Raw genomic sequence first — 144,179 nt, forward strand, 5'->3', positions numbered from 1 at the left:
ACAAATTCACATGAATGTGTTCTCTGTATGTATTTTGTATTGTGCATATAAATCCTTTTTCCCAAAACACAAATGTGCACACACACCCCCATACGCCCCCCCCTACACACAGATTGCCTCTGAGTGAATGTAAATCGCAATTATTTGGGCCAGAAACCCTGGGGATCTTTCCCCAGATTAATTTTTATTTTGACTAGGTAAAAAAAGTAATTATTTGCCTCATGTCTTTCTTATTGGTCTTAATCACTGAATAGGTGGTTGTCTTAGTCAAACTGAGTCCTTAGCTTCAAAAGGTCAATCTTTACCACTGTATCTAGAGCATGTTAAGTCTGGGGACTTTGCACTGAAATCCAATTCACTTGCATGTCATGGCAACATCTCCCTGATGGTCATCTTTGATGGTTTATTATATGTGTGTGTGTGTGTGTGTGTATAGATGTACACACATATATACATATACATACTCATATGCATATACATACATAATCTATACATGTATTCATATATTTATATTTACATAATTTATGTGTGTGTTTACATGTTACTTGTGCCATATATTTGTGTGTGTGTGTGTATATATATATATATATATATATATATATATATATATATATATATATATATATTATGATTTATAATATATAGATTGGGAATAGGGCTAGGACAAAAGATCATCATATAGAATACATGAAAAAGAAATTTAAATAAATTTGGAGAAAAAACATGGATAATAAAAATCCAGAAATGTCTAGCAGCTTAGTCTAGTAGGAGAAAAGATGCAAATATATAAGTCATGGACAACAGCACAAGACAAGAGCATTATTGTTGTTCATTTCAGTCCTGTTTGCCTCTATGTGATCTCCTTTGGGGTATTCTTAGAAAAGATAATGTAATGGTTTGCTATTTCTTTCTCCGGCTCATATAATTGAGGTTGAAGGATTGAGCAAAAAATGGTTAAGTGACTTGCCAAAGCCATATAGTTAATAGGAGTCTGAGGCTGGATTTGAACTCATGAAGATGAATTTTTCTCATTCCAAATCTAATGCTCTAGCCACCACACCAGAAGTTTTTTAGATAATCAAAAATCAAAGTGCCTAGTGAGGCCTAAGGGGATAAATTAGTACTAACCAGGCAACAAACTATTAAAGCCCATACAAATAAGAGTTGGAATTAAAATCAGAGACTTCTAAATCTTGGTTGGCTACTTGCCATCTGAAGACTCTCTGCAAATAACTATTTCTTGGAGATTCAATTTTCTTATCTGTAACATTAAGGAGGATGGAGTAAATGGTTTATATGATCCCCTTGAACTCTAAACTTATAACCTTAAAATCCTTAAACATTTAAAGAATAATAATATTGAAGATAGTTTTTAACAGATTTCTCACATATGTAGATTATATAACTGCAAAAGAAAACAGATACAGCATATTGAGTAGCTGCAATTAGAGGGGTCAGCAACATTAATCAATTAAGAAGCATTTCCTAAGTAAACACTATGTTCCAGGTATTGTGCTAAATGCTAACATTAAATTCAACGTTTCTTCAGGGAACACTCTGTCCTGGCCCATGTGTAAGCCAGCAACTCCTCCCCAGAGCAATGTTAACGTCATCATCCAGTTGGAATTTTAAAGATAATTTTGAAAGATATGTTCATTCTTTTCAGTATTGTTGGCAAAAGACCCATTCCAGCATGTTCATTCACTAGTAGTGCCCCAAATCATTAACATTAACATTAGTTAGCTTTTGAAATGATATTTACTGAAAAGACAAAACAGAAACAAAAGTAGAACCTTTATCTTAGGAACATACTCTTCTCTATACTATTTAGGTTTCTTGGCAGTGGAGACTTCCCCACTCCTTTTTATTCTTAGTCCTTTTCCTCTGATTTTATTTCCATTTTATCTTGTCTACACCTTGTTTTTGAATAGCACTTTGCATGGTGGTTTCTCCTTTTGACAGTGAACTCTTGAGAGCAAGGTACTATTTTTTTTGCCTTTCTTTGCATCACTAATAGCACAATGCCTATTATATAGTAAACACTTAAAAAATGCTTGTTAATAACTTGACTTTACTGTGTTAAGTGTAGAACTGAGAGATATGAAAGTGGACAATTAAAAGATTATTGTAGAATCTAGATGAAATATGATGAGGGCCTGAATTGGAGTGATTTTCATGTGACTGGAGAATAGGACTGGTTTGAGAGATATCATGGAAACAGAAAGAAATGGATCTCTGTTGACAGACTGATTGATTGCATATGTGGAGAGAGAATGAAGCCTTCAATGATATCAAAGTTGTGAACCCATGTCATTGGAAGGTTGATGGTGCCCTTTACAAAAACAGGGAAAATATGAAGAGAGAAAAGGTTGGATAGAAAATTAATTTGTTTTTGTTTTTGTTTTTTTGGACATATTAAGTTAGAGATATCTATGGGATGTCAAAGTCAAAATATTCATCAGATCATTAGCAGTAAAGCTATAGGAAGAAAATCAAGGCTGAACATTTAGTTCTGAAAATCATCTATTTAAGAGATGATACATGGGGATGCCATGGAAACTAATGAAGTCACCAAAGGCAAAAGAGTTGAGACAAAATAAAACAAGGCTCAAGACAGAGATTTAGGATTAGGTGATCAGAAACATTATAATCTAGAAAATACTAGAGCCATCAAAAAGGCAAAAGAAGAATGAAAAGATAATATTGTCAAGAAAACTAAGAGGGAACAGTGTCCAGAAGGAGAACATAACGTATTGTGACAAATGCTGATATACAGTGATAATTGATTAAGTCAAGAAGTATGACAATCAAGTAGGAAAATAATTTGTTAATTAAGATTAATCATTAATTGTAACGAGCTGTCGTCTCTAGAAGCTGCCGGATCACTCTCTGGGAAGAGATCTGCTGTGTCTACTCAAATCTCTCAGACAGATTCTTCTTCCTGTAGTGAACCGTTGTCTCCAGGCAGTTGCTGTTAACTCTTGTCCTTAGAAGTGACTTCCCTTCCTGCAGAGAGCCCCGTCAGGCCTGATGTAATGCAGAGAGTCTTCCTCTTGAATCCTGGCTCTGAATCTCCTCCAACTCTTATCCTTCTTCAGGCCGATCTGCTCTCTGCGCCCAGTGCTCTCTCTTTTATTCTCCCAGAGAATGGGCGTGGGATAATGCAAGGGCTTCTGGGAAGAACCACCCCAGCCAATGAGCTTGCCCCCTCTATCAAGTCAACCTGAGTTCTCACCTTGTAACCGTCCAGAAAACCTGAGTTCTCACCCAGTAATCCTAACATCTCCCCCTTTCTTTTGATTTAGAACATAGGACAGTCATGACCTTGAAACATAAATCCATCAATATGGGAAGTATTACAGATAATTACATAAATTACATAAGCATATAGTAACATAGTAACATAATACATGCTAGAAGTATATGACAAATAACATAATCAAATAATCATAAATTGAAAATTTATAAATGTCCATAAGTCCATTGTCCATTAGTCTCATCTTGTGTGAGGAAGTCCAATGATTCCTGCTGGTTTTTCTTTAACAGTCTTCTTATTATCCATGCTCTTTCAGTGTCAGATGTTTCTTAGATCTTCTCCTTTATTTTGAGGTCTTTCTCTTTTTCTGTCTCTCTCTGATGGACAAGGCGAATATGACTCGTTGGCACCCATCTGATTCCTTCTCCTGCTGAAGAAATACAAACAAACCCTCTCTCCCAGGCAGTTAACCTATCTAATTTCCTTCTATTTACCACTTTCTAAATCTCTTCTCATCATCTGACAATTACATTGGAGTTGTTTGCACTGGACACAGCCCTGTTGGTTTAAAAGGCCTGTATTCTCCCCAAGTGTAATCCATTTTTGCAATCTGATTGCCTGTTGACTCACTTATCAGGTAATCCCTTTCTGCCATGTGATTGCTTTTCTGCTGGTTGATTAAATCAGAGTCCTGACCTTCTAAAGGTTCTTTGGGTGTAGCATCAGCTGCCACCATGCCCCAAGTCTTTTTTGCCTGGGGCCCTGGACCTGGGCCCCTCATCCCATTTCCCTGAATTATTCTACACTCTGATGCCCAATGGAGTCCTCTGTTGCATTTTTAGAACTTTTCCTTCTCCTACAACTTGCTTGATAGTTTAAGGCTAATTGAACTATGTTGTAGATATAAAATACTTCTGCAGAAATTGAACGAGGCCCATTTTTTGCTTGAAATTCTTTCATTTCATATCCCACTAGCTTCCATTTATCTACATCTATCTTTTCTTCCTCTAAGAACCAAGGGGATGTGCGTCTTAATGCAGCCAAGAGTTTAGCAATCTGTACCCAGGTTACAAGTAAACTCTGCTCCTCAATTATGTTGATTATACTCTCTATAGTACCACTCCTGAATGGAGCTGAGGTTGCGTCTGGGGCTGAGGTTGAGTCGGCTGAGGTCCAGGGATTGAATATAGCTAACATCTGCCCCATTTCAGCTATAAGAGATTCCTGGTTTAGCCCTTAACAAGTTAAGTTCCTTATTTATCTATTAGCACGCTCACTTAATCTTTAACAAAGTTTCCTCGTTACTCACGGTTCTGGGTCAGAGAGACTGAGATCTAGATTGGAAGCTTTTCCACTGGAATCAGGACTGTGTCTGTCCCTGTTCGGGCGCCAAATTGCGAAGGTCTGGTCTAGCTCCTCTTGTCAGGATAAGCAAAAGTCCTTGCCCCACGTTGGGCGCCAATTGTAACGAGCTGTCGTCTCTAGAAGCTGCCGGATCACTCTCTGGGAAGAGATCTGCTGTGTCTACTCAAATCTCTCAGACAGATTCTTCTTCCTGTAGTGAACCGTTGTCTCCAGGCAGTTGCTGTTAACTCTTGTCCTTAGAAGTGACTTCCCTTCCTGCAGAGAGCCCCGTCAGGCCTGATGTAATGCAGAGAGTCTTCCTCTTGAATCCTGGCTCTGAATCTCCTCCAACTCTTATCCTTCTTCAGGCCGATCTGCTCTCTGCGCCCAGTGCTCTCTCTTTTATTCTCCCAGAGAATGGGCGTGGGATAATGCAAGGGCTTCTGGGAAGAACCACCCCAGCCAATGAGCTTGCCCCCTCTATCAAGTCAACCTGAGTTCTCACCTTGTAACCGTCCAGAAAACCTGAGTTCTCACCCAGTAATCCTAACAATTAATAATTTTGGAATAAAAATGTCATTTGAATGATAAGATTACAAACAAGATTGCAAAGGTTTGAGAAGTAAGTGAAAGGAGAAGTAAAGGCAAAAATAGTATAGATAAACTTTTAAAAAGGAATAACTTGAATTCTATAGTATTAATAGATAATAAGCATAGCCTTTTGTAAAAAATTTCTTTCAGAATCACAGAGTTAGTACCTAATCTTTACTAATGAAAGTTTTCAAATTGCTTTTCTTCTTTAACTTATTTGAATCTCACAGTTCTAAAAGACAGATTTTATAGCTATTGTTAATGTTATTTTTAAAGGAGAAGAACCTAAAGCTCAATGTTTCAATGATTTGCATTTGTGGTCACACAGTAAGTTAAGTGTTAGCGATAAGATTCAAAACTGGCTCTTCCTGATTCCAAGTCTAAAACTGCATTCAACTTATTTTCCATCAAGATCTTGAAAACATGATAAAATATGTGGTTATTAATACAATGCAACTTTTAAAGCATATTTTGTGTCACAGCTATTCATTCTATTAACAAGTGATGAATCAAGCATCTATCTAACTGCAAAAGAAAATGCCCAACACTTTAAATATGTAAAACTTTATTTTCAATCAACAACAGAACTGAATTCCATGGCTGTAGATATCTTTTTTCCCCCACAAACTAGGAAGAAAAATATTGTAACACTGTGCCCAAATTTCTGAGGCTGAGAGGTTTCATACATACAGATTTTCTAGTCACTTTCCTCTGCACCAGCACCTTTGTTCACCATATTGCTAAGGCCTGCTATTTGATTACTTAATCCTATAATCATCTGAGTCATTGGCCTTATTGCTCCAATCTTTTTACTATCTATAAATATTAAAATTTATATTCATCAGATATAATTTTTTCTTGATTCTGGTAAGTATACATATATATAAATGAATATGTGTAGTAAGTTTAAGTGTATGAATATTTTTGTGTATTAATTCATTTATAAGAAGTCTGCTTTTAAGAGTGAAGTACAAAGGACATAAAAGAATTCTGACTTTTTTTTACAATGATTACTTTTTATAAGGAATTGAGTGGTTTTAACTTAAAAACTCATATATAATTTGGAGTAAAATCCTACTATTCTATGATGAGAATTATTTTTTTTCCTTTCAGAAACATACATTATATGATATAAAAATTAAAAGGGTGAATTTGAAAACAGAGGACTTAGATTTTAATTCTGACTGCCAGTTATTGTAATGTTCTCTCTAAAATGTAATGTTCTCTGTTGAGGTTTTCTTGGGGTCTCTGGAGGCAGCCTTCATTTCAGTTCAGTAATCACCACAAGTTCAACCAGATGGTAAAGTCCAAATCTTTATTGTTTCTTTTAAGGTCTTATCTCCTTTCCTGGGGCCAGGTTAGCTTTCTTCTAATCCAGATCCTTTATTATCTCCTTCCTGATGCTGGTAGCTTTCTGGAGAGTCTTTCAGTCTGGCCTTGGTCTTAGTGGGGGAAGTGCAGGAGTCCAGGCCAGCCACTAGGAAGATCTAAGATGGAAGAATGAATTGAATTTCTCCCCTTGGTTCTGAGAGTTTAAGCTCCTGCCAACAGTTGTATGTCTCTGAATCTCCCTGGCTGAGGTTTCTAGTTTATAAGCTCCACACTGAATACAAACCCATCATTATATCACTAAGAAACCATTATTTGTTGTAGGATTAAATCAATGCTAAACTAGATTTAACCATTGTCTCCTCAATTCCACTTTGTACCTTGTTTCAAGTTCTGCCCCATAACATCTCCTTGTAGGATTAAATCAATCATACTGAACCATACTAAATTTGATAACAATTCTACTGACTTAGTAACTTGTAAGAATCCTTTGTTTCAAGTTCAGAGTTCTGGCCCATAACAAGTTATCACCTATGTGACTTTGGTCAAATCATGGTACAACTGTGGGACTCAATTTCTTAATCTTAAAATAAAGGGTTGAACTCTCTGAGTTCTAAAATTCTATTAGTTCTAAATCCATGGTCATAAAACCCCCTGTAAATCTAAGAAATGTAGAAGAAAAAGCCAAAATGGAATGTTTAATGTGTTCAAGGTACTGTATTCAAGGTGATTATATCTCTACATTAATATGTTCATGTCATCATTTTATATACATACATACATACATACATACATATATATATATATATATATATATATATATATATATATATATATATATATATATTTATTTATTTATGAAGTACTCAGAACCATATTAGTAAGCTTTGGATATGCATGAATTAGATTGGTCACAGATTTTATCTACACACTGCTAAAATATCAGTTTTGAATCATATCAATAATGATGATTTTCTGCACTGCATATTCAAAACAACTCTCTTTACATATATATGCATAAAATACATACATATTCACACATATATTCATTTATATGTATGTGGATTTGTTTTTAGTAAATTTTAGGGTAATCATCTTTATAAAGATATGTGTATATACATTACTTTTTTAGATATTTATAAAGTCAGAAACCAGATAACTTAAAACAAACAAGTGCCCTCCAGTAGTCTTATATTTTATTTTATTCTTCATAGTTCTTCAGCATGAATGAGAAGGTCAACAAAAATGTGGTACAAAGCATCAGCTATGAAGGTTTTTTCAATGTTAAGTACAAATATGAGACATGACAGGGATGACTCACATTCCCTGACATTCCCATCACATTCAGAATATACTTTCATGTTATTTTTAAATTGGCTGCAAAGAATAGTGGATGACATCAGAATGGAACATTCTAGCTGCTATGTGATCCACAAAATATGTCCACATTGTAGAATTATGACAAAAGCAAATTTATATTTTATGTTTTCTATCTTTTTATTTAAATAGGCATGGAATAATCTATGGATTTTCTATGGATTAAGTATAGAAAGTCTCTGGTGCCTATTTCAAACATAAAATGGAAATGAATATCCTGTCACAATCTAGAATTTCAAAACTACTGAGTCATTTCAATAGGAACAAAAACAAATTAGCTAAATTTGTAATTTGTCATCAAGAAAATCTTTTAAAAAATCTTATCGCTGAGTTTAGTTTTTATTTTCTAATGAGGTCTCTTGGCATCATGAACCTCAAATTAAAGAAATTATAAGACAAGCAATGAAATGAATGGATATGAATTATTATCATATCCATTCATTTCATTGTTTGTTTTATAACATTCCCTTTTATCATCTTATATGATACTTTGCACTAATTAAATGTTTGTTAAATTAACAAGTTAATAAGAATAGCTAGCATTAAATAGTTAAATTTCGCCAAGTGCTTTACATATATTATGTCTTTTTCTATGCTCAACAATCCTTAAAAAGTAGATGATAGCATTGTTCTTATTTTACAGAGGAGGAAATGAAGGTAGAAAGTAATTATGTGTCTTGTTCAGGATCATATAGCTTGTAAAAGTAAGTGAATAGCACTTTCTTCTTCAATCTAGCATTTGTTGAAGTGAGTTTTTCTTTACTGCGGACTCTTAAGAAGAATGTGATAGTTTCCTCTTGTCTGTTTTTAAAGTAGATATATGTTTGTATGTATGTATATATGTATATGTACATATATACACATATACACATATATATATATATACATTCACAGAAATACATACAACACAGATATATCTGTATACATGCATAAACCAATACTATATATATATATAGTAAATATATATATATATAGTAAATATCACATGTATATGATCTATTTATTTATCTATATTTATGCAAAGATAGGTAAACAAATGATAAATATGTAGAAAGAAAAATGGTGAGTCATTTATAATTTAAAGTTTTCAAGCATTTCATAAGAAGTACTTCTGAGAGTTTGAGTCTAGAAAAATAAAAGAAGTATGTGTCAAATATGGTATTGAATCCAGGTCTTCCTGACCCAAGGCTCATATTTTCTGTACTATGTATCTCTGATTATATTCAGAGATAAAATATTATCTCTAGAGGGAATATTAAAGTGAATCATATCCAATATTCTTTTTTTTTTTTTTTTTAACAGGTGTTAAAGTACTTGGAAGTTGTTAATTATTGATTGCATGCTTTGTTATTCTGGGTTCCTACTAGTGTAGCATGTGATTATCAACTAGGAAGGAAGCAAATTCCTTTAATATTAATTATGTTAATGATTCTCATTTCTGAAAAAGCAGTATCTGATGGCTTCTCTGTATCTTGAATTCTGAGCACTGAAATCTGTCTCTGTTATATTAACTTCTCATGTGATATATGTGACAAATATGCCTATAAACTTTTGTTACATATAGAAAATACTTTATCCAATTTTATGTTTAGTATAATTCCTTAAATTTTTGTTGAACTAAAACAAAATATTAGTTAATTTTAACCTATTTATTTTAATATCATCTTAAGTAGGTTTTTTAATTGTTTAGTTATACATAGAAATTCTAATAAAATGTTTTATAGATGGTTATATTAAGAACAAGCTAAATTTTAACAAAAAGAAGTGAGAGAAGTAAAAGAATATCAAAAAAGGGAAAAGGAAATAGATCCAAAACTTTTCAAAAGTGAATAAATTAGTAAGTGAATAATAATTTGTAATAATAATATGAACAAAAGTTAATGAAGAACAAAATTTAAAGATTACACAGAAAAAATAAAAAGAAAATAAATGGCTTATACATGGTTTTGGGGAACAAGTTGAAAGAAATCAGACAGGTAGCAGGAGAATCGGGGAGAAAAGTGTCAAGAAAATATAGAGGGGGAGCATAGCATTTTCACCTTTTTGTTGTTGTTTTATTGTTGTTTTATTTTGATTTTCCATGGGTTTTTTTTTCTTTTGATCTGATTTTTCTTGCACAATATGACAAAAATGGAAATATGTTTTTTAAAAAATGCAAATATTTAACTGATCATTTGCTGTATAGGGGAGGAGAGAGGTAAAGGAGGGAGAAAAAATTTGAAATGCAAAGTTTTACAAAAACGAATGTTGAAAATTATCTTTATGTATATTTAGGAAAATAAAATACTATTTAAAAAGATAATAAAGGGAAGAATTGATTAAGGAGATTATGATTGACAATGTCAAAGACTGCAGATGAGGATTGAAAAAAGGCTAGTAGAAAATTAGAACAATTAAAAGATTAATTTTGGAGAGAACTGTTTCAGTCAAACAACAAGATTAGAAGCCAGATTGCAAAGTTTTGAAGTGAGACAAAATGAAGTGAAGATAACAACTATAAATGACTTTCCCAAAGAGTTTCAACCAGCATGATATTTGAAAATCCAATGATACTGCTAGGGCACCATGAGGTATTATTTAATAAAATTTCAAATTCAAAACACTTCTGAAAATAAAAACATCAGTGATAAGTTTTTTCCATAGAAGCAATATGAATAGTACAATATAAATAAGTGCAATGGATAAAATTCTAATAGGTTGAAAAATAATTTATCAGTTAAATCAATATAGAAGAATAATAAGACAAACTTAGACTTTGATGTTACATTAAAGTATAATCCGTCCATTAGTCATAGGTGTGTATAGCACAATACATTAGGATGTTATCCTCTTAGGGGGAAAGTGAAGAAGAAAGAGGTGTGTGTGGATGTGTGTGTGTGTGTGTGTGTGTGTGTGTGTAGAGAGACAGAGAGAGAGAGAGAGAGAGAGAGAGAGAGACAGAGAGAGAGAGACTATACAGAAAAAGATATAGACTCCCCAGTCCTAAAGGATATTATTTTTATTTATAAACTGAAATAAACTGAAGGGAGAACAAATTTTGGGAAACAGGAACTGTAGGTGTGTATTGCTTGAAAATTTGAATATCTTTGAACATGACTGGATGACAGCCACCATCATGTTAAAAATGCTTTATAACAACTGCACCAAATCCCTTCTTCCTCCCCTCCCCACACCATTTTACTTGAAGTCTTTCTCACAGATTCATAAAGGCAATTTAGGATGTATTTTTATAAGAGTGCAAAAACTTCCTAATTGGCTTCCATTCTTTTTGATACAAACAGCAAATCTCTTCCTCTTTTGAGTTAATCTCCCTTTACTTAGTCCCAAATCATACACTTAGAGATTTAGACAGTTCATAGTTAATGCTGTTTTCTTTAACAATATTCTCAAATGACTTTAAAAATTAACCACTAAACACTATAAATTTTCTAATTGCATTCTTTCTCCACCACTTTCATTGCCCTACTTATAGGAAGGAAGAAGGGAAATAATTTGGGCATATTCTTCCTTCAGGGAAGCAAGTATTGAAAGGTAGGAGGGAGGAGAAAAATGATAAATCCCTGACTCACATGCCTCCTGGTCTCTCTGTGGTCAGGTCAGCACCTTGCTTCATTTCCCAATCTAGCTTCCACAGTTTCCTGGTTTTGATAGCAGCAAGCACAGTGTACCCATTCCCACCTTTTTATAAGAAGCAGAAGTGCAAACCAGAGAGTGCTGATACTTTTTCTTTTTTTTTTTTTTTTTTCCCCCAAGTAGCCCTAATGTATTTTCCATAGAAAATGGAATGAATTCTCTTTCCAGGTGAAAAGCCCCTGGAAATTGAAAGAACATTAAACTTTCATATCCTTGTGTATCTTATAACTAAAGGAAATTCTCCAACATCTCAGGAGCAATGTAACTTGGAAAATAAATAAATAAATATGATTTACTTCCAAAAACAAATTTAAAAATGAGACATAAAATTACCAAAACAGTAGCTAGAGCAACAGCCCTGAAGTTAGGAGGACCTGAGTTCAAATTTGACTTCAGACACTTAACACTTCCTAGCTGTGTGATTCTGGTCATTTAATACTAATTGCCTCAGGGAAAAAAAATTATGAAAACAAAATTTACTGCATTAAAATTTACATATGTGCTCTTGGCATACTAAACTTGGCATGCCCATGGGACTGAATTGTATTTAATATTTTTCACCAAATTTTTTGGCTATTTGAGAATGTTGATAGATATTATTCATTTTCTTATTTTGAAGTGAAGACAATATATTAAAACAAACAAAAATTTCTTATCTTTTCATCTGTTTTCTCCTTATCTGGAGTACTGATGTGTTTACTTAATTTGAATTTTGAAAAGTCATAAAATCCTAAGAGATAATGATAAATTATTTTTAATTTCCTGCATCCTAAAGCAAGCCTGTAATTTCTAACCTTTTTGCTTCAGGCAGATGTGAGTTTTCATCTTTTTGGTCCACCTTGAAAATAACAAAGATGACAGCTCATTTCTATACATAAAATGGGATTTAATTTCTGAATTCCTAAATTCTAAATTCCTATTTTTTTTAAATAGGCATATTACTTCAGATTAGCCAGTATTTTATCATATCTTTTCTTTTACTTAAAAATCCTATTTTCTATGTGAAAACATAATGAATAAGGTGCTTATGTAACTTGGTAGAGCAGCCTATTATCTCTGAAATTTACAATAAAGATTTTTCTCTGGGACAGCTAGGTGGTGCAGTGGATAAAGCACCAGCCCTAAATTCAGGAGGACCTGAGTTCAAATCTGGTCTCAGACACTTAACACTTCCTAGCTGTGTGACCCTGGGTAAGTCATTTAACCCCAGCCTCAGAAAAAGAAAATAAATAAACAAACAAACAAACAAATAAATAAATGGATGAATAAATAAATAAAGTAGAAAAGATTTTTCCCTACTAACTCTTTCCTTTCAAATCTTAGCTTTATTAGATTCATTTATGCAAAATCTTTTATGGAAGCAAAAGTATCTTATTTTATCATCTATGTTATTTTCCAATCTGTGTTTCATCATACACATTTCTCCTATAAATAGATTTGTTTCGTTTATTTGTTTAAGATGTGGTCTTTTCTATATAGGTCATATAATAACATCCAATGCATGTAAAGTGTTGGTCTAAAAATAATTTCTTCTTTACTGCTATCTAATTTTCTTGGTATTTTTTGTCAAATGCTACATTTGTATTCATATTCAAGGAAGCAGAATTCTTTGTCTTTATCAAATCTTATAATATTAGTTACTTTTACTATAATGTGTCATATTCTGATATTTATGTGTTATATACTAATACTTTCTTTTATATGATATCTATTTTAACCAGTATTTACCATTTTTTATTGTAATTTGAGATCTGCCAGTTCTAGATCACCTTAATTCTAATTTCTTTCATTATCTCTCTTGAGACTCTACCTTTTGTTCTTTTTCATATTAATTTTGTTAATTTTCTAGATCCAAAAAAAGTAATCACTTCCATTGGTTTGATATGGTAATTTAGATAATAGTGTCATCATTCTACCAGGAACAAGTTTTCCCCCAAAATTTCATGTCTTTATTTCTTTACATAGTTGTTACAACTGTATTTATGTAATTTTTTGGCATACTGTGAAAGATAGATTTTCAAGAATTTTATATATTTGGTAATAACTTTTTATATGGCATTTCTTTTTTTCTTCTTTCAGAGAACAAATCAGTATTATATATAAATATTGATGATTTTTTGAATTTATTTTATGACCTACAAGTTTGCAATACTTGCCAATAATTTACACTGTGGATAAACTCATGAATGTGTACAACTATTCCTGAAATTAAATTGTAATTGTATGCAAATAATATTTGAATAATACTATAGTGTACCTCATTTCACCCAGCTATATACCATTGCTAGGTCTACACCCAAAAGAGATTAAAAAAAAGAGGAAGTATCCTTTATTGACTACATGTGTACTTGTGTATATGTATATGCATACAGTGGGTTTTTATGACAAAATAGTTAGAAATTAAGAGGATGTCCAAAAACTGAGGATTGGTCCATTGATTAATGTGATAATAATGATATTGTGCTGCAAGAAATGATGAAATAGAATGATTCAAAGAGATATCTAAATATTTCTATGAATGAGTACAAAATGGTTAGCAATACTTGAAGAAAAAAATTGTAATTAATATAAATATTACATAAGGGAACAAATGTAATAATTTTAATATAGATAAAGAATGAAATCAATACATTATGATAAGAGTATTGTAAAATCAAACAAGAAAGAATTGCAAGTGAAAAAATGTAAGAAGCCCTGTCCTATAAAACAAAAACATTGCAAAGAGTCAGGTAATTCAGCCATAAAAATAGATCTCAGAACTGTTCAAATGAGAACCTAACCTCTTTCTTTTTTTTTTTTTTTTTTTTTTTTTTTTTTTTCTTCAGGCTCAGAACTATTCTCCTCTGGTCTGAATTGCTTGTACTTGACTTTACCTCACCACTCCATTACCTAGTTATTGAATGTGGTTATCTCTTTTTCACTTCAATTTCATTTTTAAATACACAATGAAATATTTTTATCTCCTCCTTTCTCACTCTAATGATGGCTACTATTAGACAAAATAGATATATAGTATAAAATTATTCTATATATGCTTCTACTTATCAGTTCTTTCTCTGAATGCAGATAGCATCTTTCTTCCTATGTCCTTTATATTTAATTTGGGTATTTATTGTAATGTCCAGGCTATCTTTTTGGAGGTCCTCCAAATGGGCCTTTTATCTTAGCAGGATAGTCACCATGAGGATGGACAGGAATAGAGTCTAAAGTCTTTATTGTCTCCTTCACAATCTGTGTCTGTCACAGTCTGACCCTTCACAGTGTGTCACTCTCCCAGTCTTACTTTTCCCCAGTTCTCTCATCCCTTAAATACCCTATTATAATTACCTCCCTACAGCATTCTGAGAAATCACCATGCTAAGTACTAAGTATATATAAACTAGAGAAACATCATCTCCTCAATTACACTGAGTAAACAATTTGTTGTAAGTAAATTACTTAAACCCATACTGATTTACATAGTTAGATTGCCCCTTTATTGTCTTGAAGATTCATTTCTTGACTTGCTCTAATTTTATGAACATTCCTCATAAAAGGGTCACCAAGAATTTCACTACTGCCCCCTCTAGATTTTTTTTTATTATTTATTTTTTTTTTATTCATTTTTCCAAATTATCCCCTCCCTCCCTCCACTCCCTCCCCCCCCATGTCAGGTAATCCCATACATTTTACATGTGTTACAATATAACCTAGATACAATATATGTGTGTAAATACCTTTTTCTTGTTGCACATTAATTATTAGCTTCTGAAGGTATAAAATAAATAGATAGACAGTAGTGCTAACAATTTACATTCGCTTCCCAGTGTTCCTTCTCTGGGTATAGTTATTTCTGTCCATCATTGATCAACTGGAAGTGAGTTGGATCTTTTTTATGTTGAAGATTTCCACTTTCATCAGAATATATCCTCATACAGTATTGTTGTTGAAGTGTATAGTGATCTTCTGGTTCTGCTCATTTCACTCAGCAACAGTTGATTTAAGTCTCTCCAAGCCTCTCTGTATTCCTCCTGCTGGTCATTTCTTACAGAGCAATAATATTCCATACCCTTCATATACCACAATTTACCCAACCATTCTCCAATTGATGGACATCCATTCAACTTCCAGTTTCTAGCTACAACAAAAAGAGCTGACACAAACATTTTGGCACATACAGGTCCCTTTCCACTCTTTACTATTTCTTTGGGATATAATCCCATTAACAGCAATGCTGGGTCAAAGGGTATGCAGAGTTTGACAACTTTTTGGGCATAGTTCCAAATTGCTCTCCAGAATGGCTGGATTCTTTCACAACTCCACCAACAATGTATCAGTGTCCCAGTTTTCCCACATCCCCTCCAACAGTCATCAATATTTGTTCCTGTCATTTTAGCCAATCTGACAGGTGTGTAGTGGTATCTCAGAGTTGTCTTAATTTGCATTTCTCTGATCAGTAGTGATTTGGAACACCCTTTCATATGAGTGGATATAGTTTCAATTTCTACATCTGAGAATTGTCTATTCATATCTCTTGACCATTTATCAATTGGAGAATGGTTTGGTTTCCTATAAATCAGGGTCAGTTCTCTATATATTTTGGAAATGAGACCTTTGTCAGAACCTTTACTTTTAAAAATATTTTCCCAATTTGTTACTTCCATTCTAATCTTGTTTGCATTAGTATTGATTATACAGAAACTTTTTAGTTTGATGTAATCAAAATCTTCTATTTTGTGATCAATAATGATCTCTAATTCTCCTCTGGTCATAAATTCTTTCCTCCTCAACAGGTCTGAGAGGTAGACTATTCTCTGTTCCTCTAATCTATTTATGATCTCATTCTTTATGCCTAAATCTTGGACCCATTTTGATCTTATCTTGGTATATGGTGTTAAGTGTGGGTCCATATCTAATTTCTGCCATACTAATTTCCAGTTTTCCCAACAGTTTCTTCCGAATAATGAATTTTTGTCCCTAATGTTGGTATCTTTGGGTTTGTCAAAGATTAGATTGCTATAGATGTACCCTTTTTTGTCCTTTGTATCTAATCTGTTCCAGTGATCTACCGTTGTATTTCTTAGCCAGTACCAAATAGTTTTGGTGACTGCTGCTATATAATATAGCTTTAGATCAGGTACACTTAGACCACCTTCATCTGACTTTTTTTCATTAAATCCCTTGAAGTTATCGACCTTTTATTCTTCCATATGAACTTTGTTGTTATTTGTTCTAGGTCATTGAAATAGTTTCTTGGGAGTCTGATTGGTATAGCACTAAATAAATAGATTAGTTTGGGGAGTATTGTCATCTTTATTATATTCGTTCGGCCTATCCAAGAGCACTGAATGTCTTTCCAATTATTTAAATCTGACTTTATTTTTGTGGCAAGTGTTTTGTAATTTTTCTCATATAATTCCTGACTATTCTTTGGTAGATGGATTCCCAAATACTTTATACTCTCAACATTTGTTTGGAATGGAATTTCTCTTTGTATCTCTTGCTGTTGCATTTTATTGGTGATATATAAGAATGCTCAGGATTTATGTGGATTTATTTTGTATCCTGCCACTTTGCTAAAATTCTGAATTATTTCTAATAGCTTTTTAGCAGAGTCTTTGGGGTTCTCTAAATATACCATCATGTCATCTGCAAAGAGTGATAGTTTGATTTCCTCATTTCCTACTCTAATTCCTTGAATCTCTTTCTCGGCTCTTATTGCCGAGTCTAGCGTTTCTAGTACTATATTGAATAGTAATGGTGATAGTGGGCAACCTTGTTTCACTCCTGACCTTACTGGGAAAGGTTCTAACTTATCTCTATTGCATTGTATGCTTCCTGACATTGGTAAATATATGCTCCTGATTATTCTAAGGAATAGTCCATTTATTCCTATACTCTCAACAGTTTTTCGTAGGAATGGATGTTGGATTTTGTCAAATGCTTTTTCTGCATCTATTGAGATGATCATATGGTTTTTATTAATGTGATTATTAATATGGTCAATTATACTAATAGTTTTCCTAATATTAAATCAGCCCTGCATTCCTGGTATAAATCCTACTTGATCATCATGTATTATCCTGGGGATGATTTTCTGAAGTCTTTTTGCTAATATCTTATTTAAGATTTTATCATCAATATTCATTAAGGAAATTGTTCTATAATTTTCTTTCTCAGTGTTCGATCGACCTGGTTTAGGTATCAGTACCATGTCTGTGTCATAAAAGGAGTTTGGTAGGATTCCTTCATTCCCTATTTTTTAAAATAGTTTATATAGCAATAATTGTTCTTTAAATGTTTGGTAGAATTCACATGTGAATCCATCTGGTCTTGGTGATTTTTTCCTGGGGAGTTGATTAATACCTTGTTCTATTTCTTTTTCTGAAATGGGACTATTTAAGCAATTTATCTCCTCCTCTGTTAATCTAGGGAGCCTATATTTTTGGAGGAAGTCATCCATTTCACTTAAGTTATGAAATTTATTGGCATAAAGTTGGGCAAAGTAACTCCTTATTATTTCTCTAATTTCCTCTTCATTGGTGGAATGATCCCCCTTTTCATTTGTAAGACTAAAAATTTGATTTTCCTCTTTCTTTTTTCTGATCAGATTTACCAAAGGTTTATCTATTTTATTGGCTTTTTCATAAAACCAACTCTTGGTTTTATTTATTAATTCAATAGTTTTTTTTTACTTTCAATATTATTGATTTCTCCTTTTAATTTTTGTATTTCAAGTTTAATTTTTGATTGGGGGTTTTTAATTTTGTCTTTTTCTAGCCTTTTAAGTTTCAAGCCCAATTCGTTAATCTTCTGTTTCTCTATTTTCTTCAAATAAGCCTCTAAAGATATAAAATTTCCCCTTATTACTGCTTTAGCTGCATCCCAAAGATTTTGGTATGATGTGTCATCATTGTCATTATCTTGGGTGAAATTGTTAATTGTTTCTATAATTTGCTCTTTCACCCAGTCATTCTTTAAGATGAGATTATTCAGTTTCCAATTACTTTTTGGTCTATTTATCCCTAACTTTTTACTGAATGTAGCTTTTATTGCATTGTGGTCTGAGAAGAAGGCATTTATTATTTCTTCCTTCCTACATTTAATTTTGAGATCTTTATGTCCTAATATATGGTCAATTTTTGTATAGGATCCATGAACTGCTGAGAAGAAAGTATATTCCTTTCTATTGACATTCAGTTTTCTCCAAAGGTCTATCATACCTAGTTTTTCTAATGTTCTATTTACTTTTTAAATTTTTTTCTTGTTTGTTTTGTGGTTTGATTTGTCTAAATCTGAGAGTGCAAGGTTGAGATGTCCCACTATTATAGTTTTACTGTCTATTTCTTCTTGCAACTCTCTTAACTTTTCCTTTAGAAAGTTAGATGCTATACCACTTGGTGCATATATGTTTAGTATCGATAAGGCTTCATTATTTATGCTACCTTTCAGCAGGATATAGTTTCCTTCCTTATCTCTTTTAATTAGATCAATTTCTGCTTTTGCTTGATCTGAGATAAGGATAGCTAACCCCGCTTTTTTGGCTTTACCTGAAGCATAATAGATTCTGCTCCAACCTTTTACCTTTACTCTATATGTATCTCCCTGCTTTAAGTGTGTTTCCTGTAAACAACCTATTGTAGGGGTCTGATTTTTGATCCAATCTGCTATCTGTCTCCGTTTGATGGGATCGTTCATCCCATTCACATTTACAGTTAAAATTACTAATTCTGTATTTCCTGCCATCATATTATCCCCAGATTATGCTTTTTCCCTTGACCCCCTTGAACCCCTTCCCCAATATTTAATTTACAGACCCCCCTTGGACGCACAGCCCTCCCTTTTTTTTTTAGTATCCCTCCCCCCTCCCTCCAAGTCCCTTCACTTATTCTCCTTTTCCTTTTCCCTTTTCCTCTCCCCCCTTTTAATGAGGTGAGAGAGAATTCTCTGAAAAACAAATATGACAATTATTTACTCTTTGCGCCTCTTCTGATGAGAGTAAGATTTACACAATGATTCTCCCCCTCTCTAAATTCCCTCAGATATGGTGTATTTTCTATGCCTCTTCCTGGGATGTAGTTTCCCTCTTTTTATCACACCCTCCCCTTTTTCTGATACTACCCCCTTCCCTTTACTACACCCCCTCCTTTTTTTTTTTTTCTTTTATATCAGTAAAATCAAATTATCCATACGTACTTTCTATATACCCACAACAGAGTTACAGTTCTCAAGGGTTCTGTGAACCTTTTTCTGTTTCTCTTCAGTTCTTGTGGATGTAGATCAAATTTTTTGTTTAAGTCTGGTTTTTTTCTTAGAAACATGGAATTCCTCTATTTCATTGAATGACCATCTTCTTCTATGGAAAAAGATGCTAAACTTAGCTGGGTAGTTTATTCTTGGTTGCAATCCTTGATCTTTTGCCTTTTCGGAATATCAGGTTCCACGCCCTTCTATCTTTTAATGTGGAGGCACCCAGATCTTGTGTGACCCTTATTGTGGCACATTGGTATTTAAATTGTTTTTTTCTAGCTGCTTGCAGGATTTTCTCCTTTGTGTGGTAATTCTGAAGCTTAGCCACAATATTCCGTGGTGTTCTTTTTTTAGGGTCTATTTCAGAAGGAGTTTGATGAATTCTTTCCACATCTACTTTCCCCTCTGTTTCTATTATCTCTGGACAGTTCTCTTTGATAATTTCCTGTAAAATAGAATCTAGGCTCTTTTTTTGGTCATAGTTTTCGGGAAGTCCAATGATCCGCAGATTATCTCTCCTAGATCTATTTTCCAGGTCTATAGATTTTCCCAGTAAGTATTGACGTTGTTCTCCAACTTCTCATTTTTTTTGTTTTGTTTGACTGAATCTTGGGTTCTCTGTGAATCATTCATTTCTATTTGTTCCAACCTGACTTTTAAGGAGTTATTTTCTTCTTTCACAGTTTTTAGTTCTTTTTGTAAATGCCCAATTTCGTTTTTAAATGAATTATTTTGCTCTATTGAATTTTTTTCCATTTCCCTATTTTTTTTTTTTTTTTGAGAATTATTTTCTTTTTCCAATTCAGAAATCTTATTTTCTTGGGACTTTTTTTATCTTCTCCAATTCAGAAATCCTATTTTCCTGTGATTTTTTTTACCTTTTTTAATTCACTAATTTTGTTTCCCTGCATCTCCTGTGAATTCTTTATTTTTTCCAACTCCAATTTCAGGACGTTGTTATTCTCTATCATAGCTTCCCTTTCCTTTCCCCATTTTTCTTCAAACTCTCTTAACTTTTTAATAGTCTCTTCATGGAGAGAGTTATGTGATGGGGGGCAGGAATCGTTCCCCTTTAGGTTGTTATCTGCTGACTCTCTGCTGTTAACTTCCTCGGGGTTGGATACCCGCTCTTTCTCTGTGTAGAAGGAATCTATAGTTTTTTTTTGGCTTTTTGCTCATACTTAAAAAATCTTTTGGGGTCTGTCCCTGGGGTAGGAAAATATTTATTTATTTCTTTACCAGCTTCCTCCCAGACTGGATGGATGCAGCGGCCCCTGCACCTGAGCTAAGAGAGAGCTCTGGGAGAGAGTTCCCCACCCCCTCCCTGGAAGTGCCCCAGAGGTGACCAGCACTGCTGTGCCCTGAGGGCGCTGTGTTTTATTGGCTTCCCTGAGGTTGAGACTGAACAGTAAAGGCGACTCAAAGCCGGCCTATGCGTCCAGGTGGGGCGTGGATGTCTGCAGCAGGTGACGTGAAAAGCCCCTGCACTCAAACTGGAAGTGTCTTCCAGAAACCGCGGTCCCTAGTTCAAAGGTTCCGCTTCTCTGGGACTTCCGTTCCAAAGCCTCCAGAGGAGCCAGGCACTATGAGTTACCGCCCTGCCCACTCTTCAATCTCTTAAATACCCTAAGGTGAAAGCCTGGGTTGCCTATGTCGGCCACACCCCTGGTGCTGAGATCTGCTAAGTCTCCCCTGGTATCTGGGAAGATCCAATCTAGTTTTAAATTTTAGAGTGGCTTATATTTCTCCTCTGATCTGCTGTTTTATAAGCAGAGAAGAGCTAACAGCCTGTGCCAGATTCTTTTATGTCAGTGGATTCTCTGATCCGAGAGCCCTCCCCAGCGCGACTGGCACAGTGTGCCACTACCCCACAGTCTGTGCTGGCCTCTCTTCTTCCTCCCCTGGGAGCTGACCTTTCCTGCTGAAACTCCAGATTCTCTTTAGCTGGTAAGGTGTGCTTCCAGTCCTTGTGGATTCTATCAGTCCAACACTATTTCTGAGGCTGATTAAATCTAGTTGGTTGTGAGGGAAGAAAGGAGCTTACACAGTGGCATGTATCTTCTCCACCATCTTGGCTCCGCTCCCCTCCCCCTCTAGATTTAATCTAAACATCAGAAATTATTACAATTGGGAAATATTAGAAAGTAAACATTTTTACTTTAATTAAAATGATATTGCTACTCTAGAAGCTTATGTGTAGTTGGGGTTTTTTGTTTTGTTTTGTTTTCAACTGATGTTGAAATGACTTGGATTTACCCAACTTAGGCCAAGGTGATATGTTTTCTAAGATGGTTGTTGAGAAAAGTAACAATATTGGACTTTTTTGTTGAATTACATTTTTAAATTAAGCAAATTTGTCATGATAATTGTCAATGAAGAAATGATATTTGCTCATGTCAATGAATGTTAAAGAAACTCTTCCAATTTAAAAAGTCAAGTACATGAGTATTTGCAAAGTACTTATACTGTACCAGGCATTAAGATAAATGTTAAGTATAAAAAAAAAAATGCAAAATTGTAGTCCCTATACTCAAGGAATTTACATTATAATATAGAATATATTATTTCTATGGGATTCAAGAATTAAAGAAAATCATGTTCTTGTTATTTACTGCTGTTTCATTTCACCCTAATAGAATCAGTAAGTTATCATCAATTCAGTCTGAGTCTGCTTATCTCTAATCTTCTCATTTGTAATTGTTAACCTCTTTCCTCCAGTGACTCAATGAATATATAGAGATAAACTTTAAAAATGACAACTTTACATTGAGCAGTGGTTATACCTGGTGGCACTCTTAATTTCAATCAAAAGGAACATAACCTAGTTCATTCCTGTTTCCTTTCTTCTGCTCTGGAGTAAAGGAAGTAATTTGTGAAGGATTTCATGTACCCTCTAGAGAATATGATTGTAATATGAATGTCCCATAATATTTCTGTAGATTGATTTCTCAGTGAGAAAAAGTAATAAAAAGTAATAAAAAAATTTAAAAAAATATGTCAAAGTTTAAACTATTGATAGGACAGATTTTAAATGCTCAGAATCTTATAATATCCTCTATCAATCAAGATTCATAATCTATCATCATACTTGTCTCTAGCATCTTCCCCTCGGTTATGTTATCTAAGTGTAAAAAATGTTGGAATAGAAGCTAAAATACAAGATGAACACAAATAACAGTCTGGAGGATGCAATTATTAATTAAAAACCAAATAGTCTATAGGAAGAGGAGAAGAAAGAGAGGGAGAGACAGAGGGAAGATGGAAGGAAAGAAAGAAAGGAAGGAAGGAAGGAAAGAAGGAGGGAAGGAAGGAAAGAAGGAAGAAAGAAAGAGAGAGAGAAAGAAAGAAAGAAAGAAAGAAAGAGAAATAAAGAAAGAAAGAAAGAAAGAAAGAAAGAAAGAAAGAAAGAAAGAAAGAAAGAAAGAAAGAAAGAAAGAAAGAAAGAAAGAAAAAGAAACACAGAAACAAAGAAAGAAAGAAAAGAAAGAAAAGAAAGAAAGAAAGAAAGAAAGAAAGAAAGAAAGAAAGAAAGAAAGAAAGAAAGAAAGAAAGAAAGAAAGAAAAAGAAACACAGAAACAAAGAAAGAAAAAGAAAAGGAAGAAAAGATGGAAAAAGGGATAGAGGGAGTAAAGAAAGAAGAAAAGGAAAGAAGGAAAATGAAAGAAAGTAGTAAAAGAAAGAGAGAAAGAGAGAGAGAGAGAGAGAGAGAGAGAGAGAGAGAGAGAGAGAGAGAGAGAAGGAGAGAGAAGGAGAGAGGGAGGGAGGAAGAGAAACATATGACATGATGCCAAGACACATATAAAAAATGAGGACCAGAGAAGGAATGATAAGGTTTTGTCATAAGTCAGGGGCTTGACACTTCTTTTTAAAAAAAAACAGTGATTATATTAATTTACCTTTCCCAAAGCAAAGGCAGATACTAATGATAGGATGTAGGGAGGGATATCTAGCTATCTCACAATTCCCTAGATGAATGGATATGATATATAGTCTGGAGCCACCTTGATATAGTCCAGTAAAATTATATTTACTCACCACTAAAGCTTAGCTCCAGGATTATATTCCAAAGTTGTCCAAGAAAACTCATTGTAAAGAAGATGACACACATATGTAAATTTTGTCAGTAAGGCCTAAATGAGAGAAAAAAAATTTGAATGATGCACAATTGTTCATTTTGTCTATTACAGACTACCTTCTGTTGTATCAACATTCACCTCTAATTCTCCCCTTTTCTCCCCTCTGTTTGTATACACACACACACACACACACACACACACACACACACACACACACACAAATATTTATATATATATATATATATACTATAAAAACACATATAATACACATGTCATATGCTTGCACACATGTTTTGTGAGTATATACATATATATAACATGCTTATATGTGTGTAAGTAGATAACACATATGTGTATGTGAATATGTATTTTACAAGTGTGTAGATTTTATACATTATTAGTTACATAAACATTTTAAAATTAATTTTGGTTGGGAGATTAACAGGAAAGTATTGATAAATACCAAAGGCAATAGTTATTTTAATAAGGAAAACTCATGATTTCTTGGGTGAATAGATAAGAAATATAATCTGAAATATAGCCATGCCTAGGGGCCTTCAATATTAAAAGAAAAAGAATTACTTTAAAATGTTAAACTCACCAGAATTATTCAGTTGTATTTGTTCATTCATGTTCTTTTTGATATTTGTTATGTGGATCCTGAATGATTATCAACAAATGTTTGATTTTTTTGTAAACCAAATATATAATTGTGTTCTCTTGACCTAGTGGCTATAGGTTCTTTACAAGATCTAAACAAAAGGAGCTGAAACAGCATTTAAAAAATCGTTAAAGATATTATAGAATTTTGCTGCCTGCAAATATTTTAATGGGCCTATGGATTTTCTGAGCCAATCATCAAAGCTGAAATACTAAGTTACATTTTTGCTGTAAGACAAGAATCAAATTATCTTATAAATTTGTTTCCTAAAATGCCATACATTTACTTTTAGAAAAAAACTAATATGATAACCCCCAGGAAAGAAAATAGGTTTATTTGTGATGATTTTAAAGCCCTTTCTCATTTCTAACTTTTCCAAGTTATGGTTCTAATATCACAAAAACAAAAACTATTTCAGATTCTTCCAAACTGTTAACACATTAGGAAGTGATACAGTTATCTTAGCAGGTCTTTCAAAATGATAAATTTGGCCCTATCACTTGAAAATGAAGCTTACATTATTTTAACTTTCTTCTTTGCTGCCAAAGATTGCATCACCTTTCCTTTTTCTATGGGGTAAACTATATGGCAGATTATGACTGCTGCTTGGCACTAATGAACACAAAGGAAAACCTTCACAAAATGGAGAAGTAGGTTAAGCTTATCTTTATTCAGGTAGCCTCTCTTTTCTCCAAACTTTTTTTTTTTTTTCCAGCAATTTAAGTTATGCCAATTTCTCTTCTCTTTTCCCTTATTAAAACCAACCCTTAGGAAAGAATTTCATAAATAAAGACCTTGCAGCTCTACTTTCTGATTCCTCTCCACTATTAAAAGAATTTCTAAAGAAACAAGAGTGAGAGTAGAGGGAAGGTGAGCTTGATCCTATTAATGATTCCCTTAGACTAGGGATGAGGAATGTATGGTGGGTGAGCCACAGAAAGCCTGTACATCATTTGCTTAGGCAACCCCAGGCGATGATGAGCTGAAAGCTAGGTACAACAACTTCTCACTGCTTGAATTCTATAAGTTGATAATTTTCTCATGGCCTACAAATGATATTATAGATAAATGTCCAATTGTCCCTTGGTAAGAAAGAAGTTTTCTCTCTCCTGCCTTAGACCCTGTCCCAACCTATTGATTTTCTAGGATGACATATCCAAATTTGGGGATGATATATGAGTATCTTGGAAATTCTCTGAATTTCTTCTGAGGTGGGATGTATCCAGGAAAGCTGAAATACATAAAGACATTCACAGAAGACTCCAGGCAGCACTTCTTCACCACGTCCTACAGAGGCTCAGGATGATTTTATACTGGACACTGAAACTTCTCTATCATGATAACCTAAAAAGTCCCAAGGGGTGACCACCAGTGGAGTTTCTTAACATCACAATTTGTATTCTTACTGTAGAGATATCATAACCTATTTCCTGTCAGTCCTCATCTCCTTAACAAATAATTTCTTCTGGAGATCATGCATTAGTTAACCTAGAAGTTTAATAAAGAAAACAATGAACCAAGAAAGAGAGAGAGGGAAAGAGAAAAGGAGAGAGGGAAGATGGAAGGAAGGAAGGAAACAAAGAAGGAAGGGAGAGAGGGAGGGACAAAGAAAGAAAAGAAAAGAAACTAAGAAAGAAAAAGAAGGAAAGAAAGATTACTATAGCCAATCTGCACTATTGTAAAAATATGTAAATGTAATTTCATGGATATTTGTACTTTAGCAATACCTAATATAATGTTTGGCATACAGTAAATAAGCATTAATAAATGCTTGTAGATAAATTATTAGTATACATAATATCATAAATTGTGTAATTTGATAGAGAAGTTTCAGTGTCCAGTATAAAATAATCCTGAGCCTAAATTTTATCACTTGCTAAGGGCCACTTTTCTATCAACATTGGTATATTAGTTTTCCTTTGAATAGGAACAGGTGAGAGTGTTGGCAGGCCTACAACAGCCCTGCTTAAAAAACTAATGTACTCATTTGCAATCCTAATTGTTGTAAGATGTCTCTTCCCCACAGGTTGATGAGAATCTTTTCAAGTACAAAAGGAATAAAACCTCCTGTTTCACCTTCAAAAATCCATCTCTAAGAGGTAGCACTAACTTCAGCTGCTATTGATCCTCCTATACCAGACATATAGGTGTCCACCTAAATCTTTGGCCAATAGCTGGGCCAGCTGGCACCTCTAATGACCATATGATCTGCACCTGTGTCTACCAACTCTTCCGGTGGTATGCCATTTACATAGATAGTGAGCATAGGAAGGTCAGCTGTAACAGTTGCAGTTTAGAATATTCCTAGATTCGGTTGCTTGGAGTCACAATCTGGGCAAATGTCACCAGATTGCCTAATAAGAGTTTGTATCAGTAAACTTGATCATACTACTTGATAAGTCACACATTGTGTACCTGTATTAGTGACTGGGATATTATCTACACATTCTGCAGTTTCCCACATCAGTGTATGGATGGACACTGTTTTGTAAGCACTTTCAGGAGGTATAATGGTCAAGCCTACTGTGTGTGGAGGCAAGGGATCCATAGGCCAGAGAGGAACAGATTTCACATCTCCAGGGGGCATCTCAGTAGTCCCAGCTGCAATCAACTCTATTTTCCTCAATTGTAAAATCTTTCTCCCATCAGGATGCTTCTCAACTGATTGGTCATGTCTGAGTACTGAACTTCTCTAAAGACTCTCTGGGTGTAATGTGGCTGCCATTAGGTCCCAAGTGTCTTTTTTTTTTTTCCTTACCTAGGGCCCTGATGCTTGGCCCCGCATCCCATTTTCCTGAATCAATATACATTCTGATGCCCAGTGGAAGCCTCTGTTGCATTTTGGACATGATGTTTTGGGTCTTGTTCTCCCATCCTGTTTTGTCACACTATCTTTATGCCAACATTGAGCTTTCAAATGCCCTACTTTACCACATTGAAAGCATTGACAAGTCTTTCTGGAACTCCCTTGCCTAAAGGGACCCTGTCTTACCATATTCAGGTCTTGAGAAGTCTGAATCATAGCTGGAGTATAAAAGGTATTTGTGCCCACTGTGGCACAGTGTCTTATGATCTCCTTTAAAAGAGCATCCTTGTGTAGTTCTACTATAATTCTTTTACAAACCTCATTAGAATTTTCTTTAGCAAGTTGTCTTATCATAATTTCTGTTGCTACATTTTCATCAATAGTTTATATGACAGATGTCTGTAGACATCCCACAAAATTAGCAAAGGATTCATTTGGACCTTGTGCAGTTTTTGCAAAGGCTTCCCCTCTATCTTGCCTTCCTGGGAGGGTGCTCCATTCTTTGTTAGCAATTTCCTCATATGATGCTATAAGGTAATAAATTTGTGCTAAAATGTTTGTATAAAGACCTAAACCTGCTAGTTGATAAAAAGTTACTGGTACATTAACTCCAGGTTACCTATTTCATGGAGCTTGTATCTCTGTAGGAGATATATACTCAGAAAGCCATAACAAGTTTTGTCCAGATTCTAAACATTTCCTTGCTATAGTTTTCCAGTTGTTAGGGGTTAAAAGTACAAAAGTCAAATTCTCTAATAACATCTTAACATAAGGTGATGTTGACCCATAAAGAGTACAAGCCTTTTTCTGATCTTTGATAATTTCTAAATTAAAAAGGAGTGTATCTTCTTTTTTCTTGACCTGAAGAGTGAAACTCTTTAATCACAGGATACATTTGCATTCTCAAATCAGCTGTATTCTGCCCTTCCTCTTTGGCTTTAATTAGTGTCTTTTGTAATTGGTTCATAAGTGGTAAGGCAGAGCTTTTGTATGGGTGGTAATGATGGCAGTAGTACCCTTCCTACTCCTCCTTTCTCCATCCAGGAAGGTCAAATTGATGGAGGATGGTCAGAAAATGAGAAATGCACCTTCTCTGGTATAGGCAGAGGTGAAACAAGAAGTGGGGAGGAGGCATGGTACTCATCTTAGCCTGACTGGTTATTCCCTCAGGCTGTGTTGTCAATCCCATCCCCCTCTTCTTTTTCTCCTCATACTTCCTTGTCTGGCTGTGCTTATGGTACTCAAGATCTAATTATCCATACCTTTAAACTGCTTTATCAATACCCTCCCCTTTCTGCTCTTTCTTCTTTTCCCTTATTCTAAAACTTATGTAATTCCTTAAAGCCAATTGTATTATATTGTATATATAAAATGTTTCTTCAGGAATTGAATCAGGACCATTATTTTAGTAATATTCCATTAGTTGCCTTCCCACTAGTTTCTACTTGTCTGCTTCTAATCCTTCTTCCTTTGAGAACCTAGGGGTTGTGCACTCCAATGTTGTTTCTGATCCTGAGTTACCAACAAACCTTGGCTCTTCATTAACCTAATTATGCTTTCTTCACATTTCCCTTGGGGTGGAAGAGACTTATTTCTTGGTATTTGCCCCATTTCAGCTAAGAAATGACAGCTACTAGTGTAGCCCTTAACAAAGTTTCCTGCTTGTCTATTTTTATACTCACCCTATTTATGGGTCACAGGGATTTCTCCATTAAACTTACAATCGTGTCAGTCACTCTACTTGCAGGTCCTTAGTTCACACTGGGCACCAATATGTAGCATCCAGGCTAACTCAATGGTGGGCCTCAGGAACACCCTGAGGCCTTGGGCTTAGTGGGGGAGTAAAGTGAAGGAGGCAGGAGAGCAGACATGAGGCTGGCTAAAGATGGAGTCTGGCCTCTGGAGTCTGCAGCCTGAAGTCTTCTCTGTGGCCGAGATCACAGCGGCCAAGAGAGACCCCTGTGTCCCTTTAAACACTCCAGCAGGACTACATCACCACACCACAATGGGCATGTGCAGCTGTAGAACATCATATCACCACAGTAGCTTAAGTATAAGCCAACTAGACTGACCACATCATGACATTACATCAAGTATGTGCTTGAGAACTACTATCTCACACTGACTGGGTACTTAACTACAAGCACCCTGCTGTCTTAGATTTAAGTACACCCTTTTAGTGTACTGGCCTGCCACAGATAAGGTCTAGGATATTTGAGCATTTAGTGTCCATGAATTTTTATTTCACAGAAGCCGGTACTGCATAAATTCTAGTCTTAATTTTGTTTTTAAATGGACACATTTATTTTATGATGCTGCTAACTCCTAATATGAATCATAGCTATCTGATTGTTCTTCTCAGTTTCCTTTGAATGATCTTCATTTAGGGCATAACTTCTAACCCTATTTATTATTGTTATTATTATTTTTTCAAAACTGTGCCCTGGGTGCTCTTCTTTTCTTCTATACTACCTCATTTGATAATCTTATCAGTCCATTTGGGGTTCTCTATACAGAATATTATCTGTAATGTCTAGACTAGCTGTCTAGAAGATCTCAGTACCAGCCTAATCTTTGGTCTTAGAAAAGGAGTGAAGAGGCAGAATTCACGCGGATGGTCAAACATTGAGTCCATTTATTCCAAATTATCTCAGTCTTATATACGCAATACATGTATATAACCATAGCACACTGTGCATGTGCTAACTATATACTGTGCATGTCATATGGCACCAAATAAACAACTTGCTATTGTGTGTAAATGACTCTTTGACACATAGTATCACTCTGCTTTAATTACAACACAAGTAGTCATACCCCCTGACTTCTTAGGAAGGCTGAGAGTTCTTAGCGGAGATGGGGAGTCAAACCAGACATTGTCAGCAGGTTCCCTCTGGGCTGAAGAATTTTATACCTCACTCGGAGTTCCCCCACTATATCTGACCCTTACAATTGTCAAATCTATATTTTTGATCCTAATTTCATCACTGAATTCTTGAATCATACTTGAGTCACCAACTGCCTCTTAAGATATTTTGAGCCACATATCCTATGCTCCTCTCAAATTAAACCTATCCAAAGTAGGACTCAGTATCTTTTCTCCTAAAACTCTCTCCCCTTCTCAAATTTACCATTTATGTAAACCACACCATAATTTTCTTAGTCATTCAGCTTACAACTTCCATACTAATTTTCTTAACTTTCATCACTAACTTTCCTTACTCTTAATCATCTCACAGGTCAATTTATTGTTAAATCTTTCCATTTCTATCTTCACAATGTATGTGTGTGTGTGTGTGTGTGTGTGTGTGTGTGTGTGTGTGTGTGTGTGTGTGTGAATTTAAATCTCTTACCACTTCATACTTAGATTCTTACACTAATTTCTGATTGTTCTCCTTGCCTCATTTCTCCCCATTCCACTGTTATAAAGTGATTTTCCTAATGTGAATTCTGACTGGCACTACAATACTAAAAAATGAGAAAAAATATATTTATACAATTTTGAGAACCTAATACCAGATTTACTTTCATCTTTCATATCCTATCCCTTTTTATTTTTTTTAGTCTCCTTCTTCCTCCATGTACTGTGGGATTAGTAACATTGCATCTCTGTATTCTGTACCTATTCATGATTAACCCAATGCTTAAAATGTTCTCCCTTTTTACTTCTACCTAAAGATTTCCTTGGATTATTTCAAGACTCAGCTCATTACTTACCTTCAGCCAGAAGCCTCCTCAGTTCCCTCGCTGCTATTGATTTTCCTCTGGGAATTCCTCCCACTTTTACTGTATCTATCTTGTTTGTACATAATTACTTGAATATTGTATTCCTTAGTAGAATGTGAGTGTTTTAAGGGCTGGGACCATATTTTTCCTTTTCTTTGTATACTCAAAACCTAGCATAATGTTTAATACATAGTAACTGAAAGGAGAAGATGAGGGAGAGAGAAAGGAAAGAACTAACTATGCAGTGTCTACTACATACTAGGCAAAGTGATTTACGAGTATTTCATTTGACAACTACTTAAGTCAGTTAATAGGTAGTTGACTGGCTGATTTTGCCAATTTGCAAATTTTGTAAAACTTTTATACTTAGATAAATTCTTAAAAACAAATAAAAATAATTAAGCTCTGAAATTTATAAAAATTATGTTTGAAAATTTAGATATACAACTATCACATTTAGTATCTGGTTTTTACAAAAAAAGACAGACAGAAATAGAAAACACACATATACACACAGAGGTACTCAAACACATTGAAACAGATTTGGATAGTCAATGTAGAATAATGGAAAGAATATTGTATATAGTATCAGAGAACTTGGGGCCACATTCTAATTCTGCTACCTGTATGGTATAGAGATTAGAGAATACTCAATACAGAATTTATTAAATGGAGACATTTACTGGAACAAATGGATCCATAATTGGTCCCAGGGCTGAAAAAGACTATCATCTCAAAGAATCCAGCCATGAATATGGGATACAGGATTCTTTTATTGGGTAACAAGAACAATGACATAATGGGGGAGGTACCTGGATGGGGATGAAATAATGGGGGGAGGCACCTAGGATGACATAATGGGAAGTACTGGAGGAGCTCCAGACTTTCTAATGATATCTAAAATGGATAAAGACTTTTATCCCATCAAACATTAAGAGGGAATAAGTATAGCCTAAGGTCTAAGATATAAAACCTTTATCCTAACATTAAATGGGAATGGTTATAACCTGAGGCAGAGTAACTGAATGGAACAATTAGGGAAACTGGGTCAGGACATTAAAAGAGAACTGTGGCACAACAATTGGAAAAGTTATTTAATGTCTCTGGATCTCATTTATAAAATGAGGCACTTCCATTAGATAAAATAATGTTTCTTCTATTTCTAAATATATGATTTTCTTATCCCTATTTTTGTTTTATGTATTTCATATTTTCATGTGTCTATGATTCTATTTATGGTTAATTCGTTTGTGGGTGTGCAATAATGTACATTACAACCCATTAAAGTCTTATCCTGTCTGATTCTTTGTGGTACTTCCTAAAATCTTCCATAAATGATACACCCAAAACACTCATGTATTTCTGCTTGGATTTTTAGCATTTAGGGAACAAAAAGTCTGATCAGTTGCTATTCCTCATTGATACATTACGATTAACCCAAAAACTACTTATAGTAGGGGGAAATATGTGTCATCCAAGAAATGTTGATAATGATAAAAGCAATTGGATTAGTCATAATGCATATATATGTAATGTATAGTCATAATGTATATATATATATGTGTGTGTGTGTGTGTGTGTATGTGTGTGTGTGTGTATAGACTAAGTCAATAGGCTGCTTATCTATTTCTGTTAGTATATTCATCATGGAATTCTTTGTATCTTTGGTATTATCTATTGCATTTGTGAAACAGATTTCTTTTAAATGGTTACAGAGCCTATTGAAAGTTCATTATTTTTGGGCTTTGTACAATACATACAATACCATATATGGAAAAAAAAAGGAATTGGAAGAATTACATTATCACATTATCTAAAGCAGACCTCAATTTTGTTTGAATAGACAGTATCAAAGATTTTTGTTGAGCATTTTTGGCACAAGGAGAGAACACTAAGACTGGATCTTAGTTCAAATATTGCCTCAGACACTATCATTTGGGCCAACCATTTAACTCTTATTTGCCTTTGTTCCTCATCTGTAAAATGGGGACATACTATAGATGGATATGGGAAACCACTTCAGTATCTTTTATATATAAATATAAATATATATGCACATACATATCTATATAATTAATGAAAATTATACAATAATCTCTTCAATTCTTGATTTTTTAAAAATATTTTTTAGAACAGAGGTGTCAAATTCCAGCACTAATTTCTATAAAACATATGAACATGGGATAACAGAGCAAACTGCTATTTCATTGCAATACATAAATCACAAGCATTATAGGAAAACTCTCAACCATAGGGGAAGATTCCATATAGAGGATCTGAAAGAATGGGGTAGGGAGATAAAAGATATAAAAAACAGAATTGATGGGGGTTGAGGTCCCTTTAAGATCCCTTTCTGATTCCCCAACACCCATGGCTGACATTTGATTTACAAATCCGGGTCACTGGGCTTTCCCCAGCCCCCACCGGATCTGAGCTAATTTAAGTTTTCCCAGCCCCCACAGTTTAAGCCCATTGAATTCTATTCAATGCTGACCCTGGCTGAAAGCCCACCAGGAGCCTGGGAGTCCACCCACCTTCAAGATCACCAAGAGCCCCCATTATAAAAGGAGCTATTTTGGAGTCCACATTTGCAGAAGTCCTAAGCATGGAATCCTTATGTTGGTCATGCCAAAGGTTTCTGCCCACCGGACCTAATACAGTGCCCTTTTATCTCTACCCTCAACTTTACTAACTAAAATTTACTTCCAAATCCCTACAATAAGCCCTTTTGATCAATCTAGGTTTTCGGGTCTGTAAATTAATTTACAGGGGACTCTGTGCTCCCTCACGGGACTATCCTTGTGCTGACTCAAAAGGGGCTCCCCCTTCCCTAACTCTCATCAGAATGATAGGGCATTTACTGGTTAACACACACACTGGTAAAATCACTTTTCATCAAAGTATCTAAGTAACTTCTTGATAGCCTAAAAGATCTTATCAGCTTTGGTACTCCACCTTGTCAAAATCCTTTGTCTTTCTGATTAGAGAAAAAGGCAATGAACTCCAATCCTCCATTTAAGGAAAGAGCTCATCTTAGACATTTCATTTTTCATCTGTCTCTAATATTTTAGGACTTCTCTGATTGAATTCTCTATCATATGCCTATGTTGGGTACTTCCCCTTAACCTTTTCAGCTTCTTCTTTTTTTTTTTTTTTTTTTTTTTTTTAATATTTTCTTCTCTTATTAGATTGAGTGCAGGGATTGGCTGTCTTTTCTTTTTTCTTCTTTTTTAAAATATCTGACTCTATATGACAGCACTATACATAATACATATAATACAATATATAATACAGCAATAGGCACATAATAAATGCTTATTGATTATTGACTATACCTGGAACAGTGCCTTGCCTATAGTCAGTACTTATTAAAATGCAAAAAATATAGAGAAAATTGTCTTTATTTTAATAAGTTTAATAAGTTTTTTTTCCCCATATGATTTTCAGGCATATACTGAAAGAAAAAAAAAAAAAAGGGTTGAAAATAGAAAGAGGAAGACAGTAGAGATCTGTTGGCAGTAATTGGATTTAACCAAACTAAGGAAACTGCTTTGATGAATAGATATGATTTAGAATTAGCATATTAAAGCATTCATTTAAACAAGTGTTAGTCCTTACTTAACATTCCATTTCAATTCAAGAAACATTTATTAAACAGTTTCTAAGTGTAAGACATATAAATTCATACTTTTAAAGTATTTGAGAAGAATTTATTCCATTGGAATCTTCTTTACAATGTTCATTCACTTAATAGATTTCTTTTGTCCTTTGGTAGTGCAAAGATAAACTTAAGCCCAGTGCTCTGCCTGAATGATCACAAAATTTAAATTGGTGAAATCTGAACTAATGAGGTTTGAGATACCTGACATGACTTATTATTCACTAAAATTTTGAAATACCTTATCACATTCTAGCCATGTCTTCCTTTAATAGTATTCCGATATTAAAAAAAAAAAAAAAAAGAAATTGAATGTAAGACTACTTATGGAAAGAAGATTTTTATCTTTTCAAATCTGATTCTGAGAAAAAAATATATAATGTTGCCTAATGAAATAATCTATTTAAGACTTTAGTTGAGCTGTTTTTTTTAGCTTTCTTAGCATTCTGCACCTAAATGTGGTAAAGACTTTCAAAGTTGAAATTTTCTGGTTACAAAGCAAACCTTTTTTCTAATTATCTAGCCAGTGCCCACAATCTCAAGTCACTATTTCCTGGCACAGGTTTTGGGTCTTTTTTCAGAGACCTCATTATAAATTTAGGATGAATATTATTAAGCATCTATATTTAATTACAGTTGGTAGATTTTACCTTATCAGTCTTAATATAATGGCTGTTCTCTCAGTAAAAAACTAAGGATTTTATGGTTTTGGATATGCAAGTTACATGATTACAAAATCTACTTGGATCTCCTCAGTAGACAAATTAATGGAAGTAGAATTAAAAAAAAAAAAAAAAAGAATATGAACATTTCCTTCGCTTAGCCATATTCCTGGCCTTCCAATTAATTACTTTCCCCCTGTTTCCTTTATTATAGTTCATGATCAAAAGCTTGTCTCAGACATCTAGACCTCTTTATCGTAGATTGGGAGTGTGCATAATTTGGGAATTGCTTTTTACTACTACACACCTGTGATGTACATTATTATTATTATTATTATTATTATTATTATTATTATTATTATTATTATTATTATTATTAACGTTATTTTAACCAAAGAGAGAAATAGCCAAAACAAAGTTTGTAGGCACAAGAGCAGCTACATTGAGTTATTTTTCATTCTAACACTTAGCTGAGTACAAACCTTTCTAATGATGCTGCAGGCTTGAATACATGGATTTGATAGTAGCAATCTAGACATTTTAAAATTGTATCTTAAAAGAGTTTATATATATATATATTTTTTTTAAATTTTGAATTCCTTTGGAAGTCTGCCTAAAAATATCTTTGGATATATACTCTTTAGATGATAACATTTTTAAAGCACAAAAGAAATCAATATGTTGCAATAGTGTATTAAAGAACATTAAAAAAAGGTTTTGAATCCCTTGTTAAGAATCTCTTCTAGTAGTTAGTGGTAATATTGCACCCTTAAGAAGGGTATCCCCTATATGCACTAGAGAAAAACATAGGTGGAACATAAGATTACAAATTTAGAATTAGAAGGATGTTTAGAATTAATCCAGTACAGTATTTTGTAGATAAGAAAAAATGGGTCCAAAAAATATTCCCAAAGTGACAAATGTAGAATCCGAATGTGATTCCTCAGTCTTTCAATCCATTTCTATGTCCACTGTAGCATCCTGCCTCTGGACTGGAAGCTGAAGAGGAACAACATGTCATAGGAAATATAAATTTTGCACTTCCTCACCAGATAATGAAGTGTTATGCTATCATTCTGTAGGCTTGCAGATAGCAGCAAATGAGACAATTTGGGCTGCTTAATCTAGAAAGAGTTGCAGTTGCAATCACTTATGTGTCATACAAATAAGAACTTTGAAAAAAAAAAAAAGCAAAGAAACAAAGAAAAAAACAAAGAAAAAAGAATCAAAGAAGCAGTTGGTAGATTTCATTGTTAGTAACAGCATTAGTGTTGGCACTTAGAAGAATTTTAGGGATTTACAAAAATATAAATTGACAAGAATAAATACCACAACAAAGGACAAAGACTGAAATGACTTTGTGGTCTTCAGAGAAGACTAATAGGAAGGGCAAACCATTGTTCATGTTACAGTTCTATGGCTCTTGAAGGCATATAATGGGATGGCATTATATCACTACTGATCTGATTAGGTGTTCAATAACATGACTGTAGGAAAAGGCAAGATGGTTTGTATAAAGTTAATGCTCAGTGAAAAAACAGCAATGTCAAGCTACTTCCATTATAAAGGATTCCTGGTGGCCACCTTGCAATACTATTAGTGGGACTATGTCTCTAAAAAGGATTTCCCATGGGGCTTTGAATGAAACATTTGTTCTCTTCTGGGTATGTGGATCAGAGATGCTAGGGAAGTATAGGGAAACTATAGCTAGCAATACTGAACAGATGGCCAGATACTGACCTAGAATTGCTTGTTTCATGTATTGATTAAGCTAAATGACTATAAAGATCCTTTCCAACCATGGCATTCTATGTCTAAGATTCTACAATTCAAAATACCTAGAAGTCTCTTGTCCAAGAAGAATAGTGAGATTGTGAGCACAGGATGAGTATTAGTAATTAAATCTGAAGCTATACTGATACTAGGAGTAAGATCATAAGTAGAAATTGCTATGGCTGGCATTATGAAGAATGGGTTGAGGGAAGGGGGAAAAGTACAATACATTATACCCTGAAGAGTCATATAAAATAGTAAATTGTGGAATGGTATCCTTGGAGTCTGAGAATCAAAATATAAATTCTGCAGATTACCTAAAATATACTTAGAGAACAATTTAATAATCCACATATAATGGAATTAAACAATGAAAAATTAATCAGAAATTATTTTCATTGTAGTAGATTGTCTCCATTAATGTTATTTACAGACAAAGATATGAGGCTTAGAGGAGTTCAGGAACTTGCCCAAAGTTATCCTACTAATCTGGAACTGGAATTTAGGTCTAGTAATTCCTCTTTTAGGGAGCTTTTGACTCAACACATAAGGGGAAGTGCAAATAGTTCATGGAACAGACTAGTAGTGCAAGTCAAAATTGAAACAAAAAGCAGAAGGGCAGAACATTATATTGATTCAATAAAAAAACTAAGTAAGATGTGATAGTTGCCACTCTAAAGAAGAACATTTGGAATATGATATTGCAAATACAAAAAATAAGAGTTGGCAATATATCTTCTTCTTATAGAAACATATAAGGGTAAATAAAGCTGAAATAAATATCTTCAAAATTTAAGATAGATTTTTAATTTAAATGAGGAAAGTACTTTTGTTTTAATGGTTATTCTTTTGTTTTCTTAATGGTAGCTGTGAGAAGTATAGTCTTTTCCGTTATCACATAACATCAGTTAAATATCCTCTAGAACTATAATGTAGTCAGAGATCTCATCCACTAATTCTCAATGATACCCTGTGTTAAAATCTTTCTTGTGAAGATTTTCCAAGAAAGTCAGAATCTAATTTTGATAGCTAATCAATCAGTTAAAAATTATGTAACTTGTGATTTACAGATAAAAGGTAATGTACCATAATCAAATTAAAATAACATGGAATAGTTTATCTGTCATATTTATGAAGAAGGGAAGGATTTAGGACAAAGAAGATATAGAGAGCATTACAAAATATACAATAGTTAATACTGTTAGGTACAATTTAAACAGTTTTACACAAACAAAACCTATGCAACAAAAATTACAAGGAAAGTAGAAAATGGGGGGTGGAATTCTTCAACAATTATCTCTAATAAAATCTCCACTTCTCAAATATATAGAGAAGTGAGTTCAATTTATAACAATACAAGTCATTACCCAGTTGATAAATGGTCAAAGGATGTGAAGAGGCAGTTTTCCGATAAAGAATTCAAAGCTAGATATAGTTATATGAAAAAAAAAATATTCTAAATCACTGTTGATTAGAGAAATGCAAATTAAAACTCTGAGGTACTAACTCATATCAATGAGTAGCTGATAGGACCAAAAAAAAAAAAAAAAAAAAAGCAGGACAAAGTGTTTATTTTTTACATGGAAATGCATACAATATATTGAAGATTGACATCAGTAATTGGTTAGCTTAAAAGAAAGATTTATGCAAATGAGATGCAGAGGAAGAATAGACATAAAGGCAGAGCTTTAGTTATGAAAACTTATATTGAGAATAAGTTAAATAGGCAATGCTACATATATACCATGAATAGTATAGAACATTTCAAAATCTATTTAAAAAAACATGGGTGAGGGAAGCAAAGTGTGAGGAAAAAAGACAAGGGAAGGATCCATGGTTGAGGGGAGATTAAGTAATAGCAAGGCAAATTAAAAAACAGAATTGAAGTAAAAGAGGTAGCAGGGATAGGAAAGAAGAGATATGTTCAAGTACCACAACAATAATGGGGAGTCAAATTTATTAGCTTAGAGTTAATTCTCTCCACAGCCATTCACTCTTTTGTTCAGCATCTGTGATGTTTTATTTTCTCAACTTCCCTCCAGCCTCACATTCACCAACTGAGAACACAAGCAATATAATATACATTAGACATGTGTAGTCATGAAAAACATATTTCCATATTAAACAAATTGTAATTATGCACTGTGAATGAGATAGTTTCTAGATAAAGCTTTCTTTAGTAGTGATCTACCAGTAAAGGAAGAATTTTTTTTTTTTCTCTATCATCTAAGTTACCTATTGTATATCTGTTCAATTTTTTTCTGATAGGACCATCAAAAAAAAAAGCATTATGCATCCATCTAAGCTTAATATTTTTAGGTGTTCTTATATATTGATGAAAGTTTGCATGAAATATGAAAGTGAACTAGAATGATGTATGTCATGAGACTGGGTTATTTTGAATTGAATAAAAAGAAAAAAAATGACAAGATTTATTTGATTTTCATTAAATTGATTAATTTTTGCTAATATATTTGTTTTTATGTGGTGGTTGGGTAGATACAACCCAAACAATTTAATCTGAGCTAATTATTGGTAGAGAAAAGAACAAGTCATGATCCTTTATACCACTTGCTTACTCATAAACTTTCCCCTTGCATGTTAGATTAAGATGATAATATATTAAGAATTGTTTGAATATTGTGGCCTTTATAACTGAAAAGAAAAACTTTTTCCTTTTTTTATTATTTGGTTGGGCTTGAAATTAAAATATAGGTTATTAAATAAAATGCCAGTAGCTTACCTTAGGAGGGTGTCGTGTTTGTATCTCCCTACTTAAATGGTATGTTGCTTTTTAGAAGTATTGGGTAATTTGTAAACTATATTATAAGTTTTATGAAATTTGGTTCAAAATTAATTGTGAATCTTGAAATTTAAAGTTTAAAAAAAAGGTGATTTAAAGACAAGAGAAAAGAGATTGATTTACAAAATATATGAATTGATTTAAATGGAGCATCTAGTCAGAAGGGTTACAGAGAGATGGGACAGGAGCATGAAGGTGATTTAAGAAGGACTGATTAGTAGGAGCAAATGATTTCAAGAAGAAATTAGTGGGAAGAAGAAGGAACTGGTTGGAAAGGGTTGTCACAGAGGTTATGAGATGGGATGTGTTTATGCAGGGGGAGAAGGGGTTGAGTAGCAAAGCAGCAGTGGAAAGCTTTTGGCTGAAGAAAACAAACCGTGATTTAAAGGAAAAGGCTGCTCTTACAAGATGTTAATTGATTGAATATTTGTTTCTTAGATACATAATGGTTATGAATATTAAAGAATATGATCAGAAATGTGATATATAGTTTAAAAGGGTTATTTCAAAAAGTTTAATTAATGTTTACAAGAACTTTTCAGATTCTTTTATATGAAAATAGGAAGTTTTAGTTAACTGTATTGATGCCAATTATCTGAAAGGGATTCCAAGAATAATAGTTTTGCCTTCTTCCTTTTGAAAATGTTTTTGTTGTGAACAATATAGTTTGGGATTTTCTGTGTATTGGCTATTTTTAAAAGCAAAATTATTGGTATAATATTCAGCTTATTCAAGATTCAACATCTACTCGGGCATGTAAGAATTGTGTGAATTTTTTGGAATAAATTTCTTACTGTTACTGATATAAGGTTATGGTAAATATCTGTTTAGGATTTATCTGAAACTTTGGAGATAAAATCTCTTGGATTTGTAATTAATGCCATTTGGGAGTTTTAAAGCTTCACTCTCATTATATAATCATTATATCCTAATCATTATATCCTAAATACTTAGGCAAATAAGTATTTAACCTGATCATCTGTATATTACTGGATATTTGTGTTTTGTTTTTAAATGTTTCTAAATAATGAGAGGATGATTAGCAAAATGGTCTGTGAAATCTAATTGCTAAATTATTGGGACTATAGCCCCTCTGCCTGTCCTGTAAAGCAAACTTGTTCCTTGACATAGGAACTGCTGGCCAATCTATACTGGCCTCCCCACATGTTATTGCAGTTCCAGACTGTTCTAATCTTTATCTGTTAGATTTGTGTTTTTTTGTTCCAGATTTTGGTTATATTACAGCTATATTGATCTGCTTTTGGGACCTGGATTAGCCCATTGATCATTGCTAGCACACCATACCGATCCCTCTGCTTGGACTGAGAGCTATTTCTCCCCCCCTTATCAGTCTGAAGTAGCTGAGATTGAGACCATCGCCCATGCTCCTGATATAATTTGTTTTATTGTTTTTGTTTAATTTTTTTTTAGCTTTAATTTTTTTATATATTTTATTAATTTTATAATTATAACATTTTTTGACAGTACATATGCATAGGTAATTTTTTTTACAACATTATCCCTTGCACTCCCTTCTGTTCCTAATTTTCTCCTCCTTCCCTCCACCCCCTCCCATCCATATTAAATATGTTATAGTATATCCTAGATACAATATATGTGTGCAGAAGCGAATTTTTTTTTTTTTTTTTGTTATTGTGGTTGTTGTTGTTGTTGTTGTTGTTGTTGTTGTTGTTGTTGATGCAAAGGAAGAATTGGATTTGGAAGGTAAAAATAGACTGGGAAGAAGAACAAAATAATGCAAACAGTTTACACTTATTTCCCAGTATTCCTTTTCTGGATTCTGTCCATCATTGATCAATTGGAACTGAATTAGATCTTCTCTATGTTGAAGATATCCACATCCATCAGAATACATCTTCATATAGTATTGTTGTTGAAGTGTATAGTGATCTCCTGATTCTGCTCATTTCACTCAGCATCAGTTCATGCAAGTCTGTCCAAACCTCTCTCTATTCATCCTGCTGGTCATTTCTTACAGAGCAATAATATCCCATAACCTTCATATACCATAATTTACCCAACCATTCTCCAATTGATGGGCATCTGCTCGTTTTCCAGTTTCTAGCCACTACAAAAAGGGTTGCCACAAACATTTTGGCACATACAGGTCCCTTTGCCTTCTTTAGTATTTCTTTGGGATATAAACCCAGTAGTAGCACTGCTGGATCAAAGGATATGCACAGCTTGATAACTTTTTGGGCATAGTTTCAAATTGTTCTCCAGAATGGTTGGATTCTTTCACAACTCCACCAGCAATGTATTAGTGTCCCAGTTTTCCCACATCCCCCCAACATTCATCATTATTTGTTCCCGTCATCTTAGCCAATCTGACAGGTGTTTAGTGGTATCTCAGAGTTGTCTTAATTTGCATTTCTCTGATCAGTAGTGATTTGGAACACTCTTTCATGTGAGTGGATATAGTTTCAATTTCTTCATCTGAGAATTGTCTGTTCATATCCTTTGACCATTTATCAATTGGAGAATGGTTCGTTTCTTATAAATTAGGGTCAGTTCTCTATATATTTTGGAAATGAGACCTTTGTCAGAACCTTTGCTTTTAAAAATATTTTCCCAATTTGTTACTTCCCTTCTAATCTTGTTTGCATTAGTATTATTTGTACAGACACTTTTTAGTTTAATGTAATCAAAATCTTCTATTTTGTGATCAATAATGATCTCTAATTCTCCTCTGGTCATAAATTCCTTCCTCTTCCACAGGTCTGAGAGGTAGACTATTCTCTGTTCCTCTAATCTATTTATGATTTCATTCTTTATGCCTAAATCATGGACCCATTTTGATCTTATCTTGGTATATGGTGTTAAGTGTGGATCCATATCTAATTTCTGCAATATTAATTTCCAGTTTTCCCAACAGTTTTTCCAAATAATGAATTTTAATCCCTAATGTTGGTATCTTTGGATTTGTCAAAGATTAGATTGCTATAGATGTAACCTTTTTTGTCCTTTGTATCTAATCTGTTCCACTGATCTACCAGTCTATTTCTTAGCCAATACCAAATGGTTTTGGTGACTGCTGCTATATAATATAGCTTTAGATCAGGTACACTTAGACCACCTTCATCTGACTTTTTTTCATTAAATCCCTTGAAGTTATCGACCTTTTATTCTTCCATATGAACTTTGTTGTTATTTTTTCTAGGTCATTGAAATAGTTTATTGGGAGTCTGATTGGTATAGCACTAAAGAAATAGATTAGTTTGGGGAGTATTGTCATCTTTATTATATTCGCTCGGCCTATCCAAGAGCACTGAATGTCTTTCCAATTATTTAAATCTGACTTTCTTTTTGTGGCAAGTGTTTTGTAATTTTTCTCAATAGTTTTTTTACTTTCAATATTATTGATTTCTCCTTTTAATTTTTGTATTTCAAGTTTAATTTTTGGTTGGGGGGTTTATAATTTGGTCTTTTTCTAGACTTTTAAGTTGTAAGCCCAATTTGTTAATCTTCTCTTTCTCTATTTTCTTCAAATAAGCCTCTAAAGATATAAAATTTCCCCTTATTACTGCTTTAGCTGCATCCCACAGATTTTGGTATGATGTCTCATCATTGTCATTATCTTGGGTGAAATTATTAATTGTTTCTATAATTTGCTCTTTCACCCAGTCATTCTTTAAGATGAGATTGTTCATTTTCCAATTACATTTTGGTCTATTTACCCCTAACTTTTTACAGAATGTAGCTTTTATTGCATTGTGATCTGAGAAGAAGGCATTTATTATTTCTGCCTTCCTACATTTAATTTTGAGATATTGACGGGGGCGGAACCAAGATGGTGTAGAAGAAACATACGCCTCTGTGTACGTCCTCACTCCCTCACAACCAATTAAATAAATCAGCCTCAGAAATAGCACTGAACTGATAGATACCACAAGGACTGGAAGCATGACTTACCAGATGAAGCGAATCTGGAGTTTCAACAGAAAAGGTCAGTTCCCAGGGGAGGAAGAAGAGAGACCAGCACAGACAGCTGGGTGCTAGCATACTGTGCTGATCAAGCTGGGAAGGGCTCTGGGATCAGAGAAGCCACTGAGATAAAGGAATCTGGCACAGGCTGTTAGCTCTTCTCTGCTTATAATATAGCAGTTCAGAAGAGAAAGCTAAACTACTTTAAAAATTCAGATAGATTAGATTTGCCATTCAGTTTTCTCCAAAGGTCTAACATACCTAGTTTTTCTAATGTTCAATTTACTTTTTTAATTTCTTTCTTATTTATTTTGTGGTTTGATTTGTCTAAATCTGAGCGTGCAAGGTTGAGATCTCCCACTATTATAGTTTTACTGTCTATTTCTTCTTGCAATTCTCTTAACTTTTCCTTTAGAAAGTTAGATGCTATACCACTTGGTGCATATATGTTTAGTATTGATATGGCTTCATTATTTATGCTACCTTTCAGCAGGATATAGTTTCCTTCCTTATCTCTTTTAATTAGATCAACTTCTGCTTTTGCTTGATCTGAGATAAGGATAACTACCCCTGCTTTTTTGGCTTTACCTGAAGCATAATAGGCTCTGTTCCAACCTTTTACCTTTACTCTGTATGTATCTCTCTGCTTTAAGTGTGTTTCCTGCAGACAACATATTGTAGGGTTCTGATTTTTGATCCAATCTGCTACTCGTCTCCTTTTGATGGGATCGCTCATGCCATTCACATTTACAGTTAACATTACTAATTCTGTATTTCTTGCCATCATATTATCCCCAGATTATGCTTTTTCCCTTGACCCCCCTGATCTCCCTCCCCGATATTTAATTTACAGACCCCCCCTTGTGACGTGCAACCCTCCCTTTTTTTAGTATCCCTCCCCCCTCCCTCCAAGTCCCTTCACTTATTCTCCTTTTCCTTTTCCCTTTTCCTCTCCCCCCTTTTAATGAGGTGAGAGAAAATTCTCTGAAAAACAAATATGTTAATTATTTACTCTTTGAGCCTCTCCTCATGAGAGTAAGATTCACACAATGATTCTCCCCCTCACTAAATTCCCTCAGATATGGTGTATTTTCTATGCCTCTTCCTGGGATGTAGTTTCCCTCTTTTTATCATTCCTTCCCTTTTTTCTGAAACGACCTCCTTCCCTTTACTACACCTCCCTTTTTTTCTTTTATATCAGTAAAATCAAATTATCCTTGAGTACTTTTTATATACCCACAACAGAGTTACAATTCTCAAGGGTTCTGTGTACCTTTTTCTGTTTCTCTTCAGTCTTGTGGATGTAGATCAAATTTTTTGTTTAAGTCTTGTTTTTTTTTTTTCTTAGAAACATATAGAATTCCTCTATTTCATTGAATGACCATCTTCTTCCATGGAAAAAGATGCTAAAATTAGCTTTGTAGTCCATTTTTGTTTGCAGTCCTTGATCTTTTGCCTTACAGAATATCAGGTTTCCAGGCCCTTCTATCTTTTAATGTGGAGGCAGCCAGATCTTGAGTGACCCTTATTGTGGCACCTTGGTATTTAAATTGTTTTTTTCTAGCTGCTTGTAGGATTTTCTCCCTTTGTGTGGTAATTCTGCAGCTTAGCCACAATATTCCGTGGTGTTCTTTTTTTAGGGTCTATTTCAGAAGGAGTTTGATGAATTCTTTCAACATCTACTTTCCCCTCTGTTTCTATTATCTCTGGGACCAGTTCTCTTTGATAATTTCCTGTAAAATAGAATCTAGGCTCTATCTAATTAATCTATCTTAATTTTTAAAGTAGTTTAGATTTCTCTTCTGAACTGCTATATTATAAGCAGAGAAGAGCTAACAGCCTGTGCCAGATTCCTTTATCTCAGTGGCTTCTCTGATCCCAGAGCCCTTCCCAGCACGATTGTCGCAGTATGCTAGCACCCAGCCGTCTGTGCTGGCCTCTCTTCTTCCTCCCCTGGGAACTGACCTTTTCTGTTGAAACTACAGATTCTCTTCAGCTGGTAAGTCGTGCTTCCAGTCCTTGTGGTATCTATCAGTCCAGTGCTATTTCTTAGGCTGATTTATCTAATTGGTTGTGAGGGAGTAAGGATATTCACAGAGTCGTGTGTTTCTTCTCCACCCTCTTGGCTCCGCCCCGCAATCTGACTTTATTTTTGTAGCAAGTGTTTTGTAATTTTGCTCATATAATTCCTGACTTTCCTTTGGTAGATATATTCCCAAATATTTTATACTATCAACAGTTATTTTGAATGGAAATTCTCTTTGTATCTCTTGCTGTTGGATTTTGTTGGTAATGTATAAAAATGCTGAGGATTTATGTGGATTTCTTTTGTATCCTGCTAAAGTTATGAATTATTTCTAATAGCTTTTTAGCAGAATCTCTGGGCTTCTGTAAGTATACCATCATATCATCTGCAAAGATCCTAATGTAATTTGTACTGATATGGGGAAGTGGAAAAGTGATTGATGAGTTATTGTTAAAATTACAACTGTATTACTGTGTGTTTAAGATTTGGGATGGAAATTATTAAAAACTTTTGCTGTTGAGGAAGTTATAATATGTTTATAATATCTATGTTCACTTGAGAACATGTAATTGTTTGAGGGACTTTTGTTTTTTCTTTTTTTTAGGAAACTTCTGTACTTGTCTGTTATGTATAGGAACTTTAATTCACTCTTGGGATTTATATGTTGGATGGTTTTTTTCAGTATTTACTTTGTTTTTGGATGATTCCTTTCCAAGAGGGACAAAAAAAAAAAAAAAAAAAAAAAAAAAAAAAAAAAAAAGAGGAGGAAGAGATAGAGAATTAGGGAAACTAGTGGATTTTTCTCAAAATTCCTAAAAGAGTAGGAACCTTTAGTTTTCTGTTCACTTTGCTTAGCTACTTCTATGCCACCCCCTATATCACAGTTCAGATTGAATTGGACACCTATCCAGCCCTGTAACCCCAGTTTCTTAATTGGGTATTTCAGAATTTTCAAGGACATTGTGGTTTTGAGATCAACCCTTTAAAGTTCGGGGCTTGCCTACCTTCATGGTCTAACTGTTCATGCTCTGATAGCTCTGCTTAGAAATCTGTTGCAGCCCTGTTGTCTCTCTGGGTGGGGACAGTTGGAGCTACTCTAAGCCTCACCCTTCTCACCTGAAGTAGGGTGCCCCTCTGAATGGGCAGCATGACTGTCTCAAGCCTTGCTACTCCCTATGTAAGGAGAAGCTGAGTTAAGTGCACAAATGACTGAAGACCACCTAACACAGTGAACTGTCTATCTCAAACTGGATTCTCTGGCTGAGATGAGGGCCTATGTACTGCTGATAATTCTGGGGTTGTCAGGAAGAGACTTGCCCTTGCCATAATTCCTTGCATTTTCTAGTTTCATTTTGATTTATTTGCTTCACATTTGGTTGGCCAAAGTTATGGTGCTGAGACCTCTCAGCTATCTAGGGGAGGTAATTCAATTATTCAAATATTCAGAAGGAGAGTGTGTAATGTAATGCCTCAGTTTCCCTAGATTGTCATCTTTGTTAATTTATCTTTGTATTTTTATGTCTGCCAAATGTCAATCCATTCTGTGATAACTGTTTCTAAGCTAGTTGGTAGAAGCAATGTTTATGGTATGAACTTATTGCAATCAATGGCATCCTATTGTCACTATGTCTACCCTGTATAGTTAAATTAGTAACCAGAATCGTTGAATGGCCCTATCAAAATAATGCATAAAGAAGATGCTATTAAGATGATGATCCTTCAGAGAAAAGGCTGGAATATATTAGAGAGGGATGATCTTGATGGTGAAGAATATATTAGAGAGGGATGATCTTGATGATGAACTTGATAAGCAATGTATGGATATGTTAACTGAATTTGACCACAATGTAAGATCAAAGTAGATCAAACCTATCAGGATTCAGTTTTGGCTTCTCCAGAGTCAGATGATTTTTAGATAAGGCCTGGACTATATTCCATTGTCCAAAGTGGCCAAAGAAACTGTATATCACCTTTTCGACTGCATTCTACTGACCACCTAGGGGAACAGTAGACTTATGTGATCAATCACAAAATATAGAGGGCAGGATTTTGGAGGTTTTTTTGTCTGAAATGTATAAAAGTTGTAAGCATTTTCAAGGCTCTGGTCCTATCCTGCTGTGAAATTTGGCTCGCAGACCAGGATAGCATCTTTTTCTCGAGATTCTAATAAATAATTCTGCTTTCTATGAATGATCTCTGAATAGTCAATTTGGGTAGGTCTTCTTGTCCCAAACACCCCTTTGAGCCTACAGTTTGACTTTTGCTTAGGTAATGCCTTGATTTCTCCCTGTCATCTTAATACTTTTTTATAGGCATGTTCCTTTTGTTGTTGTTGTTATTTGTTAATTTTTCCAGATTATTTTTTGACCTTAAACTTTATGTTAAAATCAGGTTCTTTTTCCAATTTGTAGGTGTATGTGAAGGAACTATCTCAAGCTTCATGCAATTCACACTGTTGTTTTTAAAGATACTTTTGGGGCTTGAGAAGTTTTCATTGCTTCCAGGGTAGCATAATCTAGTTGGAGATATGGTCATTTAGTTCCTGCTCTGTGCACAGTTCTTATCCTTACCCAGGAAGGGCTCCTGATATTTTAAAGCTGCAAAAGTATTGTTCTTTATGGCCCCTGATCTCTTGTGATGGACCAAAAGTATTTCTCTTTGCCCTGGAAATAACCTGGAAGGGGGTGTAAACAATAAAGCTGTCAAAAAGCACCACGTATCACCTTCATAAAAATTGATGATGCTTTAGAACATAAAATCTTCACAAGTGAATACAGAAAAGCAAATATATTAAATCACCCTTTTCAGATCCTGGTCATTGCTTTCTAATGGCCTTATCATCTCTTACTTACATATTTTTTTCAATTAAATCATGGGAAATTTATGAGGTACACAGAGGTAAAGATTTTATTCATAGTATTTTTGAACAAGTATTAGGTAAGTCATGAATTTGCTAGTGTCAAATGCTAAATCAAATACTAAAGCCTTGAAAATAATAGTGTTTACTTTCTAGTTTTACTTTGTTTTCTCTGTATAAAGAATTTCTGTCAGAATGCCCAAATCAGCCATATTGTGAACATCTACATTCCCCATATAATGTGCAATGTACATCTTCAAATAGGTACAGATTCACGAATTTGTAAATAAACAATATAGTATATTTAATAAATTATTTGACCAGTAACACATTGAAAGCATCATATGTACATACAGTTTAAATGAAAAAAACATTTTTTTTTGGAATCTTAAGGGCAAAAGCCATGAAGATTAATTTGTGCTTATAAAATTATATATAAAAGTTATATGTTTGTATACTTCTATGGTGTGCTGCCAATAGTACAATAATTTTAATAATAAAATAACAAACATAATCTAAATCAGATGTGTGTCCTGACCAATTCTTTGCTGAACAGCCATCTTAAACTCAAATTCATAGACTTAAAAACACAATTTATTCACTGATAATTTGTACACAAGCTGTTTCTTTCAAAAAAAGTAATTATATTTTGCATATTTATGAACTTCAAAGTGGTTCCCATTTAGTATGTGTTCTATTTCCATTTTCCAAAACAAGAAACATTCATGAAAAATAATATCTAGTAATACTATTAGAATCTTATTTTACCAATTAACCACACTCTCAGCTTAGTCTATGGCAAATGATGGGGATTTAGCAAAGGTAGAAAAACTGTAAAATGAATACGTGTGTATCCTGGCAATATGAGCCTACACAGTTTGAAATCACTTTTTCTAGGATTTTTTGGTCCTTTGATAACAATCCTGATATTAAAACTAATGGCCTGACATCACAGTGATGATCAGACAGTAATGGAGCAACTTTCCCTTCTTTTTGTCTCTTTTTTTTGGGAATCAACTTCTTGCTTCTCTCTTCTCCAATATGCCATCCTGCCAGACCTTTGTGCAGAGGAAAATGAATTTCACCTTTCTGAATGGAATTAGCTATAAAATCTTCATTAGAGTAATGAAATGATTCATCATCTATTAAATGGTTAACAATATGGATCCCAAACTGGCAAAAACTAGTGGGTCTGAGAAGTCCTTCTTGCCTTTTAGGCACCTGAATTCATTGTACAGCTTTGCTTTCTGCTCTTCAGCTCTTTCATGTACACTGTGGACTCAGACTTAGCAAGCTGCCCTTGAACATTTCCTTGTTTTTGAACCACCATTTCAGCTTTATATTGTCTCAGTTCAGCCAAAGCAGAAATGCTGTCTGATTTTCAGAGATGTATTGTCATTACTTCCTCTTTGTTCTTATATTTCATTTCTGCTTGCTTGTTCCTTGCTGCACTTAATTGGGTGAGTAATTCTACTGTTCTCTGGGGAAAGACACTGTACTTTCCCTTCAGACTGCTCACCTCTTGTTCTGCCCTTCTAAATTATTGCTTTTGATTTGGGTCTTCATTTCCACTTCCATCATCCTCTTGTTTATTTATTTCATTCTGCTTGAGTTTCAGTTTTCCTAAGCTATATGGTTATTAGTTTATCTTGCAATTCATTCATCACATTCTTCCTGGGTTGGTCTTTCCATCTCCCATTAATTCAAATTAGATGGTATTGCCAGTGTCCTTCCAAATCCTTCACATGCTGCCTAAGTTCTTTCAAATCCTCAGTTTCTGCTTTTCAAGTTCCACCTCAATTATTTCCTCTAGCAATAGTATTCACATCAGACAAGAAATTGTTTCTCTTTTTAATATTTAGGACTGTATCCTACATCTCTCTTAAGGCACACTGAAACTCAACTTTATTCAGCCTAGCTTGAACCAACTCCTCTTCCAGTTACAAATTTTTCATTGTAGCAAGAAGTGTATTTGTGTTTTTCTAGTGTTCCAATACACTTTTTAAAAAATCTATTTTCTGTGCATAATCTTTTAATTTTAACTTGATCCTCTATTTCTTTAAATTTTATTATAGTGTATTTTCTAAGCTTTTCATCTTTTTGTATTGCATTTGACATAATATGCTCAAATTAATTTTTCTGAACTACTGTCAAATTGATTTGCAATGACCTTTTGAAAGTGCTGTAACATTCCTTCCATATCTAGTTGCTTGAGTTTTTTTGATTCATCTGAAAAAAGACTAGTCAGAATGGATATTATCTCTAAACTCTCAAAACATAACTATGTCATATATCCTTGTTGCCACTGATAGTGGGAAAATTGTTAGAAAGATAGCCAGAAACCAGAATGATAAATGCATAGATGTATGGAAACTCTGACATTAAAAATCTACAAAGAGTTTCACTATGTGCTTCTATGCTTCTACAAACATTCAAACTGATACACACAAAGGTGAAATTCTGCTATATTTGACTTAGAATTCAGACAGTCTATAATCTTGCATTAATTTATCAAACACACAGAAAGCTGCTTCTTCTGGCATCTACATGAGTAGCAGTACAACTATAAAAACATTTCCCTAATAATATCAAATCTCATGATTCACTAAAGAATATGCCTATTTCAAACCCAGATAGTAAGATTTATAGATTTGAAACTTCATTAGAAAATTCTTAGTTGGGCATTAATGCATTGTTGATGAAGTTGTGAATTGACTCAACCATTCTGGAGAACAATTTGAAACTATACCCAAAGGGCTATAAAATTGTGTATACCCTTTAACTTTGCAGTATCTCTACTAGGTAACCCAAAAAGATTATAAAAAAGGAAAAAAGTCCCATATATACAAAAATCTTTTTAGCAGACTTTTTTATAGTAGCAAGGAACTGGAAATCAAGTGTATCTCCATTCATTAGGAAATGGCTGAAATAAGTTATGGAATATAAATGTAATGAAATAATATTGTTTTATTAGAAATGACAAGCATCACTCTTTGCGAATGATATGATGGCATACATAGAGAACCCAAAAGATTCAACTAAAAAACTATTAGAAATAATCCACACCTTTAGCAAAGTTGCAGGATACAAAATAAATCCACATAAATCATCAGCATTCTTATATGTCACTAACAAAGTCCAACAGTTAGAGTTATAGAGAGAAATTCCATTTAAAGTAACTACTGATAGTATAAAATATTTAGGAATCTATCTGCCAAGGGAAAATCAGAATCTATATGAGCAAAACTACAAAACACTTTCCACACAAATTAAGTCTGATCTAACCAATTGGAAAAAAATATTAAATGCTCTTGGATAGGGAGAGCAAATATAATAAAGATGACAATACTACCGAAACTAATCTATTTATTTAGTGCTATACCAATCAAATTCCCAAAAACCTATTTTAATGACCTAGAAAAAATAACAACAAAGTTCATATGGAAAAACAAAAGGTCAAGAATTTCAAGGGAATTAATGAAAAAAAAAAATCAAATGAAGGTGGCCTAGCTGTACCAGATCTAAAATTATATTATAAAGCAGCAGTTGCCTAAACCATTTTGAATTGGCTAAGAAATAGACTAGTTGATCAGTGGAATGGGTTAGGTCCAAAGGACAAAATGATTAATAACTCTAACAACCTAGTATTTGACAAGCCCAAGGACCCCAACCTTTGGGATAAGAACTCAATGTTTGACAAAAATTGCTGGGAAAATTGTAAATTAATACATTGATCCACACTTAACACTGTACACTAAGGTCAGATCAAAATGGGTTCATACTAGGAATAAAGAATGAGATTATAAATAAATTAGAGGAACATAGGATAGTTTACCTCTCAGACCTATAGAAGAGGAATGATTTCATGACCAAAGAAGAATTAAAGATCATTATTGATCACAAAATAGAAAGCTTTGATTATATCAAATTGAAAAGTTTTTGTACAAACAAAATCAATGCAGATAAGATTAGAAGAGAAACAATAAACTGGGAAAACCTTTTTTATAGTCAAAGGTTCAGATAAAGGCCTCATTTCCAAAATATATAGAGAACTGACCCTAATTTATAAGAAATCAAGCCAATCTCTAATTGATAAATGGTCAAAGGATATGAACAGACAATTCTCAGATAAAGAAATTGAAACTATTTCTAGTCATATGAAAAGATGTTCCAAATCATTATTAATCAGAGAAATGCAAATTAAGACAACTCTGAGATACCACTACACACCTGTCAGATTGGCTAGAATGGCAGGGAAAGGTAATGCAGAATGTTGGAGGGGATGTGGGAAAACAGGGACACTGATACTTTGTTGGTGGAACTGCGAATACATCCAGCCATTCTGGAGAGCTATTTGGAACTATGCTCAAAAAGTTATCAAACTGTGCATACCCTTTGATCCAGCAGCATTGTTACTGGGTTTATATCCCAAAGAGATGTTAAAGAAGGGAAAGGGACCTGTATGTACAAGAATGTTTGTGGCAGCCCTCTTTGTAGTGGTCAGAAACTGGAAAGTAGTGGATGCCCATCAATTGGAGATTGGCTGAATAAATTGTGGTATATGAATAATATGGAATATTATTGTTCCTTAAGAAATGACCAACAGGATGATTTCAGAAAGGCCTGGAGAGACTTACATGAACTGATGCTGAGTGAAATGAGAAGGACCAGGAGATCATTATATACTTAAACAACAATACTGTATGATGATCAATTCTAATGAACGTGGCCCTCTCTAACAATGAGATGAACCAAATCAATTCCAATAGAGTAGTAATGAACTGAACCAGCTACACCCAGCGAAAGAACTCTGGGAGATGTCTATGAACCACTACATAGAATTTCCAATCCCTCTAATTTTGTCCGCCTGCATTTTGGATTTCCTTCACAGGCTAAATGTACACTATTTCAAAGTTCGATTCTTTTTGTTCAGCAAAACAACTGTTTGATCATGTATACATATATTGTATTTAATTTATACTCTAACATATTTCACATGTATTGGTCAACCTGCCATCTGGGCAGGGGGAAGGAGGGGAAAATTTGGAACAAATGGTTTGGCAATTGTCAATGTTGTAAAATTACCCATGCAAATATCTGGTAAATAAAAACTATTAGATATGAAAAAAGAAAAAAAAATTAAAAAAGAAAAGAAATGACAAACAGCCTGGTTTCAGAAAAGCCTGTAAAGACTTGCATGAACTGATTCTAAGTGCAATGAGTAGAACCAAAAGAACATTGCACACAGCAACCAAAAGCTTATGTGATGATTAACTGTGATGGACTTAGTCCTTTACAACAATGAAGTGATTCAAGGCAAAACCAATAGATTTATGATTGAAAGTGCCATCCATATCCAGAGAGATGGTTATAAAAACTTAATATGGAGCACAACATAGTATTTTCACCTTTGTTGTTATTGTTTGTTTATTTGCTTGATTTTTTTTTCTTTCCCATTTTTTTTCCCTTTTGATCTGATTTTTTTCGCATTGTATGACAAAAATGAAAATATGTTTAGAAGAGTTGCTCCTTTTACCTATTTTTAATGATGAGAGGACCGTGGGGAGCTTGGAAAGATTCAAGGCTTTTCCATCAACTTCTCATCTAATCCTATGACCCCACTCCTGTCTGCCTCTTCATGGCTGCCTCTGCCTGAGCCCCCAGGCCTCCTCCACCCAGAGTTACACAGTGCTACCCCACCTGCATCCCTGCCTCTCCTAAAGTGGACATAGGCCCCAGAAGCAACTCCCTTCCACTCACCCCTACTCCTGCCCTAATTCCCAACTCCCTTTTCCTATACCACCCTCATTTTCATTCCCAATACTCCTTCTGTCTGGCAAAACCATCAGGTAAATCCTGTCTACTACTGCCATATGGGCAGCAAGATGGTATAGAGTGCCATTTTGTAGTTGTGATAAATGCCCCTTCCTTACTTCAAATCTGGCCTCAGAAACTCACTAGCTTTGTGACCTTGGAGAAAATCACTTAATTATTTTTGCCTCAGTTCTTCAACTATAAAATTAGCTAGATAAGGTCATGAAAAATCATTCTAGTATTTTTACTAAGAAAACCCTAAATAGGGTCCATAGTCAGATGTGATTTAAAAATGACTGAACCACAAAAGCCCGTTGACTCCTGACCCTAGATGTGGTATTTGTGTGTGTGTGTGTGTGTGTGTGTGTGTGTGTGTGTGTGTGTGTGTGTGTCTTCTTTCCTATCCCTGCTAGCTCTTCTACTTTAATTCTGTTTTTTAACTTGCTTTGCTGTTACTTAATCTCCCTCAACCCATAGATCCCTTCCTTGTCTTCTTCTCCCACCCTTTGCTTCCCCTTATTCCTATTCCAGTGACCTAGACCTTTCCTTCTGACCTTCTGAATCTTGTTAACCTGGAAAATTGTCTTATTCTGATTTTATTGTTTCAGAATTTGATTTGAGGCATTATTATAAAATAGTTTGGTGGGGATTGTTAGAAAATCTCAGCTGTAGTGTTTAGTTTCTTCCATTTTGTTTCTCAGCATGTATGTGTGTGATGTTATGTTGTTAATAGAAAAGTTGTATAGTATAGAGATCATTAGAACTGGTGTCAAGATACATGAGTTTCAGCATACCTCATTAATTTACCGGCTATTTGACCATGGAAAAGTTAGCTTTTTCCTCAGTAAAACTGGCAAAATTATAACACCAATCTCACAGTATTACTGTAAAGATCAAATGACATATGTAAAACCCTTTTTGAACTTTAAGCTCTATATAAATGCTAGCTATTGTCATTATTTTCATCATCAGTCATAGTCTAAATCATAAGTGTTCTTCCTGAGATAACAGCTTCCAAAGGTTGCTAGGAGCCAATGGATTTGATACAAGAGGGGGGACACTGTTACTTCTATGATTATTTGTACAGAATAATAAAAGGTCAGGTATTGAGAAAGAAACCAGTTAATGAAAACTGAATAAACTTAAGCACAGTTAGTAAACTAGACACATCGTATGTTGGAAATGCTATCTAAACCTCTAAGCTATTTGCATTTCACTAGGAAAATAACTGCATGATTTATTTTATCAAATTGAGCAACATTAAGATTATTAAAATGTTCATTAAAATAAATGTGTTGTAGCATCTTTTCAAGGCATTTATGAGTCTTAAAAGTCAGACTTTCAGGCTGAGAAATTTTCTTTTTGTATTTCCTCATTCTGTTGTTGTTTTTCCTAAAGCTCACAAGAACTGTTAGATAAGTATGGTAACCTGACTCTTTCAAAGCAAAGAGACAAATGTTTGTATTCATTGTTATTGTTCAGTCATTTTATTTGAATCTTACTCTTCTTAACTCCATTTGGATTTTTCTTAGCAAGACAATGGAATGGTTTGCCTTTTTTTTCTTTTTTCTTCCAGTTCATTTTACAGATAATGAAATAATGAAACTGAGGCAAATAGAATTAAGTAATTTTCCCAAAGTCTCATGGCTAAAGAGTGTTAGAGGTTGGAACTGAACCCAAGTTTTCCCAGTTCCAGGCCTAGTGATAAAGCCTTCAATGATAGGTGTGGTTAGCAGAGGAACTGAGAAAAATTGATCCCTAACAAACAGACTGAAGTCTCTGAGAGAAATCAGGTTAGCTTCATGGTCCCAACCTTTGGGGAGGTGGTCCAGTCTGAAATCCAAGTTATGCCAAATTCCTGAGACCCACCCTCTGTAGAAATCCCAGTCATGCACTGGAGGTTACATTTTCCATATAAAATAACATGGCTTATAGTTTTGCTGCTACCTTCCTTTGGGTCAGCTTGCCACAGCACTCTGCTTTAAGGTGTCTTTCCCCTTCCCTTTCTCTTTCCCTTTTCTGTTTCCCTTCTTCTTCCCCTCCCCTATACCATACTGTGTGGGAGGAATGCTAGACTCCCTTTGCCATATTAACTAATCAGAGACATTTTCAAGTACAAAGAGAAAGCATTTATTTAATCCCTGCAGGGAGAAACCCAGACACACCTGGGAGCCATTCCAAATCCCACCATGTGCCATGTGAAACTTGGCCAGCTTCCTGGTTGTCTAGAATTTAAAAGCAAAAGACCCAAGCCTTCTCAATGGATAGACTAAAAGGATGTAAGCATCTTTGACCAATGGTCACCAACGTTGTCTGCCTCCCACAGGTTACATCATTTCCTACAACTTCACTAACTGTTTGAATCTCAGAGTTCATCCCTCCAGAAATCATGTGACTTCCTGAAACCCAAGGCTCATCTGGACATAGGGATCATACGACTTAGGCTCAGTCCCACAAACTTGAGAAAATTTCATCCAGTCAGTCCCATTCAGTATGGCATGTCCTCTAACTCCATTATGATTCTCAACTGCGCTTCTCCTCCTAAGAATTAGCTAACTCTTTTAGGGTGCTAAGTCCTTTTCAGGAGTTAGCCTACCAGCAAAGGATGTGCCCCAACCTCATGGGGGGCTCCCTTTCTACTAGGGAATTGTGTGTTTGAACTTGTCTTTCATATGTTCTTCCATGTTATTTCATATTTATTATTCCTGGTGTCTATTGTATCCCTTCATTTTGTCTGTAACTTATTCCCCTAAATAAATCTATCTTTTGCAAAGAAGATGGCCATTGTGAATTCTTCACATGATGTGTCTCACATCATTTGGTGACAAACCCCACACCATCACTGGCATTTTTTCCACTTACCTGCCCAAAGCATTTGTATAAAAATAATTCTAAATCAAATATGATAATGTCATTTGTGCAAAGAGAAAAATAGTTATTGTGAATCTGATTGATTAATGAATTTTGGGTAATGAATAAGAAGAGAATAAGATGTTCTTTTATAAAGATATTTTTCTATATGCATATGTGTGTGCTTACCTAAACATATATAGGTATATTTATGTATATAACAATACATACTCAGAAGAAGGAATCTAGAGGGGTTTTTGTTTTATTTTGTTTGGGAGGGTTGATGGAGAAAATGTGATCAGGCAAATTTTGATGATATTTATTTTTACAATATGAATTAAGGAGGATAAGAACACAATTCTTTGTCTGTCTCTCCGATCTCTGGAGCCTCAACAAGTACACAAAGGTTAATTAAATAATAGCATTAATATTTTAAAGAGGGACCCTCCTTAGAGCTCTCCTTAGCAGAGGTTAGACCACTGATAGATATATAGAGAAAAGACTCCTTCACATGTGTTAGTAATGAATGTTGAACCCTTTTTAAATAACCAACATTTTTGATTTTACATTTATATTAAATGGTCACAAATGGAGAAAAATTAATTTCAGAGTTACAATTAACTAAATGTTCCTAAGGTTTCAAAGATATATTTCTGTTGAAGTAGTCAAAACTATACTGGAATAATAGTTATTATTCTGAATGGTCAGGCACAAATCAATCCTGAATTGCTCCTAGATTTGAAAATCCCTTATTAAAAGATGGGTAAATTTCAAAGTTCCAACAATTATTGTATTTTCATAGGTTTGAACTCAGACAGATATTTCCAGGTGAGAGAACTCCCTATTTAAAAACTGAAACCAAAGTTTTTTTTTTTGTTTTTTTTTTAATTTGGGGTCAGTGAAGTGCACATCAACTTTCATGGTCTTCCATCTTCAATATAACATGGCTAAGCTATTTTTAACAGAGCCTTTTAGATTTTAGAATAGGAACAGTGAAAGGTAGCAAAAAGAAATCTCAGAGACTTTTAGTTTGGTCTGATATGGAAAAAAAAAACCCTTAAAAATTCCAAAAATGAGAGTATCTAGAAGCCCCCACAACTAACATTTATGATATTAGGATTTTTAAAAACATAAGGAAGAAGGGGAAAAAAAAAAGAGAAAGAAAAGACATACATGTGTGGGCAAATCCACTTCCTGGGATGATAAAGCACAGGAAAAAAAAAGACTAGAAAGGCAGCCTGTGGAGTCTCTGTAGACAGCAAATAGAAAATAATAATATAACATTAATAATGATAAATAACAAATAGAAAAACAAACAAAAAACTCTAAAGTTCTTAGTTAAGTTGGCACCTACCTAGAAAGAGAGTCTACTCTAGAGCTTTGTGACATAGGATGTTGTGCCACAGTTCTCTTCCAATTGTCTTGATTTCCCTTAATTGTTCTTCCTCAATCCTCCTGGATGCAACACCATCCTTCCCTCCTAATCATTAGAACTGATATAATTTAGGACTGGCTATACTAAAATTATAAACTGTAAATTTTTAATCCAGATAAAGAGAAAGATCTTCTAATGTAGATATCATGATCCCAGACCTTCCCTACTTATCAGAATCTCCGGTGCCTCCCCCAACTTTGTCAGAACCTGATTGATTGTTCATTCTTGCTCTCAGTGCTCTGACTCTGCTTAAGCCTCAGTCAACCTTGGCTTGGAGGTATGTGCATATATACTTCAGGGGAAACTCACATTGGCTGCTGGATGCTTTGAGATATCAGCAACATACCCCCAGCACTGTTGCTCCCTCTCAAATAAAATATTAAAAACTCTCTTCTCTATCTTGCCTCAGTTTCTCTGGCATTACAAGGAGTAGTTCAAATCTAGTCCCTAAAAGTTATTTATAAATTATAAATTAAAGAATACCTCTGATCTTTAGTTTCCTCCTTTATAACAGTGAAAGTGTAGGAATTGAACCAAACCATTAGACTCAGCTTTAAGTTGATTTTATTATCTTGGACAATTGATCCCAGATTTATTATTCTGGAATTGCATAATTTGAAAATATCCACAGATAGACTTGAGAACCACTCTTCGAAAACATTAAAAAGTTACTCAATAAAGCAAGTTCTCCAGACAAATAGAAACACAACACTTTTATTCACTTCAGTATAGATAGCAGTCAATATAACTGCTGAGCTCCATAAGGAATCTCTCAATAGGGTTAAAATGAAAGCAGTCCAGATGTATTAAATTTAAAGTTGTCACTGTTTTTCCTCTTTGGTATGCAAATATAGTGGGCAATTACAGGAAGTGTATCACGGGATTTCAGAAAGCAGTTGAATAAACATAAAAAGCTTTCAAAATCTCTTTGTCAATGAAATCAGAGGGCTTTAGTCATTAAAAAGAAAGAAAGAAAAACAGCTGTACTGCAACAAATCAATGCGACAAAGGAAATGCCATACTTATTCTTTCCAAAGTCTGAAAACAGCTCTGATTACAAAGAGTTATTTCTATCTAATTGAAGAGTGAGCCCAATAGACTATACTTGCTGGAGTATTGATTGTTTCCTGTTTTCTTGAATTCTCATCATCTATCAATGAGTTTCACAGATCATTAACTTTGCTCCACTTTAACCAAATCTCTTCTGACTTGGCAATCATTTTCAGACTCTGTACCAGTCAATCAAAATGCACATTAATACAAAGATCATTCACTTTGCAACTTTATCTTGCAGATTTTGTCACATTCTGTCAAGTCAATCAGATGCTCTATGGAGCACCTTGTGGACTATAACTCATATTTTTAATTCTCTTGCTTGTCTTGTTTTTACAGTACCCTGATATTTTATTAATCCTTTTCCCTTGAGTAATTGTCTTTATTTCAGCACATAATAGATTTTGAAAACTTTAAAATGTTTCCTACTTTCTTTATACCAGAACATGAAAGCACTTTGTAAATATGAGCATGCTGCATATTTTGTGAGAGATTATTGTGTTGGACAGTATTGACCACAAAAGCAATTAGACACTCTCAGAGTAAGAAAAAGCAAAAAGGAGTTTATTATGATGTCACAAGAAAGGGCATCTGCCATTGGACAAGATGTTTGTTAGTAAAGGAGGGCAAAGTAAAAACTAACTGTAAAACACTAGATTAAATATCCTAAACACAGAAGCCACACCCCTCTGCTTGGCCTTTTCTTCCATTGTTTGGGAAAGTTTGTGCGTGATTCTAACTTGTTCTGGAAATAAAAGAATAAATTGCCTTTACAAGAGACACTTAAATGCTAATTAAGAGGAAACTGGAGGGGAATGAAAACATGAAACTTTTTTAGCTATAGTTCTAATTGTTATTATAAAATCTCAAGTTACAATTAAGGTACAGTTTAAGAGAATTTCTTCATTCTATCTCATATATTATTGTTAGTAGTATCATAAATTTTGTAAATTAATTTGAAATTTTTCAAAATGTATTAAAAAAAATCTACTTATAGTCAATGATCCTTTAGTCATAGGGATGAGGCAAAATCTGAGTAGAAGAGAGATTTCCTATAAACTAAGAAGTCCTTCAGATATTCTTGCTTATGAAAGATAGTGTGATGATTGAATTAACCCCAATGGCATTTCAGAGTCTCTTTAAATAGATATTTACCAGCAGGAGTTGGATTGCAATTTGTAATCTGTTGAAATCACAAATTTCTTTTAGTTTTTCAATGTAATTTGTTTCAAGTAAATTGTTAATTCTCAATCAATATAGAGATGAGTATGAACCTTAAGCCTTCCCAGTTATTGAGTGAAATGGAAGATTTTTAATAATCTGTCCAAATAATTCCAGTAGAGATAATATAACTATGTCAACATATCATTAATTTGGATGGCTATCACAAAGAGTTAACATAACAGTATGCATACATTATTTAAGATATCAATCAACTAATAAACATTTAAGCATCTGCTATGTTTCAGGCACTCATGGTAAGTGATGGTGAATAGCACTAGATGAAGCTTTCTCAAAAAAATCTATGAGACAGAATAAATAGGTCAGACTTTAGGTCTAAGTCATTTTGATGAGGTTCAGTTTCCCTCAATTCTCAGTCAGGGAGCCAAATGATAAGGTTTGTGGTTGTGTCCCCAAATTATGAGGTTCAGTTGCAGGGCAGGGGGTTGTGGGAATCCCTCTGGTTGGCACAGTGGTCCTTTGTAAAAGAAGTTACAAACCCCAAAAGTTAAACTGGCAAAAGAAATTTATTATTGGCATTGGGAAGTCAGCATTTGCTTGAAAGACTGATTTCCTTAATGGCAAGGTCCCAACAGAAAGGTATAAAGTTTTTAGCAGAAAAATCTATCCTAGCAGAGAAAGTGAATAACACCTTGTTAGGGAAATAGAGAGATAAAGCAGGAGTAATGCTGAAAGTGCTACTTTCAATAGGCAGAGGGTTGTAGCTTATGCCAAGGGAAGAAAGAGATTCCTTGCCATGGCAGGTCCTCTGCAAGAAATGAGGCTCAAGTTGGCTTTTTTTTTTTTTTTTTTTTTATAATTAAAGCCTTGGCTAGAAGTGGGGACAGCTCTTGATGGGGGTTGGGAGCAATTTGAGCTGGAATCAGAATAGAAAATCTTGGAATTGAATGAGTGTGTCTGGGCTAATTTCCAACTCAATAAGGTTAGGAGAGGTCCAGAACTCAACCAGTCCCACCCAGATAACAGAATGAAAACCACTTTATCTTGATTCCCTGAGGTGGGTCTCTCAGGGGAAAGTTTAGCTTTCCCCCCAAAGTCAGAGAGAGAGAAAAAGAAAGAGTTTTGGGATCTGGCCAATGTGATCCCTATTACCAGAGGTCTGCAGAGCCGGAATATCAGGTCTTGAGCCCAGGTTGCCGAAAATCACATCATCTCTAGGCCTACAGGTCTCTAAAGGACAAGACCCTAGCTCAGTGGCAGGAAGTAACAAGGCCTACAGAAAGCAGACAGCATTGATGACCATTGGTCAATAATGGTTACTTCTTTTTAATCTATCCAATGAAAAGACTTGCCTCTTTTGCTGTTTAACCAACTTTCCTGTTGTTGGCTTGTCAGGTCGAACATATATTGGGAGCTGAGATGCTTCCCAGGTGTGTGTCTGGGCCTCTCCAGGGAAGAAACTAAATATATGCTTTCTCTTTGTACATGAAGATATCTCTGATTAGTTAATTTAGGCTTTCTCTTTGAAACAGAAGATGTCTCTGATTAATTAATTTGGAGAAGGGGATCTAGCACCCATCCCATACACTGGGAATATGAAAAAAGTCAATAAACAGTTATTTTTCCTAAGGAATTTACAATCTAATGGGGGAGACAACTTCAAACAAATGTGTACAAAACAAACTTTCTACAATATAAATAGGAAACAAGTGACTGAGAGGAGGAGTTGAGGAAGATTTTCTGTAGAAAGTGGTATTAGGTTTGGGACAAAAGGAAGCCAAGGAATTCAGTCGAGGAAGAACAATTCTAGACATTGGGCACAGGCAGAGAGAATGCCCAGAACCCAGACATACAGTGGCTCATTTATGGAACAGCCTGGAGGTCAACGTCAGTGATCAATGAGTGGATGTTTGGGAGTAAGGTATAAGAAAACTGGAAAAGTAAGTGAGAAATGAATGAACATTTGTTTTCCACAGTTATGAGAATAAAATTGGAGAAATGAAACAAATTAGAAAACTGAAACCCACAAGAAATCCATCAAGGAATAATCAAGGGTGGAAGTTATCTTCCCCCCAAAGAAAATAGGCTCTTTGGAGGCAGGGACTGGCTTTCTGATGAGGGATAGAAATTCATGTCTTGTAACTTCTGAAACATCCAATTAATGGGAATCAGGGAAGGATCTTGTGCTTCAGGATAGGAAATAAAATGCTGGCTTTGGAGTTTCAAAGGTGTGTCTACTCACTTTGACATATGTTCTTTTGATACACAAGAAAACCAACACTCTTGAATAGGGTCAAAGTGCAACAAAAGTGGGATTCAAAGCTGTGTCTCTTTATCCCTCCCCTGCCCCCCTCCCTTTCTTTCCTTCTGATTTTAAAAAGATCTTCTCAAACTTAGGAACTATCACTAACCCAGAGTTCACTCACCACTCCTTTCTCAACTCCTATACTATCTGCAGCAAGGCTTCATTAATGGATCCAAAAACATGACAAAGACTTAAATCAAAATTCATGCCTGTTCCCCAGTCTTCTCTTCCTCTTTCTTTTCTGTAGAGATCCTATTCCAAACTGTGGAAATATGTTCAATCCTTGAAAGTCATAATTTTTTAATATCAAATGTCTATGAGGTTTTGCAACCTGAAAACCTTAGTCCTTTAAAGCACTGTACTGCCAGTACTTGGAAAAGTAGGCTCTGAATTTAAACTGGGAAACAGAGAGAATGAGATAAGACATTTGAGGCTAGATCTAACCCTCAAAAGTCACTTGGGGCAAAGACCTAGCCTAGTGAACTGTTAAATCCCGATTGTGAGAGGAAGCTAAGAGAATTCAAGATCCATTCCCCAGTGAAATCACAATTTCTCCACAAGAGGTAGAGAAGTCAGAAAGTGAATAGCAAAGGAAATGGAGGTAAAAAGGATAAAAATACTATTGATTTCAGGATGAAGAAAATTCAAAGACCTTAAATATAAAGAGATGAATCAACAGGAAAACAAAACACACATAAACAGAAACAAAGACAGGGAAAAAACCAGAAGAGTATGTGGCCTCCAGATCTAATAAACAAATTCAGGTATCTATGAATAAATATAAAGAAACAAATACCACCCTTAATGAAACAGAGGAGCCTGTGGAATTTCAAAAGAATGTGAAGTCATAACTATTTCTGAGTAGTTTAAAAGAGAAACAAGAATTACAAGTATAGAATTTATGTCCTGCACAACAAAAATAATGAACTGGATAGGAAAAGTTGAATGTGCAGTGTCAAACCTCACCAAAGAAATAAAAGAGATAACAATCAATTTGGTAGTGTCAATACACAGAAAATAGATATATAATCTAGAAGAAGAGAAGTAAAGAATAGCAACAAGAAATGGCAAAACATAATATTGGAAGGATAGTGAAAGGATAGACATATTAAGATATGTTTGTTGTACTGTGAAATGACTTTGGAAATTTAGCATTTTGAAAAGCAATTTGAAATTCTGAAAATAAAGTGACTATAAGATCCTTAACCTGTAAACCAGAGACTCCACTACTGAGCTTATAGCACAAGGAAGCCATTGATAAGAAAAATAGTCCCCATATATTCCACAACATTTATAGCAGCATTTCTTTTGTGATAGTTAACATTTAGTAACAAAGAAAATGCTCATCAATTATATCATGACTAAAATTGTAATATCATAATGTAAGGCAACATTACTTTTCTTTAAGAAATTATGTGTATGGAAAAACAAAATAGAAATATAGAAAGATTACTCTATACAAGAATAAAATCAGCAGAGTGAAGAAAAGAAGATACACAGTAACTACACCAATTTAAATGGAAATAACAATAATACAGCAAAAATAACAAAGTAAAAAAAAAAAGATCAAGTGCGCTTAATGAAGACATACTTAACTTTTTCCATAGGGAGTTCCAAAGGTATTATTATACATTGCATATATTATCTGACCTGTTCAATCTATTAATCAGTGATACTGACTTGGGGAGTAGAAGAAAAATGGACACATAAGATACTGTGATGATATAAGAAATAGAAAATATCAATTAAAATGTATTTTTAAAAATATGTCTATGGAATATTCAGTTTGAGATATCTGAAAAGCATATGTAAACATAGTAAATGTAAGCAAAGTGACTTGCAAACTTTAAATGAATAAAGGAAAAAGTATTTATTAAATACTTACTATGTGCCAAGCACACTATTGTCTGATATACAAATATAAAAGCATGACTCCTTGGCTTCAAGGAATTTACATTCTAATTAGGATATATATCATATATCCTATATTTAGCTATATTTCCATTAATTGTGGTTCAATGACAAAGCCTAGTGGTCTATAAGTCTCAAGGTAAATGATAGCACTTAATGGTCTGGATAACATTTATGTAAGATTTAGGCTCTATAGAAATGCCTTTTCTTATAATTTCATACAGGCCCAGACTACTGATCTCTAGTAATAACTGGGATAAGTAGCAATTGAGAACACAATATAATTAAGAGACAACATTTGGGGAAACATTGGGGGTATTTGGGGAAACAAAAATAAGATCCCACCACTCTTTTTTCCCCAAAAAACATGACTTTGTGCTTGAATAGATAATGACATGCCAGAAAATAGAAGCTCAACAAATGACTTAAAGACTTTATAAATAAGGTACTAATTTTTGTGCTTCAACTCACAGCTAATGAGATATTTTTTGGATATCTATTTCTGACGATGCCAAGAAAACCTTCCTGGTGCCCAATCCTTCTGACTCATGCCTTATCTAATACCACATAGACATTTCAAGAATTTCAAGAATTTCAAGAATCCTTGCAAAAACTGTAAAATTCCTTTGGTGATCTATTTTATAGAAGGATTAGTGATTCAAAAGGAATTCATGAATATTGCCCCCAAATTAAGTTTTTTAATATACTTTATCTGGTAGATCAATATTTTGTCCAAAAACTTTATCCAAGTTTTTGTGAAATGAACTTTCAGACTTTGATTGGTTTCATTAAATAAGAATGTCATAACTAAAACCTTCTTTATTGCAGACTTCTCTGAGGCCATTTCCAGCTTAAAATCTTATCACAAATCCCCATTTAACATGGAGGATGAGAAGTCCATTCATCAAGGAAAATCCTGACCTGATATGAAAACACTATAAAGGTACTTTAGTGAAAGGTATGATGGTATCATGTGGGCTGGCAAATGCGTGAACTGGCATATGTCTCCTCACTGAAAGGCTGAAGAACCTATTTCCTGGAGAGTTGTGATGATATCAGTCAGTAAACTAGCATTTATTCATCATTCACTGTGTGTCAGACTAAGTGATGGTGATACAAAAATATAAAAATTGGGCTAAGGACAAAACAACAATAATGACAGGCAATGGAAGTATCTCAAAAGGACATTGAAAGATATATTCCATGACTAATTTAATAACTATTACTGAATAGCAGACTCTATCATTAGCTATATAATTAGAAACGTGAATGTGTCCCATAAGCACAAGCTATTCTTACTGTCCATTCCACTTTAGCTTAACCTATTCACTGATAGTTTCAGTTAGAAAAAAATTCTGTAAGAACCCTTGGGACTTTTTGGTCGTTTTAGACCAAGATGTGGCCCCATAAAAAGCTGCCCTTGGTTGCTTTTGCCTTTCCTTTTCTTCTTTTTCATTTTAGGTAAAAAAGACTAAACTGGAGTATCTCTCCTTGAAAGTATATATATATATATATATATTTTTTTTTTTTTTATTATAGCTTTTTATTGACAGAACATATGCATAGGTAATTTTTCAATTTGACCCTTGCAATCACTTCTGCTACAATTTTTCCCTTCCTTCCCTCCATCCCCTCCCCTAGATAGAAGGCAGTCTCATACATGTTAAACATGTTAAATATATCTAAAATACAATATATGTGTATATATTTATACAGTTCTCTTGTTGCACAAGAAAAATCAGATTTTAAAAGGTAAAAATCACCTGGGAAGTAAGACAAAAAAGCAAGCAGTCCACTTTCATTTCACAGTGTTCTTTTGCTGGGTGTAAATGGTTCTTTTTATCCCTGATCAATTGGATCTGAATTGGATCCTCTCATTGCCAAAGATAGCCACTTCTAGCAGAGTTGATCCTCATATAGTATTGTTGTTGAAGTTCATAATGAGTTCCTGGTTCTGCTCATTTCACTTAGCATCAATTCATGTAAGTCTCTCCAAGCCTTTCTGTATTCATCCTGCTGGTCATTTGTTACAGAACAATAATATTCCATAACATTCATGTACCACAATTTACCCAGATATTCTCCAATTGATGGGCATCCATTCAATTTCCAGTTTGTAGCCACTATGAAAAGTGCTACCACAAACATTTTTGCACATACAGGTCCCTTTCCCTTCTTTAGTGTCTCTTTGGGATATAAGACCAGTAGTAACACTTCTAGATCAAAGATTATGCACAGTTTTATAACTTTTTGAGCATAGTTCCAAATTGTTCTCCAGAATGGTTGGATCCATTCACAACTCCACAAACAATGCATTAGTGTCCCAGTTTTCCCACATCCCTTCCAACATTCATCATTATTTGTTCCTGTCATCTTAGCCAATCTGACAGGTGTGTAGTGATATCACAGAGTTGTCTTAATTTGCATTTCTCTGATCAATAGTGATTTGGAACACTTTCATATGAGTAGAAATAGTTTCAATTTCATCATCTGAAGATTGTATGTTCAAAGGATATGAACAGACAATTTTAAGATGATAAAATTGAAACTATAGCACTAAATAAATTGACCATTTATCAACTGGAGAATGGCTTGATTTCCTATAAATTAAGAGTCAATTCTCTATATATTTTGGAAATGAGGCACTCATCAGAATCTTTAACCGTAAAAATGTTTTCCCAGCTAATTGCTTCCCTTTAAATCTTGTCTGCATTAGTTTTGTTTGTATAAAATGTTTTCAACTTGATAGAATAAAATTTTTCTATTTTGTAATCAATAATGATCTCTAGTTCTTCTTTGGTCACAAATACCTTCCTCCTCCACAAGTCTGAGAGGTAAACTATCCTATGATCTTCTAATTTATTTATAATCTCATTCTTTATGCCTAAATCATGAACCCATTTCGATCTTAGTGTTTGGTGTTAAGTGTGGTTCTATGCCTAGTTTCTGCCACATTAATTTCCAATTTTCCCAGCAGTTTTTGTCAAATAGTGAATTCTTATCCCAAAAGTTGGGGTCTTTGGGTTTGTCAAACACTAGATTGCTATAGTTATTGACTATTTTGTCCTGTGAAACTAACTTATTCTACTGATCAACTACTCTATTTCTTAGCCAATACCAAATGGTTTTGGTGACTACTGCTTTCTACTATAGTATTAGATCAGGTAAAGCTAGGCCACCTTCATTTGATTTTTTTTTAATTTTTTATTAGTTCCTTTGAAATTCTTGACCTTTTGTTCTTACAGATGAATTTTGTTATTTTTTTCAAGGTCATTAGAATTATTTCTTGAGAGTTTGATTGGTATAGCACTAAATAAATGGATTAGTTTAGGTAGTATTGTCATTTTTATTATATTTGCTCAGCCTATTCAAGAGTACTTAATGCTTTTCCAGTTGTTTAGATCTGACTTTATTTGTGTGGAAAGTATTTAGTAGTTTTGCTCATATAGTTCCTGACTTTCCTTTGGCAGATAGATTCCTAATTATTTTATACTATGGACAGTTATTTTAAATAGAATTTCTCTTTGTATCTCTTGCTGTTGGATTTTGTTAATAATATAGAAGAATGCTGATGCTTTATGTGGGTTTATTTTGTATCCTACAACTTGGCTAAAGGTGTGGATTATTTCTAATAGCTTTTTAGTAGAATCTCTGGGGTTCTCTAGGTACATCATCATATCATCTGCTAAGAGTACTAATTTGGTTTCCTTATTACCCACTGAAATTTCCTTAATCTCCTTTTCATCTCTTATTGCCAAAGCTTGCATTTCTAATAAAATATTGAATAGTAATGGTGATAGTGGGCAACCTTGTTTAACTCCTAATTTTAATGGGAATGATTCCAGTTTATCCCCATTACATATGATGCTTACTGATGGTTTTAAATAGATGCTCCTGAGTATTTTAAACAAAAGTATATTTATTCCTATTTTCTCTATTTTTTTATAGGAATGGATGTTGGATTTTATGAAGTACTTTTTTTCTGCATCTATTGAGATGATCATATGATTTTTGTTAATTTGGTTATTGATATAGTCAATTATGTTAATAGTTTTCCTAATATTGAACCAGCCCTGCATTCCTGATATAAATCTTAGTGCTCATAGTGTATTATCTTGGAGATGATTTTCTGCAGTCTTTTTGCTAGTATTTTATTTAAGAGTTTTGCATCAATGTTCATTAGGGAGATTGGTCTATGATTTTCTTTCTTTGTTTTCATCCTACCTGCTTTTATGGCACTACCATGTATGTGCCATAATTTGGTAGGAGTCCTTCATTCCCTATTTTTTTCAAATATTTTTATTGTATTGGAGTTAATTGTTCTTTAAATATTTGGTAGAATTCACATGTAAATCCATCTGGTCCTGGGGATTTTTTCTTAGGGAGTTGGTTAATAGCTTGTTCTATTTCTTTTCTTTTCTTTTCTTTTCTTTTCTTTCTTCTTCTTCTTTTTTTTTTTTTTTTTAATGGGGCTGTTTCACCAACTTACTTCTTCCTCTGTTAATCTGGGAAGGTATATTTTTGAAGGTATTCATCAATTTAATTTAAGTTGTCAAGTTTATTGGCATAAAGTTGGGCCAAAGTAACACCTAATTATTGCTCTAATTTCTTCTTCATTAGTGGAAAATTCTCCCTTTCCATTTTTAAGACTAACAATTTGATTTTCCTTTCCATTTTAAAATCAAATTTACCAAGGATTTATCTGTTCTATTATTTTTTTCATAAAACAAACTCTTAGTTTTATTTATTAATTCAATAGTTTGTTTTGTTTGTTTTTTAACTTTCATTTTTGTTAATTCCTCCTTTTATTTTTAGAGTTTCAATTTTAGCATTTGATTGGGGGGGGTTTCAATTTGCCCTTTTTTTAGCTTTTTTATTTGCAAGCCTAATTCCTTGATTTTTCTCTTTCTCTATTTTATTTAAGTAGGACTCTAGAGATATAAAATTTCTCCTTATTTCCACTTTGGCTGCATCCCACAAAATTTGGTATTTTGTCTCATTGCTGTCATTCTCTTGCATGAAATTATTGTGTCTATGATTTCACCCATTCATTTTAGCATGAGATTATTTAGTTTCCAATTACATTTTCTTTTATTTACCCCTGGCTTTTTGTTGAACATAGTTTTATTGCATCGTGATCTGAAAAGGATGTATTTACTATTTCTGCCTATTTGTATTTGAATTAGAGTATTTGTCCATATATTTATGGTCAATTTTTGTATAGGTTACATGAACTGCTGAAAAGAAACTGTACTTCTTTCTGTCTCCATTCAATTTTATCCAAAGATCTATCATACCAAACTTTTCTAGTGTTGTATTTATCTCTTTAACATCTTTCTTATTTATTCTGTGGTTTGTTTTATCTAGTTCTGAGAATGCAAGGTTGAGCTCTCCCACTATGATAGTTTATTTCTTCTTGCAACTTTCTGAATTCCTTTAAGAAGTTAGATGCTACACCACTTGGTACATATATGTTTAATATCAATATTGCTTCATTATCTATGTTACCCTTTAGCAAGATATAGTGCGCTTCCTTATCTCTTTTAATTAGATCAATTTTTGCTTTTGCTTGATCTGAAGTCAGGATGGCTATCCCTACTTTTTTGTATTCACCTGAAGCATAGCAGATTTTGCTCCAGACTTTTACCTTTACTTTGTATGTATCACCTACTTCAAGTGTGTTTCCTGTAAACAACATTTTGTAAGACTTTTAATCTAGTCTGCTATCTGCCTCCACTTTATGGGGGACTTTACCCCATTCACATTTATGGTTAAAAATTACTAATTCTCCTCCCACACTGTTAATCCCAGATTATGCTTTTCTTTTTTCTTTCCCTCTTACCCCTCTCCCTAATATTAAATTTGTGAGCACCACTTGCCTCTCACAGCCCTCCTTCTTTATTATCTCTCTCCCCATCTTAGAGTCCCTCTCCTTTTCTTACACCTTTCCTTTAAAGTTTCTGTATTTCCTTCTATTTAACTTACTCCTTCTTTCACTTTTCCCCTCCCACTTTTCAATGAAGTGGAACAAGTTTCTCTATAAATAGAATATGTCTAATATTTTCTCTTTGAGCCAATTCTGATGAGAGTAAGAGTCACACTATGTTCATCCCCCTCCCTTCTTTCCCTCAGATATAATAGGTTTCCTTTGCCCACTTTACCTTTTTTTCTGGTACAATTTCCTTTCTGCCTCTAGCTTTCTTTTTGTATTATAACAGTAAAACTATATTATACACGTGCTCTTTATATACACTCATAACAGAAATATTGTTCCCAAGATTTCTTTTTAGCTTTTTATGTTTTTCTTTAGTCCTATATTTGAATGTCAGATTTTTTGTTTAGTTCCAGTTTTTTAATCAGAAATATAATAATAATTCACCTATTTCACTGAATTCCATCTTCTTCCCTGGAAGAAAATGCTCATTTTGACTGGGTAAGTTATTCTTGGCTGCATACCAAGTTCCTCAGCCTTTCAGAATATCAGATTCCAGGCCTTTAGATCCATTAATGCGGACTCTACTAGATCCTGAGTAATCCTTATTGTGACTCTTCTGTATTTGATTTTTTTTTTTCCTATCTACTTGAAGTATTTTTTCCTTGGTGTGATAGTTCTGGAATTTAACCACAATATTTAGAGTTTTGATTTGGGGATCTCTTTCAGTAGGTGATCAATGAATTCTTTCAATGTCTATCTTACCTTCCATTTCTATAACATCTGGACAGTTCTCTTTGATAATTTCCTGAAAAATAATGTCTAGGCTTTTTTTTTTTTTTTTTTTTTTTTTTTAATCATGCTTTTCCGGAAGTCTAATAATTTTTCAGATTATCTCTCCTACATCTATTTTCAAGGTCTGTTGTTTTCCCAAGTAGTTTTATATATATATTTGGTCTTGCTTGACTGATTCTTGGGTTTCCTCAATCATTCACTTTCATCTGTTCAATTCTTATTTTTAATGAATTATTTTTTTTTCACTCACTTTTTTATATCTTTTTCTAATTTTCCAATTGAGTTTTTAAATGAGTTGTTTTGTTCTATGGAATTTTTTTTATTTCCCCAATTTTATTTTTAGAGAGCTATTTTCTTTTTTCATTTCACTAATTCTGTTTTTCAGGGAGTTGATTTCTTTATCTACTCTATCTTTTAATGAGTTATATGCCTTATCCAGACCCTTTTGCAAAGGGTCCCTTTCCTTTTGCCATTTTACTTCTAGCTCTCTTTTAAGAACCTTTTTATTTTTTTCTCTGAGAGTTTTGTGTGATGGAGATCAGATCATATCCACTTTTGAGTTTCCACCTAGAGACAATCTGTTCTTAGTCTCCTCAGGGTTTGAAGTTTGCTCTCTTTCAGTATAGAAGTCATCTATAGTTAGAGCCCACTTTAACTTTTTACTCATTTTGACAAAAAACAAAACAAAAAAACAACTGTATTCTGCTTTTGGGGCAGTGTGGTATTGCCAAACTTCCTCTATAGACAACAGAAAGTTGCAGTGAAGCAGCAGTGAGACAACAATGCCTGTGCTGGGATTAGCATCTACACTGTGATCAGAATCTGTGCTAAGATCAGTGGTTGCCTGCTGAGATCCTGCTGAGTCCCTCCAGGTGATGGGTAACTGTGGCCAGGTCCTGAGAGACTCTAGCATTTTTCAGGTCACAGTCTTTAACCCATGTGTTTATAGATTCTCTACTGATCTACTGGCTTGCTGCTAGAGCAAAGTAGCCACACTGTGGTAAAATTCTCCCTGCAGAAATGGCTGAGATCACATCCCAAACCCTCAGGTCTGTTCAGCATGAGCTGCCTTCCGTGCTCTTACTACGAACTTTCCTGATGCTGCACCTCGCCTAGCCATTCTTGCCTTTGAGCCAAAACAGACCATTTCTAGAAATTTTCAGGATTATCTTCTATTGGTAATGTGTTGTAATCCCAATATTTGTGGGGATTTTGATAGTCAAGCACTAATTCCAAGGCCTTTCATAAAAGAAGTGGTCTGAGGGAAAGGACAAAACTTAGACAGAGGCATGTGTCCTCTCTGCCATCTGGCTCCACACCCACTCCTTGCAAGTTTCAAAAGATCAAAAGATGGAACTCTAGAAGTCCAAGTTCATGGTATGTTTTGCTGTTGTCTTAGTACTGAAGCACAAAGAACAAAGAGTGACTTTTGGGAATGGTTTTAGAGATAGCCCTAGCTGATACAAGAAATCATCAAGCATCACTGGTATATTTGGATGTAAACATAGTCATACCAAAGTGATTTGCTAAATTTGAGTCCTTCTTCCCAGTAAATAAAGGGGAATGATGACAGTGTCCCTTCAATGTATTGTGGTGGGGGAAATGTTTGTACTTTTGCTGTTGCTTTACACCAAGTAAATGACTGTAAAACTCAGTTGATAGTAAGTAGTTAAATATAACAGGAACACTAATCACTCTTCAGTAACAGTGAGTGGGGGAAAAATGATTGAGACTTAAGCCAAAGGCACTGGAGAAAAGTGATTACCCAAACCTTTAGGGTGCTGCTGAGACAGGTATTTTATCTTAGCTTACTCAAGAAGAGAGAGCCAGAGAATAACTATTATATTCATATGGAAGTCTATTTAGCCTTTGTCCCAGGAGACCAAATGTGGTAGTAAAAAGAAGGGTTCTGAAGTTAGGAAACCACTATTCAATCCACACCTTAGAATCTCCTCTTTTAGCCCTTTGGCATTGAATTTCCTTGAGTCTAAATCCTGATATGGGAAATAGAAATGTCCTGATAATGTACAAAAACTACTGAGTCTGTACTTAGAATTTTTAGGTTCAAATATTATCCTTATTGTTTGCAATATATGTGACCAAAGACAAGTCATAATAACCTCTAAATGGCCTTAGTTTTGTTATCTGATAAATGATAAAAAAAAAGGTTGATATTGTCTCTTCAGATCCAAGTGTATTATCTTCTAATATGAGTGACCTCAGTAAATTTTCTAGAAACAGAAGTAGGCCAAAGGGATCAGCTGCTACTCCAACAGTCAATGAACTTTATAACTTATGGAAAACCCAAATCATTAATGGCAGATATCATTGTCTAGGATCTCATTTAGAGGATGGGGTAAAATTACAAGTCTTCTTCCTTACAACTAGACTTTAACCACTGACTCTATAGTCCATTTTATTTTGCTTTGTTTTCCTTCCAAATTGTATAATTTTCATTCCAGATCATTTCTCCTTGCCATGAATTACAGCCCTCAGACCTTGAGTGCACATCAGACTGAATGTCACAGATTTATAAAGACCTTTTTCATTATTTCCTGCCTCCTTAGTCTCACCTGACCACTTAATAGAGGAAGTTACTCACTGGAACACTCCTGGGCAAGCATTATGTTCTCTTGGCACACTTTGCCCATCAAACTTTTGTCTGTAAAATAAATTATTTCCAACAAAGGAGCTTTAGCCTCCTTTAGTAGAAGGAATTCATTGGTGTTAGTTGAACCTGAAATTTCCTCTAGGTAGTGTTAAACTTTGATAGAGGAAAATGGGTGATAATAAACTATACTAATATCTTTCTATGGGCTTTAGAACATGAATAGGCTTTAGGGGAAACAGAAGACCTGCAGTTGCAGTTTTAAAAATTATACATTTTATGGCCCTGGATGGAAGTTAAAAGCTGAAATACTATATTAGCTGAAGAGCTCAGTGGAAATATTACAAGCAGCTCAGAGCTATGGCTTCAGAGCAATTGACTGTATCAAGACTATTTTGAAATGATCAATTACAAAAGGATTAAGGAAGAGTGGATGAAAATGTGCCTTGATTTTTCTCCTGTTAAAATGTCTTTATCACTTGGTTTATGGTAGTCACTATATTCTTATCATTTTATCATTTTTTAATCAGATGCTTTGTGTAAATCTGGAGTCAAAGTCGTAATCATGTAAAATCTGTGAGAATCATCACAATAACCTACATTCTTATTTTGATTAAGTATGAAACAGCCTAATGTAGCCAAAAGAATACAGGAGTAGGAGACAAGGGATCTGGGTTCTAGTCCTGATTCCATTATTAACTTAAATATATGTTCTCAAATAATTCAGTCCATTTCTGTGAAATTCAATTTCATCATCTACAAAAAGAGGGGGTTGAACCAGATGCTCTCTAATATCCTTTTCATCTTGGATACTTGATGGCTTTAAAAATGCACTTTACATTTTTGGGTGTGTGCCTAAAATGTTGGATTTGATTTAGATTTTTTTTATAAATAAGTAATCTCTTCATGTGTATTTCATGAGCTTGCTATTTAATGGAATCTGTAATGCATTATTTTGTTTTGTGGACAATTGTTTCTATATTTGCCTCTTTTTGTTTTATTTTACCCTTTGTAAAAACCAGGCACATCTATAGTGACATTTACCTCAGCCTTTCCCTGAGAAGCATAAACTTTGGGGAACATTGATACTTTGAAGGGCAATGCATTCTCCAGTTGACTATTGCTCTAGAGCATCATACCATATTAATCAAGGTCTTGTTTTCTTTTCTAACGGCATCTGGCCTTGAACACCCTGGGATATTGAAGGACAAAAGCTCTTACAGAAATTACAACCTCAATGTATTCTGATGGAAGTGGATATCTTCAACAAAGAGAAGATCTAATTCAGTTCCAATTGATGGACAGAATCAACTATACCCAGAGAAGGAACACTGGGTTTGCATTTTTGTTTTTCTTCCCAGGTTATTTTTATCTTCTGAATCCAATTCTTCCTGTGCAACAAGAAATTCAGTTCTGCACACATATATTGTATCTAGGATATACTATAACACATTTAACATGTACGGGACTGCCTGCCATCTAGGGGAGGGGGAGGAGGGAAGTAGGGAAATTTGGAATAGAAGTGAGTGCAAGGGATAATGTTGTAAAAAAATTACCCATGCATATGTACTGTCAAAAAAAAGTTATAATTATAAAATTAATAAAAAAAATCTAAAAAAAAAAGAAATTACAACCTTAGAAAATTCTTCATTGCAAAATAAGTAACTTTTTTTCTCTCCATTTTAAAGATCATAAAGTTAGTAAAGAAAAGAGTATGGAAGATAGAAAGGTATTTAATTTCTGAAAATAATAATTTAAACATTTGAACTACATATCCCAGTTTTTCTCCAAAACAGAAAACAGTTTATACAAAAACAAAAGTATATATGATAGCAATAATATATTAAATCTCACTTTACTGATTTTTAAAAACACAATAAGAAAATTAAAGGAATTATGCCGTCAGTAAAATAGCAAAAAATTATTTAGGGTTACAGTACATTTTACAGACATTACTTCATTGATACTCAAAATGACATTGTAAAGTGGGTAGAACAGATATTCTTGACCTAGTTTTATAAAGATACCCCTAAACATAGATTACATATATCAAGCAAAGAGTAAGGCAAAGAGTAAGGTCTTTTAATTTGAGGTCCAATGTCCTTCCACCATAGCATACTGCTGGAATAAAAGTCAAGCTTACCAAATGATAAAGAAAAATCTAAACAAACCATTATTTCAAAATTGCCAATGGCATTAGAATTTCCTAGGTAAAAGGTAGATATTTCATTAGGTTTCTGAAATGTATGACAGTGTGTGGAGAGAAAGAATGCTAACCTTACAGTCAGAGAACATTGATTTTCATCCCCGAGTTCACATTCTGGCTCTTACATTTACTACCTGTGCCTTTGAACAAATTCATTGAGCCTTCCTCAGAAGAAAATTTCTTCTTCTGTAAAATGAAGGGCATACCTAAATTCTAAGGTCTCTTCAACCTCAACTTTTATGATAATACTGGATTATATCATCAAAAGAGAGTATACAATATCTTCCATTTATTATTTTAATTATAAATACATAGCTGTTTAACACATCCAGAGAGTTTATTACCATATCAAACTGCCCATTCTAATAATAATACTAATTGTTGGAGAGCTTGTTAGAGTTTTAGTCCCTTAACAAGCATTTATTAAGTGCCTAAGCTGTGTATAGCACTGAATTAAGAGCTAGAGTTATGAATTAGGGAAAAGAGGAATTTAAGGAGTTTACATTCTAATGGAAAAGAATTGACATAACCAAAGAGCTGAAAAGTAAGGGGAGTGGGGAAGGACAGAACAATGTAGATGGTGGAAATATAAGTCTGGACAATCAAGAATGGCCGAATTTCTGGGAAGAACTCACTATTGGAAAAGGGGAACTTTATGAGTGGAGTTCAAGATATAAAATTTCCCTTTATTACCACTTTGGCTGCCTTCCATAAATTTTGGTATTTTGTCTCATTGTTGTCGTTCTCTTGCGTGAAATTATTAATTGTGTCTATGATTTACTATTTCATCTATTCATTTTTAGGAGGAGATTATTTAGTTTACAATTACTTATTCTTTTTTTTACCTCTGGCTTTTTGTTGAATGTAGTTTTTATTGCTGATCTTAAAAGAATGCATTTACTATTTCTGCCTTTCTGCATTTAATTTTGAGTTCTTTATGACCTGATATATGTTCAATTTTTTGTATAGCTTCAATGAACTGCTGAAAAGAAAGTGTATTTTTTTCTGCCTCCATTTAGTTTTCTCCAAAGATCTATCATATCTAACTTTTCTAATATTCTATTTACCTCTTTAACTTCTTTTTATTTATTCTGTGGTTTTATTTATCTAATTCTGAGAATGCAAGGTTTAGATCTCCCATTATTGTAGTTTTGCTGTTTATTTCTTCTACAACTCTCTCAACTTTTCCTTTAGGCATTTAGATGCTATACTACTTGTAACATACATGTTTGGCATTGATATTGCTTCATTGTCTATGCTACCATTGAGCAAGATATAGTTTCCTTCCTTGTCTTTTAATTAGATCAATTTTTGCTTTTGCTTCATCTGAGATAAGGATGGCTACTCATGCTTTTTTGACTTCACCTGAAGCATAGTAGATTCTGCTTGAGCCTTTTACTTTTATTCTGTATGTATCACCCTGCTTTAAATGAGTTTCCCATTAGCAACATATTATAGGATTTTGGCTTTTGATCCAGTCTGCTATGTGCCTCCACTTTATGGGAGAATTCATCCCATTCACATTTATTGTTAAAACTACTAATTCTGTATTTCCTGCCATCTTATTTTTTCAAGATTATGCTTTTCTTTTTATCTCCCCCCCTTATGTTCCTACTCTGTATTAAACTTATGGGCATCACTTGCCTTATGCAGCATTTTCTCTTTAAAATCCCTCCCACCCCCTTTGAGTCTCTTCCCCTTTCTTATACCCTTCTCTTATTTTTTTCTGTATTCCCTTTTATTGAACTTACTCTTTTCCTTTTTCCCTTTTCCTCTTCCACTTTTTAATGAAGTGAGAGAATATTCTCTTTAAATGAAATATGTCTAATATTTTCTCTTTGAGCTAAATCTAATGAGCATAATATTCACACAATGTTCTTCTTCCTCTCTTAATTCCCTCAGATATGATAGGTTTCCCTTGCCTCTTCCTTGGATGTAATTTCCCTCTTTTTACCTCCCCTTTTCCCCTTTTTCTGATATAATCCCCTATCCACTTCTAATTTATTTGTATTATAACAGTAAAATCAAATTATACACGTACTCTTTGTGTATGCATGTAACAAAAATACTGTTCTCAAGAGTTATTTCTCTTTTCTGTTTTTCTTGAGTCCCATATTTGGAGGTCAATTTTTTTTTTGTTTAGCTATGTTTTTTTATTAGGAATAAATGGAATTTGCCTGTTTTGTTGAATGTCCATCTTCTTTCCTCGAAGAAAATGCTCAGCTTAGCTGGATAGTTTTTTTTGTTTGTTTGTTTATTTGTTTGTTTGTTTTTTGTTTTGTTCTGTTTTTGCTACATTCCAAGTTCTTTTGCCTTTTGGAATATCAGATTTCAGGCCCTTTGATCCTTTAATGTGGAAGCTGCTAGATCCTGAGTGATCCTTATTGTGGCTCCTAAATTGTTTTTTTTTCTGGCCGCTTGTAATTTTTCCTTAGTCTGATAGTTCTGAAATTTAGCCACAATATTCCTTAAAGTTTTTATTTTAGGGTCTCTTTCAGAAGGTGTTCAATGACTTCTTTCAATGCCTATTTTGTCTTATGTTTCTCTTACATCTGGGCAGTTCTTTTTGATGATGTCCTGTAAAATAGTATCTAGGCTCTTTTTTTCATCATAAATTTCAGCAAGTACAATAATCCTCAGATTATCTCTTTCATATCTATTTTTCCAGCTCTGTTGTTTTTCCAAGTAGATATTTAAAATTTGTTTTTTTTTGTTTTTTTTTGGTTTTGCTTTACTGATTCTTGATGTTTCAATAAATCATTCATTTCTATTTGTTCAGTTCTTATTTTTAATGAGTTATTTTCTTCTTTAATTTTTTTTTTACTTCTTTTATGTCCAATTGAGCTTTTAAATGAGTTGTTTTGCTTTATGGAATTTTTTTTTTTGCTATTTTTTTTTTTTTATGAGTTATTTTCTTTTTTCCCCATTCCCCATTCACAAAGCCTGCTTTCCTGGGAGTTCTTTATCTTTTCTGATTCACAACTTCTGTTTCCTTGGGAATTCTTTACCTTTTTTAAATTCACATTTCAGATAGTTGTTTTCTTTTTCCACTTTATCAATTTTTTTTCTTTCAATGAGTTATGTGCCTTTTCTGTACTATCTTCCAGAACTTCTCTTTCTTTTCCGCCTTTTTCTTCTAGCTCTCTTTTAAGATCTTTTATAATTTCTTCTAGGAGAACTTTGTGTGATGAAGATGAGGCAAAACCCCCTTGGTTTTTTCTGGAGATTGTCTGCTGTTAGTCTCCTCAGGGTTGGAAATCTGCTCTCTTTCTGCATAGAAGCTATTTATAGTTAGAGTTCACTTTGCTTTTTTACTCATTTTTTTTAAAAGTCCTTAGGGTCTTTCTTCAGGGTAAGGAGGTTACCAGCTTCCTCTACAGAACAGGGTCAGATGGACAGTAGTTGTCCTACCAATGGGCTACAAAGATCGGCCTAGCTGCAGAATTGCCACCGTCCTGAGCAGCTCTCCACTCAGCCTTGTAGAAGTGTGACTGCCCTGGGCAGAGCTCCTCCCCCCCTTGTATAGAAGTGTGACTACCCTGTTAATATTCTTGTTTTTCTTGGATGGTTTTTGATTTGGGTTTTTTTTTTCCTTTTTTTAATTTTTTTCCTCAATGTCTGCCATTTGATTTCTAAATTATTTTTTGAGTTTTTTTAATAAATTTTTTCAGACCAGAGAGCCATTTCATATTACTCTTTGGAGTAGAAGCTTTTTTTTTTTAACTTCAGTGTCCTTTTCTGAACATGAATACTGTTATTCCATGCTCCCATAGTAAGCTTCTCTTGTGGAATTATTTTTTTTAAAGGCGTATTAGGTTAACCACCTCTAATTGTGGAGTAGAGGTATGGTGCCTCAAGTTTTCCTTTATTTCTCCTTTCTGATCTGGAATCCCCAATCAAGAGCTACACCTTTCAGCAGGTGCCCACTGCTAGTAGCATCCCTGTCCCACTGCCTTTGCACTGACTGGGTGCTGGCTCTTTCTTGCTCAGGGTCACATCTCAGCAGCTGGGCCTGGCATTCCTAATCAGCTGAGGTTCATTTAGTTTTCCTGAAATCTGACTCCACAAACTGTCCAGCAGGTGAAAGTTTCTGGGATTCCTGCTGAGGCTTTAGCCCTATGGGTCCCCACTTGCTATTTCTGCAGAGCTAACCCAGAGGTGATTTCACTTCATAGGGCTAATCCCCAACTGGAGTCTTTCTTCTAATCTTTTTCAGTTATACTTGGACAACTTTTGTTCTGCCCTAAAACTTCTTGATTTTTCATCAATCTATGTTTACCCTAAGGCACAAATTTGTTCCATTCTTGGGGGAAATCTAGAGTGTGAAATTTAGCAAACTAGACTGCCATCTTCCCAGAATCTTCCCAGCTCCTCTCTTTTCTTCCCACTTTCTCCTCCTACTTCTTTATAAAGTTAGATAAATTTCTATACCCAATTGAATGATTAAGTTATTCCTTTTTAAACCAAACTGATGAGATCAACCTTTAGACAATGCTCATCTACCTCCCTTCTTTTCCTCTATTGTATTATGCTCTTCTATGTCTTTTAATGTGATTTAATTTGTGCCATTACAACTCCCCATTCCTCTTTTTCCACTACACACCCTTTCTACACCTTAATGTCTTTTTCTTTGATATCATCACATCAGAGTCCATTCATAACCCCACCTTCTGTCGATATGATGTCCTTTTAATTGCCCCAATCTATCTAAAGATATAAACAGTTTAATCTTTAAATAATATATATTTTCCCCATTTATCTTTCCATACTTCTCTTGAGTCCTATGTTTGAAGATCAAATTTTCTCTATAGTTTTGGATTTTCAATAGAAATGATTGAAAGTCTCTGACTGAAAATCCATCTCCTCTCCTGAAATATGATACTCAGTCTTGCGGGGTAATTAATTTTTTATTTGTAACCTCAGGTCCTTTGCCTTCTAGAATATAGTATTCCAGGCCCTCCAATCCTTAATGATAGATGCTGCTAAATCCTGAGTAATTCTGACTGTTTCCCCATGATACTTGAATTATTTTTGTCTGGTAGTTTGCAGTATTTTTTCCTATGAGATTATAGTTCTGGAGTTTTACAATAATGTCCTTTGGGGTTTTCCTTGTGAGATCTTTCTTCCAAAGTGGTCCATTGACCACCTTTCAATGACTCTTTCTCCCTTTGGTTCTATTGAATCAGGGAAAATACAATCTCTTGAAGAATACTAGCCTTTTTTTTTTTTTTTTTTTGTCATGGCCTTCAGGTAGGCTAATAATTTTTAAATTGTGTCTTCTGAATCTATAGTCCATGTTAATCATTTTTCCAATGAGTTATTTTATATTTTCTTCTATTTTTTTCATTTTATTTTACTTTGTTTGACTAATTCTTGACGTATCATAACGTTATTAGTTTCCATTTACACTGTTCTAGTTTTTAGTGTGTGATTTTCTTCAGACAGTTTTTTTATATCTCTTTCCTCATTTGACTGATTCTACTTTTCAAGGTTTTTTTTGGTTTTTTTCAGTGAATTTATTTGCACTTAGTCTATTATGTTTTTTAAGGAATTGTTTTCTTCTTACTGTTCCAAGCTGCTGACTATCTCTTGCATACCTCTCAAATTTTTTCCCCTTTTTTTCTTCTCCATCTCTTATTTTCCTTTTAAAATCTTTTATGAGTACTTTCAATAAGCCTCTCTGGGCTTGAAACCAATTCCTGTCACTCTTTGAGATTTCCTTTGTAGACATTTAGTCTTCATCTGTTTTGGTCTTCCCTGTCACTCTAGTAGCTTTCTGTGTTTAAGGTTCTTTCCTGTTTCTTGCTCATTTTCTTTCATTCTCTTTTTGTATTTCCTCTTTTTGTGATCTTTATTATCAATCTCTGCTCCTAGAGTAAAGGGGGCATAATCCCAAGCTTTCTGTGCAGCTGTAAGCCTTGGCTTTGAGCACAGGAGCCCCTTGTGTTTGGTGTTTTGCTTACAGAAGAGGGTAGCTTTATCTGATTTTTTTAGGAAACAGTCTAGTTTCCCAGCTTGCCTCCTGCACTAGAACTGGAGGCTCCTCCACTGGTCTTCATTGTTACTTAGCCAGGACCAAGTGTCTCAGTTTTTGGTCGGCAGTGATTAAGACCCTCTCACTGTGTTTTCCAGACCCTGTTTGAGCAAGGCTGAATGCCCCCTTTACTCCAGTGATATTGACCTTTCTTGAAGTCCTTCCAATCTATCTCGAGCTATTTTGTTAACTTGGTTTCATACGGTTTTCAAGGGAACCTGGGAAAGCTTTATCTTGCTATCTTGGCTCTGCCCCCACAACTGCTTACTTTAAGGAAAGCCTTCTAATGATTCCTGTAATTCAAATTATTTTCATGATAGGATGAATACTTCTGATTTATAGTGGACAGTTTTTGAAAATGAAGACTTGTGAGTTATGGATTGAAATAGATAGTTATTCTTTAAATATCTTTTAGTTAAAAAGTAGAGTGCATTAAATGTGGTGGATGCTATCTTTACAGAAATGGTCATCAGAGTTCCTAACACAAGAGTGAGAAACTTATATAATCCTAAATCTGACATAATCATGAAAAGTATAATATTTGGCAGAGTTGAGTTAAATTTGCTTTCTTAGATGTATAGCTGCCTTCATTGATGAACATTTCAATCACATACACACACTCACATATACATTTACATACATGTATATTTTATAGAATTACTACATATTATATGTAAATATATACACATACATGTATTACAAATGTACATATACATGGGGCATATGTGTGTATGTATTGATATGTATATCTTACTTTAATGATTCTGAAATTGAAAGGAAATAAAAAATTATATCAAATTTCATTTGTTAAATTACATGCTTTCAATCATCTTGGATTGCAACTAGGATTTATAATTAATAAAAAACAGCTTAATAGAAAAATTGTCATGGCATGATTGAAGGGACTTTTTGATATTATCACATTTAGATACAAATATTTCAAACTGAATCTTTTAACTAGGGGCAAAAAGAAAATGAGTATATTATAATTATAATTTATATATATATACATATAAAATATATACATATATACATATAAAAATAAAAATAGCTGGGGACATATGTGAAAAAAATGCTGCCATTATTTGACAGCATTTTTTTCACATATGTCCCCAGCTATTTTTATTTTTCATGAACTACCGAGATTTTTTTTCTTTTAATTCATAGAAATATCAGTTTATATTTAAATCAAGAATATTTGCCAATGTATATACAAATTTTATCTGACATTTATTATTTACTTGATGATTAAAGGACTAAGTGATTTGCTCAGAGTTACACAACCAATATATCTCAGAACTGGGGTGTAAATCAGTTTGGATGCTGAAGTCAATTCTGTCCATTTTATAACACTGCTTTCCAGTCATATAATGTTTATATTTTGCTATTAATGAAACTAAAAGAAGAAGAAAATTTTGGCTAAATAGAAGAAGAGCTGGTGGGGAGTGCTTAGAGAGACAAATGCAGAAATTAACAGAATCCTTCATAAAACATCAAAAAGTAACAATAAACAGTATTTTATTGAAAATTTTCAATTTGCAAAATACAAAGAAATATTATGAAATGGCCTTACTGAATAAGTTCATCCTGAGAGTATTTAAGTTTAGCAGTGGAGGACGGCAAATAAGAGAAAAATCAAAAGCAAAGCATATATACACATACATAGTTATACATATATATGTATGCATATAAATAAACATATAGCAGACTTCTTTTATTATTCAGGACAATAAAACTAAGAATCTTGCTCTTTAATATTACAGCTTCAGATATGCTTATAGAGATGAAAGCAATGACACTAAAGAGAAAAAAGATGGGAAAAACAAATGAATTAGTAAAAGTACACAAACTATCTCCATGGTGGACTAATATTGTTGTGAAAAATATAGAAAATCAAATTTACTTTCTATATAAATAAAATTTATTAAGTATCTGGAGGAGAAAAATGAGATATTCAAAAGAATAGCTATATCTTATACTGTTAATTCCCCAAATAAATTATTAAATAAATGTCAGCAACAGGCATATCATCATTATGCTTACTTTTTCAGCTACAAAAATTAGGAGAAGAATCTAATCATGCAGTAAGAGTATTCTGTATTAGTAGGACATCAAAAAGGTTTTTTTAATATCATCTTTATCATCACCTAATTAACTGAAAGCTAAAACTACACAATTTTGCTGTCATTTTTTATTATGAACAACAATTTTGATTTGTTGGAGAAAAATGCCCCAGTAGTGGCTGCCTTCCAATAAAGAATCTTCTATGCATATAGCAAAGTATATATCAAAGTTATTATGTAATAACAGAAACAATCTTGTTCAATGAGTCTTTCATCACTAATATTAAATGAGATGTAAAACAGGGGAATGTACTATTAAAAAATGTGCTTGCTCCAATGATTTAGATTCAAGAAATAGTCCATGACCAAATGGATTCACAAGTGAATTCTATCAGACATTTAAAGAACAATGAATACCACTTCAATATAATTATATTAAAAATAGGTAGTGCCTCACCAAATTCCTTTTATAATAAAAAATATTATTCTGATATCTAAATCAGGGAAAACAAAGAAGAATGAAAACTATACAACAATTTCTTTAAAGGATATTAATTCAATTAAAATATATTAGCAAGAACATGGCAACAATGTTTCACAAATATCATACACTTTGACCAAATGGAAATTATACAAGGAATGTAGGGTTGGTTCAATGTTAGGAAAACTGTAAAATGGAGTTTATAGGATCAAGTAGGTGGCACAGGGTATAGAGTACCAAGCCTGAAGTAAGACTCATCTTCCTCAGTTTAAATTTGACCTCTGATACTTATAAGCTATATGACCCTATTTACCTTAGCTCCCCATCTGTACAATGAACTGGAAAAGAAAATGAAAAACCAATCTAATACCTTTATAAAGAAAACCCAAAATGGCATCACAAAGTATCAGACAGGATTGAACAATAGCAATCTTTCTTAACATTATAAGTAGTATTTATTTAAACTGTAAGAGTGATGAGCTAAAAGCCTTCCCAATAAGATCAGGGGTGGACTAAGGATACCAATTAAGACCATAATTATTCAATATTATAATAGAAATCCCAATTATGCTTAGCACATAATCATCAGTGTTTTTATATAATACCTCCACCCCACTGCTCAAAAAATAATAATAATAACAGAAAGAGATAGCAAAAGAAATTACATTTAAAATAACTACAGGAAACAACATCTACTTGGGAGTTTACCTGCCAAGACAACCTGAGGAATTATATAAACAAAATTTAAAAAAATACTTTTCACACAAATAAAAAGAGATCAAACAATTTGGAGTAATATTGATTGCTCATGGTTAGGCTGAGCCAATATAATCAAAAGCTAGAAAAATAATGACAAAATTTATTTGGAAGAACAAAAAATCAAGAATGTCAGGGGAAACTGTGTAATCCTGGGTAAGTCACTTAACCCCAGTTGTCTCAAGGAAAAAAAAAAAAAAAGAATATCAGGAGAATTAATGAAAAAAATGTGAAGGATGTGAATTCCATATTTTAAACTATACTAGAATGTAATAATAATCAAAAACAATCTGGTACTGACTTAGAAATAAAATGGTGAATCATTGAAATAGATTAGGTATATAATACACAGTAAACCCAAAGATATAAGTTTTGAGGATAAGAAGTCAACATTTGATGAAAATTGCTAGGAAAACTAGAAAGTTTGGCAGAAACTAGGCATAGACCAATACACTGGGTACCATGTATCATTAGATATGACAAATCCAAGCTGTCAGGCTTGCAACAAGATAATCTTTCCTGGAATTTTCTATTATTAAAGACCTTAGCTATTGCTTTAAGAAAAAAAAGTTTTCTCTACTCTAATTTGTCACTAAACATTCAAATAAAATGATTGACTAGTTTCAGGTTATTTGTTCATAATCAATTCTTAGGCATTTTTTTTTCCTATGTAAAAGGGTTGTCAGCAAAGACTATGCTTCCTAGAATAGCATTTTCTTTTTTTTTTTTAAATAGATATTCTTGACCCAGTTTGAAGAAAATTCAGAAATAATTATAAGGAATAGAATATGAAAAACATATTCCTCAATCTTTACCCTCTTCCCAAATTTTTAAGATCAAAAATATAATTTAAGCACTCAATTAAAAAGTAATTTATTAGGCTATCACTATATTATATAGTAAGCACTAACATATTCAGGAAAGAAAAACAGAAATTAAGATAATACCACCTAAAGGAAATTTCATTCAAAGGAAGAGACAACAATGTTGTCAACACTTAAAAAGATAGAATGAGAAAAGGGTATTATCACAAACTCATTGTGACATGAGTCACTCAGTCTCTTTCTACTACAATTTTTTCTTATTTTTAAATCAAAATGTCAATATAGAGATATTAGTAACTGTTAGATTCATTCTGGATTTAAATATATATATATATATATATATATATATATATATATATATATATATATATATATATATATATATATATATATATATATATAAAATTATGAAGTTTATGTTATAACTTTTATCCCTTACCTCTGTGCTGACTCATATACTGGTCCAAATACAGAGAATGTAAGATGAAAAAGTAGGATGTCCAGACAATTGGTCTTGAGAAGGGATTGTCACAGATGAAAATATTTTTCCAAATATTAAAGAAACGTTTCATGAATGAAAGTAAACAGATAGCGATAGAGGCAAGATGGCAGAAAGTAGATAGATATTTCTCAGAGCTTTTCTTGGTTTCCTAAATGGGTTTTGGAATGACAGAACCCACAAATATTTGGAGTATAGGATATTTCCAGCAAAATATATTTTGGGAGAACTTCAGGATAGATCTTTCTCAATTAGACTGGGTGATGAGAACTAGATAAGGGGTACCTAAATGAAATTCGGTTTAATTGATGTCTAGTGGCGGGTTCAGGGTACAGGAAGTCAAATGGAGCTCCTCTGCAACTCCTTTAGATTCAGTGCAAGGATACAGAGTTAAATGAGGTCTAGTAGTGCAAGAGTCCTCTGTAAAGGAATTTACAGACCCGAAATCCTAGGTTGATAAAAGAGGTTTATTATGGGGTTTGGAAGTAAGGTTAAAAGCTGTTAGGTAAAGAGAGAAGGACACCGGTGGGCAGGAATACTTTGACATGGCAGGCGTAAGGCTGCCATGTTTGCGACCTCTGCAAAGAGAGGACTCCAGCTTGGCTCTTTTATAATAGGGGGCTTTGGCTGAAAGCTGAAGGGGCTCATTGGTAGAGTCCCAGGTTGGCTCCTGGCTGGGCTTCAGCCAGGGTTAGAATTTGAATAGAATTCAATGGGTTTCTGGACTGAGCCAGATAACAAAGATGAAAACTGTTTTTGTTCAGGGTACAGTCCCTTCCCTGAGGCAGGGTCCAAGGAGGTTTTCTTTTTTTAAGAGTTTTGGGGTTTACTCATCATGGGGAGAGCAGGGAGTCCCAGCTAATCCAGCACAGGGAGGACCAGAGTGTGAGAAGCATCTTAACAGGGTAATCTGGTAGGGAACTCTTAGTCAGAATTTAACAGCATTAGCTACTCTGTTCTGCTCATAAGTCAATGTATCAGCAGACTAGAAGTGAGACTTCTAACCCAACCTAAGAAGACAGATTGTCAGCCCCAGAACCCCAGCATAACAAGCAAGACTTGGCTATGCTCATCCAGCAAGAGAAAGAAGCCTGAAGAAGCAGTCCTAGGTCAGTGTGGCTTCACACTGTCACCTATAGAGGAAACTTGAGACAATATCCTCTTTGCCTGAGAATAAACCTTCACCTTTGAAAATGAACAAAAAAAGCAAAAATAACTCTATTGATAGATAGCTATTATAGAGACAGGAAAGAACAGACCTCAGACCTTGAGAATATTAAAGACAAAATGTCTCCAGATGAAACCTTAAAGCATGATGTAAGTTGGCGTCCAACTCAAAAGACTCTCTTAAGAGAATTCAAAAAGGATGTTAAAAGAGAGAAGAAATATAAAGGAAATGAAAGCTTTGGAAAAAGAAACACAGAAATTGTCTGAAAAAAATCACTCCTTAAAAAACATTTTGGAGAAATGGAAAAAGAAAACACCTTCTTAAAAAAACAAAACTTGTGAAATGGCCAAAAAAAAAAAAAAAATCAATGAACAAAACAACTCAGTATAAAGTTCAAGTATCCAAATGCAAAAGGTCAAAAAAAGCTAACTGAAGAAAATAATTTACTAAAAGTTAGAATTGAAAAAATAGAAGTGAATGACTCAATGAGACATCAAGAATCAGTCAAACAAAACCCCCCAAAATGGAAAAAAAATAGGGGAAAATATGTAAAATACTTCATTGGAAAAACAACTGACTTGGAAAATATCCAGGAGAGAGTCTAAGAATTATTTGATGACCTGAAAACCATGATGAAAAAAAAAATGAAAACATCAGGGAATATTGTAGCTAAATTCCAAAATGATCAGATCAAGAAAATATTGCAGGCAGTCAGAAAGAAATTATTCAAATAAGGAGGAGCCACAAGCAGGATTACCCAGGACCTAGCAACTTCCAATTTAAAGGATTAAAGGACCTGGAAAATGATATTCTGGAGAGCAAAGGAGATTGGACAGCAGCCAAGAATTAATTATCCCTCAAAATAAAGCATTATCTTTTAGGAAAAAATGATGGTCATTCAATAAAATAGGAGATTTTCATTTAATTTTGGTAAAAATTTGGTAAAAAGACCCGTGCTGAGAAGCAAAATTGATTTTCAAATATGGAACTCAAAAAAAAAAAAAACATAAAAAGGTTAAAAGGGAAGAGTAAAAAACTTTTTGTAAAGGTTAAAATGTTTATGTCCCTATCATATATATCTACAAGGATTTTTTTAATTATAATTTTTGACAGTATATATGCATGAGTAAATTTTTTTTATAACATTATCCCTTGTATTCATTTTTCCAAATTATCCCCTCCCTCCCTCTATTCCTTGCCCTAGATGACAGGCAATATGATACATTTTACATGTGTTACAATATAACATAGATACAATCTATGGGTGTAAATCCAATTCTGTTGTTGCACGTTAAGTATTAGATTCCAAAGGTATAAGTAACCTGGGTAGATAGACAATAGTGCTAACAATTTACATTCACTTCCCAGTGTTTCTTCTCTGGGTGTAGTTGTTTCTGTCCATCATTGATCAATTGGAAGTGAGTTGGATCTTTTTTATGTTGAAGATATCCACTTCCATCAGAATACATTGTCATACAACATTGAAGTGTACAGCGATCTTCTGGTTCTATTCATTTCACTCAGCATCAGTTGATGTAAGTCTCTCCAAGCCTCTCTGCATTCCTCCTGGTGGTCATTTCTTACAGAGCAATAATATTCCATAACATTCATATGCCATAATTTACCCAATAATTCTCAAATTCATGGACATCCATTCATCTTCCAGTTTCTAGCCACTATGAAAAGAGCTGCCACAAACATTTTGGCACATACAAGTCCCTTTCCCCTCCTCAGTATTTCTTTGGGATATAAGCCCAATAGCAGCAATGCTGGGTCAAAGGCTATGCACAGTTTGATAACTTTTTGGGCATAGTTCCAAATTGCTCTCCAGAATGGCTGGATTCTTTCACAACTCCACCAACAATGTATCAGTGTGCCAGTTTTCCCACATCCCCTCCAACATTCATCATTATTTGTGTCTGTCATCTTAGCCAATCTGACAGATGTGAAGTGGTATCTCAGAGTTGTCTTAATTTGCATTTCTCTGATCAGTAGTGATTTGGAACACTTTCATATGAGTGGATATAGTTTCAATTTCATCATCTGAGAATTGTCTGTTCATATCCCTTGACCATTAATCAATTGGAGAATGGTTTGATTTCTTATAAAATAGGGTCAGTTCTCTATAGATTTTGGAAATGAGACCTTTATCAGAACTTTTAACTTTAAAAATATTTTCCCATTTTGTTTACTTCCCTTCTAATCTTATTTGCATTAGAATCGTTTATACAGAAACTTTTTAGTTTAATGTAATCAAAATCTTCTATTTTGTGATCAATAATGATCTCTAGTTCTCCTCTGGTCATAAATTCCTTCCTGCTCCACAGTCTGAGAGGTAGACTATTCTCTGTTCCTCTAATCTATTTATGATCTCATTCTTTAGGCCTAAATCATGGACCCATTTTGATCTTATCTTGGTATATGGTATTAAGTGTGGATCCATATATAATTTCTGCCATACTAATTTCCAGTTTTCCCAAAAGTTTTTTTCAAATACTGAATTTTTATCCCTAATGTTGGTATTGTTGGGTTTGTCAGAGATTAGATTGCTATAGATGTACCCTTTTTTGTCCTTTGTATCTAATCTGTTCCAATGATCTACTGGTCTATTTCTTAGCCAATACCAAATGGTTTTGGTGACTGCTGCTATAAAATATAGCTTTAGATCAAGTACACCTAGACCACCTTCGTCTGACTTTTATTTTCATTAGTTCCCTTGCAATTCTCGACCTTTTATCCTTCCATATGAATTTTGTTGTTATTTTTTCTAGGTCATTAAAATAGTTTCTTGGGAGTCTGATTGGTATAGCACTAACTAAATAGATTAGTTTGGGGAGTATTGTCATCTTTATTATATTTGCTCGGCCTATCCAAGAGCACTGAATGTCTTTCCAATTATTTAAATCTGACTTTATTTTTGTGGCAAGTGTTTTGTAATTTTTCTCATATAATTCCTGACTTTACTTTGGTAGATGGATTCCCAAATACTTTATACTCTCAACATTTGTTTGGAATGGAATTTCTCTTTGTAACTCTTGCTGTTGCATTTTGTTGGTGATATATAAAAATGCTGAGGATTTATGTGGATTTATTTTGTATGGATTTATTTTGTATCCTTCCACTTTGCTAAAATTCTGAATTATTTCTAATAGCTTTTTAGCAGAGTCTTTGGGGTTCTCTAAGTATACCATCATGTCATCTGCAAAGAGTGATAGTTTGATTTCCTGATTTCCTACTCTAATTCCTTGAATCTGTTTCTCGGCTCTTATTGCCGAGGCTAGCGTTACTAGTACTATATTGAATAGTAATGGTGATAGTGGGCAAACTTGTTTCACTCCTGACCTTACTGAGAAAGGTTCCAGTTTATCTCTATTGCATTGTATGCTTACTAACATTGGTAAATATATGCTCCTGATTATTCTAAGGAATAGTCCATTTATTCTTATACTCTCAAGAGTTTTTAGTAGGAATGGATGTTGGATTTTATCAAATGCTTTTTCTGCTTCTTTTGAGATGATCATATGGTTTTTATTAATTTGATTATTAATATGGTTAATTATACTAAATAGTTTTCCAGCCCTGCATTACTGGTATAAATCCTACTTGATCATAGTGTATTATCCTGGGAATGATTTTCTGAAGTCTTTTTGCTAATATCTTATTTAAAATTTTAGCATCAATATTCATTAAGGAAATTGGTCTATAGTTTTCTTTCTCAGTTTTTGATTGACCTGGTTTAGGTATCAGTACCATGTCTGTGTCATAAAGGAGTTTGGTAGGACTCCTTCATCCCCTATTTTTTCAAACTGTTTTTATAGCATTGGGGCTAATTGTTCTTTAAATGTTTGGTAGAATTCACATGTAAATCCATCTGGTCCTGGGGATTTTTTCCTGGGGAGTTGATTAATAGCTTGTTCTATTTATTTTTCTGAAATGGGACTATTTAAGCAATTTATTTCCTCCTCTGTTAGTCTAGGAAGCCTATATTTTTGGAGGAAGTCATCCATTTCACTTAAGTTATCAAATTTATTGGCATAAAGTTGGGCAAAGTAACTCCTTATTATTTCTCTAATTTCCTCTTCATTGGTGGAAAGATCCCCTTTTTCATTTGTAAGACTAACTATTTGGTTTTCCTCTTTCCTTTTTCTGATCAGATTTACCAAAGTTTTATCTATTTTATTGGCTTTTTCATAAAACCAACTCTTGGTTTTATTTATTAATTCAATAGTTTTTTTTTTTTTTTTTTTTTACTTTCAATATTATTGATTTCTCCTTTTAATTTTTGTATTTCAAGTTTGATTTTTGGTTGAGGGTTTTTAATTTCGTCTTTTTCTAGCTTTTTAAGTTGCAGTCCCAATTCATTAATCTTCTCTTTCTCTATTTTGTTCAAATAAGCCTCTAAAGATATAAAATTTCCCCTTATTACCCCTTTAGATTTTGCTGTGATATTTCATCATTGTCATTATCTTGGGTGAAATTATTGTTTCTATCATTTGCTGTTTCACCCAGCCATTCTTTAACATGAGATTATTCAGTTTCTAATTACTTTTTGGTCTATTTACCCCTAACTTCTTACTGAATGTAGCTTTTATTGCATTGTGATCTGAGAAGAAGGCATTTATTATTTCTGCCTTCATGCATTTAATTTTGAGATCTTTATGTCCTAATATATGGTTAATTTTTGTATAGGATCCATGAACTGCCGAGAAGAAAGTATATTCCTTTCTATCGCCATTCAGTTTTCTCCAAAGATCTATGATACCTCGTTTTTCTAATGTTCCATTTACCTCTTTAATTTCTTTCTTATTTGTTTTGTGGTTTGATTTATCTAATTCTGAGAGTGCAAGGTTGAGATCTCCCACTGTTATAGTTTTACTGCCTATTTCTTCTTGCAACTCTCTTAACTTTTCCTTTAGAAAGTTATATGCTATACCACTTGGTGCATATATGTTTAGTATTGATATGGCTTCATTGTTTATGCTACCTTTTAGCAGGATATAGTTTCCTTCCTTATCTCTTTTAATTAGATCAACTTCTGCTTTTGCTTGATCTGAGATATGGATGGCTACCCCTGCTTTTTTGGCTTCACCTGAAGCATAATAAATTCTGCTCCAACCTTTTACCTTTACTCTTTATGTATCTCCCTGCTTTAAGTGAGTTTCCTGTAAACAACCTATTGTAGGTTTCTGACTTTTGATCCAGTCTGCTATCCATCTCCGTTTGATGGGAGAGTTCATCCCATTCACATTTATGTTAAAATTACTAATTCTGTATTTACTGCCATCACATTATCCCCAGATTATGCTTTTTCCCTTGACCCTGCTGAACCCCTTCCCCAATATTTAATTTATAAATCCCACTTGTGATGCACAGCCCTCCCTTTTTAGTATCCCTCCCCCCTCCTTCCAAGTCCCTTCCCTTATTCTCCTTTTCCTTTTCCCTTTTCCTCTCCACCATTTTAATGAGGTGAGAGAGAATTCTCTGCAAAACAAATATGTCAATTATTTACTCTTTGAGCCTACTCTGATGAGAATAAGATTCATACAATGTTTCTCCCCCTCTCTAAATTCCCTCAGATATGGTATATTTGCTAGGCCTCTTCCTGGGATGTAGTTTCCTTCTTTTTATCACTCCTTCCTCTTTTTCTGATTCTACCCCCTTCACTTTACTACTTCCCTCCCTTTTTTTATATCAGTAAAATCAAATTATCCATGTGGACTTTTTATATATCCACAACAGAGATACAGTTCTCAAGAGTTCTTTTTACCTTTTTCTGTTTCTCTTCAGTCTTGTGGATGTAGATAAAATTTTTTGTTTAAGTCTGTTTTTTTTTTTTCTTAGAAACAATTGGAATTCCTCTGTTTCATTGAATGACCATCTTCTTCCATGGACGAAAATGCTAAATTTAGCTGGGTAGTTTATACTTGGTTGCAATCCTTGATCTTTTGCCTTTCAGAATATCAGGTTCCAGGCCCTTTGATCTTTTAATGTGGAGGCAGCCAGATCTTGAGTGACCCTTATTGTGGCCTCTTGATATTTGAATTCCTTTTTTCTAGCTGCTTGCAATATTTTTTTCCTTTGTGTGGTAATTCTGCAGCTTAGCCACAATATTCCATGGAGTTCTTTTTTTAGGTTCTTTTTCAGAAGGTGTTCAATTAATTCTTTCAACGGCTATTTTCCTTTCTGTTTCTATTATCTATGGACAGTTCTCTTTGATGATTTCCTGTAAAAATTGAATCTAGTCTCTTTTTTTGGTTATAGTTTTCGGGAAGTCCAATGATACTCAGATTATCTCTCCTAGATCTATTTTCCAGGTCTATAGATTTTCCCAGTAAGTATTTGATGTTGTTCTCCAGCTTTTCATTTTTATTTTTTTTTTTGTTTGTTTTGTTTGACTGATTCTTGGGTTCTCAATGAATCATTCATTTCTATTTGTTCTGTCCTGATTTTTAATGAGTTATTTTCTTCATTCACATTTTTTAGTTCTTTTTGTATATGCCCAAATGAGTTTTTAAATGAATTATTTTGCTCTATTGATTTTTTTTCCATTTCCCTAATTTTTTTAGAGAATTATTTTCTTTTTCCAATTCAGAAATCCTACTTTCTTGAGACTTTTTTCTTTTTCAATTTAGAAATCCTACTTCCTTGAGAATTTTTTATCTTTTCCAATTCAGAAATCCTACTTTCCTATGATTTTTTAACCTTTTCTAATTCACAAATTTTGTTTCCCTGTATCTCCTGTGAATTCTTTATTTTTTCCAAATCAAATTTTAGAACGTTTTTATTCTCTATCATAACTTCTCTTTCCTTTCCCCATTTTTCTTCAAACTCTCTTAGCTTTTTAATAGTCTCGTCAAGGAGAGAGTTATGTGATGGGGGGCAGGAATCATTCCCCTTTAGGCTGTTATCTGCTGAATGTCTGCTATTAACTTCCTCGGGGTTGGATACCCGCTGTTTCTCTGTGTAGAAGGAATCAATGGTTCTATTTAGCTTTTTACTCATGGTTAAAAAATCTTTTGGGGTTTGCCCTTGGGATAAGAAGTTTATTTATTTATTTATTTACCAGCTTCCTCCCACACCGGATGGATGCAGTGGCTCCTGTGCCTGATCTAAGAGGTAGCTCTGGGAGAGAGTTCACCTCCCCCTCCCTGGAAGTGCCTCAGATGTGATTAGTACGACTGCACTGTGAGAAGTGCCCAGTGAACTACCCTGCTGTGTGTCCTAGAGACTTCCCTGAGGTTTAAGACTGAACAGTAAAGGCTACAAAAAGCCCAGCCAATGCGTCCTGTGGGGTGTGGATATCAGCAGCTGACATGAAAAGCCCCTGCACTCAAACTGGAAGTGTCTGCCCAGTAACCACGGTCCCTATTTCAAAGGTTCCGCTTCTCTGGGACTTCAGTGGCTGAGTTCCACAGCCTCCAGCCAAGCCTGGCCCTATGTGGATTAGATGTTGCCTCTGGCTGTGTCCCTACTGTTCAAGCTCTTAACTACCCCAAGGTGAAGCCTCGGACAGCAGAAAGCGGCTGCACAGCCTTGCCGAGATCTGTTATGTCACTTCTGGATTGGAGTGGTTCTAGTATCTGGCTTTATATTTTAAAGTGGCTTCATTTCTCTTCTGAACTGCTGTTTTATAAGCAGAGAAGAGCTAACAGCCTGTGTCAGATTCCTTTATCTCAGTGGGTTCTCTGATTCCAGAGTTCTCCCCAGCTCGATTGGCACAGTGTGCTAGCACCTAACCATCTGTCCTGGCCTTTTTTCTTCCTCCCCTGGGAACCGACCTTTTCTGTTGAAACTCCAGATTCTCTTCAGCTGGTAAGTTGTGCTTCCAATCCTTGTAGTTTCTAGCAGTCCAGCATTATTTTTGAGGCTGATTTAACTAATTGTTAATGAGGGAAGAAGGGAGCTTACAAAATTGTGTGTATCTTCTCCACCATCTTGGCTCTGCCCCCTGTCTCTACAAGGATTTAATAAGGGAAAAAAAAAATAAAGGAGAAACACTTGGAGTGGTGGATATGTTAAGGAATAGGAGGACAAAATGGGAGGTAAAAGTACAGCAGGGGAGTAAAGTGGGATAAGGTCAAAAAGGCAAAAAGAATAGTGAGGAAAAAAGAAAGGGGAAAACACACAAGAAGTTATTATAGTTTAGAATTTGAATGGGATAAATTTATTCATAAGATGGAAATAGAGGGAAAAATAAATTTAAAATTAAATAATATGTTTCTTCCTGGAAACACAATAAGAATGAGAGATACTCACAAAAATAAAATATAGGATAAAAGAAAAATTAACTCTATAATAATAGCAGGGATAATAAATTTGTTCAAGATGAGGCTTATTAGTATGGTGTATCTTGTTCATGTATGGAATGACCTAGATGGACTTTAAGATCCCTGACACTTCTGAGATTTTGTAATTCTGCAACTTGACCTCACCATTTGATAATTGAAAGAAAATTTGCGTTTCTGGAATATGCCACTACTGAATCTACCATTCAGGGTACTTCTATATAAATCTTTGCACTGAAAGCAAAACTACATGTAACTATTAAATATGAAATCTTAAATTAATTCTTCATAAACTCAGAGCTAGTAAAACTTCAAATAAATTAGAGATAAAGATAATTTAAGTCAAAGGTGTCATATTCCTTAGAAGATCATAGTAGTAGTAGTGCTAATTAAAGCTAACATTTATATACTTCTTAATAAATGTCAGACAAAATGATACACAAATTATTATGTATCCTTTCCATTTAATGATTTTTACTACAAAATAATGCTTAAAAATTAAAATAGTAAGCATAAAATATTGATATTATAGATTCCTGAGGGAGAAAGTAGTCAAGCATTAAGAAATCAGATTTCTAATTACTACCAAAAAGTTATGTTTAGGGTCATAAAACTGTTCAGGATAATTTTCTACACACACACACACACATACACACGCACTCACACACGCATGCACACATATAGATCTATATACATGCATTTATATCATCATAAGTACCTACTAAATCAATTTGTAACAATGAATAATTCAAGTTCATTTAATTTTCCTGAAAATGACTATTTACTAAGGCAATCTAGAGATAAATAATGGCACAAAACATCCTTCTAAACACCAATGACATAATCTTTCATAAATACATAAAAAAAATTGGAGAAAGTAGGCTCTAACTTATTCTACATTCTACAGAGGGTTACATAACTCCTGGAAATCCTCTTGATTGAAATCTGTAGTTCCCAGGATAGACATTACCAATGTTGTTCTTAGAACACATTTAAGATAGTGATTTTCAAAATTCAAAGTTCAAAGTTCACAAAGTTAATTTGTTCTTTAACTCATTCTTTAAGATAATTTTTTTTTTAATCATCAATTATTTTTAATCTATTTTTTTGTTGTCCTTCATAGATATTTTTTGCATTGTGATCAGATAAAGGATACTTTTAAATATGTCTACTTTTTCCTTTTAACTATAAAATTGTTGAAGTAGTGAAGATACCATGAACTCCTGAGCATGGAACAAAAATGTGTATTGCTTTTTTCCATACAAATCTCTTCAGAAATCTATTATATCTAGTTTTTCCAAAATCCCATTCATTTCCTTATTTCTTATTTATTTTTTGGTTAGATTTATCTGATTCTGAGAGGGGAAGATTGAATTTTCCCACTATCAATGGACTACTAATTATCTATGCCTGTAATTCATTTAACTTCTCTTTTAAAAATTGATATAGTATATTATTTGATACATAGAAATTCAGTATTGATATTGATTCATTGCTTATGAATTGCTTCATAAGCATTCATGCTTATGAATGATATTATTCATTGCTTTTATTTATGTCTTTTAATTAAATTTATTTTAGCCACAACTTTATCTGAGGTCATAATTGCTCTTTCTGCCTTTTTTTGAATCAGCTGAAGCATAATAAATTTGATTCCAACCCTCCGTTTTACCTCTGTGTGTATCTGTCATTCTTAAATGTGTTTCTTGTAAACAACATGTTATTGAATTCTTATTTTTAATCAATTATGCTACCAATTTCTGTTTTATGGGTGAGTTCTTCCCATTAATATTCAAATTATGATTGCTATTTGTGAATTTCATGCCATTGACATTTTTTCACTACTTTCTTCAAACCTTATCCTTTTACACTGTCTTTGTTAACTTCTCCTATTACCCTCCTATTCCTTATTTTACCTACCCTCTAGAGGCCCTTATCTTCTGCCCTCCCATCCTCCTGAATCTTAAACTTTATAGCCTTTTACAAGTCCTTCCTATACCCAATCCTCTAGTTTGCTCATCTCTCTGGAAGTTCAGAAGAATTTTACACCCCTCCAAATGTCCATGTTGTGTCTTCTCAAACCCAATTCAGAGTAAGTTCCAATAATACAACTTCTCCAACCCAACCTATCAGTATTAGTTCTTTCTTTCAAATAATATTTTAATGAGATTATTGCACTTTTCACCTTTTCTTACCCATTTTTAAAAGAATAACTCCATTATACTCAGTCCCAATCTTTCTTTCAAATTACATTAATAATGATGACAGTTTTAAGAACGTATTTTACAAATGAGAAAGCTGAGGATGAGATAGAATAAATGATTCACACTAGTCAGTGATAGTAAGTTTCTGATGCAAGATTTAAATTCAGATATTCATTCTATATATAATAGTGTATCCACTATATTATCCCAGTTTATGATGATCATGAGAAGAAGAGGGAGGGTAAAATAAATTTGCTAAAATATCTAACCAAGAATTATACCATCATACATTCATAAATGAAGTGGGAAGATGAAAAACTGAAGATAAATGAAAAAAAAATAAAAAGAGGCTAACAAATTTTACTGTAGAGATACTGGTAATGATACCAGTATCTTTTATCCTTACTTAGCAGTAACAGAATAGATATGCTTCTGGTGAAAATAGACATGGCACTAAAGAGAAGAAATATGGGGGGGAATTAAAATATCCAAATTTTTATAGAGGAGATTCATCTTGGAAGCAGTGAAATTGTAATAAGCTTAAAAGTACTGATGTACAAAATATCTAAAAGAAAAGATTTTCAAAAGTGTAGAAAAAATACAGAATAGATTAACACTCCCCCAAAAATGTGACCAAAAAAGTCAATAAGTACTTACAGATGTCTACTTCCTCATCTATAGACAATATTTGTGAGAAATATTTTACATTAAAAATGAAGATATCTTAAATGAAGGTATTGCTAAAAAAATAAAAAAGACAAACTTGCTCAAATACTATTCAATAATGGACCACCTCTTTATCATTTAACAATTAACAGAAGGTATTGCTAAAAAAATAAAAAAAGGCAAATTTGCTCAAATACTATTCAATAATGGACCACCTCTTTATCATTTAACAATTAACAGAAAAATGTAAATTGTAGAGGATATTTGATCATGTTAGAATCAAGTTGAATCATAATAGCTATTTTTGGTTTTGTTTTATTTTGTTTTCTTTTGTTTTTTACAGGGAAACTAAAGGTAATACAACAATTAGGATGTTTAGCTTAAAAAAGAGGTGCTATACATGCTAAGTGTATTCAAGTATATTAAGGATTGTTTCATGGAAGAAGAATTAGTATATGTTCAGTCTAACTCAAAAGAATATATCAAGGAGCTATAAAGAGAAATTCAAAAGAATAAACATAAATCTTGATGTCAGGAAACAAGCAAATAAATAAACTAAAAACTTTCTAACAATTAGAACTACCAAAAAGTCAGATGAACTGTTTAGTGAAGCTTTAGGTCCCTCTTCCCCTCACATGAAGATTTTCACGTGAAGGACAGATGTTTATAGTACAGCTGAAATTCCTTTTTCAAGTATGATTTTGCTTAATCTGGACTCACAGCTTATGCTAAAGCAAAGATATGGGTTTGAGAATTTACAGAAAATTTCTTTTCAGGAAGAGTTTTATTTTATAAGTTCAGTAAATAGGTAAAAAGGCAAACAGATATTCACACATACACACAAAAAAAATGTCAATATAGACAAAGTGGTCATCCCTATTGAATTAAGAAATTCACTCAGAGGGAAAGGGAGCAAGTCATGTCAGGAAAATATATAAAAAGTAATGATTTAAGTAAGGAAGTTGTATATCTAAAAATAGACATTGTGAAGAACAGGTAATCGGTGCTGGATATTATTTAGGCCCAGATGTAATAGAATAATTCTCATGGTCAATTTTTTAAAATTAATTTTATAATTATAACTTTTTTTTTTGACAGTACCTATGCATGGGTAATTTTTTACAACATTAACCCTTGCACTCAGTTCTGTTCCAAATTTTCCCTTCTTCCCTCCACCCCCTCCCCTAGATGGCAGGCAGTCCCATACATGTTAAATATCTTATAGTATATTCATGGTCAATTATTGATACCAGACTTGCATAAGAGAGTTTATTGAGAGTAAAAATTGGAACAGGGTTTGGGTCAGTCCTCTGAAGCAATAGAAGAGGAGTGGCTCCTGGGCTGCCAGCTTTTGACCAGAAGTTTTATTTAGTCAGAAGCTGAAAGCATTAACTGCTTGACATAAGGTTAAGATAGATGAAAAGAGTGTGAAAGTACAAACATGTCTCCTTACCCTATATACTATATGGACATGGGTACCACTTTGCAATCTTATAATTAAAAGTACATTAAATAATATAAACATGTTAATTACTAGAAGTTACACATATTTTTTCCAAAGCTGAACTTTTGTGAATTTATGATCACAGAATCAAAGAAATAGAATATGAAAGGAGTCATACACATCATAGCTGAACTTAGAGCAGAACTCAGAAGTCAAAAACTTAGCTCCTCATTATACAGATGTTGAAATGAGCCCTCAAGAAATTAAATTAAATAATTTGCCCAGGGTCACTCAGGGAGGAAGTCACTGAATTAGGATTTTCATTTCCATTTGCAGGAATTTGAAACCTTTTAACTGTGTCATGACTCTTCTCATTATTATCTTCATAGTCATTCTTCTTAAAACCCTATCTTTGAAGAAAAATTTTTTGAATATCAGATTTACTAATTACCATGTGTCAAAACATTCTGCTAGCAATATATGTTTATTACATTTTAAAATAATGGAATCATGAAATATATATATATATATATATATATATATATATATATATATATATATATATATATATATATATATATACATATATATATATATATATATATATATATATATATATATATATATCTTGATTAAGATCATTCCTATTTGTAGTCACTTATGCTCAGGTAAATTTTCTAATTTTTTTTCTATCTTATAAATACTTTTTCTTCGAAGACAGTTAATAAATAACTTACTAATAAAATGTTTTCTAAAAAGTCCATATAATATTTCATTCATAGAGAATAAACAAAGACCTGATTCTTCTATCTCAAAACTGCTATCAGTTTTGACTGTGCTCTCAGGCAAAAAGAAAAAAAAATAACAAAAAATTACTTTGTAATGTCTGTATTCTATTAATCACAGACTATTCATAGCTATTCACAGATATTTGGGACTATGAAGCTTAGAAACACTCACACCTATTCAAGCCGAGTTCAGATAATGTAATATCTGTGGATGTAATACCTTCCTAACAGATAACTGTGAAATTATATTCCCTTTGGCCAAGAGAAATGCTCCCTCTTGATCACCTAGATTAACTTTAATTCCAGAGATTTTTGAAAGAAAGAAAAAAAATAAAGGAACCTATCAAAATACATCATTCCATTTCATATAAACTGTACCATATGATAAAGGATAGGCTTAAACATATATATCTTCTATAGAATTGTAACAAATTACATTTAGCAGAAAAAGAGAACTCCTGCAAATTCATCAACTTACAAGTAGGGAAGTGAAACTAAACAAAGTGAAGTGACTTGCCTAAGACCTAATGGTTACCGATGTTTTTAAAAAATGCAAAGCAAAATCAAATTCTACAAGGTAGAGTCATGGATGCTTTCTTATAGTTTGAACTCTCAGTGAAAACTTTGCATTACCAAAAAAAGTGATGAACCCATAGTCAAAGAATCTTAGAATAATATACCAGAGCTAAAACAAAGCAAAACAAAACAAACTATACAAAACACCTAGTCCTAGTTTTATAGATGAAGAAAGGTTATTATTCCTTCCTGTGTTCATGAAAAGAGTCTTCATTCCAAGCACATACCTCTTCTCCCTATCCCACCTCCACTCCAGTTGAGTTACCAGCTTCTTTAGGACAAGAACTTATAGATTCTTGGGTTCCCCTCCATAGTACCTAATAGTGAAATTCATACATATTTATTCAAAATTTAAAAATATTTATTGATGAGTTCTTCTTCATTTGTCATATGAAAGTGCAAGAATTGATAGTTACCATTCTACTGAACACATGTGAAAAATAGATAAGAAATTATCAGGGAATATTGGGAATGAAATAACTTATTTAATATAACCAGATACATTATTCCAGAAAGTGAACAGGATAAATCTAAGTAAAATTACTTTTAGGAACCAGAAATTTAGCCCTTAATTTGGAAAGATTATGCTATTATGGACATGTCTTAACCCAGCATTTGATTCAAACTTATCTTAGCACATCTGGGTTAACATTTATTTACCACTTAAAAATAAAACTGATGCATAATTCTCTTGATCTTTTTAACAGCCATTTCTTTTGCAAATAAAATCTAATTTACTTGATGTCACTATTGTTTGATCTTTTGGAGACATTAATTTTTAGTTTCTCATTATCCCATAAATGCACTTCTTAGTTATATTAATATAAAGTTATATATGTCAGATCCATTTCTTTTATCTAGATATCCCAAAGAGAACATAACTCTGCTTTTATTTCCCAATTAGTAATTGATTCTCCAGAGTAAATATTTTAACTAAATCTGACAGAGAGGAAGATGGTCTCAAATTAATTAATGTACTTTTATATTTCATGATGTATGCATAGAGAGGAAAGTAAAAGATAACTGACTTTGTATACTAACAGGATGTGCCTGCTGATCTATTTATAAATGAGTGGAAATATGAAAATACATTGGCACTGCTGCCCCAGTGTAAATTTAGTCCTATCTGTAACTGGGAAAATAAAGAGATCAAGCCAATTATATTATTTTAATAAGCATACATTTCTTTTTTTTTTTGATAATAATTTTAGTTAAAAATAGAATCTGAGGCCATTGTGTAATGTAGATGATAAAATCTTAGATAAAAGGAAAGAAATGTAAAAGACAATTAAACAAACAAAAATATGTGAATAATAACAAAGATAATTATACAGCATCCCTAAAATATATAAAAAAGTTTCTAATGGTTTTGGAACTTAAGTTTCTCAGTTTTCAGTTTTTCTTTTGAGTAGTTGTCTTCCAAATTTGTATATAATATTAGTTTGGTTGTTCATTGCAAATCATTAATGATCCCTTATTCCAACCTGCCTTATTTGTCACATGTACCAATGATACTAATACTGAAGTCATTTCCATCTCCTTTATTATAACGTTTATTATTAAGTTATGAATAATTCAGAGAAAAAAACAGTCTGATTGATACATGATTAAACTAAGACAAAGTCTTCTATCTCTTATTCTTGTATAAATGCATCTTTAAAGGTAAAATGAACATTTGCCAACACTGAACCTTGAAAAATGTTCTAAAGGACATATAAGCCAAGTGTATGGAAAATTACTGACATTCTTTACATGCCTTTAGGTTTCTAAAGAAGAGAAACTGGGGTGATGATAGTGGTATGGAATGGATTTAGTCAAAGATTGTGTCATCATACACTTAATCTTTAAACAAAAACTACCACATTTCAACCTTTCTTTCTCAATATTATCTGGCTGTTATTTCTGGCCAAGGAAAGGTTTTTTTCTCAAATGTGGTTGCCATGGGAAAACTGTCAGCACAATGACTATAAGCACATTTGATAGTGTAAAAACTCAGTTTTTCCTTCAATATTATAAGGAACATTGGCTCTGATGATGTAGAATGCCTCCAAATAACCAAAAATGAAGCATCACTATATATGTTGGTCCACTCCTCAGGCTAATCTAAGGACTCTTCAAGTATTGATCTTATCATCCTATTTTTATGAGTCATTCTTAACGAGTTATTGAACTGAAAAATAATTCAAAGAAATCTTGTAGATAGCCTTCTGGACACAGGTCTCTCAAAATATCCAGATTTGTCCTTTAATAACAGACATGTAGTCTGTCATTGAATCTATATAACAAGCCCTTTCTATTTGAAATAGCTTTTCAGGAATGTTGTCAGTTTTTCCTTTGAGAAGTTCAACAGTGGTTGAATGGTGAAGAAAGGATTCAGTGTTCCTAGAGGAACACTACCCTCAAAAATTCCAAGTGTTCTGAGTAGAATCTCAGCGCAGAATCCTTTCTCTGACAACTTTAAATTACTCTATGGGCAATTAGGTAGTAGATACAATGACTACCCTAGAGTCAGGAAGACTTATTTTCATGAATTCAAATCTGATCTCAGATATTTATTAGTTATATAACCCATGGCAAGTCTTTTAAGCCTGCCTCAGTTTTCCCATCTGTTAAAGAGCTGGAGAAGGAAATACATTGCTCTAGTATCTTTGCTAAGAAAACTTCCAGTGATCACAAAATATCAGACATAACTAAAAACAACCAAACAACAATATTTACTTCTATTGAAGCTCAATCAGAACTGTCCACTTTCTTTAAATTGATTCATCTCATCTTTATTTCATTTTTGCACAGCAATAATGTACTACTTTAAACCTTACTAGTGTCACATGATTTTCCCATGACAATTATAAGGATCTGCACATTTTTTATTATAAAAACTGAAAAAAGTGACTTTGTATTAATGAAGATTTCTAAAAACCTATAAAATTTTGTCTTTGCTATATGCTTTGTGCATTTCTTTGAAGCTCAACTCTGTCTTTTAAAACTTTGTGCCTTTGAACATATTTCCTTCTAATATATTTGTAATCAAAAGAGTTTTTTAGAATGTTTGGTATCTTTTCATCACTAGAGATTTTTCTACTAAAAAAAAAAAATTTGAGAGTTTTATTCCTTAGTTATTCCTTAGTAAAAAAGCTTCCTCAAATTTGTGTACCTTTTACAAGGATTATAAATGTGTGTGTGTGTGTGTGTGTGTGTTTACCCAAATTCTAGTGTTTCCTTTATGTGAGCATAATAAAAGAAAGTGTGAACAATGTGTTTTTTAATAGTATATACTTAAATATACTTAAAATATCCGTAAAGGGTGGGAAAGCCACTTTGTCCACTTTAATAAGAATACATTAAAGAAATTTATGATTCAGATTTTTTTTTCTGGAAATAGGTGGAAAAACTAGCAAAATGAAAATATTTCTATGCTTCTTCACAAATTATTCCATAAAAACCCTCTACTCCCCTCCCCCCAATGACAGGCAGTCCCCCATACATTTTTACATGTGTTACAATATAACCTAGATACAATACATGTGTGTAAATACCATTTTCTTGTTGCACAATAAGAATTAGATACCGAAGGTACATATAACCTGGGCAGACAGATATTAGTGCTAACAATTTACATTCACTTCCCATTGTTTTCTTCTCTGGGTGTAGCTACCTCTGTCCCATCATTGATCAACTGGAAGTGAGTTGGCTCTTCTTTATGTTGAAGATTTTCCACTTCCATCAGAATACATCCTCATACAGTATCATTGTTGAAGTGTATAATGATTTCCTAGTTTCTGCTCATTTCACTCAGCATCAGTTGATGTAAGTCTCTCCAAGCCTCTCTGTATTACTCCCTGCTGGTAATTTCTTACAGAGCAATAATATTTCCATAACCTTCATATACCATAATTTACCCCAAACCATTCTCCAACTGATGGACATCCATTCATCTTCCAGTTTCTAGCTACAACAAAAAGAGCTGCCACAAAACATTTTGGCACATACAAGTCTCTTTCTGCTCTTTAGTATTTCTTTGGGATATAAGCCCAGTAGTAGTACTGCTGGGGTCAAAGGGGTATGCACAGTTTGATAACTTTTTGGGCATAGTTTCCAAATTGCTCTCCAGAATGGCTGGATTCTTTCACAACTCCACCAGCAATGTATTAGTGTCCCCAGTTTTTCCCACATCCCCCTCCAACATTCATCATTATTTTGCTCCTGTCATCTTAGCCAATCTGACAGGTGTGTAGTGGTATCTCAGAGTTGTCTTAATTTGCATTTCTCTGATCAGTAGTGATTTGGAACACTCTTTCATATGAGTGGATATAGTTTCAATTTCTACATCTGAGAATTGTCTGTTTCACATCCTTTGACCATTTATCAATTGGAGAATGGTTCGTTTCTTATAAATTAGGGGTCAGTTTCTCTATATATTTTGGAAATGAGACTTTTGTCAGAACCTTTGCTTTTAAAAATACTTTCCCAATTTGTTACTTCTCTTCTAATCTTGTTTGCATTAGTATTATTTGTACAGAAACTTTTTAGTTTGATGTAATCAAAATCTTCTATTTTGTGATCAATAATGATCTCTAATTCTCCCTCTGGTCATAAATTCCCATCTCCCACCACAAGTCTGAGAGGTAGAATATCCTCTGTTCCTCTAATCTATTTATGATCTCACTCTTTATGCCTAAATCATGGGACCCCATTTTGATCTTATCTTGGTATATGGTGTTAAGTGTGGATCCATATATAATTTCTGCCATATTAATTTCCAGTTTTTCCCAATAGTTTTTTCCAAAATAATGAATTTTTTATCCCTAATGTTGGTATCTTTGGGTTTGTCACAGATTAGATTGCTATAGATGAACCCTTTTTTGTCCCTTTTTATCTAATCTGTTTCCACTGATCTACCGGTCTATTTCTTAGCCAATACCAAATGGTTTTGGTGACTGCTGCTATATAATATAGCTTTAGATCAGGTACACTTAGACCACCTTCCTCTTAGTTTTTTTTTCATTAGTTCCCTTGCAATTCTCGACCTTTTATTCTTCCATATGAATTTTTGTTGTTATTTTTTTCTAAGTAAATGAAATAGTTTTCTGGGGAGTATGGTTGGTATAAACACTAAATAAATAGATTAGTTTGGGGAGTATTGTCATCTTTATTATATTCGCTCGGGCCTATCCAAGAGCACTGAATGTCTTTCCAATTATTTAAATCTGACTTTATTTTTGTGGCAAATGTTTTGTAATTTTTCTCATATAATTCCTGACTTTTTCTTTGGTAGATGGATTCCCAAATACTTTATACTCTCAACATTTGTTTGGAATGGAATTTCTCTTTGTATCTCTTGATGTTGCATTTTTTTAGTGATATATAAAATGCTGAGGATTTATGTGGATTTATTTTATATCCTGCCACTTTGCTGAAATTCTGAATTATTTCTAATAGCTTTTTAGCAGAGTCTTTGGGGTTCTCTAAGTATACCATCATGTCATCTGCAAAGAGTGATAGTTTTGATTTCCTCATTTCCTACTCTAATTCCTTGAATCTCTTTCTCGGCTCTTATTGCCGAGTCTAGCGTTTCTAGTACTATATTGAATAGTAATGGTGATAGTGGGCAACCTTGTTTCACTCCTGACCTTACTGGGAAAGGTTCTAGCTTATCTCTATTGCATTCTATGCTTCCTGACATTGGTAAATATATGCTCCTGATTATTCTAAGGAATAGTCCCATTTATTCCTATACTCTCAAGAGTTTTTTAGTAGGAAATGGGATGTTGGATTTTATCAAATGCTTTTTCTTCATCTATTGAGATGATGATAGGGTTTCTTATTAATTTGATTATTAATATGGTCAATTATATTAATAGTTTTTCCTAATATTAAACCAGCCCCTGCATTCCTGGAATAAATCCTACTTGATCATAGTGTATTATCCTGGAGATGATTTTCTGAAGTCTTTTTGCTAATATCTTATTTAAGATTTTAGCATCAATATTCATTAAGGAAATTGGTCAATAATTTTTCTTTCTCAGTTTTTTGATTGACCTGGTTTTAGGTATCAGTACCATGTCTGTGTCATAAAAGGAGTTTGGTAGGACACCTTCATCCACTATTTTTTCAAATAGTTTATATAACATTGGGGCTAATTGTTCTTTAAATGTTTGGTAGAATTCACATGTGAATCCATCTGGTCCTGGGGATTTTTTCCTGGGTTGTTGATTAATAGCTTGTTTCTATTTCTTTTTCTGAAATGGGGACTATTTAAACAATTTTATCTCCTCCTCTGTTTATCTAGGGGAGCCTATATTTTTTGGAGGGAATTCATCCATTTCACTTAAGTTATCAAATTTTTTGGCATAAAGTTGGGCAAAGTAACTCCTTATTATTTCTCCAATTTTCCCTCTTCATTGGTGGAAAGATCCCCCCTTTTCATTTGTAAGACTAACAATTTGATTTTCCCCTTTCTTTTTTCTGATCAAATTTACCAAAGGTTTATCTATTTTATTGGCTTTTTCATAAAACCAACTCTTGGTTTTATTTATTAATTCAATAGTTTTTTTACTTTCAATATTATTGATTTCTCCTTTTAATTTTTATATTTCAAGTTTAATTTTTTGGTTGGGGGTTTTTTCATTTGGTCCCTTTTCTAGCTTTTTAAGTTGCAGGGCCCCAATTCGTTAATTTTCTCTTTCTCTATTTACTTCGAATAAGCCTCTAAAGATATAAAATTTCCCCTTATTACTGCTTTAGCTGCATCCCACAGATTTTGGTATGATGTCTCATCATTGTCATTATCTTGGGTGAAATTATTAATTGTTTCTATAATTTGCTGTTTCACCCAGTCATTCTTTAAGATGAGATTGTTCATTTTCCAATTACTTTTTGGTCTATTTACCCCTAACTTTTTACTGAATGTAGCTTTTATTGCATTGTGATCTGAGAAGAAAGCATTTATTATTTTCTGCCTTCCTACATTTAATTTTGAGATCTTTATGTCCTAATATATGGTCTATTTTTGTATAGGATCCATGAAACTACTGAGAAGGAAGTATATTCCTTTCTATTGCCATTCAGTTTTCTCCAAAGGTCTATCATACCTAGTTTTTCTAATGTTCTATTTACTTTTTTAATTTCTTTCTTATTTGTTTTGTGGTTTGATTTGTCTAAATCTGAGAGTGCAAGGTTGAGATCTCTCACTATTATAGTTGTACTGTCTATTTCTTCTTGCAATTCTCTTAACTTTTCCTTTAGAAAGTTAGATGCTATACCACTTGGTGCATATATGTTTAGTACTGATATGGCTTCATTATTTATGCTACCTTTCAGCAGGATATAGTTTCCTTCCTTATCTTTTTTAACTAGATCAACTTCTGCTTTTGCTTGATCTGAGATAAGGGTAGCTACCCCTGCTTTTTTGGCTTTACCTGAAGCATAATAGATTCTGCTCCAACCTTTTACCTTTACTCTGTATGTATCTCCCTGCTTTAAGTGTGTTTCCTGTAAACAACATATTGTAGGGTTCTGATTTTTGATCCAATGTGCTATCCGTCTCCGTTTGATGGCAGCGTTCATCCCATTCACATTTACAGTTAAAATTACTAATTCTGTATTGCCTGCCATCATATTATCCCCAGATTATGCTTTTTCCCTTGACCCCCCTGATCCCCCTCCCCGATATTTAATTTACAGACCCCCCTTGTGATGTGCAGCTCTCCCTTTTTTTAGTATCCCCTCCCCCCCTCCCTCCAAGGTCCCCTTCACTTATTCTCCTTTTCCTTTTCCCTTTTCCTCTCCCCCCTTTCAATGAGCTGAGAGAAAAATTATCTGAAAAACAAATATGTCAATTATTTACTCTTTGAGCCTCTTCTGATGAGAGTAAGATTCACACAATGATTCTCCCCCTTACTAAATTCCCTCAGATATGGTGTATTTTCTATGCCTCTTCCTGGGATGTAGTTTCCCTCTTTTTATCATTCCTTCCCCTTTTTCTGAAACGACCTCCTTCCCTTTACTACACCCCCTTTTTTTCTTTTATATCAGTAAAATCAAATTATCCATGAATACTTTTTATGTACCCACAACAGAGTTACAGTTCTCAAGGGTTCTGTGTACCTTTTTCTGTTTCTCTTCAGTCTTGTGGATGTAGATCAAATTTTTTAAGTCTGGTTTTTTTTTTTAGAAACATATAGAATTCCTCTATTTCATTGAATGACCATCTCCTTCCATGGAAAAAGATGCTAAACTTAGTTGGGTAGTTCATTCTTGCTTGCAGTCCTTAATCTTTTGCCTTATGGAATATCAGGTTCCAGGCCCTTCTATCTTTTAATGTGGAGGCAGCCAGATCTTGAGTGACCCTTATTGTGGCACCTTGGTATTTAATTTTTTTTTCTTGCTGCTTGCAAGATTTTCTCCTTTGTGTGGTAATTCTGCAGCTTAGCCATAATATTCCTTGGTGTTTTTTTTTTTTTTTTTTTAGCGTCTATTTCAGAAGGAGTTTGATGAATTCTTTCCACATCTACTTTCCCTTCTCTTTCTATTATCTCTGGACAGTTCTCTTTGATAATTTCCTGTAAAATAGAATCTAGGCTCTTTTTTTGGTCATAGTTTTCGGGAAGTCCAATGATCCACAGATTATCTCTCCTAGATCTATTTTCCAGGTCTATAGATTTTCCCAGTAAGTATTTGACATTAATCTCCAGCTTCTCATTTTTTTTTTTTTTTTTTTTTTTGTTTTGTTTGACTGATTCTTGGGTTCTCTGTGAATCATTCATTTCTATTTGTTCCATCCTGACTTTTAAGGAGTTATTTTCTTCTTTCACAGTTTTTAGTTCTTTTTGCAAATGCCCAATTTCATTTTTAAATGAATTATTTTGCTCTATTGAATTTTTTTTCCATTTCCCTAATTTTTTTTTGAGAATTATTTTCTTTTTCCAATTCAGAAATTCTATTTTCTTGAGACTTTTTTATCTTTTCCAATTCAGAAATCCTACTTTCCTGTGATTTTTTAAGCTTTTCTAATTCACAAATTTTGTTTCCCTGCATCTCCTGTGAATTCTTTATTTTTTGCAACTCCAATTTCAGACGTTGTTATTCTCTATCATAGCTTCCCTTTCCTTTCCCCATTTTTCTTCAAACTCTCTCAGCTTTTTAATAGTTCCTTCAAGGAGAGAGTTATGTGATGGGGGGCAGGAATCATTCCCCTTTAGGTGGTTATCTGCTAACTCTCTGCTGTTAACTTCCTTGGGGTTGGATACCCGCTCTTTCTCTGTGTAGAAGGAATCTATGGTTTTTTTGGGCTTCTTGCTCATACTTAAAAAATCTTTTGGGGTCTGTCCCTGGGGTAGGAATTTATTTATTTATTTCTTTACCAGATTCCTCCCAGACCAGATGGATGCAGCGGCTCCTGTGCCTGAGCTAAGAGAGAGCTCTGGGAGAGAGTTCCCCACCCCCTCCCTGGAAGTGCCTCAGAGGTGATCAGCACTGCTGTACTTTGAGGGCGCTGTGTTTTATTGGCTTCCCTGAGGTTTGAGACTGAACAGTAAAGGCAACACAAAGCCCAGCCTATGCTTCCTGGTGGGGCGTGGATGTCTGCAGCAGGTGACGTGAAAAGCCCCTTTGCTCAGAAAGTGTCTGCCAGAAACCGCGGTCCCTAGTTCAAAGGTTCCACTTCTGTGGGGCTTCTGGTGCTGAGGTCCACAGCCTTCAGCTGAGCTAGGCAGTGTGTGTTGCCTTGGGCCGTATCAGCCCACTTCTCAATCTCTTAACTAGTCACAGGTGAGAGCTAGGGGCCACACCCACTGTGCCGAGATCTGCTGAGTCACCTCCAGGATCAGGGAAAATCTAATCTATCTTTGAATTTTTAAAGTGGTTTAGATTTCTCTTCTGAACTGTTGTATTATAAGCAGAGAAGAGCTAACAGCCTGTGCCAGATTTCTTTATCTCAGTGGCTTCTCTGATACCAGAGCCCTTCCCAGCATGATCAGTGCAGTGTGCTAGCACCCAGCCGTCTGTGCTGGCCTCTCTTCTTCCTCCCCTGAGCACTGACCTTTTTTGTTGAAACTCCAGATTCTCTTCAGCTGGTAAGTCGTGCTTCCAGTCCTTGTGGAATCTATCAGTCCAGCGCTGTTTCTGAGGCTGATTTATCTAATTGGTTGTGAGGGAGTAAGGACGTTCACAGAGTAGTGTGTATCTTCTCCGCCATCTTCCTTTTCCTTACCCTTCCTGTATTTTTTAACAAAATCATTTTTCAATACATACTCCATACTCCATAAATGTGGATATTCTCCAAAGTCCTCTTTTCTTCTTTCTCTGTTTTCTCCTTTGATAATAACTTCTCTACTGGATTAAAAAATAATTTAAAAAATCATCTTTGATGCTTGCTTTTCCCTCATTTCTCATGCTTAATCATTTACCAATTCCTATTTCTACAGTTTTTATTTGATGCAACTTCTTTTCTCTTTTCATACTTCCATCAATATTCAGATTGCCATCTGACAAATTCCAATTTCTTTTTAATCTAATTTTCTTTTAAAAATTTAAAAAGAAACATTTATTGGAAGTTAATTTTGAACACTAATGTGCTGAAAACAATATAAACAACTAAAATTACTTTGAAATCATATTAATTCATAAATATTCCTACACTTTTCAATTATTTTTAAGTGTTCATTGATATCTTTTGACTATTTCTGTGTGTATGTATGTGTGTTTGTGTGTGTGTATATATATATATATATATACATGGATGGATGGATGGATAAACAAGTTTCTAATTATGATCTATGTTATGAGATAGGTTTTTTATTGGTTGTATATACAAACTCTTTTGGCTTATAAACATTAAGTGATTTGTTAATGATCATATAGCTAATCAGAGTCAAAATGAGGATTTCAACCTATGCCTCCCTGATGACAATTTCAGCATTTTATTTTTCACTGTACACAATTAATAATCTGCTTTGGAGGAAGGAGAAAATAGCAGCGAAATTAAAAAAAAAAAAGAGCATTAAAGTACTGGAATTTGATTCCCATGCTAATTTCTCATGGTCAAAAATCTGGCGATTAAAAAAAATAACCTTTTTTTGAATCAACAGCACCTTATGATATGGGCTAGTAAAGGACAAAAAAGTAGTGCTCTGTGTTGGTAGAAATACTTTTACTGTTGATATAAAAATGTTATCATTTAATCTGATTTGAAATCTAGAGCTGATATTGGATAGATTCCAGTTCTGGAGTTTTAAATTATTTTTGAAAGCAATAATCATAATGTCATGCCTGTATACAATGTTTTCCAGTTTTTAAAATGCTCTGATTATTTGAGCTATTAAGAAGGCTTGTAAAAATGTGTATATATTCTTATTCTCATTTTACAGAAAATAAAAACAAGGTTAAACGAGAATAAACATCCTGCTTAAGACAATTTTAAGATATATGTCTCTCTAGATCAAGATCTTTAAATTCTAAATCCATTTTCATCTCTATGTCTCTCTATCTCTCTGAATCTCTATGTCTGTCTCTCTATGATGTTATTACATCTATTTATTTATATGTGAGACAGCTAGGTGACAGTGGATTGAGTGTCAGGCCTAAAATCATAATGGCTTAGCTTCCTGAGATCAAACTTGGCCTCAGATACTTATTAGCTGTGTGATCCTTGGCAAGACACTTAACTCTGTTTGCCTTAGTTTTCTCATTTGTAAAATGAGCTGGGGAAGGAAATGAAAATATGTGTACAAAAAAACCTCAAATGCGATCAAAAAGAATCAGACATCACTGAAAACCACTGAACTGTCAAAAAAACATATGCATCCATTTATTTCTTTTGTTTGTTTGATTCTTTATTGTAAAATGGACTCCAGCAGAAAAGAAAAAAAGCCTAGTAAGTAAAAATGACAGATCTTAACTCTGCTCCTACTTCTCAGTCTTACTTCTGCTTAGTAGTGTGTGTTTTAACAATTATTTTACTAAATAATACATTTGCCAGATTTAATATAATTTTTCAGAAAGACCTGTGGTCAACCCTATTCTAATGTTGCCTGTCATCCCTTTGCAGAATGAGGACACAGTCATCACACTGGAGAAGTGTATTTCTTAGTACAGAATTGAAAGCTCAATCCTAAATCCATCAATGGAGAGTTTTCTTCTCTAACAGCAGAATTGTGCTTTTTATTTGGACAGTGGTGTGGAACAGTGGAGAGTGTCAGGACTGGAATCTGGGTGACTGACTTTTTTTCCTGAATTCAAATCCTGCCTCAGACACTTACTAATTATGTGACAATAGGTAACTCACTTAGGCATATTTTCCTCAGTTTCCTCATCTGCCAAACAAACTGGAGAAGGAAATAGCAAACCCTACAGTAGTTCTGTCACTTTTTTTTTAAATTAAAACAAAAACATTTAATTACAAAAAAAAATAAAGAATGAGACATGACTGAGAAAGACTGAACAACAACATAAAAAGATCACAATCAATGCCATTTCATAAGAATGCTCTTATGAATAAAATTTCTATGAATACGGACCACATTTTCTTTTTTGTTTCTTTTCTTTTTTTAGCCTTTTATTTTCAAAATATATGCAGTTTTCAACATTCACCCTTGCAAAACTTTGTGTTCCAAAGTTTTTCTCCCTCCCTTCCTCCACCCCTCCCTTAGGCAGCAAGTAATCCAATATATGTTAAACATTTGCATATTTCCACAATTATCATGCTGTGCAAGAAAAATCAGATCAAAAAGAAAAGAAGTGAGAAAGAAAACAAAAAGCAAGCAAACAAAAAACAGTGAAAATACTATGTTGTACAGACCACATTTTATAAATCTGCCTTATAGAGGTGAATCAAGGTCACAAATTATTTCTTTTTCCTTCCCTTCCCTTCCCCCAAACCCTCTTCCTCTCTTAATCTTCTTCCCTACCTCCCACCCCAGCAAAGGGCATGAATTAAGTGGTGCAGGAAATTGATGTTACTCAGTATTTTGTTCAGGTTGAAAGCTACACGCTTGGGGCATTGAGTTTTGTCATCATACTAGACAACTAACAGAAATATATAATTCTGTGTTTAATTTGCAGTTGTGCTATTGAGGGCAGGATATCAAAATGTTTGATTATTTTAATGAGATGTTTAATATATTAAGTACACAAAATGGTAATATTAAAATAGCTGTCAAACAAGTAAATTATTATATTTATTCAGTCTTTTTCCCCTTCTTTAATCATAGCCTAGGAAGAAGTTAGAAATTGATTTTGTAGTACATAGAGTAGTAATTCAGTGAACAAAAAAATTGAAATCTGACATTGTTGACTTTTAAGGTTACTATGAGTCAGCTTACAAGGGGATATATATATATATATATATATATATATATATATATATATATATATATATATATATATATATATATATATATATATATATCAACATGTTTTCCTTACCTGACTTATGTTTTACCCCTTGTAAAGTGTCTAATTGAAGGTGACAAAGAACAAACCTCCCATGCAAGAATGTAACAAGAAAAGTCTCAGTCGTATACCTTAAAACTTTTAGCAAATACCATTTTTACTGACAGTAAAACAGGCTCCAAGTTTTCATGCTGGTAACTTCAAGCAAACCTAATGAATCTAGATAGAATTTGCAACAAAAATATCAAGCTTTCTTCTAAGTCAATATCTTTTCATGAGAGGTGTTTTATGCATATATGTTTGTCTTTGCATGTGTTATATATGCATATATCTTTAAAAAATACAATAAATTACTATCAAATGCCTAGTGTATATAATAAGGCAACTGTCCTGATCATAGGGATTCAAAGATAAAATGCAAAATAAATCTTGACCTCAAAGATACCACAAGAAAACTAGTAAATTAATAAATTGAAGAGAGAGAAAGCATAAATTATAGTTGGTGGGTAACCAACAATATTGATTTCTTATAATATGTGATAATATAATAATAAATAACAATCATAATAGTTTATTTATATAGCACTATGCATCAGAAACTGTGATAAGTGCTTTATAATTACCTTCTCATTTGATCTTCACAACAATCCTGAGTGGTAGGTGTTATTCTCATCTCCTTCTTAGCATGAGAAAATTGAGGCACGCTGAGATTAAGTAACTTTTCTAGAATTACACAACCAGAAAATATTTGAACCCTTCCTGACTCCAAACTCAGCACTTTATCTGTTGTGCCATTAAGATAAGGAAGGAGTAAATTCCAACCATGAGCTCAGTTTGTACAAAGGCATCAAGGATGGAAATAAAATGTTTTGCAACAAACAGCAATTATATATGTATTGGTGAGTGTGTGTGATATGTGTTAGTTGCAAATAAATACCAACTTGCATTGACAGAAGTTCTTTACTTAAAAGCTCCCTATACCAATCACTGAGATCAAAAGTACAGTTCCATTATGCCTATACACACACACACACATCCATCCACACAAATGACTTAATATACAATACACATTATGTAGACTCAATACAAGATAAGTCTGTGTGTTTACACATGTGCATATGTGTATATCTAAATAGAAATATAGTATATAGCTATATACATATGCTATATGTGCTGTTGCCTGTATGTAGAGTTTGCATGATATATTTGTACAGACACATGCCATTTAATGTGTTTATAGGAGGCCCATGATTATTTCATTAATGACTTCCCTTAAGATGACTTTGAAGATTTTTTTCTTAACATAATATAGTTAGGGTCAATGATATGCTTTGGCAGCATAAAACCAAGTAGAATAAATCATTGAAAATCATCTTTTGAAATCTCTTTTTCCTATTATTTTAATTGTGTAATACAAAGTGCTTGATCAGCTATACTTGGACAACTCATTTACTTCTGAAATATGATCCAATATTTATAAAATTGGAGTATTATATCTATCTCTAAAATTATTGAAGCAATATTGCTCTATCCATATGTAGTAAAAACAAAATGAGTTATTTGATAGAGAAGGCCATCTTATCCAACTAACATGCCCTTTTAAATTGGTCACATTTCTAGCTCCTCTAATTTTTCAATTGCCTTTTATTAAACGATTAGCCATTTTTGTTCCTTTTCAACAAATTTTAAAGGAACTATATACCTCAAAGACTGAAGAAAAAGTTGAGAAAACCTCATTCTTTTACCTCTCAATTTCTCCTAGAAAAACTTTGGACAAAGCAGTCCCGAAGTATATAGTTTACCAATATATTCCCATAATAAGCCTTGCTACAGAATTCACTTTGTTTTTAGATCTCAATTTCCTCATTTATAATGCAGTATGACTCACAGTCATACTTTCTAAACTCTTATCAAATTCTAAATTGCTTTCCAAAATGTTGTGTAAATGATTCTACTTATAAAAAGATCAAGGGGTAAAGGATAAGTCATATGTTTAACATAGTAGTTTACAAATAATTTTATATACATTTCTTAATATCTTGAAGCTCCAAGAGACTGATATTTAAAAACTTTAAAATTCACACATTAAGTAACATTACCAGAATTTGAATACAAATCTTTGTCTTCTAAGGTTTTTTCCATATTTTCCCCCATTATAATATTGTAATTCAGGCTCTGCTAATGATGAATTATGTCTCCAAAGTTCTATAATTTCCTCAGACTTCTATAGAATAGTACTGCTTGTGTTTTCTAGTACTATAACCAAAACACCCCACTAGTGAGCTTCCCTCCAAGATTATCAATTGAGATTAATTTGTCTGCAGATCCAATGACTATTTAGAAAAGAATATTTGCAAAAATTGTAGTGTAAGAAAAATTGTTATTTAATACCCTCCCTCCCCCCAAAAAATCGGACACTCTTTTACATTTTTGCTAAAATCCTTGTCTCCTCCTACAAAGAGCTAAAGCAGACAATGACTGAGATCATCTCTATTAGGGAAATAAAGGAAAATGATTAACCTCATGCAGCATAGGCTCTGGTGTCACCTTTCTAAACCAGAAGGGTGTATCATGTTCCCAAATTTTACCCCTTTCCTCCTCTCAGGAATTCAGCGGGGTAACCCTTAGTGTTAGAAGAATGTTGTTTTAGTGATCATGAAAATCTAGAACCTATCATTGGGCTTTTCCAATTAATCATTATTTTATATTGACTAGCCAGGTAATTAGATTTTTTAGAAAATAATATTTACTAAATTAATATAGAAAGAATTTTTTTTGTTTGGTTTGATTTGGTTTGGGTTGGCTTTTTACACAACTAATGACACATTATCTGACAAGTATATTAAGATTGCAGGAGTAAGTTTTAGACTGAACCCTAGAACACATAAAAAAGGGGGTAACATAACCCTTAAGTCCTTCTTCTTCAAGTCTTTTTTTTTTCCCTTTCCTTTCCATAGGATGCTGTTTACCTTTAGTCTTTGTGAAGGTGAAGCTTGCTGATGGGCTTTTTTGTAGAGGTATGAAGTGGCATCCATCCTTGAGATGCCACTTCAGATGGAACACAGATACTTATCAGCTGTTCCAGTGTTGCTACTGGACATATCATTAGAAAGCTAGAAGCCCACTAGAGCCTCTGAAGTTAATCAGGTAAGTCAATCAGTCACATAGAATTTATGAAGTGTCTTTGATGTACCAAGTTCTTTGCTAATCTTAGGGATACAAAGAAAGGTAAAAGACAGTTCTTGCTCTCAAAAACTTCACAGTTTAATGGGGGGAATATAGCAAAATTTATAATACAGGATTACATTAAATTAAAAAGATTTTGCATAAGCAAAACAAATGCAGTCAAGATAAGAAGGGAGGCAGAAAGCTGGGAAACAATTTTAAAACCACTATTTCTGATAAAGGCCACACTTGTAAAATATAGAGAATTGACTCATAAGTAGATACAAGTATTCCCCAAATGGTCAAAGAATATAAATAATTTTCAGATGAAGAAATTAAAGCCATCGATAGTCATATAAAAAAATGTTCTAAATCACTATTAGAGAACTGCAAATTAAGACAATTCTAAGGTACAATCTAACACCTATTAAATTGATTAAGATGATAGGAAAAGATAATGACAAATGTTGGAGGGGATGCGGGAAAACTAGGACACTAATGCATTGCTGATGAAGTTGTAAAATGAGCCAACCACTCTGGAGAACAATTTGAAACTATGCCCAAAGGATTATAAAACTATGCATACTCTTTTTCTGGTAGTGCCACTACTGGATCTATATCCCAAAGAAATCATATAAAAGGCAAAAGGACTCACATGTAGAAAAATATTACAGTGACAATGGAAAAATGAGCAGATACCTATCAATTAGAGAATGGCTGAATAAGTTATGTTTTATATATATATATATGAAGGTAATGGAATATTATTCTATTAAAAATGATGAACAGCATAATTTAGAAAGGCCTAGAAATATTTACATAAACCAATGCTGAGTCAAACAAGCAGAACCAGAAAAACATTGTATACAGTAATATCCAGATTGTGTGATGATCAAGTATGATAGATTTGCTTTTTCTCAGTGCTTCAGTGATCCAAGGCCATCACAATAAATGTTGGATTGAAGATGCAATCCTCATAGAGAGACTGACATAAGTCAATATATAGTATGTTCACTTTTTTCCTTTTTTTTTTCTCGTGGTTTTTACCTTCTGTTATGATTTTTCTCTCTCAACATGATTCATATGGAAATATGCAAAAAATAGGCATACATGTATAACAAAAAGTTATTTATTTAAATAAATAAATATATATATATATATACATTATATATATGTATATATATATATATATATATATATATATAGACACACATATACACATTGTGTGCATGTATGTGTGTGATGTATATGTATTTGGGTATATATTAACAAAAAGGCAGAAGGATAAGAAAAGGGGCACCTACAGTTATTAGATATGAAGTGGATAAAGATAGAGTGAAAAATATTAAAAAGGAGCTAGCTATCAAAGAGGTAGGAAGAAAACCAGGAGAGAAAAGTGTCACAAAAACATAGAGCAAAAGAAAGTATAAAGGAGAAGAGGATGATTTATGGAATCATAAAAATGAAGAGAATTCATAAAGGATGAGGAAATTCTAATATAAAGAGAAGAGTCCAAGAATGGGGTATAGTAGTATCTTTCTCCTTCCTTGATCCTTTTATCCTGCTATCATCCTATTTAATCTCTGACCTTTGTAGCTAAACTTTTCTGAAAGTCATCTTCAATAGACATCTCCATTTTCTCTCTTCTTTTTTCTTAAACTCTTACAATCTGGCTTCTGACTTTACTATTTCAACTGCTTTCTCCAAAGTTACTAATCATTTCTTAATTGCCAAATCCAATATCCTTTGTTTCATCCTCATTATTGTTGAACTCTCTGCAATCTTTTGTTAGTCTCTATTTTCCTTGATTTCCTTTCTCTTTAGGCCTCCAAAAAACTATTCTTTCTTGGTTTTCCTCCTACCTATTTAAATTCTCCTTTTCCATCTCCTTTGATGGATTCTTCTTCAGATCATGCACTCTAATTATAGAAGTCCCTCAGTTTTCTGTCCTGAGTCCCCTTTTCTTTTCTTCTATTCTATTTCATGTGATGATCTCATCAGCTCACAATGATTTAATTACCATTTTTATGCTGATGAATCTGTCTTAACTGGCCCAATCTCTCTTCTCTCCACCACTCTCTTATCTTCAACTGTCTTTTAGATATCTCAAAGTGGATAGCCAGTAGACATCTTCAACTCACTATTTTCTAAATGGAACTCACTATTTTTCCCTCTAAAGTCTCCCTACACTCCTACATTCCTATACATTACTGTAGAAAGTAATAACAAAGCCCTTAGGCTCACAAATTGGAATCATCTTGAACTTCTCATTACCTTTTACCACTTCCATCCCCATATCCCAGCTGGTGCTAAAACCTATCAATTTCACCTTGTTCAATATATTTCAAATATTCCCCCTTCTCTCTTGACATGTCTCCACTGACCTTTATTATCTCATTCCTGAATTATTGAAATAGCCTGCTGATGAATCTGGCTGTTTTTAGTCTCTTCTCACCCCAATCCAACCTTCTTTCAGACACTAAAGTGATTTCTTAAAGCACAGGTCTAATTATACTCTCCACCCCCACTCAATAAACACCAGAGGCTTCTTGTTATCTCTACAGTAACAGAGCAGCCCAAACATAAAAGTGAGTTGGGAGGGGGTATCTACCTCAACTTTTGTGAAGACATTCCCCTGTGGAATGAGCAGATAAAAACAATTTATTCCAACACCCATGAAGGCAGCTGAAACAGACAGAGATCACTTAGAGTTTGATTAAATAAGGAAGATGCTAAAGGTAAGCATGACATCCTATGCCATCACCACTTACTGTGACTTTTGTCTTGTCTTTGGATTTCAATGACTTTGGAAGAGAGAATGAAGCTGAAAATTTTCTTCAACTTTGAATTCAGAAGTCATGACATACTTTGATGTTACTGGTCTTCAAAAAATGAAAAGATAAACAATAACTGTTTCTAGGATTAAATATAAAATTTCTGTTTAGCATTCAAAATCCTTTAAAACCTAGCCCTCTTATTTTTCTAGTCTCCTGATGCCTTAATTTACAATACATACTCTTTGACATATTGACAATGACCGGCTGACTGTTCCACAAATGTTTTATCACTTGGAACCCATAATTCTCTCTGGATGGCCCCCATAAGACTAGACTGCTCTCCATCCTCTGCTCTCACTACTAATCTTCCTGGCTTCCTTTAACCAAAATTATGCTTTCTACAGGAACCCCTCTTTAATTCCAGCGATTCCCCCTTGTAATAATTTCCTCTTAGAACTGAATACAGTTTGCTTTGTATATATTTGTTTGTATATCATCTCACTTGTTACATTGTAAACTCCTTGAGGGCAAGAACCATATATTGCTCCTTTATCACTTAACATACATGACTGACACTTACATATTTATTGATTGATTGTTTGTACTAAACATTCTCAGAAGTCATGTAATAATTAGAAGTATGTATGTGTGCATACACACATATAAACATCAATGTATACATGTGCATATATATTTGATTCCTTATTTTGAAAATCCTCATTTTTTATAAGCTTAATATACACTTAAAATAAAATCAATATCAGTGTAAAATGGCTAGTGCAAAGGCCAGGAAACTAACAATTAGAATTATTTTTAATCATTCTTTAAATGTTGAAATTGCATTTATTTTTACTTAATTTAAAAAGTCAAATAGCAGATAATTTCACTGAGTTCAGATTCCGTTCATTATGGGTTTTACCTACTCATTATTTTAAATTAGGTTTTTAAAATCTTCAATTAATTTTAATCTATCTTTCTTTGGTCTCTTATTCAATATAAATTTTATCACATTATGATCTGAAAAGTATATTTTTAGTATTTTTGTGGGGAGGTTGCTTTTAACTATAAAATTTTATGTACTAATGTATGGTCAATCCAGTTATTAAAAAAGTAGTCTTGGTACCTTCGAATTCTAATGTTTATTGTGCAACAAGAAAATGATATTCACACACATGTATTGTACCTAGACTATATTGTAACACATGTAAAATGTATGGGATTGCCTGTTATCAGGGGGAGGGAATAGAGGGAGGGGGGGTAATTTGGAAAAATGAATACAAGGGATAATATTATAAATATATATATATATATATATATATATATATATATATATATATAAAATAAAAAAAAGTAGTGTTGGGAGGGTATATTCCTTTCTATTTCTATTCAATTCTCTCCAGATATTATATTAAGATTATAAAAAATTACATTCACTATGTAAATTCTTTCTTACATATTTTAACTAGATGTATCTAGTTGAAGAAGAGAAAATTTAAATTTCCTCTATTAAATTACTACTATCTATCTCTACCTATGATCAATTACATTTTTCATTTAAAAATGATACTTATTTGTTTTTAGTTCATAGAGGTTCAGTATTGATATTTCTTCACTGTCTATGTTTTTTTTTAATCAAAATGTAGTTACCTTATTTATTTCTTTTAATTAAATCTATTTAACCATAACTTTGCTGAGTCATAATTTCTACATCTGTGGGTTTATGTTTTTTGTTTTTTTTTTTTTTTGTATTAGCTGATGCTGAATAGAGTCTACTCCAACCTTCTATTTTAACTCTGTGCATATCTCTCATTCTTGTATGTTTCTTATGAACAAAACATTATGCGATTCTGATTTTCAATTTATTTCTGTTTTATAGGTGAGTTAATACCATTCACATTTAAAGTTATAATTGCTATTTATGAATTTCCTTCCATTTTATTTTTACTCATATTTTCCTACTCAATTTTTTTGTATTTTTATTTGTGTTACCTGTCTCCTCTTATCTTATTTTCTATTTTACCCCCTTTAAGTTCCTGCATTATCTTTGCTCCCTATACTCCTAATCTTATTCTATATATCCTTCTAAAAATGTCTCTCTATCTTATCCCCCAGTTTTCTCATCTCTCTAGAAATTCAGAAGACTTAACTCCTTCAGATATACACTTTTAATATTATCAGCCCTTCACCTCCACTTGTTTCTTCTGTTCTTTCTTTCATGCACTTTTTTTTTTATGAGACAATTGCCCCTTTTACCTTTTCCTACAAAATTTTATTTTTATTTTTATTATCACCCAATTATACACAACTCATCTACAATCTTTCTTTGAAACTAGCTTAATAATGATAACAATTTAGGAATACTAATAACATTAATGTAAGGTTCCTTCAAATGGGCCACCACAGTGCAACAGGAAGTTTGATTGGCTCAGAAGTAATTTTCTGTGGCTAGGGACTGCCCCATGGATGGGATCCTGGCCATATCGAGAAAGTTCCTTCTCTGATTGGCTGTGTGTGTGATCTCACAGACCTTTTTAAGCCCACTGAAAGCAGCAGGTTACTCTCTTTATCCTGGGGTAGCTGAACCCAGTGGATGGATAGCCAAGAGAGGTAAGGGGCTTGATAGTGAACACATGGGTCTTCAGACTAGGTGTTAACTAGGGAGTTTACAAGTCACGGTATTATGTGAGCAAGTATAATAAAGGTTTTAAGTTTGCACATGGCTGTTCTTGAGCACGCTCTTGGTTATTAAACTACAATTCAAGAAATTGTGGCCAGAAATCTCTGAAGGCCTCAGAGGAGGCAAGTCGATAGAATTAGTTGACATTGCAAAGGTGAGTGGGCAGAGATCCCTGACGTCCTGGGAATTAGGAGAGACTAGCAATGTGATTGGGTAATGCTAGAGCTTTTGCAGATGAAGTGATTGCTCACGATTAAGTAATGAAATGATATTTTACACATTAGCATATATCATAAGTGAATACTTTAACCTTTATCATTTCCTTATAGTTAGTATTTGATAATTTCCATATATTTCTTTCAAACTTTTTATATCTAGTGGAGCCGGACTTCCAGGAGTGGAGCCAAGATGGCAGAGACAATACATGTTTCTCTCTGACCTTCTCTACAACCCTCACACTAATTAAGAAATCCAACCTCTGAATTATGTCTGGACTGGCAGGACACACAAATATTGGGAGTGCAACAAATTATTAGCAGAAGATAATTTTAAAGCTCGCCAGAAAAGGTCTGTTTCAATTGGAAAGTGGAAGGAAGCAGCCAGTGCTACCAGCTGAGTACAAATGCCAGCACACACAGCTCAGAGTCATGAGATGGTATGGACTCTGTGGGGTGGTGCAGTCTCCATGTGGCAGAGAATCTATGGGAAGGAATTTACAGGAATCTACAGCAGTGTTGCCCACTCTGGCCCTGGTTGAAAGTCAGTAGATCAGCAGAGAAGTTATAAAACATCCAACACAAACGCAAAACATCAATAGTGAACTCCAAAGTGCCAGAGTCTCATGGGACCTGGCCATGCCCACCCAGCACCAGAAGTGAGTCAACACTGATGCAGCACTGGGGCACTTGGAAAAAAAAAATTCTGCCCTAAAGGCAAACTTTAATTTAAAAAAAAATGAGTAGAAAAATAAAGAGGACTCTGATGATAGACAGCTTTTATAGTGAAAGAGAAGAACAGATTTCAAACCCTGAGGAGACTAAAGGCAGATTACCTCTAGATGAAGCCCCAAAAGGTGATATAACCTGGCTCCATCACACAAGGCTCTCCTAAAATTTTTTTTAAAAAAGATCTTAAAATAGAACTACAAGAAAAATGGGGAAAGGAAATGAAAAAATTACAAGAGGATTTGGAAAAGGCAACACAGAAACTATCTGAAGAAAATTTACTACAAAATAGACTTAGTGAAATGGAAAAAGCATATACTCATTAAAAGATATATTTGATAAAATGGAAAAAGAAAGTAACTCCCAGAAAAACAGAATTTGTGAAACAGAAAAATAAAATAACTCCTTAAAAAACAGAATTTGTGAAATGGAAAAAAAAAATTCCATGGAACAAAACAACTCATTTAAAAATTCAATTGGACAAATACAAAAAAGAAGTAAAAAAAGGTAAATGAAGAAAATAATTCACTAAAAATCAGAATAGAACAAATGGAAATGAATGACTCTATGAAACAAAAAGAATCAGCCAAGCAAAACCAAAAAAAAAAAAAATTTAAAAATAGAAAAATAATGTAAAATACATAATTGGGAAAATAACTGACCTGGAAAATAGATCTAGGAGAAACAAACTAAGGATTATTGGACTCCCTGAAATACACAATGAAAAAAAAAAAAAAAAACACACCATCTTTCAGGAAGTCAACAAAGAGAACTGCCCTGATATCACAGAAACAGAAGGTAAAATGATCATTGAAAGAATTCACCATATAACTCCTGAAAGAGACCCCAGAATTAAAAACTCAAGGAATATCGTGGCTAAATTTGAGAACTATAAAACTAAGGAAAAACTATTATAAGCAGCCAGAAAGAAACAATTCAAATACCCAGGAGCCACAATAAGGATTACTCAGGATTTAGCAGCTTCCACTTTAAAGAATCGAAGGGCCTGGAATCTGATATTCTGAAAGGTGAAGGAACTTGGAATGCAGGAAAGAACAAATTACCCTGCTAAACTGAAATTTTCTTTCAGGGAAGAAGATAGACATTCAATGAAACTAGTGAATTCCTGTAAAGGGCTAGAACTGAGCAATGCACTTGGATGATGAAGCACGTGAGTCTAATTGCCAATTGGACGGTTCCTTATTAACTTGTTTAAGGTTGACCCCTCCCCAGCTGTTCTGTGCTGACTTGATTGGTGAGACAAAGAGAGGGAAGTGACTTGTGTGGGAGGAGTAAGAGAAACTTGGGTGGTGGAACTCACGCTCACTTGCACTTGTGACCTGGCGTTGGAGGCGACGGTAAAGATCTAGAATAAAGACGTTTAGTGATCCTGACTCCTGCTGATTTCTGGAAAGATAGAGTTCCAGCAAATTCCATTTATTTTTGATAAAAAGAACAGAGCTAAACAAAAATTTTGACCTCCCAATATAGAACTCAAGAGAAGTATAAAAAAAGAAAAAAAAAAGACTCTTGAGAACTGTATTTTTGTTATGAATATGCATTGATGAATATACATTGAGAGTGCTGGTATAATCTTATAATACTGTTATAAAAAAGAAACTAGAGTTGGAAAGTAACAAAACAAAAGGGAAAACTACAGTTTATTTTTTAAATTTTTAAAATTAATTTTATAATTATTAAATTTTTTTGACAGTATATATGCATGAGTAATTTTTTATAACATTATCCCTTGTATTCATTTATCCAAATTTTTCCCTCCCTCCCTCTATTCCCTCCCCTAGATGACAGGCAATCCCATACATTTTACATGTGTTACAGTATAACCTAGATACAATATATGTGTGTAAATCCAATTTTCTTGTTGCACGGAAAACTACAGTTTAAATGAGGGAAATTGCATCTCATGAAGAGGCAAATAATTTTTTCCAAGTGATAAATCACATGGATAGCATTGTCTAGAGGTCAACCTATTTATTGCTGCTATTGCTGCTTACCAAACTTCAAAAAATTCAAATAGCTTTCATTATTCAAGTATTACAAAAGTTACAGATAATTTATTGTGTTCCCAATTCCTGAAGAAGAAAATATCGGCAAAATTGTGTGAAGCAAAACTTCATCTTTCCTGTAAGATAGCTTTGTTCTTAATAATCTAGGTGTAGTCTGAGAATCCACCTATTTAATGGAATATTGAATAGAACGTTCTTAGTTGTGAATTATTCTTTTGAATTGTCTTTTTAAACATTTCCTCTACAAATATTCTTCCCAAGAGAGTTATGAATGACAGAAATTCTACTGTGTTGACCTTTCCTAATGTAGAAAGAAATTTTTATCAATTCTTTGGAAAGTTTTTTAAAGAAAGAATTTTTTCTTTCTATTGATTTAAAATGCAGCATTATTTATATCACCCTTTGAATTTGCTTAGAAGTATGTTTTCAACTAATACATTGGTTGAAATACTGTTTTCTTTTTTATTTTTTTAAGAACAGTTGCCCATTCAGATAGGCAAAAATAATCTTTAGTTCACTTGCATTTGGATCCCTAAAACTGAATAGGGGTTTCAAATATAACAGAAATAATAGCAGAGCTATTAGCATAATTGAGTGCACTCTAATATTTGGTGCCTAAGAGTTTGCAAGCATTTCTGCTATAAGCCTTTCTTCACAGGTTTCCAATGAGTTTGGCCATCATCTCTACACTTTGTAATCTCTCTCTCTGTCTCTCTAAAGTATATATAGAGTTGTTCTCTGAACAACATACACATGCACACTTTTTTCCTTTGAAGAAATTTTCTAAGTGATTATTGATTTTTCTATAAGCTTATTAGGTGGACATAGGGAATAAATGTTGATTTTTCAGTTAAATAATATCCCCTCCCATTAATTCCTTCAATGTTAATTCCAATATAAAATGAGTATTATTGACTGCTGGGTTAATATGATGAACTCAATAAATCATTTAAAAATACCATTAAATGGGGAAAGTAAATGTATTCACCATATATCATTTTCCAATAAAGATTTCATGAGGATTTGGGGTAGAATCAGAGATTTCTTTTAATAGTGTTGAGCAGTCTTATAGTCAGCATTCATATGCTGGTTATAGACTCAAGTGCTTAGAGTGCTAAAGATGAGATGATTGAAGGTATCATTTCTAAAGAATTCCTGTTGGACTCCTTTACAGGAAGAAATACAACTTAACTATTCTTTTTCAAAGATGTAGCAATAACATTTCCTAGCACAATTGACTAAGCTGAAATGTGATCTCTACTGATTCAAGGGAAATCAAATGCCATTACATTTGATAATGAATATTAAGTCGTTTAGCTTAATAATAATAATTATTAATAATTCCTGGAATACCTTAATATTTCAGATATGAATATGCCTTAATTTCTCTATTGCAGGATAGAATACTCTAAAATATCCCTGGCTCTACTGCTTGATAAAACTGACTTTGGGCAAATCATTTTATTACTTGAGAATTGTGACTATGCCTAATGAATATCTAACTAGTACAGGGGATTAAGTGCCTAATCTAGAGTCAGGAACATTCATCTAAATTCAAATCTGGTTTCAGACACATAGCAGGAAAGCCACTTAACTATGTTTGCCTCAGTTATTTTATCTGTAAAATGAAGTTTAGAAGGAAATGTAAGACCACTCTGGTATCTTTGCCAAGAAAGCCTCATCACAGTCACATATGACTGAGAACTACTGAACATCAAAGATGAGTAATATTCAACAATTAACCAATTAATAGATAATGAGTGGGCTATAGTTATTGTTAACTTAATAGATTCTTTTATTTTCTTGACTGTTTTGCTTTAGTGGTTTTCCTATTTAGAAAATCCTCTTGATGGGCATAATTAAATGCATTGATATTAACTACTACAGTGAAGATTATGTAAGATTCAATTTAAAAATCAGTTGGTAACGGTTTATGTTTGGCTTAGTTATGTTTTATCTGTTTATTCAACAAATACTCATTTAATTCCTATTATATATTTATCTCAGTGCTATGTTTTTTCTCTTATTTTTAAAAAATTTTTTGCAATAATGCAAACATTTTCATACCATAGTGTAATAAAAAAGATGATTCCACATGAAACTGCAAATCTGTTATGTACAACTTGCTATTTCTTTTACATATATAATAATGCTATCATGTAAATTTATTTTTATTCCTTTTTCTTCCCTCTTGCTTCACACTAGAGATGGTTACCATTAGATACAAATTGCACCCATACGTGTATAAAATTATTCTCTAAACACTTCTATTTATCAGTCGTTCTCTGGGTTCAAATAACATCTTTCTTCATATGTCCTTTATTTTTTAATTTGTGTGCTTATAACAGGCAAAATGAATTAGTTATTCAAAGTCATTCTTAAAACAAAATTGCTGTCACTATATACAATGTTGTCTTGGTTTGGCTTACATTGGTCTTCATCATTTCATGCAAATATTTTCACCCCTTTCTAAGATTATTGAGCTCATCATTTCTAATAGTCTAGTCTATTCTATCACAACCAACTTAGTCAATCATTCCCCAATTGTTTGGGAAACCTGCAATTTCCAGGTTTTGTTCACTACCTGATAGAGATTCCAGAAGGAAAATTTATAGAAATGTGATAGTTAAGTTTCAAAATTTCCTGATTGAGGAGAAAATAGTACAAGCAACAACAACAATAACAACAACAACAACAACAACAACAACAACAACAACAACAACAACAAAACAATTTAAGTACCTTAAAAATACAGTAATGATTTTGAAAGATCAAGCAGCCTTTTAATCTAAAAGATCATAGGTCTTAGAACATTAATCATTTTTTTCTTTTTTTTGTCTTTTTATTTTTCATTTTAAATAATTTCATTTAAAAACAATAAGAAAAAAAGAAAAACATAAAAGGGATATGACACAAAATGAAACAAAACAAATATAATGTGCCCAGCAGAATATTAGGGAAGGTTCAAAATATATAACAACAAAGTACCAGATCAAGAAAATATAAATATTAGTAGAAGAAATTATCTGCATGAAAGTCCATCTTTACTTCCTTGTAAACTATTCTTTTATTCTCTGCTTCTCACCTTTTTTTTAACTTTATTCTCCCCCCCCCCTTTTAGCCCCATCTCCATTCCCAAGTAGGCTAGTAGTTAAGAAAGGATATATTTACAAATATATATATATATATATATATATATATATATATATATATATCTGGAGGACTCCTGTTCTGCCCCAAGTCTTCTTCATTTTTCATCAATCTATATTCTCTGTGAGGTGCAGATTTGTTTTATTTGTGGGGAAAATCTGGAGAGCTTGAGATTTACCAAATCTTACCATCTTCCCATAATTTTTCTATAGTGCTATATGTTTAGGGATTACAAAAGAGGTATGTTACATGGTTTCTACCCATAAGGAGTTCTTAATCTCATTTGAATAGCAAGTAATTACACAAGAAAAAAAGGTAAAATAGTGAAAAATATTATTGAAATTTTCTCTATATTTGTCTTTTAAGTAATTTTTCTAGAAATGTTTCTAGCATATTTCACAATACATATTCAGTCCTATTCAACATAATAATTAAATATAAAAAATAAAAGTCATATAAATATCATGGTATATAAGAAAGTCCATTGGAATGGGTTTCAGTATACTTGAGTAGAAGTTTCTCATGTGATATTTCTTATCTGTGTGATAATAGAGTAGTAACTTTAATCAGTTTTATAAGAAAAGTGCTTGATGATCTAAATTTTTTTTGAAAGGATAATAAGTATTTTCAAACCAAGTGTTTTGGACACTTGTTTGGCCATTAGGAGAGGGGGAAAAGAACAAGCATGATCTTTAGCCACATCACTTAACAGAGGAAGGAATTGGTATTTCTTTTACTTCTCTATTACCTCCTACTTCATCCTCCTTTTCCTGTTCCCTCCCCACACCAAAGTTCAGATCTTAACCTATTCTTCTACTTTAAGTCTGGCCTGCCATAGTTCTCTCTGTCTCAATTCCCAGAATTCTTGATAGTAAGTAACCCTATTAGCTGAGACTTCTCAGAATGCTAAGGTGATGTTCTACCTTCAGTCCTCTAAAAAGAAAAAGAAACACATCACTACCCTAAGAAACTGAGTGTATGGCTCATTAGAAAGGGTAAAGTTAAGTGAAGCATCTCTGAAAAAAATGTGCAACTGGGTAGGGGAGAACAGATTTCAAGGACTTTTTAATGTCAGACATATTTTGGTTCAGAATAACAGTTGAAATAGGGTAAAAAAAAAGTTGGACAAGCTGAAAGTGAATGAATTTTACAGTTTTTCAAAACACTTTATTCAGGTGGGAAAATATTCTGTGATGTAAGCAGGGTATTATTACCCTCATTTTTTAAATGAAAAACTAATGTTCATATAGATTAAGGGATTTGCTTAACTAATATATTAAGAGAACTATAGCTTGAACTTAGGTCATAGGATTTATAACTGGAAACAACCTTAAAGATCATCTTGTCTCTCATTTCTTCTGATGCCAAATATGATGCTCTTTCCACTACATCAAAGATAACATTTCAATAATATAAAATATTCTATCTTTACTCAATTTTTTTCTTATACATGACATGATTTGGGGTTGGGGAGGTGAGAATTAGGAAATAAGAATTAATTTGGGAATTGATAACTTAAATGACTATATAATAGTCCTGGGTACTGTGTGGTTAAGTAAAAGAGAGAGAACTTTTATAGTAACATAGAAACATGAGATCATTGAGGGAAAAGTGAGACAGAAAAAAAATCAATATTTAACTTGTTTGATTTTGCTACTTATTTAGAATCAAAGATGCTAATCTCTTGACATTTACCCAGATTCCTATCTTGCCTTCTTTTTTGAATTGGTCTTTGAGAAATAGTGAAGTGAGTAAAGCTTTCTAAGGTCATTCACTTTTTCACTAGAAATTTAATTCAAATTTCTTTAGTCTTTCTCACTCCCATCAGAACCATCCCAGAATAGACTCTCATGACATCATAATTGAATCACTGTAGCAGACACCTAGTTGGCTAACTTATTTTAAGCTATTTTCATGTTAATATTCATCAGACATATATTGGCATGCTAGTCAAAGAAACTTCTATTTTTCTAATTACTCCCTTCCATTGAAATCAAATTAATTCTCTATTGACTACCATATTTCATCTAGTGAGTCAGAGCTTGTCAGAAAGTATGCATTCATAAGAGCTTATCATGTGCCAGCAATTCTGTTAATTACTGGGGGCAAAATGAGGGGGACCAAATCTGGCTTTCAAGAACTAGTCCAACTATAAGGACAAAAATTAGTCTTTCACTCTCCAAACTATATGTCCTAGTGCATTATTGTGCATGGAAGTTATCTCTGACTTTTTTCAACTTATATTAGTATATATAAATCTCTGGTAGGTTAAAAATATTATGCCAGTTTCCTTTAATTTTTCTGCCTCAGTTTCCTTGAATTTGTTCTACTTCATTTCCCCTGAATTGTTCTGCCTCAATAGCAACCCTCCTTCCTGACCATAAGAACTGATATAAATTAGGGCTAGGAGCCCTGACCATTAGCATTCCATAGAGCCATAAATTGCAGATAAGTTATTTGGAGATAGATAAGCATATCTCCTATTTAAGACACCCTTGCTCCTAGGTCCTTCCAACTTAGCAGGATTTATGATTCTTACTCCCAACCTGTCAAAACCGAATTATGGTCCGTTCCTGAAAACTTCCTGCTCACCAGTGCTCAACACTTTCTGCCTTTGGTTACCTTATTACTGACGTTCTATAAAAATCCCTGAAATTCTTCACACACTGTTGGATGCTTTGAGACAAGAGTGGAATCCAACCCTTGGGGCAACATGGATCCTGTTTTGCTAGTACAATCTCTCCCTCTCAAATAAAATTGTAACCTAGAATCAGCCAAACTGATGCAAATTCTCCCCAAATCTGAGGGTGAGTTTTCTGACTATAGTACTAGAAGCTTCAACTCTTATTCTTAGGATTATATAGTTAGCACTGGAAGATAACTCAGGGGTTAGTAAGTAAAATCTCTTAATTTTGTAGATATAAAATTTGATGTCTGGAAAAGGAAAATTACTTACAAAAGTCTTATAGATAGAAATGTTGGAGTTTGAATTTGAATACAAGTAATCTATTTCCAATTATTCGTTTCACTGCTTTGAATTTATTTTTACATTTCAACACAGGAGAAGACAGTTAAGAAATGAATTATTCTTTATTTCCTATATGTTGGTTTATTTGTTTTTTTTTCTTTCTTTATTCTTTTCTTTTCTGGAACTAGATTGTAAGGTACCTGTGGGCATAAACTATGGCATCTGATTTTTCTGTATACCCATAACACTAGGCCATCATGAATGCACAAATTATTTTTATAATATATAATATTTTATAATAATATGCAATTTGAATTTAGGTAAGATGAGACTTTTGGTTTAATAAATTATTCTTTTCAGTTAGACCAAAATACATTCATAAGGGGGAGAGAAGAATTTAAAATGTTATGACTAGAGAAACTTCTCATGTGAGTTGAGAAAAATCTAGGAGACTACTTGTAGATAATAAAGATAAGTTCTTTCAGTCACTTATTTCAAATCTTTATTAAAATATTTTGTATATTAAATTAGCTTATTTTCTTCATAGAATTCTTGCTTATTTCCAAAGAGAATTTATTCTACTTCCCCAAGTTATCTACTGACTACTAAAAAAAAAAAAAAAAAAAAAAAGCAGAGATTGGGGGGTGGGGAAGCAATCTTGCCAGCATGTCTAGAAGAAGGGTGGCAGTCCAGTCCATTAGTTGAGACATTTGTAGAAATGAGATATCATGGCAGATGTCTTAGTGACTTGGCAGACATCTTGATGTTGAAATTCAACATGTGTTGCATATTCATGTCTCAGTCATTCTTTGTGATTAAAAAAAAAGTCATTTCAGGAAGAAGCTTTAGAAATTCACAGCTTCTGATGCCAAGTGAATTATGAAATCCAGTCAGGCAGAAAAAAAGGGGGGAAATGTTCTTCCTTTGTCTGTCATTGTTGTTTAGTGACAGAAAACTGTTATGTTAACTAACCTTGGAGAGGAAGAGTAACAAGAATTAGTGATAGACAATGGGAAATACTGGTCTGCATCATGCCATTGACTCAGCCTATCACTCAAAGGTGTACTTTGTAGTTGGAAGAGACAAGATTGTGCTTGCCACAGGGAAACTGACAGTAATAGAGTCCTTAGGTTGCTGGTTCCTTGGATCAATGTTTTGATATAGCTAGCTACCTAGCTAGAGGTAGATTGAGATCAAGATAGAGAAATATTTATCTCTATCTTGATCTTGATCTATAGCTATCTCTACTGGCATCCTGCCAGGTTTGTTAAATACAATTGAACATATATTTCAGAAAAGACAGTATCAATATCTATATATCTTATTGTTTAACACTACTGTTCACTCTATTTCTGTGTTTTCAACTAATTTTTTTCTCTTCCTTCTCATTATTTTATTTTGAACTTCTTAAAAAGATGAAATAGTCATTCCTCTCAAAGTAAGTTGACAGAATTCACAAGCATTAAAAATCTGGCTTCCAACTCAGAAATTTAGTGGGCTGTGTGCAGTATGTTCAGTCACATATGTGTGGGTGCATGTGTGTTCCACATACTTTGATTTCTAGGATCTGAATCATATATGCAGAGGGAAATGGAAAGACAAAGGCCATCTAGTCCAAAGCCCCTTGTTCTGGATTTGTCTTTTTTTAATATAATATTTTATTTTCCCCCAATTACATGTTTAAAAAATGTAACTTTTTAAAAGTTTTTAGTTCTAATTTCTTTCCCTACTTTCCTCCCTTTTCTTCCTCCTCAGATGGTAAGCAAGACAATATACATGTGGAATCATATAAACATTTCCATATTAGTCATTTTGTATGAGACTCTGAAAAAATGAAAAAAAGAGAAAGTAAATATGAAGTAATTGAGACTTAGAGAAATGATTTATCCAAAATTATAAAGGTAGAGAGGGGAAAAACTAGAATTAGAATCTTCTAACTCCTTATTAGACTGTTTCTAATTGTAACCCATTGCTTTTACTTCACTATTTACACAATTTACCAGCTCTTTCATTATTTATCATAACAATAAAATTTATCTTTGATGTATTCTTTAGAAATTCTTATTGGTCATTTTTTTTTTTTAATTTAAAAAGTTTAAGGTTGATATAGTGAGCCTTGCAAGTCCAGTTCATCTGCTTGCAGTGAAAATATGCTTTATGCCCAAAGACCAAAAGTTTTGGTTTATTCTAGTTTTTTCTTTCCTTTCTTTTTTGTAGTTTCTTCTTCCTTCCTTCTTTCCTTCATTCTTTCTTCCTTTTCTCTCTCCCTCTTTCTTTTCTTCTTCCTCCCTTTCCTGTATTTAATTCAACATTGACAATTGCTAGAATTAGAAGAGACTAGAATATCATCCATGAAAAATACGCATGTGTGCATACACATATATATGTGTTTATGTACAATGATGTTTTTCAAATTAATATTTCTTACTTAAAACTGTTGTGTCCTGTTTTCTAGAGCCCCCAAGTTAGCGTGACAAAATATACCTTGCTTTCTAGAACCCCCACATTGGGCTGATTAAAATATACCTTCCTAGTGGAGAAGTGATAAAGTGGGACTCCCAAAGATGGTGGAAAATTGGAGTCCCACCTCATCACTTCTCCAGTAGGAGCATGGGAGCTCTAGGAAGCAGGACACAAGATAAAACAAAGTATTTCTGCTATCACTTCTAACACATTAATTATGCTTTGCTCCTTCTAAAAAAAATAACCATATTAATATAATCCCTCCTATAATTGGACATATTTTCACAAAATAATATCACAAACTCATAGCGTTTTAAAAGATTTCAAAGATCCCTTTTCAGAACATAACTTGTCTTTTCTTTAAGATCTCTAATGAAGAGTAATTTAATTCTTCCTGAAGGAATTCATTTCACTCTAATATAGATATATATTTTTTCTTTTCAATATGGAATTGAAATCTTCCACTTACTGCTCTTAGTTGTGCCCTGTGAGGCCAAAAAGAACAAGTCTCATCCCTTTTCCACATGATACATTTCAAATACTTGAACATAATTATCTGTTACTAGAGATTTTCCCAAAATAAACTTCCCAAGTTTCTTTAAATGATTGTTATATGACATGAACTCAAGCTTCCTTTCCATCTCAGTTTGTTCTCTTCTTAACACTATCCAGTTTACTAATATTTTCCCTTAAGTATGACACCCAGATCTAAAAAAAATAATAATTATTATAGATGTGGTCTGACCAGTGAGATTCTCATTTTGCTGGGTTAGGACATTTTGTCCTTATTCTGATTTGTCTTCTCTTTTCCAAATTATACTATTAATTCACAATGTCCTTATTTTCTACAAAATCACTAAAGGTTCTTTTGTTTTGTTTTTCAGAAGAGTTGCCTCATATCTACATCTCCTTCCTGTTACACATATAAAGTTGGGATTTTTTTGCCTCAAAAGTAAGATTTTACATTTAATTTTATTTTTTAAATGATCACAATGGCTTTACTTTCTACAAAATCACTAAAAGTTATTTTGTTTTGTCTTTTTCAGAAGAGTCTTCCCATAGCTACATCTCTTCCCTGTTGATTTTACATTTAATCTTCTTTTTTATGTATGTATTTTAAATAGCCATTTAAAATCAGTTTTAATTTGTTTTCCTTCAAAAACTTAACTTTAGCAAAGAATTGCATCTGCTTTATGCTTTTTGTTTTGTTTTGTTTTGTTTTTGCAAATATAATATAGCCAGTTCTGGATATCTGAGTAACCCTTACTTAAACTTATTGAAAAATAAATTATATTAATTACATGTATTATACATTTATTTATCTTTTCTGCAAAAGTCTCCTGATTGACTTATTTTGTTCTGAGAAATTAAGAGTGATTCTTGCCTTTGCCAGCTATTAATTAGTCAGATTTTCTTATGTTAACCAATAGCTACAATTTTGGTCCAGTAGACAATATGGGGATATTTCTCTTGAATATTAAGAAGAAAATAAATGTTGAAAAGGGGTCCTGGATAAAACAAAAAAAATATTTAAAATATTATGTATTTTTTTTTCTTCTTGTACTTCAAGAGGACAATCTTTTTATTGCTTTTACCTGCATTATTCTTTGCATTTGCTTTCAGAGGTCTAAGAGTTTGTTTTTAATTGGAAAAAATGGAAGCGAAGGCAATAATGTACAATGGCAACACTAAAATTATATATATATATACATATATATATATATATATATTTAACTTTTCTCCCAAGAAAACCTAAAAACTGGATGTTTAAAAAAAACATGCAATATGGTTTATACATGACAAAACAGGATTTTATAAATGGCTAAAATCTTATGGAGGAGATCTATTTCTGGTAGAGATAGTTATTCTCTAATATCCTCATGAGGGATATAACTCATAATAATAAACTTGCCATATCACTAGGTCCTAAAATATAGCAAATTCAATAGTTAACTATTTTAATAAACATTTATTTAATACCTACTATGTGCTGAGTTCCATGGAAGATTTTCTTTAAAAAGTTATTGACCTTATGGAGATATTAATTAATCATAATGGAAATTATGACAACTACTCAAATGAATAAATTAAAATTAAAGTATAAATAGAGGATCACACAATTTGGTATATTAATAATCAAATTTATACATTAAAAATTAATGACATGCTAAACCAATGGTGCTTGGGTTAAATATATTAACAAAAAAAGAATGCACTTTACCAGTGATTCATAAATATCACAGGTCAATCTGCATGCTGCAAGACAGCCTTGCCCCTTCATCTTATTTTAATATTAATTATTTGCCATTTACACTGTTCACTCCTAGGGAGACCAAAGCTTCATCAAATCCTGATTTATTCTAATGGCAAATCATATCAAGCAATTTTCTGGCAGATAGAAATTACTTAAGGTCCTTGGCAAACCTCCAGCTTAAAAACAAATCCCTATTTCATTACTATAAACAATTGTTTCTGGTCCAGAGATAATTGTTCACAATTAGCTTGATACACATTCATCTTGCACAAGGTAGAAGTCTGTGTTTTTCAATCAAATTGATGGGTGGCTCACAATAAGCCAAATCAGCAAGTTCCCTGTAACTGTTTTATCGACCTATTGGAAGTCTTCTCTAGTAAATTAATGGCAAGTACATAAATGCCAGAAAATAACTAATATAAGGCCTGATCTTATCAGTGATGTGGATTTCAAACTACAAATCTTTTGGGGACCTATTAGATTTTGCAGTTTCTCTGAGGTTTTGCATGCTGGAGTAATCATTTATCGAATCCAACCTTAGAACAGATTAACAGTGAAGAGGAAAAAAAAAAGTCATTGCAAATAAGACAAAGAAACAATTATTTAGGAAATCTTTGCCCACAGTAGTTCACTTTATGGACATAGAAGTAGAAAAGAAAACATAGAAATTTTCAATTAGTTTCTTTTGTTTCATATCAATACAAGAGATAGTAGAGAGAATGGTAGAGGAGAAAAAAAAATATGAAAGTTTGAAATACACTATTTTTATCTTTGGGGAGATATATCTGACTTAGAATACAATGTATTGGAAGAAAATTTTAATCTGTCATTATCAAAAATATGTATTCATTATCCCCAAAATAAGCCTCTCTGAAAAGTATGAAGATGATTAGTATTCTATTCTCCAGCCATGTTTGCTAGATAAATAGATAATACATAGATAAACAAATATGTGAGTATATAATGTACAATTGTATACCTAAGATAACCATACCTAATGAAATTTCTGCTATTGTTGTTGCTGTCCAGTTGTTTCAGTGATGTCCGGTTCTTTGAAATCTCGTTTGAGGATTTCGTGAAAAGGCTATTGCAGCAGTTTATCCTTTCCTTTTATAGATTATTTTACAGATAAGGAAACCAAGACAAACAGAATTAAATGACTTGCTGAAAGTCACACTAGTAAATGTCTGAGGCCAGATTTCAATTCAGGGAGATGAGTCTTTCTGACAACTTTAGGCTCAATGCTCTATCCACTGCCCCACTTACCTACCCCTTTCTGTTATACTACTATAGTAACAATAAATCTTTTGTAATCCACTGTAAATATCCAATTTTATAGCAATAATAAGTTATGAAAAACTTTTATTTTTTACAATGAAATAGTATTTATATTTTATAAAATCAAATAGTAGTAAAGCACAAGTTAAATTATAGACACAATCTCACATCATGTTAATAGAACAGCAAAACGCAGAGAAAAGACCTATTGGCTTTATTGCTAAATTATTATTGCTCTTTTTAACGTTAATTAACATTATTCTATTGATTGTTGTTGCCACACCATGACTTCATATGGACATATCTATACATTATTAATGTAACATAAGAGTGGAAATAAGCACTAAAATTGTGCTTCTGAGTGACAAGAAAAGTACCAAGACATTCTCTCATATACTACACATGTTGCTAAAGATTCTTGTTGTACATGGGTCCTTAACTTTTAATATCTATGTATCTATCATCTATCTATGTATCTATCTATTCATTCATTAATTTAATTAGTAAATCATCCCATTTGGCATTCTGCTAAAGCCTTAATACCTCTTCTCTGAATAATAATTGTTGCTTACATTCATAATTAAAGATGATAAATTTGTTAAAAGAAGTGAGAGAGGGAAAATCCCTCCCTCTCTCCTTTTCTCTCTCTTTTCTCTTACCCTTTGCTTCCCCCCTCCATTAATTACATAGACCTCTTACACTTTGTCAAATACCCCTTGAAGATACTTGAAGCCCAGGTTTCTAAGAACCTCTGTCAAATCTTTAACCTTGTACTAAAGTAAGAAGGTGTGTGTGTGTGTGTGTGTGTGTGTGTGAAAATATATCTTTATATCTATTTGGATTAAAGGTAGAAATATGAGAACTTTTAAAGCAAATTGCTTCTCTCAGTTCCTTTGCCATCATGCAGTTTTTTTTATTAATTTTTATAATTATAACATTTTCTTTGACAGTACATATTCATAGGTAATTTTTTTACATTATCCGTTGTACTCCCTTCTGTTCCAAATTTTTCCCCTCCTTCCCTCCACCCCCTCCCCTAGATGGCAGGCATTCCCATATATATTAAATATTTTATAGTATATCCTAGGCACAATACATATATATGCAGAAACGAATTTTGTTGTTGTTGTTGTTGCAAAAGAAGAATCGTATTCGGGAGCTAAAAATGATCTGGGAAGAAAAACAAAACAAAACAAAACAGTGCTCACAGTTTATACTCATTTCCCAGTGTTCCTTTTCTGGATGTAGCTGATTCTGTCCATCATTGATTATTTGGAATTGGATTAGCTCTTCTCTATGTTGAAGATATCCACTTCCATCAGAATACATCCTCATACAGTATCATTGTTGCAGTGTATAATGATCTTCTGGTTCTGCTCGTTTCACTTAGCATCAGTTGATGTAAGTATCTCCAAGCCTCTCTGTATTCCTTCTGTTGGTCATTTCTTTCAGAACAATAATATTCCATAACATTCATATACCATAATTTACCCAAACATTCTCCAATTGATGGACATCCATTCATTTTCCAGTTTCTAGCCACTATGAAAAGGGCTGCCACAAACATTTTGGCACATACAGGTCCCTTTCCCTTCTTTAGTATTTCCTTGGGATATAAGCCCAGCAGTAGCACTGCTGGGTCAAAGGGTATGCACATTTTGATAACTTTTTGGGCATAATTCCAGATTGCTCTCCAGAATGGTTGGATTCTTTCACAACTCCACCAACAATGTATTAGTGTCCCAGTTTTCCCACATCCCCTCCAACATTCATCATTATTTGTTCCTGTCATTTTAGCCAATCTGACAGATATCTCAGAGTTGTCTTAATTTGCATTTCTCTGATCAATAGTGATTTGGCACACTCTTTCATATGAGTGGAAATAGTTTCAATTTCATCATCTGAAAATTGTATGTTTATATCCTTTGACCATTTATCAATTGGAGAATGGCTTGATTTCTTATAAATTAAAGTCAATTCTCTGTATATTTTGGAGATGAGGCCTTTATCAGAACCTTTAACTGTAAAAATGTTTTCCCAATTTGTTACTTCCCTTCTAATCTTGTTTGAATTAGTTTGGTTTGTGCAGAAACTTTTTAATTTGGTGTAATCAAAATTTTCTATTTTGTGATCAATAATGGTCTCTAGTTCTCCCTTGGACACAAACTCCTTCCTCCTCCACAAGTCTGGATATGCAGTTTGAATAAAAGCTTGTGAATGAAGTTAATTCAGCAGAAGTATTAAATTACTCACTATCCTAACAAACTTGGGCAATGAACAAAATTTAAACAGTTACATTAATTAGGAAAAAATGACTTAAAATAACAAAAATGTAGTCATCTATACTCTTGAACTAGTGTAATACCTGTATTCCCTAGTCTCAAAGTCTTGATCTAAGTAGGTCTGATATAAAGAGAGAAGAGGCTTTCTGACATATCCCCATGAGGTCCCCATACCTAGAAAGTATTATGGGCCAAAACTTGAAACAAGGTGCTGTCAGTGGAATAGATAGAGACAATGATTATTTAGCATGATATTTAACAGTTCTCTGTTACTATAGTTCCACAAGATTCACACCTTTAAGAGAGCATATATAGGATAGGAGCCTCCACCAGGATTCAGTCAGGGAAATTCAGAAGCCAGAGAAAGCAGTCAGGGAGATTCAGAAGCCAGAGCTCAAGCTTGAATTCTCTTGATTGAGTACAGAAGGCCTCTAAGAAAGCTAACAGGGCCACAGGAAAGGAGACAAGACTTGGAAAGAGTCAATAAAGAATTTGGACTTTAACTCCTGGCTGCATTTGGGGTGATTACTGAACTGAAACTAAGTCTGCCTCCAGAGACCCCAAGAAAATCCCAACAAGAGAAGATTACATTTTAGAGAAGAATATTACAAGAAAGTTTTGTGTGTTATACAGCATGAAAGAATATAATAAAATAACTGAAACCTTGAAATGAATTTTTTTCTATTATCAATATAACTGCCTTTATTGTTTGCCAGAAGTGATAGTTCATTATTTTATACTAAAAAATTTTAGTACATAAAATACTCTCTTAGAACCTGACTCTACTTGTGATGGGGTGAACAGGAGTGAAAAGTGGGGCCAGACCTAGCAGGCAACCATCTGCTGGAGTGCAGTGGGATCAGAGCACCAGGGGCTGGTTGAACTTTTGCCTCTTATAGTCTCTGCTCTGGCCCAGCAGGTAAGAGCACTGAGGAAGAAGGAACGACTCCTGTACTCCTAACATGCAGGCCTTGTAAAAAATTGCAATTTCCAGATCAGATGTGATCTACCAGTTGGAAAGAAAAGATGCATCTAGGGTATCAGAGCTGATATTCTAAAACGCAAATGTCCAAAGAGCAGAGAATTTACTGGAGAGAAACCTTAAGCATATATTGAATATGATAAGGCCTATAGGTGGGAAAAAAACATCTTACTGTGCACTGGAAATAATTCACAATGGAAAGAGTCTAACTGCACATTAGATAATTCACACTAGAAATAAATCTTATACATGTAATGCATATGGAAAGAACTTTCTTTACTACCACTGAGATCTTATTTGTCATCCATGATTCATATGAGGGAAACATAATAAATGTAATGAGTGTGGGAGCAGTTTCAATCAGAGGACATTAATTTATAAGTTTGCAAGAATTCATAGTAGAGAGAAACTTTATGAAGGTAGTGGATTCTTCAGGGAGAAAAATGGACATTAATGAAAGTAGAGGATTTTCAAGCATTCTTAATGAAAAGACCAGAGATGAACTGAAATTTTGACATTCAAATAGAATACTCAAGAGAAACATAAAAAAGTCATAAAAAAGCATAGGGATATCATAAGGGATTTAGTAGGGTTAAATTGTTTCTATTCCTATATGGGAAAATGATAACTTATAAGAACTTCATTATAATAAAGGTCGTTAGAAGGAGTACATGTAAACAGAGGGCACAGCAGTAAGTTGAATATGAAGAGATAATATTAAAAAAAATAAAATTAAGGGTTGAGAAAGGAATGTAGTTAAAGAAAAGGAAAGAAAGTGGTTGAATGATATAAATTAGCTCACATAAAAGAGATAAGAAGAAAGTTTTATACTGGAGTGGAAGAGAGAGAAGGCAAGTAAATGGAGTGAACCTTCCTCTCATTAGAATTGGCACTCAACTCAACTGGGTATAGAAATATATCTTATTACCATAGGAAGAAGGAAGGTAAGGAGATAAGAGAAAGGAAAAGCAATAGAAAGGATGACTGATGGAGGAGAGGGAAGACAAAAGTAAAACTTGTGCATTTCCATTAAGTAGTAATACCACTAATAGGTCTACTTCAGAAAAAGAGACCAAAAAGGAATGCATATGCACAAAAATATTTATTGTAGATCTTTTCTGTGGGCAAATAATTTGAAATTGAGGAGATTCTAATTGGGGAAAAGCTGAACAAATCATGGTATGAGATTTT

The 144,179-nt window shown here is 33.4% G+C and overlaps 1 long non-coding RNA gene and 1 pseudogene across 2 annotated transcripts; both read right to left on the bottom strand.

Annotated features, from left to right (window-relative positions):
• Positions 1–6,392: 6,392 nt before the first annotated feature.
• Positions 6,393–116,693, bottom strand: LOC141546417 (uncharacterized). 2 transcript variants are annotated; one of them, XR_012483300.1, is made up of 3 exons: positions 116,645–116,693; positions 23,796–23,890; positions 6,393–6,678 (listed from the first exon to the last, which is right to left on the bottom strand). It is a non-coding gene; the product is annotated as an uncharacterized LOC141546417 (long non-coding RNA). The 2 variants fall into 2 exon arrangements; XR_012483297.1 differs by lacking the exon at positions 116,645–116,693 and adding an exon at positions 58,591–58,668.
• LOC141552205 (ecotropic viral integration site 5 protein homolog) lies at positions 49,931–56,943 on the bottom strand (annotated as a pseudogene).
• Positions 116,694–144,179: the final 27,486 nt, after the last annotated feature.

Source organism: Sminthopsis crassicaudata, chromosome 1 (genome assembly GCF_048593235.1).
Source record: "Sminthopsis crassicaudata isolate SCR6 chromosome 1, ASM4859323v1, whole genome shotgun sequence".
Taxonomy (NCBI): domain Eukaryota; kingdom Metazoa; phylum Chordata; class Mammalia; order Dasyuromorphia; family Dasyuridae; genus Sminthopsis; species Sminthopsis crassicaudata.